Source organism: Quercus lobata, chromosome 10, assembly GCF_001633185.2.
Source record: "Quercus lobata isolate SW786 chromosome 10, ValleyOak3.0 Primary Assembly, whole genome shotgun sequence".
NCBI classification, from domain to species: Eukaryota; Viridiplantae; Streptophyta; class Magnoliopsida; order Fagales; family Fagaceae; genus Quercus; species Quercus lobata.
In genome coordinates this window covers 1,660,427-1,804,605 of record NC_044913.1, presented here as the reverse complement: position 1 = coordinate 1,804,605, position 144,179 = coordinate 1,660,427, and the positions used below count along the sequence as shown (strand labels likewise).

General features: G+C 34.8%; 6 protein-coding genes, 2 long non-coding RNA genes, 1 other non-coding gene and 2 pseudogenes across 15 annotated transcripts; 5 read left to right on the top strand and 6 right to left on the bottom strand.

The window, feature by feature from the left end:
- Positions 1-26,054: 26,054 nt before the first annotated feature.
- On the bottom strand, positions 26,055-41,948 carry LOC115963311. Of its 7 annotated transcripts, none has more exons than XM_031082266.1 (4): positions 41,734-41,948; positions 41,258-41,289; positions 35,595-35,663; positions 26,055-26,680 (listed from the first exon to the last, which is right to left on the bottom strand). In XM_031082266.1, exons 3-4 carry the CDS (start codon positions 35,614-35,616, stop codon positions 26,304-26,306), a joined length of 399 nt encoding a protein of 132 aa, XP_030938126.1. In that variant the 5' UTR covers positions 35,617-35,663; positions 41,258-41,289; positions 41,734-41,948; the 3' UTR covers positions 26,055-26,303. The 7 variants fall into 7 exon arrangements, 6 of the variants coding, with proteins under 6 accessions (XP_030938126.1, XP_030938127.1, XP_030938129.1 ...); XR_004085792.1 differs by lacking the exons at positions 26,055-26,680; positions 35,595-35,663 and adding exons at positions 40,188-40,311; positions 40,514-40,556; XM_031082267.1 differs by lacking the exon at positions 41,258-41,289 and having other exon boundaries at positions 41,721-41,948.
- Positions 41,949-46,662: 4,714 nt separating this feature from the next.
- LOC115962940 (bidirectional sugar transporter SWEET14-like) lies at positions 46,663-51,470 on the bottom strand. The gene is made up of 6 exons (XM_031081828.1): positions 51,330-51,470; positions 50,107-50,143; positions 49,598-49,808; positions 49,243-49,404; positions 48,878-48,997; positions 46,663-47,090 (listed from the first exon to the last, which is right to left on the bottom strand). Exons 1-6 carry the CDS (start codon positions 51,373-51,375, stop codon positions 46,821-46,823), a joined length of 846 nt encoding a protein of 281 aa, XP_030937688.1. The 5' UTR covers positions 51,376-51,470; the 3' UTR covers positions 46,663-46,820.
- LOC115962941 lies at positions 46,677-49,559 on the top strand. The gene is made up of 2 exons (XR_004085639.1): positions 46,677-46,761; positions 49,535-49,559. It is a non-coding gene; the product is annotated as an uncharacterized LOC115962941 (long non-coding RNA).
- Positions 47,289-48,499, bottom strand: LOC115962942. The gene is made up of 2 exons (XR_004085640.1): positions 47,710-48,499; positions 47,289-47,386 (listed from the first exon to the last, which is right to left on the bottom strand). It is a non-coding gene; the product is annotated as an uncharacterized LOC115962942 (long non-coding RNA).
- A 16,112-nt stretch (positions 51,471-67,582) lies between the features above and the next one.
- On the top strand, positions 67,583-67,654 carry TRNAQ-UUG. The gene has a single exon. It is a non-coding gene; the product is annotated as a tRNA-Gln (tRNA).
- A 1,284-nt stretch (positions 67,655-68,938) lies between these two features.
- On the top strand, positions 68,939-70,763 carry LOC115963144 (annotated as a pseudogene).
- Positions 70,764-71,852: 1,089 nt separating this feature from the next.
- On the bottom strand, positions 71,853-74,064 carry LOC115964153 (mitochondrial import inner membrane translocase subunit TIM8-like). The gene is made up of 2 exons (XM_031083501.1): positions 73,888-74,064; positions 71,853-72,225 (listed from the first exon to the last, which is right to left on the bottom strand). The coding sequence occupies exons 1-2, from the start codon at positions 73,933-73,935 to the stop codon at positions 72,037-72,039; spliced, it is 237 nt and encodes a 78-aa protein (XP_030939361.1). The 5' UTR covers positions 73,936-74,064; the 3' UTR covers positions 71,853-72,036.
- A 3,907-nt stretch (positions 74,065-77,971) lies between these two features.
- LOC115965758 (NAC domain-containing protein 83-like) lies at positions 77,972-79,918 on the top strand. Its single transcript, XM_031085050.1, has 3 exons — positions 77,972-78,252; positions 78,790-79,076; positions 79,385-79,918. Exons 1-3 carry the CDS (start codon positions 78,066-78,068, stop codon positions 79,673-79,675), a joined length of 765 nt encoding a protein of 254 aa, XP_030940910.1. The 5' UTR covers positions 77,972-78,065; the 3' UTR covers positions 79,676-79,918.
- A 17,496-nt stretch (positions 79,919-97,414) lies between these two features.
- LOC115963482 (nucleolar protein 58-like) lies at positions 97,415-98,546 on the top strand. The gene is made up of 3 exons (XM_031082482.1): positions 97,415-98,075; positions 98,165-98,250; positions 98,385-98,546. The coding sequence occupies exons 1-3, from the start codon at positions 97,415-97,417 to the stop codon at positions 98,544-98,546; spliced, it is 909 nt and encodes a 302-aa protein (XP_030938342.1).
- Positions 98,547-99,225: 679 nt separating this feature from the next.
- LOC115962883 lies at positions 99,226-109,279 on the bottom strand. The gene is made up of 3 exons (XM_031081762.1): positions 109,048-109,279; positions 106,890-107,100; positions 99,226-104,225 (listed from the first exon to the last, which is right to left on the bottom strand). The coding sequence occupies exons 1-3, from the start codon at positions 109,207-109,209 to the stop codon at positions 99,475-99,477; spliced, it is 5,124 nt and encodes a 1,707-aa protein (XP_030937622.1). The 5' UTR covers positions 109,210-109,279; the 3' UTR covers positions 99,226-99,474.
- A 5,911-nt stretch (positions 109,280-115,190) lies between these two features.
- Positions 115,191-126,477, bottom strand: LOC115962935 (annotated as a pseudogene).
- Between the last annotated feature and the right edge of the window lie 17,702 nt (positions 126,478-144,179).

The window sequence follows — 144,179 nt, the reverse complement described above, 5'->3', positions numbered from 1 at the left end:
TAAATGCTGGGTTATATATTTTGAACCATATTCATCAAGTTCGAGGAGTATGTACTCCTTGGACAGCCATTTATTTGCTTTCCAATTATGGAACTTGGTCTGAGAATATCTAATAATTATTTGCTTCTCCTCGGACCTATTTATCCCCTCAGATAAAGCCCAAGGCCCAATATACGATCTTGGGCCCTTACTCTTATAATAGCCCTTCAAAACCTCGGGTTTCTTTTTATCCGAGAAGAAGAGTGAGGTTTTGATTTTTTAAGAACTAATACCATTTGATTTTGTTGCTCACACGTGTGAAAATTCAGTTTTCTGTGCGTTATGGTTATCTCTGACATTTCGCTGCCCACGAATCATCATTAATTGCTCCAGACGGCGTGTTGTCCCCCAGATCCAATGGCGAAGCTCAGATCCAATGGCTGGGACTCTTCTTGGAAATTTGAGCATAACTCCCTTTCATTTCCATCTCCTATATAACGCCTTGAGGGTATGCATTCTCTTTTTACTTAACCAATCTTCAAGCTCCCTAGTGATCTCTAGCGCTCTAACCCACAGAATTCTCTAAACTGCAAAGCTTTTGAAACCTTTTCTTTGAGATCTCTTCGTAAGTCTTTTAAAAGCAACAGAGATAAACATACTTATTCCCGTAAGTTCTTATTCTTTTATATTCTCCCTTTTAATCTCGGACATCCTGCTCGGCCTTCTTTTCTTTTGTTTTAGAAACTTCTTTTTGAGGTATTTCCGTTCATTCAAATGGGTAGATTTAAGTATTTGGTAGATTCTCCGGCTAGCATGGAGAGCTTTAGGGCCAGGTACCACATCCCCCCAGGAGTAGGTCTACGGTACTGTCCCCCAGAAGGTGTACTTTTGGATAGAAAAAGGGGTGAAGTTGTCATTCTGATGATTGCCTTTATATTATAGAAGGAGGAATGACACTTCCTGTGGGTAGAATAACTAGGGACTATCTGCTCAATCATAGATTATGTCCATATCAATGTGCTCCCAATATGTTTAGGGTCTTAGGCTGTGTAGATGCACTAAATGCCTAAATGAACCTCGGTCTCACATGGCACGATGTTGCCCATTTGTACGAGTGTCACTCCCTTTCAGGAGGATATTACCTCAAATCTCGGTCTGATGAGGTGAGACTGATATCCTGCCTCCCAAAGTCCAACAAAGGCATGAAGGACGATTACCTAGTTGTCTTCGGTGGATGGCACAACGGTCTTCACTGCCCAATTAGGGCAGGAACACTAGGTAGGGTACCCTAGGACTAGGTCTCTCGGCCGAGACCTTAGTTTTCTGAGCTCTCTCTGTTCATTTTTGATAGTCTGTCTCTTCGGATAATGTTCATTGTTGGTTTAATAATGTTTTCCTTCTCGGATGTTTTTGCAGATAAAGAGCACATCTCTCCAAAGCTCAGCTTTGTCAACGTCTCTGGGCTCAACTTTTTGTTGAGATCGGAGACATTCGTGAGAAAGGACAATCAGCTGCGGGCCACTCACCTTATCTTAGGTTACGAGCCTTTATCGCGCATCTACCAGGACGCATGCCAAGCGCTGAGAGCAGGTAACCCCCGTTTTGCTCGGATTGATGTTTCCAAGCCAGGGTTCCTCGTGAGGTGGGATCTACCTCCCGTGGTATTTCCTGCTCAACTGAACCCTCCGCAATTTGCAATACCACTTCAACAAGTTCCACTTGTAGCCGTACCAGCAACGGAAGGGATAGCCTTCTCCTCACACTTGTCACTTGAGGAGGAGATAGACAAATTTCAATTTGCTGAGGAGGAGAGAACTCCCGAGAGACCTGTGGAGATTTTGGACTCCGAGACAGAGTCCGACAAGCTTTCTATAGCTCATCAGCCAGGGCAGACTGCTACTTTCGTTGAAACAAGCTCCGAGGAAGCAGAGGTTATGGACCTTAAGAAGAGGTCGAGCTTAAGGGGTCTGATGGCTAACAGGGGTAAGGGAGCAACTCCACCTAAACCTCCTAAGACCCAAACATCTGCCAACCTTCCTCCTCCCCCTCCCCCTCCTCTTCCTCCTATTGACCAAAGTCCACGCGTCAATCCTAACCCGAAGAAGAAAAGACTTCCTCAAGATTTGGAAGAGGGGGAGATGCCTCCACAGAGGGGCGCAAAAAAAAAAAAAAAAAAAAAAAACGAAAGACTTTTGAGACAAGAGGTCAAAGTCTGTGCAGAGCCGAGACGACGTTGAGACATGTTGTCAGCAGCACACGTGGGCTCTGGTGATAGAGATGGACGGGGCCCCTATTCCCTATGAGTCCACAATAAGGGAATCCAGAAGGGGGCACTCCATGTACTTGGCCCAAGCCTTAGAGCAGCCCCTCCTCCTCCCAATGGATATGGATGCCCTTAGGCAAATGAGGCAGCTTAACTAGTTTATGTCTCTAAAAAGAGACCTCGCAATGGTGAGTAGTTTCATCTGCATCTCAACTCATTTCCCTTTTCCATTCATATATATTCTTTATGTGTAATCCTCTTGTTGTTTTATGTAGGTCACTCAACAAGTCTTCGTGGCCAAAGAATGCGTCAAAAGTGCTCACAATAAATTCGAGGCTGAGTTTAACTTCCAGCGCGTGGTGGAGAGGGCATTTGGGTCTGTCAAGGAGGAGAAGACTTAGCTAGCCGAGAAGCTCAAAACCTCTGAGCATGAACGTCAAAGCGCCTTGGTAAGGCTTAAGACCACTGAGTCTCAGGCTGAGGACCAGCGCAAGTTTCTCTTCACCATGGACCTGAATCTAGCCACAGAGAAGGCTACGGTTCTGAGCTTGAAGGCCAAGCTGGAAAAGGCTAAGGCAGAAGCCCAGGCTGTCAAGGAAGTTGCTCAGGCCACGAAGATAGCAGCCTATGAGCGGGGGATGCTCGAGATAGAGCAGAGGTTGGCTGAAGAGGTAGCCAAAATGTGCAGGGACTACTGCACTATGACCTGGAATGAGGCTCTTAACAGTATGGGGGTCTCGGCAGACTTTGAGTTGAGGAGGGCGGAGAGAATGTATTTTCCAAAGCCCATTAGAGAGATCCCAACCGACCCTTCCTCAACTGCTTTGCCCTTACCTTCTCTTGAGTAGTTTCCCAGTGCTCAAGATCTTACCATCGACGTTGGGACTTCTACTGAAGCAAGTATAGGTAAAGAGGGCCTTCCTCCAGCCAGTGATGCTCCGTCCGAGGATACCCTCACCATTAGGGACATGATCTCTCAGGCTAAGGTAGTTGAGAAGCCTAAAGATGGGGATGCTCGGTCCAAGACTGCCACTACCAAGGAGGATCCCATCCAAAGAAAAAGTAGTTGTAGGGTTTTACTTTTCTTGTTTTCTCTTCCCGAGATTTTTGTAGCTTATAATATATTTTTGAAGTTAATGAATGAACCTTTCCTTTTATTCTCCGAATCTTTATTTTTTGTACTCTTAGAATTTGTCATTATTATCGCAGATGAGTTTAATAATGTATTTAGCAATAAAGAGTTGCTATCCACTTAGACCATGGATTAATCCTCATATAATGAGTACTGAATTTAGGGGAGATAAGTAATATTCCTTGTATCTTGAGTTCTATTTAACATTTATAAGAGTGCTCTTATGTGTCAAAAGTAGTTAATTTCCCCTAAACTTGTGGTTCGAGGATTCATACAGGACTTATATTTTGTTTAATACTTGAGAAGATGTTTGAAGTAGTTAATTTCTCCTAAGCCTGTGGTCCAAGGAATCATCTAGGACTTAGGTTCTGTTTAAATACGTGGCTAGATATCTAAAGTAATTAATTTCCCCTAAGCCTGTGGTTTGAGGAGCCATCCGGGACTTAAGTTCTGTTTAAATACTTGAAAGGATGTCTAAAGTAATTAATTTCCGCTAAGTCTGTGGTCCGAGGAGCCATCCAGGACTTAGGTTTTGTTTAAATACTTGAAAGGATGTCTAAAGTAATTAATTTCCGCTAAGCTTGTGGTTCAAGGAGCCATCTAGGACTTAGGTTCTGTTTAAATACTTGAAAGGATGACAGAGTAATTAATTTTCCCTAAACCTGTAGTCCGAGGAGCCATCCAGGACTTAAGTTTTGTTTAAATACTTGAAAGGATGTCTAAAGTAATTAATTTCTACTAAGTCTGTGGTTTGAGGAGCCATCCAGGACTTAGGTTCTATTTAAATACTTGTAAAGATGACAGAGTAATTAATTTCCCTTAAGCCTGTGGTCTGAGGAGTCATCGAAGACTTAGGTTCTGTTTAAATACTTGTAAGGGTGAGAGACAAAAAGCACAAGGCCTTCATACAACAAAAGAACTTATTGAGAAAGGAAATTTTCATTAATAATAGTACATTTTTCAAGTTTTTTACATTCCAAGGGCGTGTTATAACATGCTCATCTAAATCTTCTAGAAAATATGCCTCAATATCAGCCACTGAGGTGATGCGATATAGCCCTTCCCAATTTGGTCCCAGCTTCCCCCATGCTGAGTTTTTAGCATTGCCCAGAACTTTCCTCAACACTAGGTCCCCAGGCACTAATGGCCTCAGCTTTACTTTAGCATCATAACCTTACTTAAGTTTGTGTTGATAGTACTCTAGTTGGACCATTGCTTTTTTCCTTCTTTCTTTAATAAGGTCTAAGCTTTTTTCTAGCAGCCTATCATTGCTACTCGGACAGAATGAGCTGATTTTTAGTGTTGAAAAACCTGTTTCTAGAGGAATAATAGCCTTGACTCCGTAAGTCATCAAGAAGGGGGTCTCTCCAGTTGACTTGCGAAGTGTGGTTCGATACATCCACAGGACATGTGGCAGTTCTTCCACCCACTTTTCCTTCGCGTCATCTAACCTCTTCTTAAGTTCATTCACTATGACCTTGTTAACAGCCTCGGCTTGCCCATTCCCCCAGGGTAGGCTGGGGTAGAATATCTATTTGTAATCCCTAATTCGCAACAGTACCTCCTGAAGGCCTTACTATTAAACTAGAGACCATTTTTCGAGATGAGGGAGTAAGGGACCCCAAACCGAGTAACAATGTTTTTCTAGACAAACTTTTTGATGTCCACATCTCTGATATTCGTTAAAGGTTAAACTTTGACCTATTTAGTAAAGTAGTCAGTGCCGACGAGTAGATACCTTTTGTTCCCTGCTACCTTGGGAAATGGCCCAACAATATCCAAGCCTCATTGAGCAAACAGCCAAGGGTTGGACAGTAGATTGAGAATTCCTCTTGGTTAGTGTATGTTTGGCACAAACCTCTGACATTGATTGCACTTCTTCACATATTCGTGTGCTTCTTTCTGTATGTTTGGCCACCAGTAGCCTTAGGTGATGACCCTATGAGATAAGGACCTGCCTCCTATATGGCTTCCATAAATTCCTTCATGTAATTCCTCTAGGATTAGTTCTGAGGCCTCAGGGTGTACGCAGAGCAAGTATGATCCAGAAAATGAGCATTTATACAGCTTCTGGTCTTCGGATAGTCAGAACTAAGAAGTGTTTCTTCGTATCTTGTCAGTTTCATTCTTCTCTTTGGGTAAGATGTCTTCTTTCAGAAACAGTATCAAAGGGTCCATCCAACTAGGTTCCACTCTGACGTGGTAGACATGGATCACTTCTCTTTTTGTCACCGAGGGTTTGTATAAATCTTCCACAAGGATAATCCGAGATAAACATTGAGTTGAGGAGGTGGCAAGTGTAGCCAAAGAGTCGGCATGTGTGTTTCCACTTCTAGAGATGTGTAGTAAGCTAAAAAAATCGAAACGTGATCGCAGGCATTTAGCTTGGTCTAAGTATTCTACATTCTTTCATCTCTTGCTTCTAACTCCCCATTTACTTGGCCAACAACAAGTCTTGAGTCCAATAACATGTTTACAGCTTTTTCGCCTAGTTTCTAAACCATGGACATTCCTTCCAGCAATGCTTCATATTCATCCTCATTATTCGTGGCCGAGAAGCCCAGTCTTAGTGATTTTTCGATGGTAATCCTTTTAGGGGAAACCAAGACTAGCCCCTTTGGTTTGCCACGTCATCAACATATACCTTCCAGCAAGTGGGCCCTTATAGAGAAATTGCGCCAACTAATTTTTCATCCATGCCTTGCACCCCTACTTCTTCTTCTAGTGAGGGTTCAGTAAATTCAGCCACCAAATCCGCATGGACTTAGCCCTTCACGTAGGTACGAGGCATGTATTTAATGTCAAAAACCCCTAGAATCGTGCCCCACTGAGCAATTCTCTCTGTATAATCAGCACTCCGAAGTATGGACCTGAGCGGGAGTTGGGTTAGAACAATAACTGTGTGGCCTGGAAGTAATAGGGAAACTTTTGTGTAGATTGAACCATCGCCAGGATGGCCTTTTCTAGTGGCAGGTAGCGAGTCTCAACCTCATGCAATGATTTGCTCACATAATAGATTGGTCGTTGTACGCCGTTGTCCATTCGTATCAGCACTAGGCTTATTGCATAAGGGGCCATAGCAATGTAAGTGAATAAGACTTTATCGGCCTTGGGACTAGACATGATTGGTGGCCAAGACAGATACTCTTTAAGTTGTTGGAAGGCCAAAGCACATTCTTCGGTCCATTCAAATCCCTTCCATTTATTCAACAAGAGGAAGAAAGGTCTACACCTATCTGCTGAGCAAGAAATAAAATGGTTTAAAGTAACAATTATGCTGGTAAGCTTTTGGACCTCCTTGGGATTCTGCGGTGGTTGCATGTTGTGGACAGCCCTGATTTGATCGAGACTGATCTCGATCCCCTTGTGGGTCACCATATAGCCCAAGAATTTTCCTGATCCTACCCCAAATGAGCATTTAAATGTGTTGAGATGCAGTTTGTGTCTCCTCAGAATTTCAAAGATGTCACCGAGGTCTCTCACGTGTTCGGACATCACTTTACTCTTTACCACTATGTCATTTATATAGATTTCAATGTTCTTATCCAGTTGCAGCTCAAACATTCTGGTCATCATTCTCTGGTAGGTGGACCCTGTTTTTTTTCAAACTAAAAGGCATCACCTTGTAATGGTAGTTTCTAATGGGAGTGACAAAAGCTATCTTTTCTTGGTCGTCTATGGCCAATGGTATCTAATGGTATCCTTGAAAGGCATCTAAGAAGCTCATCCAAGGATGCCCAGTGGTCGCGTCCACCAACTGATCTATCCGAGGCATAGGGAATGGACCTTTTGGGCAGGCTTTATTCAGATCCGTGAAGTCTACACAGACTCGTTATTTTTTGCTCTTCTTCTTCACCACTACAGTATTGGCCAACCACTCAGGGTAAAAAACTTTTTTGATAGCCCCTACTTTCTTAAGCTTCATCACCTTGTCTCTAACAGCATTAGCATGCTCCTTTGACGGACACTGGGGGGCTTGCTTCTTGGGGGTAATGGATGGATTAACGTTTAGATGGTGGCAGATGAAACTCAGATCAACCCCTGAGGCCTCATAGGCATCCCAAGCAAACACGTCCACGTTTTCTCTGAGAAAATCAATTAGTTCTTCTTTCTCTTGGGGAGGTAGTTCCTAGCCGATTTGAAAGAACTTTTCCGAATCAATGCCAACAAAAACCTTTTCTAGATCATCGCATTTTGCCTCCTCAACTGATTCACCACTGGGCAATGCCGGGGTGGTTGATTGCTATAAGCCGCTTTTAGTAGAGGCCGAGGGCTTAACATTGTGTTGGCGTGAGATGGTGGCCACCATGCACTGTCTGGCCATGGGCTGGTCCCCTATAATCTTTTTGACCTGGCCCTCCGATGGGTACTTCACCTTTTGATGCAAGGTAGAAGAGACAGTTTCTAGGGCATGAAGCCAAGGCCTAGCTACAATGACAGTGTAGGGTGAATAAGCGTCAACTACGATGAAATCCACCTTTACCACATCCGAACCTGTTTGTATGGACAGTCTGATCTGGCCCCTTAGAGTAACAATCTTCCCTTCGAAACTTACCAGAGCGGAATCGTATGCCGTTAAGTTCTCGGGTTTTAAATTCAGCCCCTTGTATAGGTCGGGGTACATTATTTCCACAACGCTGCCCTAATCTACTAGCAATCTCTTCACATCATATCCTCCAATCCTGAGCATGACAACTAGAGCATCATCGTGGGGTTAAATGGTTCCGACCTTATCTTCGTCTGAGAAACCCAACATAGGTGAGGCTATTTTTTTGGCCTTTTTGGACTCCCGATCGTCATGTTCGGTGGGAAGCCGAGGCACAGATATTACTCTGGAAGGACAAGAGCCGATCCTTCCCGAGGCGGCAAGAATGACATTTATCATGCCTATAGGAGGTCTTAAGTAGGTGTCCTCCCGTGTCTCAGCATTCGTCTGTCCTTGTCGGCCACTGGAATGATGTAGGTGGTACCTTAATTTTCCCTCTCAGACCAATTTTTCCAAGTGGTTCTTCAAGTTCCTATAGTCCTCGGTGGTATGCCCTGGTTCTTGACAGTATTGGCAATACAGGTTTTGGTTACACTTCGTGGGGTCTCCTACCATCTTATTTGGCCATTTGAAGAATTACTCATTCTTGATTTTCTCTATAACCTGATATATCGGATCTTGGATCACAGCGTTAACTGCCTGCGCGTCGGCAGATCCAGATTGCTCTGCATAGTCTTTCCTCGACCGGTTGTTGTTGTTAAATTGGTTCGACCTGAAGTCCCTTCTCTCTTAAGGGACAACCTTCGCTTTACCCTTGCCCAAATGCTGGTCCTCTTCAACCCTTTTATACTTGTAGATTCGGCCTATGAGTTGGCGTAGGTTGGTGACAGGCTTCTCTGTTAGGGATTTTCTTAAACCGTGCTTAATTGGGAGGCCGCTCTTGAAAGTGATGATGGCGACGTCATCATAGTTGCCCTCTATCTCATTGTACATCTCCTAATACCTATTCGAGTAGGCTTTTAGGATCTCCCCTTCTCTTATGGACAAAGACAAAAGGGAATCCGAGGAACCCTGTTACTCATGATGAAGCAGGAGGCAAAGGCCTGGGTTAGCTGCTTAAAAGAATCTATGGAGTTTGGCTTGAGACCATCGAACCATCTCATCGCCATTGGTCCCAAGCTGGACGGAAACACTTTGCACATCAAAGCCTCCTCTTTGGAGTGGATGGTCATCCTCTGGTTAAACTGGCTTACGTGCTTTACGGGGTCCGTTCGACCGTTGTACATGGTGAAAGTAGGTTGATGGAATCACCAAGGAAACTTAGCCCCTTCTATCTTGCGTGTGAAGGGTGATTTAGAGATCTGATCTAGGGCCTTGCTCATTGCGTCGTTCACTAGGCCTTTATGGGACAGATTTCTGTGATTGCATTTATAATAGTGTTCTTCCTCATAGGAAAAGGTCTCACTTGGTGGAGTTCTTGACCTTTGCCTATAATTGTCGTCCTTTTCATCACTAGTGTTTGAGCTAGAAGGGGGACGCTTCCGTTGCGCACGACACAGTTTCCTTTTCAAGTCGTCGATCTCCTGTTGCAGGGCTCTGTTATCGTCCTGCTTTTGGGATATGTGACTTCTCACCTTAGAATGGCTTTTGCTTGTATGGGCAGTACGTATACTACCCTCTCGATGTTTGTCCTGCTCTCTTTCCTATTCAAGGTTAAGAAAGTTGTCCTGCCATTGAGAACCTGTAGGTTCTGTTCGGTGTGGACTTGCCTAGTATGGACCTAATCCCACCATGTTTAACCATTGGACTCATTGAGGCACAAGTTCTTTCCCACAGACGGCGCCAATTGTAGGGTTGCAATTTGAGGCCTAAGTCCAAAATATGTGGAGTCTTGGCTCAATGAGCTCAATACAATGAATTTGTAGAGAATGGGTCAAAGAACTAGGTCCTAACGAATTGGACAACAGCTAGTATTGGACTAAATTACAATCAAGCACAAATAAGAGATATTGATGTCAATGGAAATTCAGTCTAAGGAAGCCATAATTATTGTATATTGATCACAGTTGGATACTAAGACAATTCAGATTGCTACAATGTTCTCTCTCTATTCTTTCGAGTCTTCCACCTTATATATCTTCTTTTGGGTCATCCTCAACCTCCACTTGTTGATTATCTGAACCTTTACTTGAATACTTGTCCCATTAGTCGCCTTCCCTAACTCTCTGTGAGTTGTGGTGGCCAAGGTAACACTGTTCAGAGGTCTTCTCCACATAAATGCGGCCAGTAAAGTAGTTGTTGTGCATTTAATACGGTGGTGTCAGCCTTCTCTTAGATATTTTTAGGTTCTCTTCCTTTTCACATGTCCGTGAAGCACACCCTTATCATTGAATCTTCTCGGTAGGTCACTTTAATTGCTGGGTTATATATTTTGAACCATATTCATCAAGTCTGAGGAGTATGTACTCCTCGGACAGCCATTCATTTGCTTTCCACTTATTGAACTTGGTCTGAGAATATCTAATAATTATTTACTTTTCCTCGAACCTATTTATCCCCTTAAATAAAGCCCAAGACCCAATGTACGATCTTGGGCCCTTGCCCCTACAGTTAACATTAGCCTAAACCTTAGAGATAGTTAATATATTTTAAGATTTTGATGATTTGATTTAGTTTATCTATATAGGCCTTTTCTTTTGTATTAATTAACAATTTATATGTTGAATTAATTTAGATTTGTCAAACAACAATGGTGAATAGACTCTAGTCTAATACTGTATGAGAAATGCTTTAGCTGGTTAACGAAAGTTATGAGTAGTAATAATGACGGATCTAAGATTTTAAGTTAGCAGGGGTCGGAATATAAAGAAAAAAAAAAAAAAACTCCAAATAGGCATCCATATAGTATTAAAAAATTATAAATACACAAAATCGTTATTTCTAAATACATTAAGATGCAATCATTTACCAACAAAGATAAAAACAAAAACAAAATAATGTTTTTTTTTAATACTAGGCTGGCTAGATTTTTTTTTTTTTTTTTTTTGGTTGAAGTTAGAGCATTCACAGTGATGGTGCTAAAAATCTTAGCTTTTAGCACATCAAAAAACTATTTTATTTATTTTACCACCTCACTTTACAATACACCCAATATCAAATGTTATATTTCTTTTATCACTTCATTTAAAATAATATAAATAACTCATTAAAATAATAAAGGAAGAGAGAAAATTTGAGTTTTTTAATTGAAGGAAGAAATATAATCTTTAAAAAAATATTTTATTTTATTTTTAACAATATGCTACATTCAACTAGTATTTATATTAATTTACTATAGTTGCAAAAAATTTAACCCTAGCTTCTCCTATAATACATGATTTTTTGATAATTTGGTGGTAAATTTTTTTTTTGGGCTAAAATACAATCACTATTATGAATGTTTTTATTGTTTTTGTTAAGTTTTTAAATTGGATAATTACTATTTATGTTAGACTAGCTAAGCTGATCGGAGAAAAAGGGTGTCTAAGGTTTTGAGAGGGAGTCCAACTATAAAAATAAAATATATAATAACAATACATATATATATATATATATATATAATTAGACCCACGGGACTCAGCCCGGCCGGGCCCCCACTTAGGTCCATCCTTGCAATAATTAAGGGGTTCACATCAACTTAGAGAACGGTTAATACTAATTTACAGTCGTTTCATTATAAGAATCAACATCCTGATCATTTAGAATAAACTAAATAAAAAAATAATCAAACTAAATGTAGTCCACTAAGGAAGGAGGCCTGCAATTTCGTGGTCTGAATTAAATTCTTGTTCATAGGTTGGCTCCGAGCTAGAAAGCTTTTTTCCACTGTTTAGGTCTTATCGAAATTTTGGCAAGGGTGTTATCTTTTAGCTTCTTTGTTTTTATTTATTTTTATCCATATAATTAGATAGTCGCATTCGCAATAGTGAAATTTGAACCTTTTGATTCTTTTTATAAAGAGAGCAAATAATGACATCAAGTTGGCAGGCTTTGACGTGTTATATATAATTTAAATTCTTATTTCAATAGGGAAATTTGGCATTCTTTGTCTTACAACCTTTACTCTCTTTTTTAATGATATACTTTTGAGTTTAAAAACAATATATTGTGTTTACATTTTGTGGTTCTTGCAATTTTTTTAAAAGAAATTAAAGCAAAGTGCAATATGTTAACACACTTTCGCACTTATATATTGAATATTCTGTTGTGCGTAAAACTAATAGTAGGAACTTTTTTTTATGTTTCCAATAAAGATATTTAAAATTTAAATTCACTATAAATACACAAATAAATGACATACTATAAATATATATATATATATATATATATATATATATGTATTTGATGAACTGTGTCATTTATCCTTTTTGCTAATTGAAAATGGAGGGGATTTAAGTCACCTCATTCAACCCCTAAATTTCAATTTACAAATGAGAGACGTGCCACAAGACTATATAGCCATTAACAATATTATTGAATTATATCTATTTCATTACTCATTATTCCCATGTTATGATTCAAGAGACATTACAAAATTGATATCTTTAGGAAAAATAAGATATAGGAACACTATTTGACCCAAAAACTTAAATCTATAAATTTGGGTATAATATTATGTTATATTAATTATTCACTTTCGTAATTATTTTTTTATGTGAGATTCTTTTTTATATATAGAATTCCAATTAAGTAACTACGCCATTTATATGTAAAAATAAAAAATAAAAAAAAAATAAAAAAATAAAAAAAAATTCTGTGTGTGTGAACCATACAGCTGCTTAGACATTATAATATTAGGAGTAGTTGTTGTGAAATTTTAAATTATTATTTAAAAGACAGAAAAAAAAAAGGGCTATTGGTGAATACTTTAAGCTGTGTTTAAGTAAAACGCAGCTATAACCTGTCTATAATTGAGTTTCTGCAAATGCGGCTAAAAAAAATGCGACTATAACCCGCGTGCTTTGTAGTGTTAATTTATATTGAATTGTTTGGATCTCATTAATCAATAGGCTTCCATGCATTTTTGTTGGTTATTTTGGTCAACCATATTTTGGTTTCTAAATACAGCATTATCATCACTTTCAGGTGGGGAGTCAGGACCAATTTGCATGTTCCTAAACATTCTAAACCGAACGAAGCTTAACCACATATATAGGCAGGCAGCTTCAATATTCTCTAAAACTTTCTTGCTATCATTCTACACCTCTCATCTTACATCATATCATTATTGAACTGGTCGTTAGAGTATTACGGGCTCTTGTTGGTACATATTTCACTTTCTTATATACATGACAATTATTTTCTACATAAATTCAGTGGTCATCACAACTATTACAGCTCCCTCAAGTCCTATTATATATTGAGAAAAATGTTTCGCTTCAACCATCAATGGAAAGATGACATGTATTCCATCATATGCAATACAAATGACTTATTTGTCTGATTAGGTTAAGTGAGTTATGTGCATTATATATGACAAGAACAAATGTCATCTCTCTATTAGTAGTTGGAGTCCAAAGTTCCAAATATGTTTAGCGCCAAACTTTGTCCATATATCAATAATTTTAAGAACACAAACTTCTTTTACAATTTTTGACATTATTTTGCGGTATAGATCATGGTTAATTAGTGTATAAAAGATTTGGTGCCAGTGGTGGACTCAGGTAAAAGTGACATTGCTTTAATCATAACAAGTTATATTAATATTTACAAAAAAGAAAAAGAAAAAAGGAAAAAGAAAATCTTTAACATTAATATGTTTATCTTCTTTTGAAGTGCTTCTACAAGAACAACTGCTATTTTGTCATTTTCATGTTGGAAGTAATATATAGTGGTAGGTGGGATAATATATGGAAATGCAAGATTCGAATCAGGAAGGTTTTATATAAGCTTATGGTTATGGTTAGTTTAAGTTTAGACGAGTAGGGTCCAAGAGATGAGATTGAGCAATCTAGGTAATTCTTTTGGTTTAGAACATTTTTTGTCCATGACTGACTCACCTTGTAATCAAATTCTTGTGCGTTATGATGTGTCGTCAACTAATTTTTAGGGTCCATGCCATAAATTTCATAGGCTTAAGAAATAAGAATAGTCCAGGGCAGATTTACTTTGAGGATTATGGTACCACCAAATCAAATAATTGATGAAAGAGTTCTAGATCGAGACGCTGCATCTATGAACTTTGATTGGGTGTTTATGGCAGACATGTACGATGAAATTAGTTTTTTCTTTATTATTATTTTTTTTTTGGGGATAAAATATTAGAATACGATCGATGAAATTAGTTAGGCACCACTAATTTACTTTTATTTGGTCTGTACCTTGTTTGATAGTAGCCTGGATTTGGAACCATCTTTTAGGATAACATTTAATGAAATTTTTTGAAAATTCTTGCTTTAATATTCTAATTATGGATTGGATATGATCCTCATCTATTAGAAGTGACAATTCATATTGCTATTACTTTTGCTTTATTATTCTACTTATTAATATGATCCTCATCTACTTAGAGGTGACAATTCTGTCTTGCTAGATTGCATTTGTGTATATAAAGATATTCAACTATACATTGATGAACCTAAATAGGATTCATTTGGTTAGTTTTTAGACCCCTTGACACAATATGTTTAACCTAATATTAAGCCAAGTTGATTAACAAGTTTGTTAATTAGATCTAGGTTAAACCAATATGTGTAAAAAGATATAATATGGAAAAATAAAGAACACATAGATATGATGACCCAAGAAAACCTAATAGGTAAAAAACCTGGGGAGGATTTAACCTATCTATCCTCAACGTAAAAACAGATCAACTACGAAAGAATTGAAGTTTTTACAATAAGTCTTTGACTACTAACATCTTAGTATTACCTTGAGTAAAAAACTTACTACCACGACTGCGTGACAGTTATAAGTTCACGAACTACTTCTTTCTTTAATCTGTAGCAACCACAAGTTCTCCTACTTGTGACTTTGAGACTTCACTCAAAGGTTTCAAATCTTCTTTAAAGTTCTTTATGCAGCAATTGAAGAGATCATCAAGTTCTTGACATGAATCTTGATCTTGATAACTTTATATGTGTGTATGAAGGTAAACACCTCTCAGATCTCACAAAAAATTCAACACACAACTCAACAAAGATTTCTAAAATGTAACTAGGGTTTTTCCTTTTATACTTGGAGTAAAACACAAAACCCTACAAATCATATGGACTTGGGCTGAATTGGAAATTCTGCAGAAAATTACATCTGCATGACTTTCGATCAATCGAGTCTAATTTTCAATCGATTGAGTTTTTTAAATTTTGAATATTAATTCTTGCAATCACTCGATTCCAATTTTACATTAAACCACACTTTAAGTAAGCCTAAACCTAAACTCTATGTTTTGATCATGGTTTGCCAACATAATACACATTGAAGTTCTAATACATTATTTTCGAAAGTCTTAGAACCTAACAATCTCTCCCTTTGGCAATCCGTGACAAAACACATTACAAAAAATAAAATGCTCAAAGTAAAATAGCCAAATAACAAATTGAAGCCCTAATTACAATCGAACCTAACCATTATCTATCAGTTGCAAAAGTAGACAGCAATTACGATTGAATTAACTTGTAAATTCCTAAAACACTAAACAAAACATAAACGCATGTGTGAAAAATACAAGTAAATCAAAATAAACTTCTTATTTTCACAGAACATAAAATAAAAAGACATATACCATGAATAACCTTATAATATAAATCAAAACCAATGTACTACAATGTGAAACAAGAACATAAAAACATAAAAACAATAAACATAAAAACCATGTCTCCCCCTAACATATACAACTCAATATCAAGAATAAATATATCAAAACCAAAATACATATTATATGTCTCCTAGATACAATCTATATCTCCCAAAATCTCTCCCCCTATCTTTATGTACTCCCCTTTTTTGTGACGTATTACCAAAGGGAAATCATGACTCATCAGAGGGTGGAGCTGGTGGAGTAGAACCTCTAGCATCTGACAAATTTGCCCGTAAGGTCGCAAGCTTATTGAGCAAATCCAACAAGAGCTATCCACGTGCCGCTTGAACGGTGAGAACCATATCTAACATAGTACACATAGAAGAGGTGCTAGATGTAGATGGTGGAGGATCCACAGCAGCTGTGGGGTTCACAAAAGCCTCAGCAGAAGGATCACCAGAAGGAGGGGCTCGAGATGTATCACGTGTAGAAGACTCGACTTAAAGGCGTTTAGAGCTTGTTTTCAACTGAGCAGCCTTTTGCCTAAGGAAGGTGGTACCTATGGGATCAATGATATGTACAGGTTCGGACGCGGGGAAGTCGTCTAAACCTAAATCTAAGAGAATCCTATGAATGAAAACTAGGAAAAACAAACCATGGGATTTTGCACTACTCCTATGAACCTAAACAAGAGAACAAATAAAAAGAGTAGGAAAACTCATACAAGCATCAGTGATAAGAGCGTACAAGAATGCACATCTCTTAATAGGAATAGTATAAACATGAGAAATAGGCCAAATGCTATGACAGGATATCCTAAAGAACTAGTAATTTAGCTCAGTAAGCTCATGAGAGGTAACCCTAGGATCAATACCCTAACTATTGGTAGTACCGATAATGAGTGACACGATATCATCGAGAGGAGGGGACTTTGTGTAAAGATACACAAGCTGCTGTACCAAAGGTACACCAAGAGCAGATGCCACTACCTTAGGGTTAATGACAAACTCTTCATTCCTTATCTAACTATTCACAAAGTGAATGTTGGAATCATCGGAGTGGATAGAAAGGTTCGAATAGAACTCTTTAATCAAAGCAGTCGGAGGGGGATACTTTACATCTAAGAGAGGTAACCAACCTCAACGCTCAAAGCTCCTACGGATCTTGGGATCTACCTCATCTAGGATAACCTTACGTTCAGCCCACACAGGTCTAAACAAATTAAGCTTTTCATAAGTTTCTTGGTTTTTTCTAAACCTAAACCTATCACTTTGGAAATCAGAAGAGGATGGGGTAGTGGTTTTCTTTGCTCAAGTTTTCCTAACCATTATTCTAAGAGTATAGAAGAAGAGGAAAACAAAAACAAACAAAAAACCAAGGGCAGACTATATTAGAAAGGGTTAAAGCATAAGGTATAGTAATAAATAACAATCTATATGATGCATGTAATGAATGCACATTTACCAACAATTGACTTGAACAAAGAGTTTTAATCCAAAAAACCCCAAATTTTGAAAAACCCAATTTCAAAACCAAAACAGATTAATCAATTAATCATTACACTAGTTAGGAAACATCATATAATGATAGAATATATCAATTTCACAATCCAATTTCATCAACTTAAGCCCAATTGAACAAAAACCCCAATTTTCTCAAAATACCAAACCCTAGAATTTCCAATTGTTCTCTAATCACAAAATTGATCAAATTAATGCATGGGAATCATGTTTATAACATCTAAAAACAAAAACCTAATGATCAAATATGATTAAAAACAACCTAAAAATCAAAAACCCCAATTTTCTTTTGTTCGAAAATTTTAAAGAAAAATGCATGAGAATGCATGAATAATGTAATTAAAATGAAAAGGAAAGGGTATTTAGGTCTTATCAAAGCTTGAGGACAAAAACCTTCAAAAAATTTGAGGCAGAAAATGACAAGGAAGCTTAGATTGGATTGGTCGAGGAAGAGAAAGAAGAAAAAGGTGGATAAAATTTTGGAAAAGAGAAGAACACGTGAGGGAAATGACCTTTTTGTTCTTTTCATCTGAAACTCGATCGGTCGAGCACCGACCGGGTACCAATCAAGCTAGGTAGAAAGTTTTCTATAAAAAATTTAAAAATTTCGATCCGTTGAGAATTGGGTTCGATCAATCGAAAAACAGATTCGATTGATTGACTGCCAATCAAACCAGGCAGAACCAAGCTTAAAAAATTTAAGGATTTTTCGATCGATCGAAAACACACTCGATCGATCGAAATTCTGGAAAAATTGAATTTTTGAAAAACAGCAGAATTTTTATGCAGAAAACACTCAAACCAAATGATTTTATGAATGAAATGCATGAGTATGAGTTTAAAAGTTTTTCAAAAACACTTGCTTTCAACCCAGAACTTCCAAAACTAAGATTATGACACAATTTGTCCCCAAATTTCAATCAATGAACATATTTTGTATCAAAATCAAAGAACATATAATCTTGGATGGCCAAACCAACTTTACACACAATTTCATGTATTAAGTTTAGTAAATAATAACTTGTGAAGTGTGTGCAACTAGTAACAGCATGAGATACATGTGAGGTGATATGTAGATAGTAATCAATCACAATTTCTACATTATTCATCACATAAGTTTAAAAGTAACTATCACCTAATGAATTACATCATATAACTCCCACATCTCCTAGAAAACAAGCTTGCAATCATGTAATTTTTTTTTTTTTTTTTTTTTAAGCCTTATAGTGTACATGCAATTTTTTTTTTTTTTTTTTTTGCTTTTTTTTTTTAAAAAAAAAAAATTTAAGGCTACACCTTTTTTTTTTTTTTTTTTTTTTGTGCATGTGCTATACTTTCTCAAGCACATAATCTTCGATATGCACTAAGGTGTTCATGATTGGCTAGTAAACAGTGGTGAGATGGTTATTATGTCTTTCTCTTAGGATTTTTTAGTCCTTACAATTAAAATCAAGTGACTTCAAAATCAAGATCATGTGATCAAAAACTATAAACAACTCCCACACAACATACACTATATAGCAAAAATTAGCAAAGTGCAGAAAAATAAGCTCATCCAAGTTAAACAAGATACACACGCATGTTATGTAAAGATAATATGGCCAACCTTAACTACACATCTAAGATATGTAATACAAAACACATCCTTCCACATCCCTCTTTCCATTTTTATTTTTATTTTTGTTTTGTTTTGTTTTTTTCTTTTTAATTTAAAAGAAACAAACAAAAACAACCTAATATTAAATGCATGAATGTTATGCAATGTAATCCTAAAAACAAAGGAAAACAAAAACTTAAAAAAAAATGGTCAAAAAGGATTTTGCATCCAAGGATCATGTCAGAAAGACTCAATTAGATTGAGTCTTTTGCATCCAAAACCTCTTAGATGCAACTCTAGTGTCGGAATTATTATTCATATTAGAATTATGAGCAACTCCAGCATTGGTATAAAGATTTAAAGCCTTTATCAATTCACCAATAAGTACCATAAGATCTTGTACTTGAGGCACATGAACTTTTTGCTTATTTGCTCACTTTGCAGCTTGCAACTTGAAGTAGTTTGGGCGAGTATGCCTAGCCTTTCCACAAAAATGACAAACCCACAAAACTCTATCATGCTTCTTGTCCGTAGGGAGGTTAGGATTCTTGGGCTTAGACTCTTTAAGATCAATCCTAATCTTCCTAGGAGAAGGAGTAACTTCTACTAGTTTGACAACCTCTATATTGGGTGGCTCAAAAGAAGGAACAAAATTTGTGGAATGAGTTTCAGACACAGAGATACTATCAACAAAGCTTAAACTTTGTCTAAGGGAGACTTCTAAACACTCAGCATGTGATCAAGTTTAGAACTAGTAGACCTATTTATTTGTTCTCTAGTAACAGATAATTCTAGTTCTAGGTTCTTAATCTTATCAAGCAACATCATGTTTTCAGTCTTCACCTTATTAACCAATTCACTAGCATTAAGCAAGTTCAGCAACAAGTTTTTCTTTTCCAGTTCAAGAGTAGCAATCTTTTTTAGACCTATGTCTACACTCATTGCATCATTTGTAGCGACCTTGCATAGCTTATTATAAGCTTCTTGCAAGTCAGCACACACAGAGAGTTCCCCATCAAAAGGGTTCTCTTCAATCAAAACACTTTCATCAACTACAGCAGTAGTTGTGAAAGCAAAAAAGTTTCCATCTTCATCACTTCTAGACTCGTGATTAGAAACTTCCTCATCACTAAGGGTTATAACCATAACTTTACCCTTTGACCTTAAGAATGTAGGACATTCAGATTTTACATGACCATACCCTTGACAACCAAAACATTGTTGACCTAGAGAATTACTAGAAGTTTGACCAACTTTTTCTTTTGATTATCAGCATTATTGACTTTGGTTGGTTCATTTTTCTTAAAATTCTTAGGTTCAGCATTATTTCTACCTCTTGCCCTCTGTTGTTATTGCTAAGAAAGTTTCTAAAGTTCTTAGCAAGATATGAATATGTAATGACCCAAGAAAAAACGTTAGCCATATCTGCATTATACCTTAAAAGGGCTAGTCACAATTGAAACTCCTCGTAGTTGTTAATAAAACCCAGATCTATCCAATAAATACCCAATGTAGGACTCATAGCACACCTACACACATCACAAAATCAATCAAATTGGGACATCACAATCTCTCCCACTTAAATCTCTAACGTCCTCGTTAGGGCCTACTTTATGGGGTAGTGTCTCCGAGCCCACATGAGGTTACTGAGCTGGCTCTGATACCATATGTAATGACCCAAAGAAAAGCGCTAGTCATATCTGCGTTATACCTCAAAAAGACTAGTCACAATTGAGACTCTTTATAGTTGTTAATAAAGCCGAGATCTACCTAGTATATAACCGATGTAGGACTCATCACACACCCATACACATCATACAATCAATCAAATTGGGGCATCAGACAATCTCTGTAGAAGATAGTTCATCACAAAATCCATTCCCATCAACATCATTAATTGACTTAAGAGCCATTGATTTGGATTTGTTTGTTTTGGGTAGGTCTAACTCATAGAACTGGAGAGATCCTACAAGTTCATCAACAGGAATGGAGTCCACATCCTTGATTTCTTGTGATGATAGTCACTTTGGATTTAAAGTTCTCAGTTAAGGATCTAAGTATTTTCCTAATAATCTTAAGTTGATCATAAATTTCACCCAAATTATAAGTATCACACAATCTTTGTAGAAGAGAGTTCATCATCAAATCCATTCCCATCAACATCATTAAACGACTTAAGAGCCATTAATTTGGATTTGTTTGTTTTGGGTAGGTCTAACTCATAAGACTGGAGAGATCCTATAAGTTCATCAACAAGAATGGAGTCCACATCCTTGATTTCAGTGATGATAGTCACTTTGGGTTTAAAGTTCTCAGTTAAGAATCTAAGTATCTTTCTAACAATCTTAAGTTGATCATAAATTTCAACCAAATTATTAGCAGAATTAACAATATCATTAAGTTTAGTATAGAATTCATCAAAACTTTCATTATCAGACATCTTAATGTTTTCAAATCTAGTTGTTAACTACTGGAACTTATTAAATTTAACTGCCTTTGTGCCTTCATGCACAGTTTGAAGAATATTCCATGCAGTATAAGCTACCTCAACATTTGAGATTTTCTTGAATTTTTCCATAGAAACAGTATTAAAAATAGCATTCATGGCTTTGCTATTAAAATCGACTGCCTCTTTTTAGGACGTTGACCACTCATTGATACGAGTAGTCGGTTTCTCCCATCCATATTCAACAGAGTTCCACACTCTCTCATCTATAGATTTTAGGAAGGCATTCATCCTTACTTTCCAATAGACATAGTTGTTCCCATCAAAGTGAGGAGGGAGCACAAGAGATTGACTGTGTTCCATGAAAACAAAGGTCAATGATCAACTCTTAGATCAAAAGATCTAAACATGAGCTAACCCGCTCTGATACCACTTATTAGTTTTCAGACCCTTAACACAATATGTTTAACCTAATATTAAGCCAAGTTGATTAACAAGTTTGTTAATTAGATCTAGGTTAAACCAATATGTGTAAAAAGATATAATATGGAAAAATAGAGAACACACAGATATGATAACTTAGGAAAACCTAACCGGTAAAAAACCTGGGAATGATTTAACCTAGCTATCCTCAAGGTAAAAACAGATTCACTATGAAAGAATTGAAATGTTTACAATAAGACTTAGACCACTAACATTCTATTGCTACCTCGAATAGAAAACTTACTACCACGATCACGTGACAGCTCCGAATTCACGGATTACTTCTTTCTTTGATTTGCAGCAACCACGAGTTCTCCTACTTGTAACTTTTAGACTCCACTCAAAGGTTTTGGATCTTTTTAAAAGTTCTTTATGCAGCAACTAAAGAGATCATCAAGTTCTTGACATGAATCTTGATCTTGATAACTCTATATGTGTGTATGAAGGTAAACATCTCTCAGATCTCACAAAAGATTCAACACACAACTCAACAAAGACTTCTAAAATATAGCTAGGGTTTTTCATTTTATACTTGGAGTGAAACACAAAACCCTACACATCATACGGGTTTGGGCTGAATTGAAAATTCTACAAAAAATTACATCTGCACGACTTTTGATCGATCGAGTCTAATTTTCGATCAATCGAGTCTTGCAGATTTTGAATATTAATTCTTGCAATCACTCAATTCCAAGTTTACATTAAACCACAGTTTGAGTAAGCCTAAACCTAGACTCCATATTTTGATCATGATTTGCCAACATAATACACATTGAAGTTCTAATACATTAGTTCCTAAAGTCTTAGAACCTAACACATTTAATAATCATTTAAAAGTTACTAAAATCTAAAACAACTTATTTATTAAATAAGTTGACACAATACAATCATGTAGCACACTTAATAAATAAGTTGTGTGTGGGTTCTTATTTGGGATAGTACCCAGGCTCAAGTGGAAATAAGGATCTTGAGCCCCCAAGGAGTTTTATACTTGTTGTTTGGTGGACTGGGTTTGGTTCACCACAGATATATTGGGCTGATTACGAACCAAGTTGCGCACAAAACATGGGTTCTACAATACATACACATTCATACATGCAAATATATACATATTGTCAAACAAATGGCTGAGGAACTGTAATGAAATAAAGAAAAAACAAGTAAGGATGTCAAGGATCCTCAGAAAGTAAAGTGGTATGTCATTATATCAAGTTTTTAATACACTGGTCCCTATTTTTTACTGGAATATGCCACAAAGTTCAAATAAGTTCAAAATTCATAGACTTGGATAGCTCCTTGTAGACTTCCAAGACTTGTGAGGTTTGAAACCCTTTAAATCCAAGTGTATCCTCCAATACTTATCACAGGATCCCTCACAATGTCTCTCTCATTTCTCTATTTTTTTGAGGTTCAATCATTTTTTCTAATGCTTCTTTTGCTTTTATTAATTGATGTTGAATGAATTTTCCTGAGGGCTTGATCCCCCTTTTATATTACATTCCTAGGGTTTTTGATGTGCCATTAATTCCCTCAATTTGCTGCCTTGTATACCAGAACCTTGTGCCAACAACATTGGTGGCTGGTCCTTTCCTCATTTTCTCACTACATTCTTCTTTTGAGGTTTCCCTCCCAAAAGTCCCCAACTGACCTTCCTCTTTTGGGGGGTCCTGGGGGTTGACTTTTAATATCTTTTTTCAAAACTTCTTGAAAAACTTTTTCAGAACCCCTTTTGGCTGCCTCAGCCTCTATCTTTTTTCTCTAAATAGGTAGATTCTCCTCTGTCAGGCTGAAAGATCCTCAACCACCTTCCTTCACGATTCACCTTGTTGCTCTTCTCGAGATACTAGGCTTCCCTTCATCAAGTGCTAGTTTCTAAGTCATCATCTGTTTCCAAAGCCTTTTCTTCTGAGTTGCAGGCGGCTGATGGGACATGTCTTTCTTTGTTCCTTATGTCCATGAGCATACTTCCTTAAGCTATCCATTTCCCAGCTGATTCTTTCTAACACTTCTCGAGGATCCCCTTGCTGGTTCTGGCAGCTCCTAAGTATCCTGGTTCAGTCTCTTTTTGGGCTCCTTGGGGATTCTTCTCATAGAGGTTGGGCCAAGGTTCCTCTCGCTTTTCTTCCTTCTTTAAGGCCCAAGGTTTACCCATTTATGAGCTTCGACTTCCTTTTACTCAATTTAAATAGGCCTTGGCTCACAAATTGAGCCTTTCCTATCCTTGAGAGCCAATTAGTTTTGGATTCCAACACTCATAATATTTTGCACCTCAACATTGTGTTAGGTTGATATAGGCACAACCAATTTCAACCCATCTAAAATAAATGACCCAAAATGATTAACATATTTTTATATATTATAAACACATAAATTATAATAATTATAAACAAATAAATTTTATACAGAAATTTATCGCATAATAAAATCAAATAAAATAGTAATAGCATACAATCTAAAAATTCATATTTTTCAACCCAATTAAATACCTTCCATATTGAAAAAAAAAATGCAATTTTAGAAAAATAATAATGAAATGAGAGTATTTTATTTTATTTTATTTTTATTATTTTGAAAAAATGATTAAGGACTTTAGAGCTTCAATATAGATTTTTTCAATATAACCATAAAATTATTTTAATTACTCAATTCTATATTTAAAATTCAAAATGTTACATAAAATGACTTATATTATATGGATTAATCAAACTTATGTCAAGGCGGATTGCCCCGTTTATGACTATGTTAGGGAAAAATGCTCATACACCTCCTAAACTTTCAACCACTGGCCAAAAGACCCCCTCAACTTTTATAATGGCCAATTTACTCTTTAAACTATTCATACCTGCTAAATTAATACATTTGTTACTTTGGTGTTAAAAACTAACATTCTAATCACGTGAGAAGCACACAAAAATTACAAAGGTGAATCAACTTAGTTGAGTGGGAAAGAAAAAGCTAGGTTCAGAGAGAGGAAGACGATAGACTGTGGAACCAGAATCTTGAACTGTCGTGATAGCCTTCTCTCCAGTGCCGAAGTTTTTGCCCTGCAATCGCCTTGCCACTGGTGCTCTCTCTCTTTTTTTCCCTACTCTCTTTTTTTCTAATCACAATCTACACGTGCGAATTTTTGCAATTTTTTTTTGTTTGGTTTAATTTTCGGGTTGACCCTTTACACTTATCCAAGTGTTTCAAGACTTGTGGTGGATTGCGTAGAGTTGGTTGTGGTGAAATTTTCATTTGATTAAAACTGGTTTTGAGTATGCTATACAACTGTTTGGTAGGATTTTAGATGGGTTTGCAATTACTTGAAAATAATGTTTATGGCCTGGTTTATGTGTGCTTGATTGTTTCACATAAACCAATTAAAATTACAAATTGTATAAGAAAATTTTGAAAAGCTGTGATTATATTACATTTAGTTTTCAAGCTTGGGGTTTGATTGCCCTGTTGGGCTTGTATTTGTGAAGTGTGGTTGCAAATGTAGCTGTCTGTACTTCGGTGACATAGAAGTGGGGGGGGTATTGGTTGTGTCCAACTTTGATTGAAGTTTTTCCTATGAGTTTTTTACTTTATTTTATTTTTTATCTATATTGTTTTATTTGAATAAGTAGACCAGTAAAACTATCTAGCTTTGAGGGAACAATTCCAAGGTGTTCTTTATATTGTTCTTTTTTTTTTTTCTTTTTCTTTTTTTCATTAAGCTTTTTCTATTGTTCTTCTTGTTAATTTTATGTTGTAGTCATGAATGAATGTCCACTGTCACTCCCTCAAAATAATGCATTGATATTGTGGTTGTATTCTTATTTAGGGTACTTGGCAATCATGTATGGATACTCAACAATCAAGTCAAATTCGTGTAGAGAAGAACAGTGCTAGTGGAAGCAAGAAGGACAAGGGAAAGGCCAAAGCCTAGTGGTAGCAAAAAGAACAAAATTGCAAAGTATAAGAGGATTTTGTTTAAGTCCGAGTGTTAATGTTGGATGCCACTTGAAGTGACTATTTATGTATGAGTACTGAAAAAATGGTTTGTGACATAATAAGAATGGAACTAGTATTCTGCTTCCACACCTTTGTACCCAATTTGATTAAGTTTTTTGATAGCATTTAGTGATTAACAAGATATTGTTGTAACTATGACAAAGTAGTTCTCAATTTGGCTTAATTTTTGACTTAAATGAGATTATTCTTAGATGCACCTTTTGTTTTTGCATTGGAATGAGGGATAACGAAGTCTTTGTTTGAATTGAACTTTATACAATAACTTTAAGCCACTTCAATTTCTTTATTAAAAAAATAAATAATAAATAAATCTTGTCATCAGAGTAATGCAAATTTGTAATGTACTAATACCATAACCTAAACACCAAAAAATGAATGTCTTAATCTGCCATGAATTGAAATATCAATGAGTGCTTACAAATGGTACATTGTTTGCCAAAAAATAGTACTCAATGAATCAATAATTACACTTTCCCAGCAATATTGAAAAACAAAAGTATATTAGCTCCATTAGTATTATTAAAAGGATTTCAATTTGCCATGAATTTAAATATCAAATGAGTGACTCCTTGAAGACTACATGTGATGCAAATTTGAGATCCTTTATTAGCTTTTTATTTTTCATGCCAGTAACTCAAGGAACCTAGGCCTCGAATTCCCTTCATCATCAAATGACCCTTCTACACTCCTCGACTCATCACTGTCCCTATGGTCTGAGCCTTCTTTACCATTCCAAACTCCCTCAAGCTGCTTGCCCCCAATTGCTCTATTTATTCCATCATCCTCCATACCAAAATCTTCATTTATATCATCATCAGATTCAAAAAAATCACTTAAATTGTAATCTTCATCATCCTCGTCATCCTCCAATTCAATTGGAACATTAACAATTTCAAATTGGCCATCAGCCTCAATAGAATCGTATTGGGATTGAGGAGCTTGAGCATTTGGCATAGAATGTGAATTTCCAGGGAGTGACAGTGGACATTCATCCATGACTACAACACAAAATTAACAAGAACATTAATATAAGAGCGGGAGAGAAAGGAAAAAAAAAAGAAGCAATATAGAGAATAGTGGGAGAAAAAAAAAAATACTTGAATGCAATAAAAGGACAAGTCAATTAAGCTCACCAAAGCACACATGAATACAGCAGTGAGATATATAAATGTCACATGAAAGCGGACAAAGAACATCAACAAATAGGAATGTTAGTATGACAAAAATTGTCACTAGTCACTACCTGATTAGGTGAACATTGAATATGCATTCAGTAGCTATAAGATAAGGTGTAAGCCACAATCATTAAAAAAGAAAAAAAGGTTCATAGCTAACGTGCAAAAAAGGTGGGCAGCAGTTGATATCAAAAGCCTCAAAGAAACAGAGCAAAGCATATTGAACTAATTCTCAAGTACGAGCAGCAACTGGTGCTCTAGTTGGGTGTGGTAATTCTACGCATTTATCATCCACCTAATAGAGCTTTAATCAAAATATATTCCACTCAGTGCCCCACAACAAGCCTCTAATAATCAATTTCAATTAAAATTAGCTCATTGTAAAAGTATTTCATCTAACACAGTAAGTCATATCTCTCCCAAGCATTTAATCAAATAGCTCTATGGCATACTCAAAAGCAATAGCTCTATGGCATACTCAGAAAATCGAACAAACAAGAATTAAACCAACCCAAGATTTAAACCAAACCAAAAAATTACAGAGAATAATGATGTTAAGAAACAACAGAAAAGCCGGGCTAAATCCTACTCCTGGGCGATGCCTACACAAGTGAATCCAATGAGAATAGTAATGCCACATTCAAATTTGTAATTTCAATTAGTTTATATGAAACAATTTTCTTATGCAATTTGTAATTTCAATTAGTTTCTATGAAACAATCAAGCACACATAAACCCGGCCATGGACATTATTTTCAAGTAATTGCAAACCCATCTAAAATCCAACCAAACAATGAAAACCCATTAGAACACTGGTCATATCTCTGTTAGGCATTTTATCAAACAGTTGTATCACATACTCAAAACCAGTTTTAAACAAATGAAAATTTCACCACAGCCAACTCTCTGCAATCCACCACAGATCTTGAAACACTTGGATAAGTGTAAAGTGTAAAGGGTAAGACCGAAAATTAAACCAAACAAAAAAAATTGCAAAAATTCGCACATGGAGATTGAGATTAGAAAAACAGAGAGTAGGAAAAAAAAAAAAAGTGTACCAGTGGCAAGACAATTGCAGGACAAAAACTGCGGCACCGGAGAGAAGGCTGTCACGGCGGTTCAAGATTCTGGTTCCACAGTCTATCATCTTCCTCTCTCTGAACCTGGCTTTTTCTTTCCCTCCCAACTAGGCTGATTCACCTTTGTAATTTTTGCGTGCTTCTCACGTGATTTAAACGTTAGTTTTTTAACACCAAACTAACAGATGTATTAATTTGGAAAATCTGAATAGTTTAAGGAGTAAATTGGCCATTATAAAAGTTGAGGGGGTTTTTTGGCCAGTGGTTGAAAGTTTAGGGGGTGTATGAGCATTTTTCCACTATGTCATTTTCAAGTTGTCATGAGTTAAGCAGACCAATACATAATTGACCCATTCATTTAACTTGCTTTGATTCACGTTGATAGCCTGGGTAAAGTATATGATGTTAGAATATCCAAGATAATGTTTTCAAGCAAATACATTTAAATGTTCTAACATATACATACAATTACAGTTTGTGACTACGTACCTAGAAGCCCAAAAGCTGAAGTCAAAGTTTGGTGAGGGGACATTTTTCAAACACAATCTAAAAATCCTCCTTAACTACAAGCCTAAAGACCTTTGAGACTCTCTCTATCTCTCAATAGCCGAAGAATTCAAGAGAATGCTTAGCTGCTATCTAATAACTCTCTATTGACAATGGTAAAAGTTTACAAGGTGTGGGCGAGAGTCCATTTATAGTGTGTAGGGAATGGCCAAGTTTCAACTTGAGTGGATCAGTCAAGTTGCATGTGTGAAGCATCATGTAACTTTCGGCTTTTTGTCTATTTGTTAAGTCCGAATTGTAGCCCATGGAACCTCACTTAGTTTCCTTCTATCTAACAAAACTATACAGTAGCTAAATTAAGTCATAATCTCTCCAATTCTTAGTACGCAAAGATATGCCATTGGTCCCACCTAAGTCCTTTATGATGTGTCAACCAAGTGGTTTTGGAGGTTTCCAGTGGAGTTCTAACTAGGAGCTTATTAAGCTCTTGAAGCTTCCATGGAAAATGTATCATGGTGCAGCTTACTTCATCCAAGAATAGTTATATGGTGACGAGGTAAATATGCCATATGAATGAATGACTTTTGCTCATATGTTATCTAATGTTCCAATAAAATTCTCATATTAATTCTATGACAATGACTAGAAGAGAGATTAGATTATAGTATTATACTCTAAATGGGTAAGCACTACGAACTTATTACATACATCTATAGCTTGTAGTTATTAACAATTTTTTTTGGAGTTAGTTATATCCGTGTGAAGTGATGTTAGGCTTACAGCTACTAAAAACTTATTATCTGTCTTACAATTTGATTTGAGGGAATTCCTTAAAGATGAAAAACCAAATACATTCGAGCTACTTTTTATGGACAATTGCACCATTCTCAATTAAAAGTTCACATTTTAATTAACTTTTTTCCTTTTTGCTAACTCTTTCTTAACTAATGTCTAATGGCCCCATTAACCAAAATTTAATACTAAAGACATAAAAAATTTCACAACAATTGAATTGACAAGTTTTTATTGGTTTTTATCTGAACTTACCATTGACATTATTTTTTTACTTACCACTAATAATCTGTCATATCGATCAACCGGGTGTAGAATTTTTTGTGTCCATGTATTTTCTCTTAAATAAAGCCCTAGTATTTTCTTTTTGATAGGTTTGGAAGCACAACAAATTTCCAATTGTTAAAGTAACAAGTTATTATTGGTAGATAAAAAAATAATATCAATTTTTTTCGACAAGTAACGTAAGAAATTTTATTTAAAAAACCAAGCAAGTACACTGGAAGTGTACTACAATGGCACAAATCAAAAACTCAGATTACAACAATCTATAAGATCGGGGAGAGAAAGACAAGAATAGGAAGGCAAAACTAGACTCCACTCAAGGAGAGTATGGAAAGAAAAACTAAATGTCAAGAATAGACCGTTCACAATTCTCAAAGCATCTAGCATTCCGCTCCTGCCATAAGCACCAAAACAAACAATGCGGCACAAACCTCCATAAACCTATATTTTGATGTCCACCAAACTTCCCCTGCCAAGAAGCTAATACCTCACTAACTTTATACGGCATCACCCAATGTATAACAAACACATAGACCACAACTCATATTCTATAGGAAAATGAAGAAGAAGATGATCCACCGATTCTCCACACTGTTTACACATAAAGCACCACTCTAACATTGCAATCTGCCTCTTCCAAAAATTATCCGTAGTTAAGATCTTACCTAAGGCAACAGTCTAAGAAAAGAACACTACTCTAGGAGGAACCTTGGATTGCCACACCATTTTCCAAGGAAAATCAATGACAGAAGAAGGAGATAAAGAGTGATAGAAGCCTCGAACCTCAAAACCTCTCCTCATTGCTGGCTTCCAGCAAAATTTGTCATCACCAACACCCCGCACATTCATGGAATAAAGCACAACCCAAAAACGATCAAATGATTTTGACTCCCAATCTTGTGGTGACGATGGAACCGAATGTCCCAATGAAGCCTCCCATTGGAGAAACGCATCACTTCTGACACAAAAAACTCTCTTGCTCAACTAATACTATACAATTTTGGAAATGCTTCCTTAAGGGAATAATCCTTACACCATACATCCTCCCAAAACTTTATCTGAGTACCATCAGACACATCAAACCAAAGACATTTAGAAAAGTCCAGCCAGCCACTTCTAATGGATTTCCACACACTAACACCATAGGTCCCTAACACCGGTTTGGTACACCAACCACCCCTTCATCCCCATATTTAGCCTCAATGACCTTCCTCCAAAGGGCATCTCTCTCCATTCCATGCCTCCACAACCATTTGCCTAACAAAGCAGGATTAAATCTTCTCAGCAGTCAAATCCCTAAACCACCCTTTTGCACTGGCATACAAACCTTAGCCAATTCCACTAGAGGAACCTTAGAATACCACTCCAAAGAAAGAAAAAATAATAATATCAATGATAAGACTATATGGGAATTAGTATAAAAAACTTGTTAACTGTTGTAGAAAATGTTATGAAAGTATTGTATCCGTGACATTACCCTTTTCCTTTTCATGTGTGGTATGTTAGTAGCTGCAATCGTAATGTTTCTCATTTCATAAAAATAAATATACTCTTCTATTCCACTCAGTGTGTTTTGTTTTAAATATAAAACATGAGTTAAACCCACGTTTTTAGTTACAAAAACAAGCAGTATTATGCAAAAGAAACATCCCCTTCATAAAAAGTATTTCATTCTGTCATTCTTAAAAAAAAAAATAAGAGAAGAAGATATATACAAGGTGGTGCCTATATTAAAATAACAAACTCTCTTGTAGAGCACGAGACAAGTTTTAAGACTTCCCTCTCCCATGGAGTCCCTTAATAAGCTTTTTGATGTGTAATCGCACTTGATGGGGATTGAGCTAGTCATTTTTGATTTGGCATAAAAAAGAACAATCAAGTTGTGAATTAGAGGCTCAACATCATGAAGAAAGATGTACACTGTCTTTGCTGTCCAGACAAGAAATACCTTTTCTTTGTTGACCAACCACGTGCTTCATATGCTAGGTTCTGTTATTTCTGTCTATGTATTAGTTTTCTGTGTACTCCTAGTTTTGGAATCTCATAGCCACTTCCTACTCACATGCTCACAATTATTTCATGTCTTCCCGAATTGTGTGTACGAGTGAAGGGGATGTTTCCTATAGAGAGCCTAACATCCTTTTTAAATCATTTAGCAAAAGTGAGCCGTATAATACCATTTTAATCTATCCATTATTTCTCTTGATATTTTCAGGGCTAGCTAGAAACAAGCTTTACATGCATGCTTACAATTATTTCATCTCTTCCCAAGTTGTGTAGGAGCGAAGGGGATGTTTTCCTATAGAGAGACTAACATCTTTTTAAATCATTTAGCAAAAGAGTGCCTAATAAATACCATTTTAATCCATTGATTCTCTTTGATATTTTCAGGGCTAACTAAAAACAAGATTGACATGCAAGGACTTCACTGAAGAGTGAAGACAGCTACAAATGTTTTACAGTATTTTTCTTTCGGTGCATGTGTTTTTCAGTGGGGTTTATTGGTGACATTCGTAAGCCTAGTTGACATCAATATATGGTATTTTCCATTGGAATTGGTAACAGTTTTTTAAAAACTTTGACATCACTGATTCACTTGCTCTATATTTCAGAGATGGAAATAATCTTGAAAACTTCAATAGGGCCCATCAACAGCAAAAGAGCCCCACAAAAGGCACTTTCTTTGCGGGGTTCGAGTCTTGGGGGCGAATTTTGAAATGCATGAACTTAACACAGCTATAAATTATTTTCAGGTTTTTTTGTGTGTTGGTGGGTTTTAAGGGTGACATTCATTTATAAACTAGCTGACAATATTATTGCTTTCCCGTTGGAAATGATGATAATTCTTTAAACTTCGTCATTCAGCCAAAAAAAAAAAAAAAAGAAAGAAAAGAAAAGAAAAGAAAGAGAAGTTATAAACTAGGACATATATGTGTGTGGAAAGGTTGATTTGTACCCTAAGAGAGATGGGCAGGTTAAGGTTCCTTAAGAGTTAAGATGATGAATAAGCATTTTGGGTTCAAATTTTTTTTTTTTTTTTTTTAATACAATGGTTAAATGAGGTCATGCCAATAAAAAAAGGAAAAAGGAAACTCCATAAAGGTTCCCTTACACTGAAATTCTTACATTTGAAACAGGAAATCTTTTTTTTTAAAGGTAGCGTTGCATTTTAGAATCAATATGTTCCTATAACATTCAAAAAACAAAACTTGATCAGAATAATTAAAAGATAAAGGTTACTGTAAAAGGGAGAATCATTCTCTAGCTAGATTACTGTCTTAGTGCACTAAGGAATAATTTATGATTATTCTATTTTTTCATATTACTTTGTTTCCTTAAAACAAATAAGGAATAATTAACATTGCGTCAAGTTTTGTCCCTTGGTTTGAAGGGAGAGTCAGATGGAGGAGGGCTTCCACTAATAAGTGCTTTATGGTGTAATTTTTGGTTAATATTACACTAACCAATTCTTTTTTAGTAACCCTAATAGTTCTTCAATTCCCCTATTTGATTACATACGTTACTTAATTTTTACCTGTTAAATATCAAGAGATCATAGTAAAATACAATTACTAAATTTAATATCGTTTTATTGGATATATATTTCCTTTAAATAATCCTCTGTGTTGGATATATGTTTCCTTCATATGTACTTGTCAAATATCAAAGATAATCAAAAGACTGTCTTATATGTGCAATAATAATTAGTTGATATTAGGATACATTTTATAATTGTTTAGGATAAATTACAATTTTAATCTTAGTGATTTGGTCTTATCCACAATTTAGTTCATAAATTTTTAATTGTTACATTTAACTTACCAAAAACTAAAAACTTATGTTATTAGAAAATGATTAATTTTATCATTTAGCCATAATAAGTGAAACTATGCTTTGTTACTATGATAACTAGCTTATAACCCACACAATGTGCAGGATACTTTTATTTATGACAATAGACAAACTATAGGTGAAAATTTAAAATTTTCATAATTAGATAATACAAAAAAATATTTTTTTAAAAAATTGCAAGAAAGAAACCTAAATTCAAGGCATCTTACATAGAGACTATGAAATCTAATCTTGAAATTTCTTGCTCATTCAACAAAATTTGAAATAGACCCAAAAAAAATTGTTTTCCTTCATCACATATGCACTCAAGCAAATGAAAGAAAGTGATTTTTTCTTTCTTTCTTTTGACTCCAAGAGTTAATTATTTTGTTTCACAAAAAAGAAAAAGAAAATAGAGAGTTAATTATTTAAAGCATGTTCCAAAGTTCCAAAAGATAAACAAAATAAATTCAGGGTGGTCCAAGAGAGATAATAGTTGTCTTTGTTTTTGCTAGAAGCAAGTACCAGTGTCTTCAACTAACAATAATTAATACTTAAAATATCATTAAATTCAAATCCTATAGTAATAACCTATGAATTACATCAACTACAACAGTAAATAGTCTCACAGAATTAACTTAGCCAAAAAAAAAAAAAAATCACATTCTCACTATTAAGAGTGATTCCAAATATGTAGTGCCACTAATTTATACCAAATTATCAATTTCACTATTTTTTTTTTATGACAGTACCTACTACACCAAAGGAAAATGCAGACAGTGTTTATAATGTAAAAATATGAAAATGTAACAAACCATGGGTGAAGCCTACCGATTGTATTAAAGCAATAAACTATTGAATAGAACCCAAATGAAGGCCAGTTTAACTATGAGAAATCTCAACCATGTATAAAAATCAAATTGAATATTACAATTTTTTGTATATAATTGTGAGAAATCTCAACCTTGTATAAAACTGAATATGTTATTCATTTAACTACTGATATAGATTGTCTATTTAAGGTAGCAAGATCATAAGCCCTACCAGCAACCTCCTCATCATAATATTCACTTGTATACAAAACGTAAATAGATGAATACACAATTTATATGAGAAAACACATCTATTACCAAGTTTATCCCCCATAAGTCTATGGAGATCCATTTGGGTTCTAAAGTCATCTTACTTTCTGAGCATTCACAAATTTCATCAATAGTATCCAAAAAATATTAGATATCAAGGTCTCATTTTGGCCACAAACAATATAATATTCATATAGTGTTACCAAGTAAAAAGAGTAGGTATTTGCTTCGTAGACACCCGTAGTTCAATCCAACTAATTTGAGAGGTCAACTTGTATTTTCTAGGGTTTTTGCTTTATGTTTTGTTTATTGAATTTCTGCTGTGTGATGCAATCAAAGCATAAACGCAATAGTTGTATTTTGCTTTCAGTTGTGATGTATATTAATAGTTTTAAAAAAATCAATCAATTTTAGTAGGAAGAATAGAAACCTTTTAGAGGCAGGGCTATAGATTTGAGTAAAAAAAACTATACCAATAAGGGCATAAGTTGAGAATGATTTCTGCAATATTTTAGAATGTCACTTTTCTACCTGAGTCTCTAATTGGTGAAATTCACTTGCTGCATCATTGCAGTATGTTTACTTTATTCCTTTAATTGCAAATATATCCAATTATCACCTTTTTAAAAAACATGAAAACAGAATTTGTATCACTTCTAAAACATGATTTTAGAGAATCAACATGGGGACATGAATATACATGTTTGTATGATCTAGAGGACAAATGATAGGAGACTCATTACAAAATCATTCCCTACTGCCATATATGCAAGAAGAGGCACTCATAAAAATAAAATAAAATAAAAGCCCAGTGGAGCTCAAAATCAAGGACCAAAAAATTCCCACATCATTTTGTAATTGGACACATATGCTTTAAAGTAAAAAAGTGGGAATTGTCAAAATCCACTACGTCTCCAACACCATCAATCTATGAATTCAATTTCTAATTCACCCATCATCCAAGTTTATGCATAATGAACTAAAATAAACAATAGCCAATACAGCAGAATTAGAAGACAAAAATTATTAAATGATCACCCAACAACATTGTCAAGACATTAAAACATGCAAATCAGAGCCAATTGAAAGACAAATACACTAAATGGACAAAATCTAATACGAAGTATGAGACAAGTAGAAGGGAAATCAGACTATCCTAACCTATCAATTTGTTCCAGCACATTTCTTGCAAAAATGTCCGGTGTAAGGAGGTTGATAACGTCTAAAAATCTGTTGCAAAGTGTATAACATACGTTAGTTAACAATCTGTTTATTTGTTATTTTAAAATGCAGTAATTAACCCAAAAAATCCCATAATGCCACTTACAAAAAAATTATAATTACTATACATTCTAAAGCATCCATGTTGAAATCTGGTTATTAAAATCAAGGGTGAAAATCCCTAATGTTACCAAAACTTAAGGCCATGAAAATAATAATTTCAGACCAAAGTAAAACATTTTTCTCATTTAAAAGGTAATTCAACAGTTCAACAATTACTCTCTTTTTTTTTTTAGCACAATTCAACAACATTTAGATCTATGGAAACTAAACAATTGTATCTATTATTGCAAAAAATATCTAGATGAACAAAAAAATCTAGAAGGGCAGATTATACTCATATTCTACATGAGCACAACAAAGTTAGAATATAAGAGTTGAAGGAGGAAAAATATCAAGAGAATACATTTTTCCCAAAAAAATATAAAGGAAGAAACTCATAATAAACTTTAGGGATAACAATTTAACGATTTAATTAGTTTTAGAGATAATTTTATTACTAAATTCATACAAAATAAGTTATAAACACTCCCTCCCTTGCAAACTTTAAAAACTACTATTCAAGCAAAAGTAAATAAAGATACGATGAAAACCAAAATAGCTTTGACGGAAATATTTAGAAATTCCCAAGGTCTTTATACACAAAGGCAAAACAAATCTCCAATGTACAACTCCTAATTTCCATTTGAAAATATTATATGCAAAATAAGAGAATTCATTCCTAAAAAATAATTCATTTAGAAGGAAATTAAAAGAATCAATATATATTTTCTCCTGTCAATGGAGACTTACTTACGATTAGTATGCACATTGTTCCCTATACTACCCATCTGAAACAATGGGAAGAAAGATTGACTTTTATATATATAAATATATTAGTAAGTGTACTTTGCATAAATCCATGGACTGCTTATACTGAGGAGATAAAACAATTATTAAAGGTACTATTTATTTCAACATGAAATAATAAAAATAAAAAGAATAATCATAATGAATTGAAAAGCAATCAATATGGACGGGTTGAGGATGATGATCCAATATGTTTTTCATAATATTGAACATCAATGCAAGAACCTTTAAGTAATTTTCATTAAACATTACATTTATCAAGAATTCTACCCAACACATGCTAGAATCTTTTAATTCAAACACTTTTCACAAATAAAGAAAATCAAATATGACTATAAACGATGTGAAAAAAATTTTAAACTTTGTTAGCAAAATATATTAACAAACACAGACCAAGTACAATATAAACTGATAAGGAACTTCATTAGCACAACTTTCCAATCAAAGCACAGAAGCGTACAAAAAAAAAATGCTAATTGTACTACTAACTTTACAACAAAGCACTCAGACAACATACTTCAATGTAAAAATTAAAGGGGTGACATTTCAGAAAATTTCCACAAATGAGTCATTCTATCCACTACAATGACAACTTCAAATTCTAAAGTATAATCTAAGATGTCGGATTTGTGAACGTAGTATTATACAAAATATGAATGATTCCAATTCATGGGCAACTAAATAGACCTAGTAGATGCGCCTAATGAGGGAAAAATGAAAAGAAAAAACCATTGTCAATTCGAATTTTATTTGCCCTAGTCAAATGAGTTCGATGTTAATAAATCATAATTTCTCTACAACTAAAAGTAATGGCTAATAGGGATTTATCATGACCAACTCTAGAATGTGACAGAGAGACTTTCAGAGGATGTTATAGACCCTAAGAAATTGTATGTTGGAGATGGTTAATTTGACCAGTACTTATGCAAGAGAATGGTCAATTGTAGTGATGTTATTAATGTTAAGCTTGGGTTATTAAACAATTTTTATGATATTGTTTTAGACTACACTTAAAGATAATTTGGGGAAGGAAAAAGGGGTTGGTGCACTAGAGCTTGTAGTAGGGCTCATGGTTGTGGGTTATGGCGGAGTATTAGTGAAGGGTGGGAAACTTTCGCTAAGCATTTCTCTTTTGTGGTGGGGGACGGTTCTCGTATTCTTTTTTGGCATGATGAGTGGATTAGGGATGTTCCTCTCAAAATCTTGTATCCTCAGTTATTTTTGTGTTCAGCTAATAAGGAGGCTTGCATTTCAGAGGTGTTAAGCCCTCCAGTGGGTGATAATGACAGAGTGTGGAGTTTAAGGTTTCATAGGGAATTCAATGATTGGGAGTTGGCGGCTTCCTACTCCTTTCTTCATTTCATCCAAACCCGAATTCCAAGGGGTGGAGGGTGTGACAGACTTTGTTGGGATCTTAATGGCAGTGGGAAGTTTGATACTCGGTCCTTTTATCATAAGATTCGAAATGCAGCTCCTTCCACTTTCCCTTGGAAGGGAATTTGGAAAGTTAAGGTTCCTAAAAGGGTGGCTTTTTTTATGTGGACAGCAGCCTATTGTCAGATTCTAACTTTGGATAACCTTATGCTTCGTGGTCGCCCTTTCGCGAATCGTTGTTGTTTGTGCTATAACAATGCGGAATCTGTGGATCACCTGTTACTTTTCTGTCTGATAGCTCATTCTTTATGGATGTATATGATTCGGTTGTTTGGGATTGAATAGGTCATGCCAGGTTCAGTTGTGGACTTATTATTTTACTGGTATCATTGGCTTGGGAAGCATAGCTCGAATATTTGGGATTTGGTTCCAAGTTGTTTAATGTAGACTATTTGGACGGAACGAAATAGGCGGTCTTTTGAGGATAAGGGAAAAACTGTGGTTCAGTTATTAGAGTTTTGCCAGCGGACCCCCTTTGATTGGTCTCGATGTTGGGGTTATTCGGACAGTTCTATCCTTTTGGATTTTCTTTCATCTATTAGAATAGATAAGGGGTTGCTTCTGCCTTTTTGTTTATTCTTTTCCTTTGTTCACTACCGTGAACTCTTTGTGTTTCTCTCGCTATTCTTTTATCAATAATATTTCTTCTTACTTATCAAAAAAAAAAATAATTTGGGTTTAATTTGAATTCTATTTGTACTTCTACTTAATAAAATACATATGATTATATTTTTGTCCACTTTTAACAAATTAACAAAATGCTAAATTGAACAGACTGAAAACTATTGAAAATGAGATTTAAAGAAATATTAGGTTTATTTTTCTTATTTTGTTGAATATTTGAAAGAGTTGTTTTACATCATATTAAGTTATCATTCAAACTATAGAAATAGCTAGAGATGACAGCAAATCTAGACGCCAAAGAAAAAATAAAATAAAATTGTACAAAGAAACACAACTTGACATTTTGAGATACACTTTCAAAACTACAACTATAAATAAAAATAGTCCCTTAGAGGACCTAAACGACATGACAACAAAATACACCCCACTTATTCTCTTGAAAATTGAATTTGTTCCACTCTTAAAATAACATTAGAGATTCCCGGTAGACTGCAAACTATCTAGATCAATAGTGTTTTTCTTTTTGCTAAGATAGTTCAATAGAATTAGAATTTACCATTAAATTAAATTTTATTCTAGATTTCCCACCTAATCAATTTCATAATGTCTTCCTTTATTTTAACCTTGCTTTGATCATTGGTAACATTTCTTTGCTTCTAAATATGGTAGAAAATAAACTTCAATAAGAAACTTTGAAAGTGTACTATCTAACATATATTGTAATTATGGTAGAGAGTACTTTAAAAGAGCACAATGTTTAACAAATTTGTTTTTTTAACATGTATATGAATGTTTCATTATATATATTCATTTTACAAAACCATTATTGCAAGTGTATTATTCTTCTTCATTTGCTTCTTCTTCAACGAATAATTCCTTTTATTCCTTTTATTCTCATACAATCATTTGAAGCAAAGCTCACATGTTAAAAACATATCATGACTATGCCAATGCAATTGAAACAAATCAATTCAAAATCTCAGATTGGTAGATTGGTAAGACTAAAACAACTTATATTGAAAAGATTGCAACATGAGCTATCTAAGGATCTATATTGTTAATTTTGTGCCTACTGGCTGGGAAAATGATAGCGCCTAATGCTAACCCAAAATAACATCAATTATGCCAAATTCGACATTAACATTAACAATATTAGAGATATTCTATTCTTTTACCTTCTTGAACTTCCAGCCAACCAAGGAGAAAGAAAAAAAGGTACCTGAAATTTGAGGACGGACTAAATCTAGCCAAATGAAGTGTAAATTGCATAAATGATTGACTCACGAATAACCTTAAAAACCCCAAAAGCCCAATCTTCTCCTTTTCTTTTTTCACAATTTCCCATTAACCAAACAGAGAATATAGTAGAGTAACATACTATCTAAAAAAGCACCTGAAATTTGGGGAATATATGAGACTCCAATCTACCAAACCATGTAATCCTCAATTAAACAAAACAAAAGAACATATAAGATAATTTTATTAAATAGCCATAAAATCATCAAATGATTGTAGAAATATTACTTGGTAAGCCCAAAAAAAAAAAAAAAAAACCAGCTAGTCAGATAGGTTAGTTTTGAACTTAACTTTCATCCAATGAAATCGAGACATTTCCCAATTTTCATACACTATTACATTGACAACCCTGCTTTTACGCTTGAACTCAACATGGTTTCATTTGATTTAAGTGCTGCATAGGATTAAATGCATTTTTTATTTTTTTATTTTTTAGTGTTGAGGCTTCTATATAACTGTGTTGTTTTCATATTGTTAATACAAAATAGTATACAATACGTGAGGAAGACATATGATTAATTGAAAAAAAAAAAAAAAAAAAAGCCAAAAAAGAACTATAATCAAATTTTTTCAGCAAAACAAAATTATTGACTCACCTAAAACCAATTCGAAAACCTTTTCATGTTTTGCTGGTTTACTCTGCAACAACAAACAATTTTTATAAATTTTTTTGTAAATAAAACAGAGAGAGAGATTGTAAATAAAACTCCACATAGGCAACATGCATAGCAAGTCAAAGACCATCCATCATTTCAGAAGCAAGCAATACAACATATTAAATCAAAGGCTTCTTCATCCTCTGCAATTGAGAGAATACAATTCATGATGCACAAATTATTCAGGATAGAATATTATTTTGTCCAAATGGTTGTGTTATGCTGATGCAAGCCTAGATTGATAGTTAAACCAATCTTATGCAGCAGTGGCAGCCACTGTTGTTGTCTGGTATAAATCTTTTTTGTTTGGACAGAACCTGAGACCAAACTCTAAAATTCAAACCCATAGCTTAATTTCCCCCTAAAATTTCAAATACACAATCTCAATGTCCATTGTGATTCCATCTTGGCTCAAATTAAAACCTATAAATCCCAAATGGAATCAAATAAGAATTGGGATTTAAAATTCCTAATGAATTTCGAAATTATATCCAAAATTTAAAGGCACACAAATCAATGCCTACAGAGAAACTATACACTAAAATCAAGTTTCTAAGTGGTAGCCACTGAACCCAGATAAGAATTCACAAAATCATATCCCAAAAAAAAAATTAAATAAATAAATAAATAACATTTGATTTAAACCATATATGTGCTTAAGATAGAGATCGGTTATTAGATTACCCCTTAAATGAATAAGAGCAGCACAAAACTACCTGCAAAAGAGACCAGAAGATTGATTATAAAGCAATAACATTTGCTCTCTGCTTTCTAAAAATCTAACAAAAATCTACCAAACAGAGAGAAAAAAATTCTAACCAAAAAACAATAATCAACAAAAGAAAACCCAAGAAATTAAAATTAAGAACAGAAATTCCAATGATTTTTATTACACATATAGGAATTAAAATCAATCAATGACAAATGAAATCTACAACTGAATCCAAGAGAGAGTTAAAAACAAAAACGTAAATTTGTGCTTGATACACGCGGAGTGTAAAGAAATCGAAGAGACTAAAAATACTCTCTGCTTTCTATACCTTGATTGAAAAATTAATGAAAACCAAACGAACAACACAAATACCCCAACCATAAACCAAATCTAATTTAATAGCCTTATTAATCAAAATCGAATGTAAAATCGTGCCTTCTCTGTTTACCGTTCTGCCAAGGTTTTGGGTCTGCAAAATCGTATTTTGAAACTCTTTGATTTCTTATTATGCCCAATCGATGCAGTGTTTACCGTTTCTGCCTCTTTCTCTGTTTCTTTCTCATTGTCCCACGCCTCATCCTCCCTCTCTATTTCATCGCCTCTCTCTTTCTCTGTTTCTTTCTCCGTGTCCTCATCGGTGATGTAGCTTTACCAAACCATATGGGCCCGTTTACGTTTACATGTGTTTAATATTCGACACTTTTTTATCCTTATACGTATTTTTAAAAAATACAAATATATTTTTAGAATAACATTACCGTATAGACCCATAACTTATCGCTTTTTAACTTTTTCGTGATTGGTTATCAAAAAAAAAAAAAACTTATTCGTGGTTGAAAATTAGGTAAGTCTTTTTTCTTATGTGACAACATAGTCTTAATTGTAGGAAAATGCTCCTGTTTTTATATATAGTATTATATTAGACTAGTCGTTAACCCGTGTTATGCACGGGAACCTACCTATTTATGTGGTAAACTAAAATGATTTTATAAAATTTTAAATTGATTAAGAAATTACATTATTGCATGAATTGCTCTTGTATAACTTCAATTTGTGTTACAATTTGATAAAGAAGTCATTGTTTGAACGTGCAATGACTTACGAAAAATATTAAAGAATAGTTCATGACTATAAACCTATAACTATTGAAAAGAATCAAAAGATTAAGAGCTTAAAAATTTTAAAAATATATATGTGTGTGTGACTACACAACAGAGAAATATAAGAGAAAAATTTGTTACACTCAAAATAATAATTCATGGTTATAATCATTGAAATTTTCCAGATAGTTTTAGATATTACAAAAATATAACTCAAAAAGTCAGATGTTAAAACTTCCAAAAGACCAAAAAATATTAAGGAATCATAAGATTTACATCCTATAAATTATTGAAACAAAACTATATATATATATATATATATGATTTTATAATAGAGAAATATAAAAGAAAAATTGATTACCTTTAAAAGAATAATACATGGTATAGTTGTTGAAACCTGCTAAACATGTTCAAATATTGCAAAAATTAACACAAAAATTCAGATGTGAAAACTTCCAAAATGCCAAAAATATATGACTATTCAAAAGAGAAAAATAAGAAGAAGAAAAAAGTACATGAACCTATAAAGTAATAAGTTTTAAATTTTAATGGGTCTAAACTTTAACCAATGAAAAAAAATCACATATTAGGTTGTGTTCCTAGCAACCTTGAAAGAAAAAGTAAAGGGAAAAAAAAAACCATGAAATACCATCAAGCAATAAGTTTTAATGGGTTTAAACTACAAACAATGAACAAAAATAATCATAAACAATCATAGGTGCAGGGTTTGCTTCCTACTATGGCTTCAATTTGATATGTGTGTTTTATCTTTGTGAAAATTTGAGTGAGTATGAAGAGTTTCGACCTTGGCAGAAGTTTATATTTGTGAAAATTTTTGTTATAGAATTTTAGTTGAAATAGAATTTTCAAACTTTTGAAACATATATCTAATAGAGTTTTATTTAAACTAAACTATTGTAGTACTTGATAAGATATAAAACCAAAAATAAAAAGAATCTAAAATAAAAATAAAAAGAATATAGTGATGACGTGGAAAATTGTGGAAGCTCCAAAGGTTTCGCTTTTATATATATATATATATATATATTAGATTAGATTATAATTTATCTCCAAAGTTTGAATTGTTAGGAAGATAAATTTAATCATTTAACCATTATATTCAAATTTATTGTGTATTTCAATTTACAGAATGTAATTTGTAGGGGCGGTTTTTGGGGCCCAGACCCAATAAGTAAGTAGTTCTGGCCCAAAAGTCCCTAGACAATGAATTTATAGAGAGCGGGTTACAGAACTAGGGCTGGACGAAGTGAAACGTTAGTTAGTTGTATGACATGCAACAGTCTGAACGTGAGAATATTCCATTTAAGTTTACAGAATACCGGTCCGAGGAGAAGTATAAGTGCACTTCTTGCTCTGGTTAAAGACTACAGAATTCTTTTTACCTCTCTCTCTTTTTCTCCCAATCCTCCGATCCCCTATTCATGGGGATTTCCTTCTCTTATATAGTCTCCTTAAATTGATAAGGACCTTACACTTGTTAACCATCTGGACCTTTACTTGAGTGCTTGTCCCATCGGACATCCACCTTATCTTTCTGTGGATTGCACTGGCCAATGTAACACTGTTCGCCTGTCTTCTCCACATTAATGCGGCTGAAAAAGTAGCTTCCTTGCATTTAATGCGGCAGTTGTGGCTTCTCCCTGGACGTCTTACATTTTCCTCTTTCCTGCTGTGTGAGGCTCATCCTACTACCCACGTTTGTCTGGGATGGTTCTTCACTGTGGAGGGGGCGCACATTGGGCCCATATTTGTGTGTCCGAGGAGACATTCTTCCTCGGATGTCTTTTAAAATAAACTGGGCTCAACAGGATTGAGCCAGAAGTCTTTTGGTCCCCTTTTTCCCTTTGGGTCATGGTTGAGCTCCGTGTGGGGCCCAAGACCCATTGTTGACTTTGGGAATTTTACCCCTACATAATTAAATAATGCGTTAGTCTTTGATGGAAAATACCATAGGATAATGTTTAATTTGTTACAAAGCTAAAATGTATGGGTTAATTGTTCAAATTAAAATTTCAAGAATGAAATTATTACTTACATTAATGGCTGACCTATGTAAAAACCCTCAATTATTTTTTACAAACAATTAATACTTTTTAGTACTTTTAATAAAGTCATTCAGAGTTTAAATCCTTTAACCTCTATCGTATTATCAAAAAAATAGAAAAAAATTGTTATCGTTGTTTGATCATCTTGACTCATTACCATTCTTAATTAAGATTAAATCTTGGCCCTAAAACTACGAAGTTCTAAGGACTGTTCTTTCTACTGCATGCACTCAAGTGGTTCTCCAACTATTTTGTTTTTGGTCTATAAATAAACAACACAATTCATGGAGGCCATGATATGGGTCATTATATTCGAATATCGCGGAATTTAATAGTACATTCGAAATTTTCTATTATTATTTTGACGTAAGATTGGTTTCATTCCAGTTTCCTACTGTAGTCATGTACTGAGATTATTGTCTCCTAGTATAGAAACTTTGTGCAAGACTGATGGAATTTAAAATTTATATCCATAACATGATATATATTTAAATTTATTAGGTTTATTATGATCTATTCAAGGAAAATTAATAACAATGAAAGAAGCACATAGTTGGAGATGATAAACAATATGGTCGAATTGAGAACACGTGCATAATTAGGATGAATATGCCTTTTCTTCTTAAAAAAAAAAGGATGAATATGCTTTTCAGGCTTTTTATTTTTTATGAGAGCTTTTCAGGCTTTTATCATTAGTATTTGCCCTTGATGGAGTCATTATGTTGGTTCTATATGGCTCTAGCTAACTAGCTACTTAATTTGTAAACTTAATTGATTCTCAAAAAAATAAAAAATAAAAAATTGCAAACTTAATTGTGTTCTTTTAGTTCACTTAACTAACTTGACTAATACGGTTTATTGGTTCTCAAAAAAAGAAAAGAAAAAAAAAATACTAATAAATTTTTTTTGAGTAACTAATAAAGTTTTCTATTATCAAATAAGCGAGTTGAAATCAAATATTGTCTATATAAAAAATAAATCTATTAATGTCTTGATTTGATTATAAAGAATAATAATTATGGAGATTATATGTTCTTATTGTACTTATGAATTTTTTAATATAATGAAGTGATGTCCTAACATTTGGCTAGATTATTCTACTCTATGTCCATAAGATATCCCAAAAATCCTATAAATTGTAGTGGATTAAATATAAAATTTAAAAAATCTACATCATGTCTTAAACTAATGAATCCACCTTTTGAGTTCCAGTGGGAGTATCATACTTATAAAGGTTAAGCACAAGTATTGATGTATAATCATTAATCCACCCTTCTGTAATATATACTACCTTCGTCCCAATTTGTTGATCTATTTAGAAAATTCAACATTTTAAAGAGCATCATTTAATATGTTATTTTTTAGTTAAAAATATTCATGTTACCAAAACTGCTCATATTAATTTAAACTTTAGTGAAATAATAGTATTGACTTTTTAAATGAAGTAAAGTGTAAATTAGAAATTCTACTTGATGGTGTAAAAAATCGTCAGTGAGTCGAACGATCCTCACGTGCTCTTTATGGAACCTGCGAAACAGAAACACAGAGAAGAGTGTGGTATCAACCAAATACCCTCTGAAGGTTAAGTTAGAGAAAGAATTTCTACAATTCTAGAGTACCAAACCTGGGGAATCATGCGTACCTTAATTTATGAGAGCTTTGAGGGATTTTTATATTAGTGTAGAGCTGACTTCTTGGCAGAGAAAGTATTTCCTTGTATAAAAGATTCTCATTAATATTTGTATTTTATGAGATCATTTCCTTGTAGGGATTCCTCTGATTATGGTTGGGCGTATAATGCAAGATATTTCCATACTAGGATTTTTGGAGACCACTCATGCCACGTAGGCACCACGTGGCTTTAACAAACCGTCTCCTTTGGATCCGTCTACTTTAAGGAGTCCATCCGTCGCCTTGCCTCTCTGTCCAGGTCATGAGCCCGTCTACTAGTTCTTTGGTTGGTAGAGTATCTAGGCCGTCTCTTTTGATAACTCCGTCGCTTATGACTGCCTCCATTAATTGGATCCATCTGCTTTGGGATTTATCCCTATCACTATTTATTGATTTTTCAAAGATAATTACATTTTAGAATATTCCAAAATGAAATAGAAGACTCACAATTTAGGAGGATAGAAGTAGAATTATAAGCTGTCACCTTTTTTGAACATTACATGGTCCAATGGATTAATTACACAAACATAGAGAAACACCTGAAGATTAAATAACACCAACCATTATTATGTACACCGTCTTCTCTAGTACACATTCTTTTACAATACTTGAGAAAGAGAGAGAGAGAGAGAGAGAGAGGTACTAGCAAATCAAACACAGCATGGAGATGGGTTTGGTACAAGTCGAGTAATTAAAATTCACACTTTAACAGATAACTGGCCTTGGTTGGAGGCTTCCATGATTTTCACATCTTGATCTTTTTGTTCAAGCTCATTTTGAGTGTCACTGATCCCTTTTTCATCTGAATTGGGCTGAGAGCACACATTTGTCTCAGACATGCTCAGGTTTACAATATCAGCTTTGCTTCCAGATAGCTTTTCATCGTCTATAACTGTCTTGTAATTCTTGTAGATCATATAAAGTACCATCTGAAGCACCCCAAAGATGAAACCCAATATGTTTGGAAGCTGTAAAGAAAAGAGACAGAATATTATTAAGGACTTGCCTTGGTGTATTGGATTTTACTTAAAATATTATAGTTTATTTTCAAGATCTCTATCTTATGTGCGTTTTCTCCTTCAAATTATAAAACATTCCTCTAGTCTCTTCTACTTTGGATTTTCTCTCTCTCTCTCTCCGTTCCCTCTGTAACTCTCTCTTCTAGCTTTTTTTTTTTTTCCATACCATCAAATCCATTGCTTTCCTTCTCTTGTGGTACTTATCTTCCCTGCTGATCTATGCATCAACACAGTGGGCATTAAATCTGAAAGTTTCAGGGACAGAAACAATGCTTCAAGTTGAAGGAAAAGAAAAGTAACACCAAAATGCAAGCTTCGGCCTAATCCAACAATATTCAACTTGGGTCTTTTGCAAGTCTTTCACAATATTCCTTAAACTAATCCAACAATGACAGAAACCCATATCTCAAATTTGCAACTTTGTACATAAACATGTCACATTTGACATCATAATCAAAAGAAAATTTACATCTAAAAGAGAAATCACAAATTCTACAAAGACTATCTTTTCCAAACTAAAATTTCACAATAAAAAAAAAATGGGAAAAGGGGTTTTGTAACACATTACAGGGCTGTGACGATGCACTGAACCACCGGCCTCCTTTTGAACCCAATTGGCTTCGGTGCTCTCAGCTCTGTCATGGCCAGGTCCATGACGCATGTTTGGTTTTGGTGGGGTTGAGAAGCAGGGGATAAATGTGGCGGGAAAGATGTGATTATTTGCTTTTATTGAGCACAGAATGGAGGTGGGTGAATCAATGAAAGGGAAAGTTTGAGACTTTTTGAGTGTTTGATGATTATTATGAACACAAACTCTGCTTTGGTTTGGCTGACATTTTGTATGTGAGAGAGAGAGTCAGTCACAGACTCACAGATACTCAAATAGTAAAAGTTTTGTCTTTGAAAATTTAAAGAGTAAAGTAGAGAGAGTTACAAAGGGAACGGAGAGAGAACGAAAATCCAAAGATAAAAAGAGTAAAGTAGAGGATTGTTATATATGTCTTGAAGGAGAATTAGGTGGATGATTTCATTGGCTGGCGTAAAAGCCGTGTTTTACGCCCGTTTCGGATCAAATTTAATCTCTTTTTTCTTTAACCAAAACAGGCCAATAAAAATAATTTTATTGTCCCCCCGCACTTTAAGAAAAGTATCTTTTGGAATAGTCATTGCTAATTTGCTATAAGATTCTTAGGTTTCCAAATTAATTTCACTATTTTAGAAAAACATTTACAGTATGAGAATTTGATCACAACTCAAATAAGAAGTTGATGAGACATCACTTTCTATTACCTTTTTGATGTGGTAAAATTTTTTGATAAAACAAAGGAATTGTCACAGTTGTTTTGAATCATTTGATTGCTTTTATTAACATAGAAAGCAAAACAATTTGTATGTATGTTATATATACAAATTAAAATATAGAAATATATATATATATATATATGTATATATATATAAACACATATACACCACACACACGCACAAATATAAAACACTATATCAGCAGCCAACTAGTATTAGTGGATTCGCTCTAAAGTTAGGAGCAAAAGAAGTATAGAGTTTTCTTTTTGCTTAAACTACTTTTGTTAACGGCGGAAAATTTCATTAATATTTTATAGTATTTAGCAGGAATTCAGGAATCCCAGAAAGATGTTTCTCCTGTTAACCCTGTGTGTGTGTGTGTGTGTGTGTGTGTGTGTGTGGGGGGGGCTGTGAGGCTGAGATCGAGAACTTACCGCAACATACAAATCCTTCTGTAGTACACCATATAAAAGCCACATGATTGCGCTGAGTGTGAGAAAAAGTGATAAATAAAATGGCATGAACTCTACGCTTTTCGTGCGTATGACCAGCCTCTACAAAAGTAGTAAAATCATGCATGGATAGTTAGTTAAACATAAATAAAAAATATAAGCAATAAATTAAACAATACAACATTTTTTTTTATAACTGTTAATATGACCTAGTGTGATCAGTGTATAATAGAAGTATTGTCGATGATAAAAAATTATGTTACACCAATTATAACGGGTCATAAAGTTGTATCATTTGTATTGTTCAAATATAAATTAAAGAAGAAAGAGTAGGATTAGGTCTGTACCATGATGCTTAGAGGTGCTGCAAAGACGGACACGGAAAAAGCTACACAAACCCAACCAAGAACTCGGACACGGGTTTCTCCTTGAGCTAAGAAGTGTGAGAGAAGAAGAATCGAGCCAAATCCCCCGAAGTTCATCAGAATAAGAATCCTCAATGTGAAAGTCTATAATCCCAAGTCCAAAATTTTTTGTTAGTGCATTATTTGAGAAATAGGTCACTTCAGCATGAAAGGGAAATATATGGTTCTAATTGTAACAAATGTACGTACCAAAAAACAATAACAATAAATACAGAGAGAGAGAGAGAGAGAGAGAGAGAGAGAGAGAGAGAGAGAGAGAGAGAGTTTTATTAAGTACCCTGGCTTGCTTTGGTGCAAAAACGATGTAAATGGCAATGTAAATGGTTTCCACAACACAACCGACTGTGTTTGCAGTAATAAGAAGGATTTCATCAGATTTAAGTGATGCATAGTATAACCAAAGCATGGCGCTGAATAGTGCAACCACATATGGAACTGACTGAAACCCTTCTGTTGATTTCTTCTTATAAACCCTAATAAAGGTTGGTCTGCAATGGATTTGGAAGATTTTATTATAATTAAGCAAGACTTAGGTACAGTACTTAAGTGCTGTTCTTTCGGTTCTTCTTTTAAAATTTTGTCATGTGGATTTTTTCTCATTGGATGAAAGTGTATTTTTTAATTAAGTAACCACATGGCTGAATCTTAAGAAGGAAACCTAAGTAACAGCACCTAAGATACAGTACCTAAGTTTTGTCCTATTGTAATTAGTACTTCATTACAGTAAAGCTAAAAACTTGTTAAAATAGAAAAAAGAAAAAAAAAAGAAGAGAGCAAGAAACTTACACTGGGGCTAGAAAAACCACAAAGGATATAATGTTACCTGTAAAATTTACATTAAAGAGAGAAATTTAGCTCTTCTAGCTTCTTGCATCAAGAAAATGTAGGCTTTTAAAATATACATGCAATTGTAAGGAATAATTTTAATTATTTAACCATAATTCTAATATAGAATTATGTTATATAATAGAAGTTAGAACTCTCTAAGTTTACGTATATGTTTTCATACTTGAAATATTTTTGCTTTTGTTACTTGAGACCAGGGATGGAACTAGGATTTGTACTTTTGGGGGGGGGGGGGGAAAAGCTAAAAACAAAAAAAAAAATGAAAATAAAAACTAACATCTATTTCATATTCAACAAAATATTACATACAAAATAAGTATTTCTTAAACATTTCATATTATAAAAAACATCAACAAAGTATAACATACAAAATAAGTGTTTCTTATTTTGTGCATGATTTTTGTTTAGTCCATATTTATTTTTTTTATTTTGTTTTTGTAGTTAAAGGGGCATGAATTTTATTTATTTATTTATTTTCTTTTAGGTCAATATCTAAATATTTTAGAGGAGGAGAGACAATATATATATATATATATATATATTTATATATATAAGCATTCTCATCAAGAATTCTAAATTTTTTAGCATTTAACACTTCAAAAATCTACTTTATTTATTATACCATCCCACTTTAAGATACATCAAACATCAAAACTTCTATATTTTTTACCATTTCATTTAAATAATATAAACTACTCATTAAAATAATAATAAAACAACTCCACACAAACCACATGCCAACCCCCTCAGCCAACTTGAGAATAAAAAACTATTTCTTTTTTACAATTCAGGCTACAGTGAGCTTGTATTAATACAAGCTCACTGTAGTAGTATGCCAAAACTTTTACAATTTGAAAGCTTTGATGGACTTGTTTTTTTGGTATTTTGATGCTAAAATTTAGCATATATCCCTTTTAGCATTCTTAATGGGAATGCTCTTAGGGCAAATCTTAATTTTTTTTTTATACCAATTTGTATGCATATATTGGCTTATATGCATATATTAGTTTTTTTTTTTTTTTTTTGGGGGGGGTGGGGGGGAGGGGGGCGCATGGCCCCCCTCTGCCCTGGTGTAGGTCGGCCCCTGCCTGAGACAACTTGAAAACGAAAAAGCAGAGGAAGAAGAGAGAGAATATTGATAAAATTTAAGCATAGCTATATACCAAGAATGCCAAACGCAAATACCAAGGGACTGTGAGTGGAAACCATCTCTATCTCTTTGTTTAATTCTTTCTCTTTCTTTGTGTCAAACACAAAATTGAAAACGAGCACGGTTTGAAGGTGAAGCCCTAGCCTTAGCTCTCTTTGACTCCAACTTTGCTATATACCTATAGACAGTTGTTCATATTTATAGAGGTAGTAATCCATGACGTTGCATGAAGAGTAGTGATCAATGAATCATCACTTAGGTGGCCATAGTAGCAAAAAGCCATGCACTCAACAATCAACATGTGCCAACTCAACATGATAAATTAGTTTGCCCCAAGAGGGGTGGCCTAGTTGGTGTGGGATCCCGCAGGCAAGCTTATGGTCCCTTGTTCGAGTTGTGGTGGGTACCATGTGGGGGGGTTTTCCCGGCTTGTATTGCGTCCCATCCACTGGCTCTTTTGGGGTGCTAGGGTGAGGTCTGTGGCATCTCAGTCACAGTAGCTATGGCTCAATCCAACATTCTCTAGCGGGAGGTGCCCCTATTAGGTTACGCCTTGGGGAGTAAGTCACATATGGTCGCCCCTGTCCCACCCCCCCCACCTTTTTATTCGGCAAAAAAAAAAAAATAGTTTGTACGTACATACCTAAAAACGTTTTTCCTACCCTTAATTAATGCCCTTCTTTTATGTCACTTACATATTCATAATATTTTAAAGGGTAGCGATTCGTGTTCGCGGGTCGGATTTGTGTCGTGTCGAGTCATGAGTATTCGGTTATATGGGTTGACCCGAGCCCGACCTTTTTAGTAAACGTGTCAGAAATTTTCAACCCAAACATGACTTGTTTATTAAACAGGTTAACCCGACCTGACACATTTAACTCGTTTAATTAACAAGTCATGTAAAGGTCAATATAAATGACCCATTTAATAATCTATTTGATGAATAGGTCATACCAAACCTATATAATTTTTCTCAATTCTCATATATCTAAAATTAAAATACAATTGCAACTATAAATATAGTAATAAACATATAAAAAATCCATTAATTAAGCAATAATATCAAAATAATTAATAATTTTATAAGCTAAACGGATCAGACAGGTTCATATGTTGAACACGAACACGACCCGTTTATTAAACGGGTTAGCCATGTCAACCTGAATATGACCCGAACCTGTTTAGCCTCAATACATGACCTGTTTATAAACAGGTTAGTTATATTGGGTTCGCGGGTCGTGTCAGATTTTGCCACCCCCTAATATTTTATCATTTTTTTTCACAATTATTGAAATGGTAAGTTATAATTAGATCACGTTTTTATAGACCAAATAACTGATAATTAAGTCTAATATCATTTTTCATTAGTTCTATTCCATAGTGAGAAAGATTGTGAAAACTTGTTGTCCCTATACTAATTATTCTCCTCACAAACCATTTAGCAATACTTTCATCATGTACAACTACCAAAAACAAACCCAACATCGCCACTTAATGACCTATAATTGCACAAATATTTGATACATTGGCAATGTTCAGCTTATGAAATGTCACATGTGTATGCAACATGAGGTAGTCATGCACTATTGCAAAGATAACCTTATTGTTTTTCTAGTTAAGCTTGTTTATTTGGCTGATATATTATCAATGTTATTGCGCTCTGTCTCATATAGCTTTTGACTAGCGTGAACAGGGGATTCAAAGTCTTGTTCTTGTTGTTCCAAGTGGATCCATTCGATGCAGTGATAATTATGTGTATATATCTACCTGTTTCGTTAAGAATATTGGCAAACCCTATCCCACTCAATTGTTTTTTTAATTCTTTTTTTGATGGAATGTAGAAAAATTGTAATAGAAAAAGTGAGAAATATTATATTGAGTTTGCGAATGCATTTCGTTAAGTATTAATTAGTAAGTACAGATGAAGGTGTGAACTTTGAATTGGTAGGTGGAAGGGTTAAAATTTAAATAAATTCTAAATAAATACCACTTATGATTCGAAATAATTAAGATTAGCCAAGCCGATCCTAAATCATTAGTATAATTATAATGCATTAAATTTAACAATATATAATGTGAGATATTTTCATCACAATATCTTAGAAGATTGACAATGATCTCTGCACCTGTCTTATATGCATAAGTTTGGAGATTCACGATGGTATTAGCACTTAAAGGCATTTTGATTAACTTTTAGTGAGTCCAATTAATTGGCCAAGTTTAACTAATTTGCCGCTAAACCCATATTTATGTTTTGATTTAAATGCATTATGATTAATTATTAATGAGTCCGATTGACCAAATTTAACTTTGCTACGTATTTAACCTATGTTTAGATTGTGGTAACCATACAATAATGAAACTTTTCATTATGATTAATTATTAATGAGCCTAATATAGACCAAACTTAACTTTGCTACTTAACTTATGTTTAGGTTGTGGTAAGTGGTAACTATAGTAACGAAACTATTCATATAGTATAATAATTTTGGGGAGTCCAAATCATCTGTCTCACATTCTCTATTCCACCTCATGCTCCACAAATCAAAATAAGCCACATGTCTCTTAATTTCTAATTTTAAGCTATTTTATTTGACTTTCCTAAAATAAATAAGAAAGAAAAAACCTAGAACATATTCGTCCCCAACCCTCCTAACACCAACCTCCGCCCAACACCACTGACATAAGTTTGCCGACGCTATCAACTCCAATCATAGCCACCGTACTGCCACCAAATTCAGGAAGAATTGCAATCAATTTGAATACCCACCACCATGTCATTGTTGACTTTGACTTGGTCCCTTATTCTTATACTGATGATTATATTCTTCCCCGATGGTTCAACTCCAAAATTTCAAAATTTTGAATTATGATTAAGAAGGTTTCCAACTACTATATTTCTTAAGAAGAATAAATGTAGTTAGAAATTTCAAACATTCAAATCAAAATTAAGAAGAATAAGGGCCTGGGACCACCACCACCAGAATGTTCTATTTACCTAATCAAAATTCTTTGAGTTTAGGTTGTGCTCCTTGGGGGCGTACAAAAAGACGAGAAGTAATAGGAGGTGGTTTGGGAGTGAATAAGGCACAAGGCAAAGTCAACAATGATGGTGGTAGTTGTGGGCATTCAAATTGAATTCAGATTTGTTTGGACCTAGTGATTGTGACTAGAGTTGACGGTGCCAGTGAACTCATGTCAATGACATTGGCATTGGGCGGAGGTTGGTGGTGGGAGGTTTTGGGAAGAATATGCGCTGGGTTTTTTCTTTTCAAGTACGTTGAATAAAATAGCTTAAAATTAGGAATTAAGAAACATGTGGCTTATTTTGATTTGTGGAGCATGGGATGGAAAGAGAGTGTGAGACAGATGATTTTGATTCAATTTTGGGTTGTGGCAACTACAAAAAGGAAACTTTTCATTTATAATTGATCAACTAGTTCAGATTTGTGGAGGCTAGAGGCTCAACGTTTTGTACCTCACCTTTCTAAGTTCTTCGCCAAAATGAATTTGAAAACTCTGTATCAACAACTAAATGTACGTGGCCTAGTTTGCAAATCAATGCAGCTTCATAATGCTAATTCGATTGCATATGGTAGGTGTGAATGATTAACGAGAACAGTCGTATGAGGATTCTATCTTTTTTTCTTGGTGGTGTATGACCTGACGATTTAAAGTTATTGTCCCTAATTAATAATCTTTTGAGATTGATACGCAACTATCTCTACATTTTGATGTTCACAATGCTGCCTCACCTAGATACGCCAAGGGGGATTCAGTACTTTATTGGGAAGAAAAATCGTAGAAAATCATGTGATAGTTAAACAATAAGCATTTGTGGCATGGAAAAAAAAATACCATTGTTATTAGGACATACAGCTAGGATTGGTCGATGTAAAAGTGATATTCTCCGGATCATAACTTATATATTCTGCACAACTTGTAAAAATATTTTGTGTCTCTAACTAAGACCTAAGAAAGAAAGAATAATGCACCAAAATGCAGATGCTACAACAAAACATTGGTGGTTGTTTCTATTTTTTTACTTTTTTAAATCAAGAAATTTATTGATGAGAACAAGCTGGAACCCAACAACAAAGTACAAACAACAAACAAATAAGGCTCCTAGAAAGGCAAGTCGATCACCAGCAACATTGGCGGTTGTTTCTTGTAGAAAGTGAATACAAAAGATCCAGAAATATCGAATAATAAAACAATTCATATATATATATATATATATATATAAATGCCTAAAGGGCATCTATTAATCAATTATTTTTAAAAAAATTTATGTGAAAATGAAAAAAATAACTGATCTTTTTATAACCTTTTTCATTTTTTCATAATTTTTTTTCAATGGATGATAATAGATATATTAAGAGAGTGTTCGGATTGCGTTTGCATTTTCATGCAAATGCGTTTTTGCCCCCCCTTTTTTTTTTTCTTTAACCAACACCTATTGCACTGTTCATGAGATATGAATAGTGTAAATAGGCAAATAAACAGTATTTTTGGTGTAAACAATAATTCGAAAATTATTTTTTTATTGTTTTCAATTTTTAGTAAAATAGACGGTATCTAAACTCACACTAAAAGCACCCATTAATAGAACTCATATTTATATATACATCAACATTTTGTTCTCATAATAAAATTAGAAGTTTCCAGCATGTATGAATTATGAGCCTTGTCATTCCACAAAGATGGCTTGCATGCGTGATGAATTATTGCGAAACTTGTCCCTACTGGGGTTCCAAGTTATCTTCAATGAAAAGGAGTGGGTTGCAAAATTTAGTATGTGATTAAGGACAAAAAAAACTAGTAAGGCCAGGTACAGATTCTAGAGAAATTGTATCGAAATTAATAGAGGATTTTTGACAATTGGAAGACTGTACATACACAACTTTTTCCAGAAAATTGACCCCTTAGCTTATAGCTATACACCACTCTCAGTTGTGATAAGCGATGACCCTTGTGTCAAATTATCAATTGCGAATTTCGGACAAGATAGGATCAGCGAAAAAAAGAAAAAAAGAAGGTTGGACAAGAGTAAAAGATGAATTATCCCGAAATATTGGTCTTTTATGTTCACTTTGTAATCTAGATTACCGATTAAAGTTTGACAAGACAGATTTTGGAATTAAATTTTCTCTTTTTCTTTTTTTTGATAGGGAAATTTGCTCTTTTTCAAACAATTAGTAATGTATGATGTCACATGAAGCTAATCATGATCGTTAGCTTTTTTATTTTTGTAGTCTTTCACGTTCATTTCGTAATCTGTATCAAAATATCAATTGCGAATTTCAGACAAGATAGGATCAGCCAAAAAAAAAAGGTTGGACATGTGTAAAAGATTTGTAAATAATTTTCTCTTTTCAAAACAATTAATGATGTACAAGTGACATGAAGCTGATCATGATCGTTAGCTTTTCCATTTTTGCTGTCTTTCACGTTTAAAGTATGATAAGGCAGATTATCACAAATGTTTATTAATTTTCTCTTTCCCGAGCAATAAATGATGTAAGACTTCCTATCAAAAAAAATAAAAAAAATAAAAAAATAAAAATGATGTAAGACTTCACATAATGAAGCTAATCATGACCATTAGCTTTTCTATTTATGTTGTTTTTTATGTTCACTTTGTAATCTAGATCACCAATTAAAGTTTGACAAGACAGATATTATCCCAAGCGTTTTGAAATTAAAATTTTCTCTTTTTCAAACAATTAATAATGTAAGATGACTGGTCAAAAAAATGATGTAAGATGTCACATGAAGCTAATCATGATCGTTAGCTTTTCTATTTTGGTAGTCTTTCACGTTCACACTGTAATATGTATTGCGAAAGCTGGACAAGATAAAATATTCCAAACATTTGGAATTAATTTTCTCCACAAAATTGTTAAAGACGTTGTATTTGAATTGACATTTCTTTATATATAAAGTGGTTAAAAATTTAAGAGAAAAAAGATTCGAATTGTAAAGTTAATAGCATATGGTAAGTATCTTTCAAAAAAAAAAAAATTCTCCTCAAAACAATTAAGGATTATGACTTGACATGAAGCTAATCATGATAGTTATTTATTCTTTTCTTTTCTCTTTTTCTTTTTTTGTACCTATTCTATTTTTGTTATTATTTTTATAAATAGATACTATGAAGTATGAGATTTAATAAATCTGTTAAAAATATATACTAAGATGTGCTAGTTGAATTACAAAACTTTTAGCTTATTCTTGTTATTTTTATGGTAATTTACATCTTCTTTGTTAATTTTATCATATTAGGTTAGTTTGATTAGTTTAGAGATGTGATAGGACTTAGGTTTTGAATTTTTTAAAGATAATTTTTTTTTTTGGCATATTGATTTTCTCTAATTTTTTTATAGATTAAGAGTTTTTTTTTTTTAAATATTTATAATTTTTTGGATGAAATGTAAAAACATTTTAAAACTAACCAACTTGGTTCATAAATGACTAAATTTCAAAGAGAGAGAGAGAGAGAGAGAGAGAGAGAGGTTATGGATTTCGCTAGTATTATTGTTTTCACCAGTGACTGAGCTTATGAGTTTTGCTAGTGACTAGGATTTGGTGAGAGAGAAGGGAATTGTTTTCACCAGTGACTGAGCTTATGGGTTTTGTTAGTGACTAGGATTTGGTGAGAGAGAATGGAAAAAATAACAGCATTTAGCCAGGGAATAAATAACAGCATTTAGTCATTTAGGGACCAAGTTAGTTAGTTTTGAAATGTCTTGAACTTGATTAGCATTAACCTAAACCTCAGCGATAGTTAATATATTTTAAGAATTGATGATTTGCATTTAGTTTAGCTATATAGGTCTTTTGTTTTGTATTAATTAACAATTTATATGTTGAATTAATTTAGATTTGTCAAACAACCATGGTGAATGGACTCTAGTTTAATACTGTATGAGAAATGCTTAAGCTGGTTAACGAAAGTTATGAGCAATAATTAAGGAACTCATATCAATTTAGAGGAGGGGTAATACTAATTTACAGTCGTTTCATTATAAGAATCAACATCTTGAACATTTTGAATAAACTAAATAAAAATAATAATCAAACTAAAGGTAGTCCACTAAGGAAGAAGGCCTGCAATTTCGTGGTCTGAATTAAGTTCTTGTTCATAGGTTGGCTCCGAGCTAGAAAGATTTTTTCCACTGTTTAGGTCTGATCGAAATTTTGGCAAGGGTGTTATCTTTTAGCTACTTTGTTTTTTTTTTTTTTTTTTTTTTTTTTTTTTTTTTAATCTATATAATTAGACAGTCGCATTCGCAATAGTGAAATTTGACCTTTTTGATTCTTTTTATAAAGAGCAAATAATGACTAAGTCGGCAGTCTTTGCTTTCTCAAAAAAAAAAAAAAAGGTCGGCAGTCTTTGACGTGTTATGTATCTTTTAAATTCTTATTTCCAATAGGAAAACATGGCATTCTTTGTCTTACAACCTTTACTTTTTTTTTAATGATACGCTTTTGAGTTTAAAAACAATATATTGTATTTACATTTTGTGGTTCTTGCAATTTTTTTTAAGAATTTGAAGCAAAGTGCAATATGTTAACACAATTTTACACTTATATATTGAATATTCTGCTGTACGTACAACTAATAGTAGAATTTTTTTTTTTGATGTTTTTAATAAAGACATTTAGAATTCAAATTCACTATAAGTATACAAATAAATGACATACTATATATATATATATATATATATTTGATGAACTGAGTCATTTATCTTTTTTACTAATTGAAAATGGACGGGATTTAAGTTGCCTCATTCAACCCCTAAATTTCAACTTACAGATGAGAGAGACGTGCCGCAAGACTATATGGTCATTAACAATATTATTGAATTATATCTATTTCATTACTCATTAGTCCCATGTTATGATTCAAGAGACATTACAAAATTGATATTTTTAGGAAAAATAAGATATAGGAACACTATTTGACCCAAAAACTTAAATCTATAGATTTGGGTGTAATATTATGTTATATTAATTATTTACTTTCATAATTATTATTTTATGCGAGACTTTTTATCTATATAGAATTCCAATTTGTAACTTTAACACTGAAGTAACTACGTCATTTATATGTGAATTTTTTTTTTTTTTAAAAAGCAACATATTTCTCTGTGTCTGAACCTTACAGCTGCTTAGACATTATAATATTAGGAGTAGTTGTTGTGAGCTTTTAAATTATTATTTAAAAGACAAAGAAAAAAGCTACAGAAGAAAAAGAGAGCAACTTATTAATTTATATTGAATTGTTTGGACCTCGTTAATCAATAGGCTTCCATGCATTTTTGTTGGTTATTTTGGTCAAGCATATTTTGATTTCTAAATATGTCATTATCATCACTTTCAGGTGGGAGTCAGGACCAATTTGCATGTTCCTAATGGCCCGTTTGGAAGTTTATAGCCTGTTTGGAAGTTTAGAGACGAAGGAGAGTAGAGGGGAATGATTATCCCTCACCTTATTTGGATGTTTTTAAAATTAGTAAGGGGGAAGGGAGTAATTATCCCTCACCTTATTTGGATGTTTTAAAAATTAGGATGAAAAGGAGATGAAATTATTTAAATAGACAAATTTACCCTATTTGAATTATTTATTTTCTCATGAAACAAACAAAGATTATATGTTTGTAATTTTGTTAATTAAGAAAGGGTAAATTAGAGAATTCATTTAGTCAATAATTTATCTACTTTACTCCACCTCCAAATCTCTCCAATTTTGGGGAAAGAAAAATAAGGGGTTAGAGGTAGTTGAAACCCCTCCCCCTCCTTCCTTAAAAAACTTCCAAACAAAGTAATTGAACTACTCTCCCTCCCTTTACTCTACTCCCCCTCCGTTTTTTAACTTCCAAACAGGCCACAAACATTCTAAACCGAACGAAGCTTAACCACATATATAGGCAGGCAGCTTCAATATTCTCTAAAACTTTCTTGCAATCATTCTACACCTTTCATCTTGCATTATATCATTATTGAACTGGTCGTTAGAGCATTACAGGCTCTTATTGGTACATCTTTCACTTTCTTATATACATGACAATTATTTTCTACATAAATTCAGTGGTCATCACAACCATTACAGCTCCCTCAAGTTCTATTATATATTGAGAAAAATGTTTTGCTTCAACCACCCATAGAAAGATGATATGTATTCCATCATGTGCAATACAAATAATTTATTTGGCTGATTGGATTAAGTGAGTTATGTGCATTATATATGACAAAAACAAATGTCATCTCTCTATTAGTAGTTGTATTCCAAAATTTCAAATATGTTTGACGCCAAACTTTGTCCATATATCAATAATTTTAAGAACACAAACTTCTTTTAGAATTTTTGACATTATTTTGCAGTATAAATCATGGTTAATTAGTGTAAAAAAGATTTGGTGTCAGTGGTGGACTTAGGTAAAGGTGATGTTGCTTTAATCATAACAAGTCATATTAATATTTACAACAAAAAAAAAAAAAAAAAAAAAGCTTTAACATTAATATATTTATCTTCTTTTGAAGTGCTTCTACAAGAACATCTGCTATTTTGTCATTTTCATGTTAGAAGTGATATATAGTGGTAGTTGGGATGATATATGGAAATGCAAGATTAGAACCAGGAAGGTTTTATATAAGCTTATGGTTATGGTTAGTTTAAGTTTAGATGATTAGGGTCCAAGAGATGAGATTGAGCAATCTAGGTATTTCTTTTGGTTTAGAACAGTTTTTGTCCATGACTGACTCACCTAGTAATCAAATTCTTGTGCATTATGAAGTGTTGTCAACTAAAATTTTTAGGGTCCATGCCATAAATTTCATAGGCTTAAGAAATAAGAATAGTCCAGGGCAGATTTACTTTGAGGACTATGGTACCACCAAATCAAATGATTGAAAGAGTTCTAGATCGAGACGCTGCATCCATGAACTTTTTTTTTTTGAGAGATAAGCATCCATGAACTTTTATTGGGTGTTTATGGCAGACAGGCCAGACCTGTACGATGAAATTAGTTTTTTCTTTATTATTATTATCATTTTTTGGGATAAAAGATTAGAATACGATGAAATTAGTTACGCACCATTAATTTGCTTTTATTTGGTCCGTACCTTGTTTGATAGTAGCTCGGATTTGGAACCATCTTTTAGGATAACATTTGATGAAAATTTTTGAAAATTCTTGCTTTAATATTCTAATTATGGATTGGATATGATCCTCATCTATTAGAGGTGACAATTCATATTGCTATTACTTTTGCTTTATTATCCTACCTATGGATATGATCCTCATCTACTCAGAGGTGACAATTTTGTCTTGCTAGATTGTATTTGTGTATAGAAAGATATTTAGCTATACATTGATCAACCTAAATACGATTCATTTAATAATTATTTAAAGTTTCTAAAATCTAAAACAACTTGTTTATTTTGGATACAAGATAGAAAGTTTACACTTAATAAATAGATTGTGTTGGGTTGATATAGGCATGACCAATTTCTACTGATCTAAAATAAATGACCCAAAATGTTTAACATATTTTTAAATATTGTAAACACAAATTATAATAATTATAAACAAATAAATTTTATACAAAAATTTATCGCATAATAAAATCAAATAAAATAGTAATAGCATATATAAGGACGCAATTTGAGTCCCAATTCAAAGGATAAATGAACTTGGGCCCAAAAAGTCCAATACAATGAATTTGTAGAGAGTGGGTTAGAAAACTGGGTTTTAATGAATTGGACAACAAGTAAAGTGGATTCAAATGACAAGAAAATGAAGATAGATTGATTTATTCTAAATAAATTTGTTCTCAGCACAGTTTGAAGAGATCAGTTCTTATATATTTCTCTCAAGTTAGATTACAAGTTCAATTCTTGATTGTTACAGTGTTTTTCTCTTAATTTCTTGACCCCTTTCTTTCAGGGCCTCTCTTCCATTTTATACTATCTTCCCCTTTCATCTCCACCTTCCACGTCCAGATCAGATTGTTGGTGTTAATTCTTGTCCCATTAGCACCTTCCTAAAATCTTTGGGTAGCAGCTGTAAGGCTGAAAGTTACTGTTCAAGTATCACTTTCTTATCAATGCGGCCAGAGAGTTAGCTGTAGAGCATTTAATGTGGTAGTAGCAACTTTCTCTTTAGATATTTCGTAGCTTTTTTCTCTCCTGTTCCTTTCTGATACTTATCCTCATCCATGGAATGATTCAGAACGTTACTCTTGATGGCAATTCACACCCTCTGACCTTGGCTTTGCTCAGCCGAGGAGGCACTCCTTCTTGGACCACCCTCTGGACAGTTTTGATCGGACTTCACTTCTTCACCTACTAACATGGATTCTTATGAAAGTGTTTTACTCGTCCTCTGATTACCTAACGTCCTCGGATTGGGCCCTTGATCCAATATATATATATATATATATATTGGCTCTTGGGCCTATCACCCCTACAACATACAATCTAAAAATTCATATTTTTCAACACGATGAAATTCCATCTAAATTAAAAAAATATTCAATTTAAGAAAAGATAATAATGAAATGAGAGTATTTTATTGTTTTTTTTTTTTTTTTTGAAAATAGGATTAAGCAGTTTAGAGCTTCAATATAGATTTTTTCAATATAACCATAATATTAATTTAATTACTCAATTCTATATTTAAAATTCAAAATGTTAAATAAAACTAGCCTTTGAGTACGCGCTCACGCACTTGCTCAGAGGCTCTTCTATTTTTTGGATAAGAGTTAATTTTGAGCATTTATTATAATTTGGGAATACTTTATTTTCCAATCACAAAAAAAATCTAAGGGTATGATGAAAAAATTATTTCACCTGCTAGATTTTGTGATGAGTATTATGCGTTAGCAAGTGAAATAATTTTTTCATCACACTCCTAGGTTTTTTTGTGATTGGAAAATAAAGTAATCTCAAATTATAATAAATGCTCAAAATTAACTCTTACCCAAAAAATAGAAGAGCCTCTGAGCATGCACCTGAGCGCATGCTTAGAGGCTAGTATTATTAAAATACCTAAAACATCGGGATTTTTTTTTTCTTGAAGTTGTAAAAAAATAGAAAACCAACGTTGAAGAACTCACCACCCTCAAAAAAGAAAAAGAAAAAAAAAGAACCGTTGATGCAAATTTATTAACTGAGAACACGTAACACTTGATGCAAATTCAAAAGGTATGGTTTGTTTGGAGTCTTTTTGTCTTTTGGTAAGTTATTTTGGATCAGATTAAATTTTACCAATTTTTAAAATTTTAAAATTTAAAATGAAGTAACATTTTAAACTATCAAATATAAGATATATTTAAAGGTGTAGGTTTTTATCCCTAAAAGTTTGTCTATTATTTAGAACCAATTTTCACCACAATTTAAAAATTTTATCTTTAAAGATAAGTTCTCCATTATCATTCTTGCTTTAGCAAATTTGTGTATATAACAATTGCTTACAAAATCATCAAATGTGCAATGGAAGGCACAAAAAAGGACAATATTAAAGTTCATAACGTAGGATATTTACAAAAAATGTTTTTTAACAACTACTTGATAGGTTGACTACCACTTTGCTCACCCGAATTCATCCAATGTGTCTGCTATGCAATCTAACCAAATTGTTGATATGTCAACCTAAAAAAATTACAAAAAATAGAGAGTAAGGCTTAAATGTAAGAAAAACAACAAACAAAAATAATAAGAGGAAGAGATGGCACCACTTAGAACATATACAATAAAATAATGGGTCAAACTTGATAACCTCAAAAAAAAAAAAAAAAAAAATCAATATATATCATTCCTATTCTTTTTTCTTAAAAAATAGTCATTAATTAGAGAAAATACTTAAACACCCATGAAACTGACCAAATAAAAGAAAAGAAAAATAAAAAAAGATAAGAGAAGATAATGATATGGAAATGATAATGATAAGAAAGTGTAGTCCTTTTAGAATGTAAATCATGATAAAATAATAAGTTTTTGTTGGAGATAAAACATCCATTTTTAAAAAAAATTAAGCAATAATTATCCTAGCATTTGAGATTGAGAACCTCATATGATTTTATTCCCGAAACAAAACCCAGAAATAAAAGCTCAAAACTATCAAGAAAAACTCAAGCTTTCACAACTGTCACGCCCAAAATCAGACTTGCAAACCACAACAATTAAAGCTAAGGTGAAAAATGCTAGCTTTAGAGTTAAAAATGAACCAAAACTATCAAAAAAAAAACTCAAGCTTTCACAACTATTGCCCAAAATCAGACTTGCAAACCATAACAGTTTAAGATAAGGTGAAAAATGCTAGCTTTAGAGTTAAAAATGAACCTGTTTCGATGTGGCCCTGAGGGAAATAGAAGACACGTTCGTTTTGATCTTTAATAAAAAAAAAATATGGTAGCATTATTGTGATCTTTCTTCCCTCTGCACCAAACATATATATGACGATCACTATGAAGGTTAGGTTATGCATCAACAATTTGGCAGCCAAACTCAAACAACAACAAAAAGGAGGAAAACAGAAGTGCACAAAACTAAGTCAAAAATGCATAATAAGGGAAATAAAATATAAAAAAACCACCGTCACAACACAATCGCAAGAATTAGTCTCAATTAATTTGGCAACATAGAAACCTGTGGTTGAAAGCCTTATGAACACACAACCTACAATTTTCCAACTTTAAATTGCGGCCCCTCCTAAACCAAAAGGCCTGTAAAAAAAATAGATCAGAAAATATCCAGTAAGTTTCGAAATAACAATAAGCAAAACATGGCCAAATAGAGATCATAAAGAGAGAGCGAGGGCTGAAATTTGATCTAAGAAAGAGGTTACCTCAAATTTATCTCCTGCTGTTGTTGTTGTTGTTTGTAGTGAAATCTGAAGCAAAGAGGTGGGTGAAAGGATTTGAAAACACAGAATTGAGAGAATTGGAGAACTGAAGAAGAAGCAATTTGAGTTTGAAAACCAACGTGAGTGTATTGGGAGTGTGTTCCTATTTTGTAGATAGTGTTTTACGTGGAAGTTAAAGAAGCATTTTTACCAAGTTTTGTCCTTACTTAAATGTAGGCTATAGGGGTATCTTGGAACAAAAAAATTCGGTTCAAACAAGGACAACCCCTTAAATAGTAGTATAGATGACTTATATTATATGGATTAACCAAACTTATGTTAAAGCAGAATGCCCCATTTAGGATTGTCATTTTCAAGTTATTATGAGTTAAGCAGACCAATACATAATTGACCCATTCATTAAACTTGCTTTGATTCACATTGATATCCTGGGTTTAGTTCAAGTTGTTGCAAAAGAATTTGTCAAAGTGTGGAACAAGCTAACCTTTTAGAGAAAGGGGAAAATGAATTATTATTATTGTTTGGAGGGAGGGGGGGGGGGGCAGGAGGACAAAACCAATATTGAGTCAGGCGTTGAGCCGTACGGGCTTGACAGGCGAAGTATCAGGTTGACTGAGGGAGATCCCCTTGCACTCCAAGAAAGGTGAGACAAGCTACCACCGTACCAAGGGACATAGGCCGAAGCTGACAGCCATGAGTAGGCCTAAAAGGAGAAAAGGGGGGAGGCGTGTTGGGGAAGCACCCATCACCTCCACATTAAATATCCTGCATGAACTAGGACAGTCGCATTAATAGAGGAAGTGATGCCTAAATAGTACTTGGATAGCTTGTAACTCACCTGGCACTTCCCCCAAATAGGGGATGTGACTAGTATCTAACGAACAATTACCACCCTATAGCTGAAGGGTCAGGATTAAGGATAGATTACTATAAAAGGAAGGGAAAATCCCATTAATGGGGAGGAGATGAATCAGAGAGAGAGAGAGAGAGCTACTAAGACTCGTGTTGTTGTTAAACTTGAAATACCTTCCTCAGTCAAGCCGAGGGACAAGACTATTTTCTCTTCGGCTAATCTTGTTGCTTTCTTTTTGGCTACCCTTTTTCTTCTTCTTTATTTTTTTTATTTTTTTAATCTTTACATTGGGTCTGTTTTTCCTGACTTAGACTCTAGGCCCAGGAATCCATGAGTTGGTTTGCCATTCCCATCTCTAAATCCACTTAAAAATAATAATTGTTGTGGGCCCGTACCCAAGGTCCAAGTTCCTAGCCTTTGGGTCCTTGGGTAGGCAAACACTCCCCCACACAATTATTATTTTTAATCTAAGTGGATCCATTAATCCAATTTGAGAAAGAAATGAAGTCTTTCATCTTTTTAGGGTAGTTAATCTTTCATCCTAGTTTTGAAATATGCTATGTCAATATAACAATTACTGCTTTTGGGTTCTTTCCCCATCCATTCCCATCTTAAATCAAGCTCAATTACAAATGAAAAGGCTCCAAGATTACGAGTCATGATCTAAAAAGTGATTGCCCAAACCATTGACTCTTCAATTTTGTATAAGCCAAGAAGCAACTTTCCCTCATTCAATTGAACTAGCAGCTTCCCCATCACCTCCTCTAGGTTAGGATGGCATAATCAAAGTAGGGGGCCTCTCTCTACCACTTTTGTCTATTTCACGTAAAGTATGCCTCTAGGATTGGATTCCTTAGTTAAGAAAAGAGAAGACAAATCTAAGTGGACATGGATAGGGAACAAGACATGAAGCCATTTATACTAAACTTTTACCCATAACAAATTGTGTCATGTCAAACAAGGCCATCTTTTTTTTTTTTTTTTTTTGAGTTAAGGTGTCAAACTAAAATCAATTGTATCGCTAATTTACCTCTTTAGTAGGGTTGTAAATGAACTAAGTTGTGTATTAAAAGTTTAAAATTATGTTTATATTTTTGAACATGAGCCATGTTTACACTCATTAACAAACTAAATTATATATTCAGCTTTGGTTCATTTTATGGTTGAACAAGCTCAAATTTTTGTTACAAATTATTTAATTAACTTATTCTTTTCTCATATATAACAAAGACGGTGTACAATTCAATCTAAAGTATATATAAGTATTTAAATCTAGCCTTATGTTAATGAACACATTATTATATTTCGGTTTAACTTATTAATGGTTAAGTCGAAACTTAAAGTTGAATTTGGCGTTAAATAAATGAGTATTAAAGGCAAATTATCGAACTGGATTATTTGCTGAATGAATTTATGTTTGCCTTCTTATTGTAGACTTTAAAATTCGGTATCGGGCAGATCAGGAAAAAAAAATAAAAAATCCATATTGAGAATACCATTGCTAGCGGTTAAATAAATACATTTCTTATCTAATCTCAACAAGGGTTCTATGGTGTAGTGGTTAGCACTCTGGACTTTGAATCCAGCGACCTGGGTTCGACTCCCGGTAGGACCTCCTTTTTTTCCCTTCACTTTTTGTGTCTTCTTCAAATTTTTTTACTTTTTGTGTCTTCTTCAATTTTTTTTTTTTTTTTTCATTTTGCTTTTTGGGCCATCAAATAGATTTTGGTCTAAAAAATGGGCTTCCTTTTAACAGACTGGTTCAGTCTCAAACAAATAACAAAGCAAGGCACATGTTCTGTTCCTGTCTGTGTTCTTCTTCACCCCAAAATTGACTTCTTTTTTCAATTTTTTTTTTGTTCCTTTGTTCTAAAGCTTGTGAGGTTGTTTCATATTTGATAGAATTTACTGGGTCTTATATATGAAATTATTAATATGGGTAAGTGTTTTTTTTTTAAATGCTTTGGATGATTCCCTGTAATCTTATACAAGTTAGTTCCTTTTGTATGTGAAAGAGTTTTATTTAACATGCATTTACATGGGTAAGCATCCATTTATTCAGAAATGCCATAATGCCAATGTTAAAATTACTATGTGTTTGAAACTACAAGGGTTTGAGGCTTTCGTGAATAAAGTCGGCATTTTTATATGTTTAGAGCAAGTGGGTCTTCGAGATCCAGCTCAATGATTGAGTTACATGCTTGTATTAAAACATTTTAGTTTTTTTCTTAGTGGGTTGAGACTGAAATTTTCCTTTGCTGCTTCTATTTTCTGCAAGTCTAAATAACCCATGAGAAAATATCTTATTAGATAGAGTTGGAATGGGTTCTTTTTTGGTAGACATAGTTTTGAATTTTTCTGGTTTTCATGGGTGTTTTACAGAAATGAAAGCTTTTTTGGAGATATTTTAATGAGGGTCATTAGTAGTCCTTAGTGCCTTTTGGCTCGGGAAAAAGCTTCTTTATGTTTGTTTATTTATCAAATGAGGCAAACTCAAGCTTGGTTTTAGGCTTGGCCATTAAAAAATTCAAGCTCAGGACTTGAAGCTTTCTCTCTTCCTGATTTTGTTTGAGTGGAAAAATGCTTTGTAAGTTTTTATTTTTCCTTTTTTGCCTGAGTTGCTAGATAGTTGTACTTTCCATGCTTTATGTCTTTTTGATGGGTCCTTAGGACCTTAGCACACTGCCTATGTGCTCTGGTTTTTTGTATTCTTTCAAGTTTTTTTGAATGGAACATTATTTACTTATAAAAAAACAAAAAAAAATCCAAGCCCAAATATTATAATGTGTTCATGAAACAACTCATGAGTATGAGACTTGATTTGAGTATATGTAATGTTATATTTCATATGTATAAATGTATAGAAATATACTTATATATATACTTGAGATTGGATTGTGCAAGTTTGTAAATAAGTTCATAAGATATCAAATTAACATGTTGTAATTTATTGATAATAGAAATAGTCCATTTGCAGTAAAAATTCCATACTTGCTTTTTACTATACAATGTTGGTGAATCTTATTTCATAAGTTCTTAAGTGAAAGTTAGTTTATCTTATCTCAAATGATAAATTTTCAGCTATAATTTAGTTATTAATTATTAGCACATATTTTCATATCCCATGAGGCCATGACCGTATTCATAGGATGTGGATCTTGTCTCATGAAGTGGAAGTCACTAGTATGAATCTCACATTCCCTCACCTATTGGGGCCAAAATTCACCGATACAAACATCACTATTGTTATAAGAACAAGCAAATCATCAGCATCATCCACATGGCATTGCCTCACTGTAACAAAATTACAAAGCCACACTTCATTTATGACCATAGATGTTATTTCTTATCAATTCTGCTGTACCACTTGTTTACTGCTCCACCTCATTCACATCACCACCACCACCATGTTGCCCTGTTTAAGCTGTTGTGTGCTTCTGTCTATACAAAGCTGAAAAACTCAAATAATTGATAACATGCTAGATGAATTTTTTTATTTATTTTAATTGGTTTAAAACATGTTATATGATACATGTTGGCAAGTCCTGTATTTTTAATTAGTTTTACTGATCTTTCTCATGGTTGTGGAAATAGCTGCTTGGTAAATGTTGCAGCTTTTCTGTTCTCTGTAAAATCCACTGTTTTTACTTCAATGGATAAAAATAAATATTTAAAAAAAAAAATTGTTATATGACACATGAGGTCCTCAAAAATATTTGCGGAATTTTGTTTTTACTATTGTTTGTTTGCTTATGATCTTTTGGTGATTTCCCATATAATCTTGTGAATTTTTAATACAATGGTTTCTTTCAGCTATTGCATATTTATATGGTCCATCCTTGCAACTGTTTATTTTCTTTTGATGACTGCCTTCTCAGAGATTGGGACACTTTGCAAAATTTAAATCGAGTTTGCGCACTCATGGTTATCGTATTATTCTTTTGGTTTATGAAAGGTGTAAGAAAAAAAAAAATGGTTCTCAAAGTAGAGTTGCCCTAAAATGTGGTAATCCTTACTGAAAATCTGGATGCAAAAGGATTGCTGCTTTGGCGGTCAATTACCGTACCCCTGATGGAAAACCTTGTACAAGGAAGGACACTAAGGAGCTTGGATATTTTCTTGCTGTCACTGCTCTGGAGAGCATAGGAGAGGGTAGAGACAGCGCACTAGAGATGTACTGTTTCCGGTTGTTTTTTAGCTGCATCACCTTCAAGCTTTTCTAAGGAGATATTTTAGAGGGCGTTGTACACAAGGTGCTGAAGCATGGGGTCTTCTTGAGTTGTGGACCTGTGAAAAACATCTCTCTTTAATCTGAAAATGCCAGATTACTGGTATGTGGCTGGGGAGTACCCTGTCTTCTTGAATGACAAGCTCCGAGGTAGAGAGAGAATTTCAAGCATTGGTTAGTTTGGAAGGAGATTATCTTGGACCAATTTCTTAGTGTTAGTGATACTCCCTTTGCATAAGTTTGGTTATAACCTGTATAACCTGTAACTATGTTTGTGAGCCTTGTTGATGTTTGCTTGGCTACTACTTAAGTACTACAATTAACCTTTTTGAGTTTTTGTAGCCAAGTATCTGGCATGTTAATATATGGTTAGCAACTTGTAGTTTTCATCCATTAGCAGGTATGCAAATGTGTTGTTATTTAGTTATCTGGGACCTTTTTTGTTAGTGATGGTCTTTTGTTGCAACTATTTTGGCCACACAAGTGCCAGTTTTCACATTGTTTCCTTGTTGCAAACCAAGGCCAACTTGCTGCTGTGTTTTCTTCGAACCAATAACACCATTTTCCTTTCAAGGACCTATTTCTTTTTTTCAACTCCCTCTTGTTAGCAACTCTTCTGTCATATGTCCAACTGTGGGAGCTAGCTACTGTTTATGTCTTCAAGTGGAAGGTTACAAGGCTTACGCGCCAAGTGATAATAATAAGCCTTTAGCTTTAGCCCCAAAAATACCAGTATAAAAGTACTACGTGATCAAACTCCCAACCTCTTTGAAAGAAATAAAAGTAATGCATAACCATTTTCTCTTTTAAATAGTTACGATTTCATTTGATAGAAAGAAAGCACATCCCTCCAAAACAACAGGAGGAAAAGAGTGCTTATTACAACAAACAAAAAGCCTATTAGCGGCAGAAAATTAAAACAGTACCATATGACCATATACATTAGTATAAAAAATATTGCATGAAAATATTGGGGACATAAAAACCTAATATTTACAGGAGATCATGTCAAATCTGGAGTATAATGTTGGTCTTTGTTTTCAAACGGGAAAATGTGATTCAAACATGTAAGTTACTAGACAAGATGGAATATCATTTCGCAGCTTAATTATACAAGAAAGCTGAAGAATCTAATTAGTAAACTTTTCTTCTTTGGAGCCATTGGAAGGGTCACCGCAATTAATCAAGGGGGCATCTTTAGCGGACAGTTCCAAAAGTCCACTTGTATTCAAGATTTTATAATTGTTTCCTGATTGTAAATGCTGAGCAACAGGAATATTGGACAAGGTCTTTGAGGTTTTTTGCTGAAAATACAATAGATTTGTACCACAAACAATAAGGCACTCCTAATTAATCATGAAGATAGTCGCTGCGTTAAATTTTGAGGGATCTCCATTTATGTCACTGCCTTTTAACTCAGACATACTAATGTTCATTCACAACTGTCTTTTATATTTTTATAGCTTCTTAGGAAGACCACCAAACCATCAAGCTGCAGAAAGGCTTAAACAGAAAACTCATGCCACCGTTCACAGTCATAGAAATTAACAAATTTATTCATCATAAAATGTTCGGGAATTGATTCTAGAGTGCAATAAAGTTAATAGAAGATCTTAATAAAATAGTTTCAATAACATGGAAAGAGATCTACTTCCAAAAAAAGAAGAAAAAATAAGAGGAAAATAAAACATCTTCAACAAAATTTAACTGAGGACATAGGCAAAAACAACATCTTGTGATTGAGATAGCACATCAATGCTCCTAGACCTTCACTGCATGTTCTGGACGCGTTTCACAATAAGGAGGCTCATATCCATATAACGCCGAGCACAGTTTGAAAGGCAACTAGATTCACTGGAACTGAACTTGCTCCCTGGTGTACCAGTGATGCATTTGTCCCAGCAGACATTTGTGATCTTTATCACCATCTCACCAACCTTGGCTCTTTGCTCTTCTTGCTGCACAGGCATTACAAACTGATTCAGTCAAATCACATAAATTGAACATAAATCTTGCTACTAACACGACTTACTATTACCAACAAAATAATGACTACCACCCCTACCACCATGAATTGTTAAAAAAGTCAATTCTATGACAGGCTGAATCAGTGTCCAAAAGTTGTGCAGGTTAAAGTTAAGTCCCAAAACAATACCGACATATCTTATGATGCAGGAGCATGGGGTAAGTTGGGTGACAAATGGCAAAAGAGTGCTTTGAATAAATTGAAGATTTTTATTGATAATAAGTCATTAGTTCCTTTTCATATGGGCAATGCTATTAAATTTATTACTTGAAAATTATATTGAACTGTCAAGTGAGTTGCAGAGTGTGCAAAAATTGTACTTAACCACCTGCAAGTCTCAGCATCTAGCATCTTAAATAAGAACAGCTATAGACAAAGAGGCAACATCAATGAATTTTTGATAAGTAAATAACTTCATTAAAAAAGAAAAAAGAAAAAACAAAGAGAACTGCCCAAGAACAGGCTGTATACAAGAGGCAATGCAAAAACAAAAGGAACATGAACAACAAAAGATAATTAGTGAAATTCAGAAAATCTAGAAACCCTTCTGCAGTAAACAAAGAAGTTGGTGAAGTCCACTCATGTAGTCTTCAGAAAGAGATATTTGAAATTAACCATACTGATTTCAGCTCCCTCAAAAGCACCAAGCATTCCTCTCTCGCCAGAGGCACCAGATTAGACACAATGGAACAACTCGCCATATCGTCCCACTACCTCCCCTGCCAACCCACACCTCCTTCCATGCCTCCAACACATCCCGCACCACTGAGGGCATCACCCAAGAGACCAAATAAGAAAAATATCATTGCCCATAGGTCTGAAGCCAGTAGGTAACATTAATATTTAAAACATTCCAAAACTGAATATTGTAACATTCCAAGTCCTTCGATCCCAAAAAAGGCTAGCCCAATGGGGGAAGGGACGTCCAACATTTTTTATAACCTCTTCGTCACTAGTTCATGTAGCACTCCACCATGTTCCCGCACACATTTTCCCTTTCATACATACAACTCATGACATACATGGCGGCTCTACTAACAAGTAACAAGTAGAACATTGTTCTGATACCATTTCTTCAAACCTATGGAAGCACTAGCCACATTCGCGCCTAATAGAACTAGTCAAGTTCATTTGGGACTTCTCGTAATCACTTATATAACCCAGTTTATTATAATCTATTTCGACCTAGTAAAACCCCGACCCCGACTCAAATGACACTCACTCCTCCAACAAGAATTAATGGGAAAAAAAAGAGAGGGTAAAGATCATGGGTTCAAAACCTCCTTAAGTGCATGTTTGTAGTAGTAGTGTAATGGGCAACTGAAAACAGTTAATCTTAAACACTAAAATTATTAAATCAATAATTGCAAACAAGACATCCTAGTTTAGAACAGCTAAACAGAACACTCAAAAAATCACATGACTATACATTCCAGTTACCAAACAACATAAGAGACTTTTGTCTATTCTAACAAAATCCTTAAAAAAATAATATATATATTTTCAATCCTCAGATTTTCTGTTTTATTTTCCTCAGCTTTCTGAGAGACCAAACACACACAAAAAACAAAAAAACAAAAAAAAAAAAACTTACAGCGAGAAATTGAGCAAATTCAGCAGATTGGACTTGTGAAGGATCCATTGAGAGAGAAAAAAAGAGAAAGATTGGATTTTTGTTCAGTTGCTAAAACCCTCAAATCTGAGAAAACCTAAAAGCTTTTGATTCTAAAACCCTAAATACAAAGAACGCGATGGCTGAGGAAGATGGGATAATGGGCCGAATGAAATGGGGTCGTTTTCCCTCAAATTTGTGACTGTTTATATGGGCCCAGGGGCAAGGCCCATTGGATTTACATTGACACAGCCTAGTAAGTGTACATCTAGGCCCATTGGGCTTTACATTGACACAGCCTAGTAAGGGTGTACATATAGGCCCATTGGACTTTACTACATTGGCATTTGGCACACACTAAAAATGGTAAGTTACCATTTAAAACTTCTTGATATTAATCATTATTGTTTATACCCACAAGAAAATAATGAATTCTTGTTGCATCAAATGTTAAGTCAATCTGTTGCCAAGAGTTTTGAAACTTAACTAATATATATATATTGTGTTTACAACGAAAATGTCTAAGGTTTAAATTCTTCAATTGTTTATGCATAATTGATGACATGGTAAGTATATGATGAGTCTCGTTAATCGGTGCTCTTAGGATAATTTTTAATAAACAATTTAAAAAAAATTTTGACATCACTTTTATGGGATAAATAAAAAGCCATAAAAAATTAATTATTTTTTATTTTTCCATAAAATATTTTTAAAAATATTTCATAAACCAATACTTTTTTCCTTATATGATTGAAACAACAGTTTGCTTCAATGATTTATAAACAACAATCATTAATGTATGTTTGGAACAGAGAGAGATGGAGGGAAGGGGGAGAAGGGGACAAGAGAAGGAAACTTAGAGCATTATGTTAGGGTTAGAGTCTCCTCTCTCTCTCTCTCTCTCTCTCTCGTCCTCCTATCTTTCTCCATTCAAACATAGATTAAGAATAGTTAAAACAAAAAATAGAGCGTTTCAAAATGTCAAATATATATAACGATTTTGATATTAAATTCTAAAAGATGCACGAAGATTTATGGTTAGATCCTTCAAATGATGTGGGATGATACAAATCATACAATATTTCTTGAAATGTGTTGAAAATAAAAACATTTGTGATTTTTTTTTTGGGATATGTATTGGACTTCTTTTTTCCCCCTCATGATTGGTTATAGCAAAGACGATTAATTAAGAGAACCAAGTCTTAGTGTCTGACACTTTATTCATAAAGATGCTCAAAGCATAAGTTCACCTTGAAGAACAATCTAGACAATTTCAGTATAGGTCACAACTCTCGAGTCCCAAAACCATTCACAAACTTACTTATGCATTAAGCATAAAACTTGCTTTTTCTTAGACCATGATATATAGTAAATTATGAGCACATGAACCGTGATACGCCTAAAGGAAACACAAGTTTATTTTATAATATTGTGAATAATTGTCAGGAAAGGCTCCATTTCTTGTCTACTATCAACCTTTAACTTGAGTAGTTTGTCTTTTCAGGATGGAGGAGGAAAGAAAATAAAAAGATGAATCTTGAGAGTAATATCCAATGGCTACTTTCATTGTAGAGAGTGGGGAAGATTCGAGAGCGACCATTTGTAAAATAATTGAATAGTGATATAGACACAACAATTTCACAATAAAATATAAATAATAAATTGTTATTGGTTCTCGTTTGAATTCACTCCTAATATCACTTTTTTTATCGACTATTAATAGCTTGACAACTAGATTTTGTTGTGCCCATAATTTTATCCAAAAGCATTACACATATAAGTGAAAAAGGACATTCATGAGTGCTGAGATGTGTTTTCTCCACAAAAAAAAAAAAAAAAAAAAAAAAAAAAAGAAAAGAAAAGAAAAAAGAAAAGTAGTGTTGAGATGTGACATGAGACATAAGTGAAAAGAATTGTGCCCAAAAGGTCATAAAGACATTACCTTTGTTGCTGTGGTCTTAAGCAATACTTGCGAACCATGTAAACGAATTGGCTATCTCACATGGAGAGAAAAAAAAAAAGGCAACATCTTCGCTACTAAGAAAAGTAGTTGACTCTTCTTTGCTTTGCAATTGTAAGGGTTCCCCTTACTTTCATGGCTTTTCCTTCTAGACAAATCATTTAAAAACAAATAATCAAGGTTCAGCAAAAACAAAAAATCAAGGCAATATTGATTATAAGAAATATTAAAAAATAAAAAACGTTGCTCTTTAAATCGCTTCGTGGGGCTAAAGTGCTGGTTACAAACCTTTATGAGTCACCCATCCATTCATGGCTACAGCTTTTTTTTTTTTTTTTTTTGGTGGGAGTAAAGTTATTATTATTATTATTTATTTAAAAAGGAAAATTTGAAGGAAGAAAACATGAAAGTAAAGAAAGCTATGAGTCACTGTATGACTTCGGACTCAAATGTGATAAAAAAAATTCCCTTCCCTATGTTTGGACGGGAAAGGAGAGAAGTTTCCCTCCTTGGCCCTCTCCCTCTTCAAACATCAATTGCCTTTTCAAATTTAAAACATTACCGAAGCTTTATATAATACACCAAAAAATTTAATGTCATAAATTTAGTCACAACTCTTTTGTATCGTTGATTATGAGTAGTAGAAAAAAAGTGACGAGCTCATGTAAAAATGATAGATAGTCAATCATAATTTGTCAAGCAGGAAAATTGTAAGAAAAGTTGTAACTAAATTTGTGGTACTAGAACTACTCATAACACAATTATAAGTGCAAGTATGACATGCATCTAAAAAGGAGATCTATTTGGCTTTTAACATTGTAATATAATTGCTGTTAAAATAATTAAATATATATATATATATATATATATATATATATTTAATAGCTTAAGTTTATATATGACTCAGCACAGTTTCTCAAGCATAGAATCCGTCGGTACAATCCAGATTCAGGTTTCGTGTGTTAGTCAAGTTAGGCCAAAAATAACAGAGTGATTAAGGTTTTTATAATGTGTAATTACTAATTAGTCAAATCATACATTCTTCTTACATATAAGGAAGTTTTCAAATATGTGTTCCGACCCATATTTATGAGGGGGAAGGCTTAATGCACCCAATAATTTCTTATGCTGGAGGTACTCAGAACTCAAAGTTTAATTTGCAGACGAACCCCATTTGCAACTGCATATATAACCTCTCTTTAGATAGACACATCTCATTCTAGTCACACAATTTTACTTGAGGTTAATTTAATGTATTCTTTTACTGCAAAGAGAGCAGGTAAGCATGACAACAGCTGACCTCAACTTAGCGGTACTATTCTACCAGTCTACTGCTATCCAACATGGCAACAACCCCTTTTTGAAATATCAGTTGAATTTTGGATATATGAACTTTGAAAAACAATCCTTCATCAAAGTCTTTTCCAAGGTCCTCCAGCCAATCAAATATATAGTACAGAAATGCTACTGCCAGTTATCTTTGACTGATTGTTTACACATCAGAGAGGTTTTAGTAAGATGTGCTTTGAACTACCATGAAGACAATTAATTAGTTCTGCCAATGACAATTTACTTTATAACTTGTTTTATCATATACTATTAGGCATTAATACAATATTGAAAAACAATATATTGTCTTTCAATGCCTAATATGAGCTTAGAGATATATATACCATTTTTACAATTGTTAATATAGTTTGTACGTTTTGGTTGATGCATAACGAAAGTAAATGAAAGTAAAAGTAATATTACTCCAATTATAATAAATAAATATCAACGGTTAGATGTGAAATTTTTTTTTATTAAATTTAAGTGGAAGTAATTTTATTTTAATAAAAATAAATAAATACCAGCTGTTGTGAAAGAAATTGGCCTTAGCATTGCTTATTGAAAGATGAAAAGGATGAGATATGAGCTTTCTTTCTTTTTTTGATGAACGATATGAGCTTTCTTTAATTGTCAAACATAATATACAAATGATATCTGGTTACTATTGTGATACACCCCAATCTTTTTCCCTCTGCCCTACCAATTTACAAAGACCATAAAGAAGCATCTCTTTTCTTCAACAACCCCAGCCACCCATCTCTCTCACTCTCACCCTCTCATGGCTATAAAAGCTCAACATAGCTTGCTTGATCTCAACTCATTTGTGTTGACTGAGGCTAAGTAGTAAAGACTAAAGAGAGGTCTTGATCATATGGACAAGTTGAGTTTTACTCAGGAAGGTGTAACCAGAATATTGCCTCCTGGTTTTCGCTTCCAGCCCACTGATGAAGAGCTTGTCTTCCAGTACTTGAAATGCAAGGTTTTCTCATGCCCATTGCCTGCTTCAGTTATTCCTGAGATCAATGTTTGCAAGTTTGATCCATGGGAATTATTGCCGGGTTAGTGAAAAACATTGTCATTCTAATAATAGTTTTGAATTTTTATTTTTGATAATATAATAGTTTTTTACTTTTATAACTATTTTCTCAGCTTTATAGGTGTAAGCTCACTGCTCATAAACTCACTAACCAGTAATAAAACAATAACTCTAGGGACACAAAATTTTGCATAATTATTTTCCCAACTGCCGAATAGCATATTGTAATTAATACATAATAATACAAGTGATTAAATAATTATCCCATGGGAATGACCAGTGATTTGTCAAATAATTTGTAAGTTGTTTGTTATTATATATATATATATATATTTATATAAAACTAGTATTGCTAGCTTGTACTAAAAAAGCATGTTAAAAGTTATTGAACTACACACCATTTGCAAGGTTGCATGCATGCATGGGTTTACATATATATCTTGACCTTGTAAGTAATAATATATGGTTGTTTATTTACTCCTGCATGGTACGTATGAAAATGTGCTGCCTTGAGACTTGTAATATAGAATTAATTCATAGAGTTTATATGTATATGTAGGTGAACTCGAGCAAGAGAGGTACTTTTTCAGCCAAAAGGAAGCAAAATATCCTAATGGAAACCGAACCAAAAGGACAACTAATTATGGTTATTGGAAGACAACTGGGACAGACAAAAAAATTGTATCTCCAAGAAGAAATCATATTGTGGGAATGAAAAAGACTTTGGTTTTTTACAAAGGGAAACCTCCCCATGGGTCTAGAACTGATTGGATCATGCATGAGTATCGTCTTGTCTATGCAGAAACTACAGGGTGCACTTTCCCACAGATACATAACTCAATCCAGGTGAGTTCCATCCACACAATCTTCTTTATATATACATATATACCTAGCAAAATTGTACTTAGTGCCCAAAAATCCCACTCCTAAACTACAAGGTTTGTGAGAGATGATTGGTAGGCAGATGAACTCTTGAAAAGTTTGCACAGAGTTTATATATATATACATACTCAATAATATATATACATATATATATATATAATATATATATATATAGAGTTACTCATATTTTAGTCAATCCACTATATAGAAACATCCCTTACACATTTTTATCACTCGTGTGTTTATTAAAACTTTGGTTTAACTTCTGGCAGAACTCTTTGGTCCAAATGGAAAATTGGGTTCTTTGTCGCATTTATTTGAAGAAAGGAAGTGTCATGAAAAACAATGACATGCTGATTAATCAAACTAGCTCAAACAACAAAATCGAGAATGTTGGGGTGGCACAACCTAGATTCTTTAATTTTATGTTGGGATACAAGTCTAGTTTGCCTCTTGCTTCTTCAACTTCTTCGTCATCATCTTCAAGTTCCAGTACTACGACTGAGGTCTCTTCTAGTGGTGCAGATCATGAAGAAAGCACTAGTGCCCGCTCCACTTATTGATCTTTTAACTCGAAAAGAGCAAGTAACTCTATTAATTTGTTTGTGCTAAATGAATCTTGTTGAAGAAAAACATATCCAAAGAAGCTAGTAATTTGATGGAGGAGAGATTAGTCAGGAGGAAGAAATGGCTGACTTGCCATTCAACTTAAATGAAGCTAATTAATTAATTGCTTCCACTATATATGTATCTAAACAATAGTATGCTTGTGCCTGTTATAATATGATATATGTTCCTTTGTTTTATGAAGCTGTTTTTGACCAACCTCCTAGACCAATTGAGAGGGAGGAGTTGGGAAGAGAGAAAAAAAAAAAAAAAATCATCATCATCCTTTTTGTTCAACAGAAACTTTACAAATATAGCCAATTGGCTCTTCTACCCAATGGGATTGGTTGTTGAGAGAGACACATCCAACACCCTCACCAACTCCTAAACCTAATGCAATGACATCCTTACTCCTAAACTGAAGGAGCTTAACTTATATCACATTCTTATGAAAAAAGCTTGATCTCCTTCAACCTATTCTCTTGATCATTACCATTCATGCACTCATGCAACGTAATGGGCTTCTGGATTCACTACAAATATTAATGTTTAAATAATTAAATTTATTATCTACTTTAGAGAACTTTTGGATATATAATACTTATTTTTTTATAACTCAATAGTTAGGTGGAGGCATTTGAATTCGTAATGTGTCCGTTGGAAGCACAAGAAAGTACTATCTAATTAAGCTAAAGACTCTCAGTAGATATATAATAATTTGTCATGAGTATTAGTGTATGATATTCCATATAATAGGCTACGCACATTCACTTGAGAGAGTCTAATTCCATATGTGAAGAAGACTGCCAGATTATTAATTAAGTTAATTTGCATTTTTTTTTTTTTTTTTTTACAAGATAGAATTTCTACTCTAGCATAATCTAAGTATATATGTGTCTGAAGCTCCATTTCGGAGACTTGAACCCCGGCTTTTGCCCCTCACACCCCACAAGCATTTATACTTATGGAGTGATCACCGCACCAAGGGTGCGCGGTGATAATTTGCATCTTTTATATGTTAAACTTTTGGGATGAATGATAATTTATTAATTATAATATACATGAGAGTTAGGCCTTGTTGCAATTCTAGGAATCTAACCTTTCATATTAAAAGGTAATTAATTTTCTAAAGATAGTCATATAAAATAAAAAAGGAGGGAAAAAGAATGTAACGCGTATATCAACTTTGTATAAAGAAATTCTTTTGTAAGGAGCATGCCTAGGATAAGAACTAGAAGATTTGCACATGGGTTTCACTTCAACTTCTCGCCTTATATATCCCGTCTCTAACAAAAGATACCTTAGAAAATTAAATACCCATTAGGTATTTTGTTCGGTGTCTTTTGCTTTATACATTTTAAAGTCAAAGTTAGATATCACAACAAGGTGGAGTGAGATTATTGGATCACAGGTGCTTCATTCCTTCTCTAAGGATGGGAAATTTTGTATGGGAAAGGAATGGCCATAGGTCAGGGTGGGATGGAAGCATATTGTATCCATTATGAGGTGGCATTGGTGCTAATGAGAGTAGTAGAGAGAGAGAGAGAGAGAGAGAGAGAGAGAGAGAGAGAGAGAGAGAGAGAGAGAGAGAGAGAGAGAGAGAGAGAGAGAGCAATTTAACAAATTAACCAATTATAAATTTAGATTCATTACCCATTAATTTCCCCTAAAACAATATGGTAAAGATGTGGAAAACTAAGGACAACAATCCAAGAAAAAAAAACCACTATAGGGGTTAACCACCAACCTTAAAGAAAATCCACTATTAAGAATTGAATTTCTTACAACAAAATCAATCATAACTTTATTGTTACCTTTAGTAGTAACTTATGTGATCAAATGTTGCTCTATCTTGGTTGGATTCTTCTACCATGGATTTCCTTCATCAATCATGTTCATGACTCCAAGAATCTCTTAAGGATTTGATAACCATAAAAAAAAAAATAAAAAAAATCCTTGGATGACTTTGTGGCTTTAGCCTTGGTTTGCATTATGGCAACAATGACACTATCAAAGATGGTTCTCTATTTGCTTTTGGACTCATAGGTTAAATAGGTGGAGGCTAGGGTTTTCTCTATTAATAGCACAAGCTTTTTTTTTGCCTCTCCAAACTTCTAAAAATCATGCTTAATGGATCTTTATATAGGCACTCTAATTAGGATTACAATAACTCAGCTTAATAGCTGACTTAATGTAAAACAAATACGATCAAAACAAAATTCGTGATTCAAGATCAATCAGGACTCTGTTGAGGTTGCTATCGCCAAAGATAGAAACATCATTTCTCTTGAGAAGTTCTTGTTTCTTCAACTTGATCTTGGAATGCACATCTTTAACACACACGACTTATATTTTGAGTTACAATTTGACATGATTGGCAACACATTAACATATGGACCTAACAAAGTGTTTTACTTTGATGCTAATTTCTGGACTTGAACTTGTGATCTATTGCTTTTGGTGGAAGACACTTATCATTGCACTAAGTTCGGCCTCTTATGATATTATGATATGCATAAATAAATTAAATTATATTCACCCTTGGGGTGGGTCAAACAAAATCCATTCTTATCCCATCCCTTTTTTGGGTAGGTAAAATCCATACTGGGTAATTTAGAGCGGGACAAGGAATTTTGCCACCCTACCCAAAGTTCAAGCAATGCTTTAGGGGGTATTACAATCTATTGAGGATTAGTCTTTAATTTCTTGTTTAAATCTCTTCTAAATGTGTGGGTTCAAGTTAGCTTAATGGATAAAGTCTCTGATGGTTGAATAAGAAATCTAGAGTTCAATCCTTGCCTACACAAAAAACCGATTGGTGTCTTGTTACGTTCTTGGATATACTAGAACTAAGTGGTAAGAGAAGAAATGAGGAAGTAGAAGATAGTTACAATGGTTTTCAGACCCGGACCATTCAATGAACCGTTAAAGGAAAATGTTCAAGGTTTTGAAGATCGGACCGAAGTCGAACCGTGATGATGTCATAATTAATTTAAAATTTTTAAAAAGATAAATAAATATATTAAATTAGTAAAAGGAGAAAAAAATGACTAAAATAGCTAAAATAAATGTTGAAATTTATCTTTCAAATATATTTTTTATATCATAACTTTTATAAGACAAATACGAAATGTAAGGACACGATTCGTGGCGGACCGTAACGGTGTTGGGTTCGCACGTAAAAAGGCCCAAACAACATCATTTGTAGAGCGTGGGTTTGAAAGGCTAGACCTTGGTCGCCAAACGGCGGGTTTACGTGATATGCATACATGGTTAAGTCGTCTTCGCCTTAGGAGCCTTTCTCCTGGAGGCGGGCTGGGAGGCTCTGGTTTTTAGCCATTTTTCCCAGCCCCTTCTTATGAATTGCTTACTTTTCCTTTTATACTAGCCTGTGTTCATTATCCTTCGTCCACGTGTAGGATCGGCATTCCAAGACTGATACTTGTCCCATCAGCCCATACCCAGAGTGGTTGGGGATGGTTATAAAAGCTGAAGAGTACGGCTCTGTCAGGTGCAGAGCATTGAATGGCAGTAAGAGCAGCTTTCCTGGGTCGTTATATTTCCCAGCGTACCCTTTTCTAAACGTCATAGATATTTTAGATTTTTTCCAAAGTTATTTTTATACCATTTTTGCCCTTTCCTCTTGTGAGATTTCGGTTATGCCGAGGACTGAGTCGTCCTCGGCTGTGTCCCAAGACTACTTCGTATTTGTATTGCCGAGCTTGGGCCATCACCTTCCTCGGCTTGGGCCTTTGGACCCCAACAAGTGAATGAGTCTGGCCCACGGATTATTGGACCCCACAATAGCCCCTCAAAACCCTGCTGCCCAACCAATTGGTTGGAGAGGAGGGTTTTGATAATACCAAGCCTTTATTATAGCTCGTTTAACTCAGTCCTTCATCAATGTTGACGTTTCTTCGTCTGCCCAGGAAATGTACCGGTCTACGAGACATTCCCCTTGAGTTTATTCCTGACGCGTTCTCGCCGTTTGGTTATCCAAAACGCGCTTTTAATGACCTCTATTTACGAGACTATTTAAATTTGACGGTTTGTTTGATGAGGTGGGGAAGTGGAACGGGTACATCTTTGCTTACAGATTCTCTTGAAAATCTGGACAAATTTAATACCTTCCGTTTTGCCCTTCCTATAAGAAGACAAGTTAGGAGGCTATCGCTCTCACACAGAGACCCTTTTTATCCTTCTGAGATCTGAAATCCTTAGCCTCCCCTAGAGTTTACTTTACCCACTAGTTATACACCAAATCGTGATACGCTCACCATAACAACAAGTAATGAAGGAAACATACCCTCCCCGTAAACACCATGTTCCAATAAAGCTCGTAATGGCTCGGTCAGGGCAGGGATGGCAAAGACTCAAAATCTGTCTCACCTTCCTTTCAGCCAAAATCCAAAGCAGGGGCTCGTCACGTCAAAACTTCGGCGTGGCTGAGCCGAGGACACCCATTATCAGTACTAGCCGCTCTCTGATGAGCATAGCTAACATGGCACCAGCGTGTTAGGAGTCAGGATTGAGGCAGGGACCAAGTGCCCCTGCTTCTTCCTCTCTCCGTTCACTGGTGTCTCCTTTTGCCTCTCTTTCTTCTTCTTTCCACCACTAGATCCATCCTGGTACTTTTCCTTCTCCCTCTTTTGCTCATTTTTCTTTTTTTTTTTTCATCTCTTCCCTCTTCTTCTCCTCCTTCTTTTCATTCATCTCCTCCATCTTCTTCTGAAGAAGGTCCCTCTCTCAATATGGGCGCTACTGAGGTGGAGTTTAGAAGGACTTCGGAGACGAGTTTAAAAAGACATCTGACTGTTTACTTGTCTGTATTGCTGTTTTTTTTTTTTTTTTATTGTTTTGGCAATCCACCTTTTGTATAGGCTTGTTTAAGCCCCTCTTTGTACGTTGTAATACATCTTTATATTAATAAAAATTGTTATCACTTTACTTCACATGTTCTATCTCTATATTTCTGAAATGACAACGCAATGAATAGACATACAATCTTGCGAATTTTTCTTTTATTTTTAAACCGTGGCCGACGTCTAGGACCAAAGTCCCAGTTAATGAAAAGATCTTGCTCTGTGTTTATAAAAATAATCCGGCTTAATAATACTGAATCGAATAAGTGATACTTAGGGCTGAAACTCCCATTAGGCAGGAAAAAAAAGGACATTATGATGAGCTTACTGAGTCTGCCTGACACAATACCGCTGACTTTAAAGTACACCACTTGGGGTCATAATCCCTTATCAAAGAGAAAGACGCAATTATAAATTTGCGAGTGCTGTTCGGCACAATAATATAGCATTTGAGTCAATGACACCTAGGGTTAAAAATACTTGCTAAGAAAAAGATATCACCATAACTTTAATAGAGTTGTTTGGCACAATAATGCCGACCTGTGAAAAACGATACTTACCCCAAAACTAGCCAAGATGATAACTGAATGCTCGATGCGGCGTAGGAAGTAACCATCCGAAGACATATCACCCGCAAAATGAACAGCCCCCCTAGGTTGCTGAATAGTGGGGTGTTTCACCATCCTCTTAACACTCTTATTGGATTTAACCTTTTACAGTATTTGAGCCGAGGATTGAGTAACTTAGAATTTTTATTAAGTAGCCGACCTTACGAAACACAATCTTTTTCTCATCCGAGTAGTTGGTTTCCCCATAGGCTTGAGTCCGAGGACCATGCAATGCCTTGGTTCTGTCCAAAGCTCAGTTTTCTCATCCAAGTAGTTGGTTTCCCCATAGGCTTGAGTCCGAGAACCATGCAATGCCTTGGTTTTGTCCAAAACTCAGTTTTCTCATCCGAGTAGTTGGTTTCCCCATAGGCTTGAGTCCGAGGACCATGCAATGCCTTGGTTCTGTCCAAAACTCAGTTTTCTCATCCGAGTAGTTGGTTTCCCCATAGGCTTGAGTCCGAGGACCATGCAATGCCTTGGTTCTGTCCAAAACTCAGTTTTCTCATCCGAGTAGTTGGTTTCCCCATAGGCTTGAGTCCGAGGACCATGCAATGCCTTGGTTCTGTCCAAAACTCAGTTTTCTCATCCGAGTAGTTGGTTTCCCCATAGGCTTGAGTCCGAGGACCATGCAATGCCTTGGTTCTGTCCAAAACTCAGTTTTCTCATCCGAGTAGTTGGTTTCCCCATAGGCTTGAGTCCGAGGACCATGCAATGCCTTGGTTCTGTCCAAAACTCAGTTTTCTCATCCGAGTAGTTGTTTCCCCATAGGCTTGAGTCCGAGGACCATGCAATGCCTTGGTTCTGTCCAAAACTCAGTTTTCTCATCCAAGTAGTTGGTTTCCCCAAAACTCAGTTTTCTCATCCGAGTTAGTGGGTTTCCCCATAGCTTGAGTCCGAGGACCATGCAATGCCTTGGTTCTGTCCAAAACTCAGTTTTCTCATCCAAGTAGTTGGTTTCCCCATAGGCTTGAGTCCAAGGACCATGCAATGCCTTGGTTTCTGTCCAAAACTCAGTTTTCTCATCCGAGTAGTTGGTTTCCCCATAGGCTTGAGTCCGAGGACCATGCAGCCTTGGTTCTGTCCAAAACTCAGTTTTCTCATCCGGTAGTTGGTTTCCCCATAGGCTTGAGTCCGAGGACCATGCAATGCCTTGGTTCTGTCCAAAACTCAGTTTTCTCATCCGAGTAGTTGGTTTCCGCATAGGCTTGAGTCCGAGGACCATGCAATGCCTTGGTTCTGTCTAAAACTCAGTTTTCTCATCCGAGTAGTTGGTTTCCCCATAGGCTTGAGTCCGAGGACCATGCAATGCCTTGGTTCTGTCCAAAACTCAGTTTTCTCATCCGAGTAGTTGGTTTCCCCATAGGTTTGAGTCCGAGGACCATGCAATGCCTTGGTTCTGTCCAAAACTCAGTTTTCTCATCCGAGTAGTTGGTTTCCCCATAGGCTTGAGTCCGAGGACCATGCAATGCCTTGGTTCTGTCCAAAACTCAGTTTTCTCATCCAAGTAGTTGGTTTCCCCATAGGCTTGAGTCCGAGGACCATGCAATGCCTTGGTTCTGTCCAAAACTCAGTTTTCTCATCCGAGTAGTTGGTTTCCCCATAGGCTTGAGTCCGAGGACCATGCAATGCCTTGGTTCTGTCCAAAACTCAGTTTTCTCATCCAAGTAGTTGGTTTCCCCATAGGCTTGAGTCCGAGGACCATGCAATGCCTTGGTTCTGTCCAAAACTCAGTTTTCTCATCCGAGTAGTTGGTTTCCCCATAGGCTTGAGTCTGAGGACCATGCAATGCCTTAGTTCTGTCCAAAACTCAGTTTTCTCATCCGAGTAGTTGGTTTCCCCATAGGCTTGAGTCCGAGGACCATGCAATGCCTTGGTTCTGTCCAAAACTCAGTTTTCTCATCCGAGTAGTTAGTTTCCCCATAGGCTTGAGTCCGAGGACCATGCAATGCCTTGATTCTGTCCAAAACTCAGTTTTCTCATCCAAGTAGTTGGTTTCCCCATAGGCTTGAGTCCGAGGACCATGCAATGCCTTGGTTCTGTCCAAAACTCAGTTTTCTCATCCAAGTAGTTGGTTTCCCCATAGGCTTGAGTCCGAGGACAATGCAATGCCTTGGTTCTGTCCAAAACTCAGTTTTCTCATCCGAGTAGTTGGTTTCCCCATAGGCTTGAGTCCGAGGACCATGCAATGCCTTGGTTCTGTCCAAAACTCAGTTTTGATATATAGTTAGGGAATTATCCCCTCGGCTATGGCGTAGGATCTTGGTTTAAAGGAACCAGCCCCTCGGCCGAGCCCCTGGAACCATCCGTGCTATGGACGCTACAAAGCGCAGCCCCTAGTGAAGAAACGTAGCCCCTAGTGGGACTTTACTCTAAAACACTATATTCAACTACTGAAAATGACGTGAAGGATGGTATCAACCCACCACCAGTGCCAAGGCTCAAGCCTTCCCCACAGACGACGCCAATTGTAAGGACACGATTCGTGGCGAACCGTAACGGTGTTGGGTTCGCACGTAAAAAGGCCCAAACAACATCATTTGTAGAGCGTGGGTTTGAAAGGCTAGGCCTTGGTCACCAAACGGCGGGTTTACGTGATATGCATACATGGTTAAGTCGTTTTCGCCTTAGGAGCCTTTCTCCTGGAGGCAGGCTGGGAGGCTCTGGTTTTTAGCCATTTTTCCCTGCCCTCTCTTATGAATTGCTTACTTTTCCTTTTATACTAGCCTGTGTTCATTATCTTTCGTCCACGTGTAGGATTGGCATTCCAAGACTGATACTTGTCCCATCAGCTCATACCCAGAGTGGTTGGGGATGGTTGTAAAAGCTGAAGAGTACGACTCTGTCAGGTGCAGAGCATTGAATGGCAGTAAGAGCAGCTTTCCTGGGTCGTTATATTTCCCAGCGTACCCTTTTCTAAACGTCATAGATATTTTAGATTTTTTCCAAAGTTATTTTTATACCATTTTTGCCCTTTCCTCTTGTGAGATTTCAGTTATGCCGAGGACTGAGTCGTCCTCGGCTGTGTCCCAAGGCTACTTCGTATTTGTATTGCCGAGCTTGGGCCATCACCTTCCTCGGCTTGGGCCTTTGGACCCCAACAAGTGAATGGGCCTGGCCCACGGATTATTGGGCCCCACACGAAATATTAAATTATAAGAAAAATAAATTAGATATCAAATTTCTTAATCAAGGGAGTTGATAACATAATGAAAATTGTTTTAATTTAGTGAAGAGAGGGAATATATATATATATATATATATATATATAAATTAATCTTAAGTTTTCCCCAACGGCCCAAGTCCATTTAAATGGTCAACTACTTATGATATTTAAAATTTTAAAAACAGAATTGTAAAATCTAGAAGATTGGCAGACTTGCCCATTAAAAATTAGTTAAATACTAATAGAAAGCCTAAGTAAATGGTTGATAGCCAAGCATTTGGTACAAGTAAAAGAAGTAAGTGTTGACACTTTATACTGCGACAGCCAAGCATTTACTGTCTAGTAGGAGACCATGATAGAAAAAACTAAAAGCTCATCCTCATTATCTCATCTGTAAAGAATAGCATATTTCAAAAGAGCAAAAATGCAGAAACAGCAAAAACAGAGAGAGAGAGAGAGAGAGAGAAGAAGAAGAAGAAGAAGAAGAAGAGATGGAGATGCAAGCTCAAGATCTAATAGCATCTCACCGTAAAATGAGAAGCTTCAACAATGGCTGTAAGTATCAAAAAAAAAAAATCTGACTTGGTTGAACCTCTAAGAACCGTTCATTGTTTTCAAAACCGGGAGATTCAACCGCAGTTGATAAGGTTCGTTGCTTTTTCTACATATACCGATTTTGGGAGCTAAAAGAACCGTTTTGATGAATGGTTTCCGGTTAACCCGGTCGAATCGTACGGTCCGGTCCATGTTCAAAACCATGGAGTTACATTCGAGGGTGACAAGCCTCTAGAATATGGGGTGGGATTAGAATAGTGTTTAGCTAATTTCTTTCATAACATCTCATTGATTCTTTCATAACTACTAAGTTATTGCATATCAGTCTCAATAGTAATTAGCTTAATAGTGTAACTAACTGAAACAGTAACAACTAACTGAATCTCATAGCAGCACTAATCTATAATACTCACGTGAAATTTTAGTACGTACATACACATATAGGCACTAGCTAATATAACTAGTTTCTTAATATGTCTTAGTTTGATAATAAAGAGCTGCATATTAGTCTCAATGACTTAAGGTCCGTTTAGGATCCATTTATTTTACTAAAACTAAAAACTTTTTGCTAAAGTACTGTAGATAAATGTAAAAGTTAGTTGAATAGTACAGTGAGACCTATGAATAGTACAAAAAATAAACTGAATAGTAAAATAAGTTGGTAAAAATAATCTTTACCAAACGGACACTTAACAGTGTAACTAACTGAAACAGTAACAACTAACTGAATCTCATAGCAACACTAATCTATAATACTCGCATGATATTTTAGTACATACACATATAGGCACTAGCTAGTATAGCTAGTTTCTTAATATGTATTGGTTTGATAATAAAGAGCATACACATTTAGGCATTAGCTAATATAACTATTTTTTGAAGCTTTGAACCCCAGCCTTTGCTCCTTACACTTCACAAACACTTGTGGAGTGACCACCGCACCAAGGATGCGCGGTGGTAACTAATTTTTTAATATGTAATAAATAACTATTATTAAGAGTAAATGTCATAGGTTAAAAATTCTCTCAAAAAAATAAATAGTAATCATCATGAGTGGACAACATAAATGATATTTCCTTAAAAGTCAAACCACCCAATTTTTTTTATTTATTTAAAAAAAATAACTGTGTACAAAGGTTTTTTTTTTTTTTATCCTGCAACTAAGATTCAATTTAGGAATTAGAGATGTCCTTCAGTTACTTCTTTACGGATTATCTTCTAATGGAACATTGTTGGCTTTAAGCATCCTAAAATATTTTAGGATGCTTAAAGCCGACAATGTTCCATAAGGCTGGTAATCAGCAGAGGCAGTGATAGAGGACTGGTAGTCTCAGAAGCCCAATTCATGGGCCTCAACCTCAAGTGAGTTACGGTTTGAGAAAATGTTCTCAAACTGTTAGAAATGGCCCTGCCATAGCATCTGATTAAAGCGTGTTACAGCCACGACAAACATCTATTTCATATGGCCCCTTCAACGACGGCTTCACAGAATACTCCTTACAACTCACAAGCAGTATTAATGGTTCCTTTACTTTTATTTCATGTGCATTTGACATTAGCTTAAAAAACCATTTTTTTTACTATTTAGATTATTTTTATTACTATTCATGGGTTTTACTGTACTATTTTAATTATCTTTTAGTTTTATCTACAGTATTTTCTACAAAAAATTTTCAGTTTTAATTAAATAAGTTATTCCAAACAGACATTTCAAATGTGAAATTAATCTCTCACTTTGTAAAAATAAGTTAATTTAGTCATTCCATCCAAATTTATTAGCAAACGTTGCTTAATAATTATTTTTTAGTTAAAAATTTAACTGAAAGCATGCGTTATTTAAAATAAAAAAATGTTTAAATGGCTATATTTGCTAACAGATTTAAATGAAATGACCAAATTGATTCATTCTGACAAAGGGGATAAGTTGACAAAAATTAAATTGCAAATCAAAATAGAAGTCAAGGGAGTTTTTATTTTTATTTTTAGGGTAAATAGCAAAGTACACTCCTGAAGTTTGAGGTTGCTTGGATTTTACACCTTGAAGTTTGGTTCCGTTAGCAAAACTCCACCCTTGGTTAGTTTTGGATGTTAAGTGACACATCATCGTATTGACATGTTTTGTTTTTTGCCAACTCATCATCATGTTGAGTCTGTTGACGTTTAGAGATGACAGCTCTTCCATTTTTTTTTAGTGAACTGATGTCATTTGGGGCTGAGTTGGCAAAAAAAAAAAAAAAAAATGTTAACACAATGATGTGTCACTTAATAGCTAAAACTAACCGAGGGTGGAGTTTCGTTAACCAAACTTGAAGGTGTAAAATCAAATTTCTCAAACTTCAAGGTGTAAAATCAAAGTTTTCAAACTTCAAGAAATAAAATCCAAGCAACCCTAAACTTCAGGAGTACACTTTGCAATTTACCTTTATCTATTTATTTTATATCTATATCTATATCTATAATATTTATAAGATAATTTTCCCCTTTGGACTGGATTTTTGTGTGGTTCAGAAATACCCTTAAACCTTACATTTAACAAGTAAAAAACTTGAGGATAACCTGGTAAAAATATATCTCAAACTCTATTTAAAATGCATACAAAATAGGACACTCTTCTACTAATCCATATTTTCAAAATAAATTTATCCAAAATTAAAAAAAGGGGGGGGGGGAATTATGACACTAGGCCAAAAAAAAAAAAAAGCCTCATTGCACACGCAAAGCGCGTGTGATGAGACTAGTTATCTATAACATGATTTGCTTCTTTTGACTGAACTTTTATGTGGTTCAAAAATACTCCTTACACTTTAAGATTAAGTTGTGACAAACTTGGGGACAAATACATAAAATAAAAACTCACTAACCCCATTGCCCCACTTTCAATTTTCAAATACACATTCAAATCCATAAAAAACATGTTAAGAAAACTTCATTTACCTCACAATTCATTCCAATTCAATATCTCTGTGTTCTATTTAAATTCATATACTAGGCCTTAGCCTACTGATCCTTTAAATAAAAGTTCTTATCTCAATCTTTTCTCTATATCACTATTTAGAAATAGATTTCTACAATCCAACACACCACGTTGATCACCTTTTAATTGAATTCAAATTTCTTAATCCCTCATCTAAACAAAAAGAGGAATTTTATTTTTCAAAAAAAAAAAAAAAACTAAAACAGAAACACACGATTAAAAAAAACAAAAAAAACAGCACCCTAAAAAAACCTGCTCTTAATCTCCTAATTTTTAAACTTACCCAAAATTTTATCAACTCTACAAAACTGTGTACCGATGTTATTTTTGGGGAAAAAAAATACCACCGAAAATCCATCCACCTTTTTACCCATGTTCAACTTTAAACTCCTCATTATCTAACGCGCACACTCATGTTTGATCACTATTTTTATTTAAATTCAAATTTCTTACTCTCCCATCTAATCCCAATAATAAATAAATAAATAAACAAATAGCTATCAGCCATTAGGAGCTTTAAAATCCTTGCTCTATTTGTATATATTTTACTTTCTAGTTTTTACTTTCTTTGGACAAAGACTTTGATTTACTCAATTTCTTTTTTCAATTCATCACCATCTCTTCATTGAGAAAGATACATTTCCTTTGATATTGTTTTAATTTACTACTTTGTATTTTTTATTGTATTTTCATTTTCCTTGAACTAATCTCATATTTGATTTAATTTCCTATTATCTATTTTTTTTTTCATAACTTTTATCTTTCTTTTCTAGGTTCTTCTTACAACTCCACTGATTTCCTCTAATTGTATCTTGTTAAGTTATGGTTTTTACATAACATTTATATTGACTTTATTCCATGACAAAAAGTGTTGTAATTTCATTAATTCATTTCCTTATATTTTGTGGGATTTAATTGTAATGAGTTTAGTCTTAAGTGGTAAAGATTTGATCAAGACAGTTGAATGTCACATAAGGAGCATATGCTGGAAGCTGAAGAGTCAGTAAGTTTCGCGATTCATCTCGTGACTTAGCCAACTTGCAAGATGACCCGCGAAAACACACTGGTAGCTGGGATTTTAAGTGTGACTCTTATACCATTCACGTATACTATATATACCCTCATTACCTACAAAATTGAAAAAGGAGCTATTTAGAAGAAAACCCTAGAAAGGTTTCTACAACACACCCACCTCCCCTTTTCTATTGTTATACCTTGAGAGGAGATTTGTACCCAAACACAACTTATACCTATTCAGAGTGTAGAGAGTATTTTGGAGTTTGAGAAGTATTAGGTATTAGCCAAAAGACATTAGTAAGGCTTGGCAGTGCAATCGGACGGTATTACACGATCTAGAAAGCTAGTGAAGACAAAATTTCGAGAAGTCCGTTGGTAACTTGAGCTTGGATGGCTAAAGTATTTTGGGTAGATTGGGCTTGAGGTTCTTTTTGGTATCCTTGTACTCCAACTTATTCACTAGTGGATCATTTCGACTTGGAGGGTCGCGAAAAGATTTTTCACCGAGTTCTTCTTTGATAACACATCTCGGTGTTATCTTGTGTTTGCTATTCTTTTACCCACTGCCCTTTCCATTTTAACACTGCACTTATTTGTTCATCCATGCAATTGTTGAGTGCTTAGATTGATTAATTTGCTAATCACGTATATTCCGCATTAAGTACGCGTTTGGATTGCGTTTCTGGCCATGTTGCGTTTGCGTTTTCCTTTTTTTTTTTTTTTTTTTTTTTAAAATTTATTTTTATTGAGAAGTGCATTCCACGTGGGAATGTGTCTGTTAGTGGGTCCCATGCACTGTGCATGGGATCCACTACCTCTTTGACCAGCAAAATTTTCACTGAAATGTGTCTGTCAGTGGGTCTTGTGCACTGTTTGCGAGACCCACAAACCTCTTTTTTCAACAAAACTTTCATTAAAAATAGGTCCCACGGTACTATTCACACATTTAAAAATTATTATGCTACAGTGTTTTCAGTTTTCAGTTTTCAGCAAAATAAGCGGTATTCAAAGGGACCCTAAGTGTGTTATTAAGCATAAAATTAATCAAACCACAATTAAGAATTGGGAATCTAAACAAGTAATAGTGTTTTCACACTATTTGAGCTTTCATATCTCACTATACACCATCTCCTCTTTGAAAAAGGTATTTTCCTATCACTTTTTAAACATTCATCACTCCCCTAGAATTTTGGTGAAAAGTTTTGAACTATTAAAAAAAAAAAAAAAATAGAAGAGCTTCTATATAAAGGCTAGTTTTAATATCCTCTTCTAATTCGATTTATTGAAGCAAGGTGAACTGATGTCTCCAATTTGATAAAAAAAAAATTATCAACCAAACATCTTTCTGCCCCACATTCTCAAAATATTAGATTTGTTTGAGTTTCTGCTACACTTTGAAGTTCCACATTAAAAAAAGAAAAAGAAGAAGAATTATTACTCAAATATATCAAAATAATATAAGGAAGAAAAGCCCAATCCACCTCCCTCTTTTAAGAACGAATACATTAGAGGACAAAAAACGAGAGAGATATGGACCCCTCCACATTACAAGCATCAACCCAGTGGGCCAGCTTATAGGATCTCACACTCCATTCTCTTTAACTCAAGGTACAAAAAATGAATCCCAAAACTCAAAATCTTCTGGTAACATATTTATATGCGCATAAATCCCTTTCATTGTCTTTATTTATAGCCTAATGTACCTTTGCAACATCTACTTTTCATTATCTTTATAACATTATTATTACTAGAATCTCCTTCAAACAAAACATGTTTGATACCAAGATCCTTAATGGAGTGCATAACATCCTTTTCATGAAACTTGAGTGCTCCACATTATAAGATTTTCATCATTTTCCTCACAAATCCACCTAGTTGCATGGGACCAATATGAAAATATGCCTCTTCTTTTTTCTTTTCTTTTTTTTTTTTTTTTTTTTTTTTTTTTTTTTTTTGTGCGTAAGTATTTGTAAGTATGTATGTATATATATTATAATTTATATATATATAAAAGTCGAAACGTAGTATTTATTGTTGCTACACTTTTATTGAGCCACTTCAAAAGTCATATCATCCATTTATTTCTTATCTCTTATTTTCTCTTTCTAAAATTTTATTTTCTCTATTATAAAAAAAAAAAAAAAAAACTCTTATTTTTCCTCTTAGTCTACATTTATTATTACACTTTTTTCAACTTTTCCCTTCCCTTTTTACTTCTTTATCTCCTCACTACTCTTTACTCTGCCTCTTTATCTTCTTACTACTTTCTATTTTAATATTACACTTCATTCATCATTTAAAAAAAAAAAATATTTTGACTCTTTTTTCCCCATTTTGTTTTGTATAAATTCGATATCATTTCTCACATTTAATTCATATTTCCCCACAAAAAATTTTGAGTACTCTCTCTCTCTCTCTCTCTCTTGTCTTGTGGATTTTTATTCTTTCTTGTAATTTTGATTAAGTTTGATAGTTTTTTTTTAAAAAAAAATATGTGCTTTGGTATTGTGTTTTTTAATTTCCCATTACAAAATCTTCTCTCCCCCTTTTATAGATTTGGTTGAATTTTGATTTGGGTTAATACTTAGTTTATTTGGAAATAGGAATTTGAGTTTATGTCAAAACACAATCTACATGGATATGAATTTGAATATGCCTACCAATTTTTTGGGTAATAAATTATTATAAAGTCTATCTTTCATTCTTTTTGTTTCTTTTTTTAATTTTGGTTAAGATAACATTGTAATTTTGTGATGAATTATTATCATCATCATCATCATCTCATTATTTATATAAATTTTCTTACGTGGCTTTGTTTTTAAAAAAAATTAAAATGTTGACAGGTATTTAAAAATGCCAAATAATTATTTTTAATAATATTTTAATGGCCACGTTAGCGCCATTTCAGTAAGAAGGGCACTTCGTCTGCCACTTAGGAGGTTACCGTTAGTGGGTTGACGGCAGGGACCATTTTAAAAATGATTTTTTTTTAAAATTTTTTTTTAGGGATGAAATTTGCAAAGAAATCAATTTTGGGACCAAAATGGGAATTGACCCAAAATATAGGGATTAAAAGTGCATTTTCACCAAAAAAATATTAATCAAACATACAAAATATTCCTTCTAAAAAAAAAAAAAAATACAAAATATAATAGTATGATATATTTGTACTTTGTAGAGATAAAAAGATAAAAGAATACTTGTAGAAATCCTTTAAAAAGAAATGACTTGAAATAATTGTTACTTTTTATATATTATACCTTATTACGTAATATTTATATATTCCCACGCATAACGTAGATTTGTAGCTAGTTCTAGACCTCAAGCACTTTGCTATGCACATAATCTTAAAACGTTCAAATTTTTTATGGTTTATGGATTGTGATCAAGTAGTCTATGCTCTGTTATCCTCCATTTGCTATGGATATCCAGTCATGACGTAAAGCTATGTTGTCAAGGTCTAATAACAAGTTTATCGAGGTCTGGTGTATTCCTCTCTCATTGGCCATGGCCGTTTACTTCATTTTTCAGGTTATGGGCCAAGTAGTAATTTTGTTTTTCCTTCTAAAAAAAAAAAAAGTTGAACCTTCTTAAATTAGTAAATTCCAGGAAGGATAGCCTGTGATACAAAATGAGCCATAAGAGTCTGATGGCACAAAAAAGGGTACATCCTGTCACATTACTTAAAAATTTTAAATGATTGCAATATTAAATACATCTTTAAATTTGTAATATTTATTCCGAACCACGAAATAATTTTGTTTGTAATGAAGAGGGTTTCAGTTAAGTTCAATGTAAATAAGATCTGTCGCTTGCAAATGGTTGGAAAATAGATGTCTAAGGATCAATGGCTATAGAAGCTCCTCCAGAGAATAAATTTGTAATATCTAATCCAAACCAAGAAATAATTACGTTTGTAATAAAGAGGGTTTTGGTTAAGTTCAAATTAAATAAGACCCGTCACTTTGCAAATGGTTGGAATATAGATGTCTAAGTACCAATGACAATTGTAGCTCCTCCAGATTTTCAGCATCCAGATGTATAATAGCACTCATTAATTTCCCCATGGGAATAAAATGAGGTTCCTAACCAATTTTTAAAGATAAAGATATCCTAATACAGGAGTTGGCAGTTTCTATCTTACAATGGTTATGAATGAGCATGTATTGACTCTTTCCACCAGTAAAGCAAGATCATTTTCTCCACAGGTAAAGCCATGAAAGCAAAGAATTCTAAATTTGGAAGTCAAGGAGACAGTCCTTGTCCTTCAAAGCTGAGTTGCAAATACTCATCCTTTCCTATATTAGTCCCCTCAACACCTGTAAAAAAAAAAAACAGAAAGAACAACGAACCAATAATTTCAATGTTGCTATTTATAGCAAACCCCATCTTTGAACCATGCTTTCAAATTCTCAAACTCTTAACATCATCATTTTTCTATCAAAACTTCTTCATACCCAACCCTTAGTTTTTTTTCAAACCCCCTCTTCTTTTTCTACATTTTGTTCTGATAAGCAATGGGGATAGGGAGTTCAAAGCTCAATCCACAAAGGGAGGCGGTACCAACAAAACTCCGTCCTATCATTCGCCGTTTTTTTGAGCAGATGAGACGACGTAGACATGCTGACATGTCCAAGAAAGAACTACTTAAAAAAGAGGTGGTAGACGATGAAAATTCCCATGCTCAATCTCTACAAGACAAGGAGAGAAAGAGCACAAACTCTTCATTGGATGGGACTGTGCCAATAACAAAGGAAACACCCAAGACTCCTCTTCTACCTGAAGAGGATAGCAAGAGCAACACCTCTTCGTTGAATGAGACTGTACCAATTTCAAAGGAAACGCTAGTAGAGGAAAAGAAATTGGAAGTGTCACCCGTGCCGAAGTCTGAGTTTGAACCTGACACAAGTAAAAAGCCTAAGGAGCAGAAAGATGAGAAATATGCAAAAAAGGGTGGAAAGGATTGTAAAGACGGAAAAGAAGAAAAAGAAGAGGACAAGGTGGTTGAGAAGACTGTGGTTATAGAGGATAAGGTTGTGGTGGTGGAACAAACAATGGCGGGTGAGGAAGAGGAAGAAGATGAGGAGGATGAGAATGATAAGGTTAGATATGTATCCCCTGGATCACCAAGTTTTAGGGTATATTGTGTCCCATATGAAGATAATAACGAGGAGGAGGGTAAGTATTCTTGAATCTTTGAGTCGACACTCATGTTTTGTCTATGAAATTTGGGAAGGCAATACAAACGGGTGTTATAATGTGTGCAGGTAAGGAGGACAGCTTGTACACAAAATGTCTCAGTGGTGAGAGTGCTGAGAGTGCAGAGAGTGTTGTATCAGTGACTTCTGATGACGTATGTATTATGAGCTCTCTCTCTCTCTCTCTCTCTCACACACACACACACACACACACACACACACACTGATTATAAAAATAGTAATGATAAGGATTTTTGTAACCACATTTTCTTGCAATGGTGTACTTTAGGCCCAGGAGACAAAGACAAAGAAGAAAAAAAATAGAGGAAGGCGATTCACAAAAGCCATACGAAGGACTGGACCTGTAAAGAATTTGTTGAATGTGAAATCATGCTACTACCCGAGTTGCTCTGGAAATGAAAGAGCTCGTCTTCTTGCAGAAAAAGCTTGATTACACTCTAGGAAGAACGAAGACAGCTTTTTAATTTGTTTCTGCTTTTTTCTAACTTCATAGGATTTTCAGGATTTCCTCTGTAGTTCTTGGTCATGAATCAAGTTCTTTAGAGAAGATAGGATTGTATATGTAATCAAAGATTGAGTCACTCTATCAACAGTCAGTGATAGGATGTAATCTGATTATATTTATTCACCATGCATTTAAGTGCTACATTAATTTTTAGTACTAGCACATTTGCCAGCAATTCCCCTACATCTTCCATACGTAATAAGATTTCTCCATCCAACAAGTTTCATGAAGAAAATTGAATATAACAAATACTGGAGTTCAGATTTAACATGAAAAGAAAGCTTAAATGCAAAATCAAGATGGTGTATTGTTGATTGGGCTGAGGACAAGGTTTGAAGTAGTCAAAATTGAGCCAAAAAGAAAAAAGAATGACACAAAATTATCTAAACACATCTTTTACATTTTTCAATCTTATATGAGCAGTTGTTAGTTCCTCTAAATAGCAACAAACACCACATGCAGGATTCAGATGACTAACATTAGAGCAGAATCTTCAAACATATTATTAAAAAAATATAACAATTGCACATAAAAAACGAAAAGAGATGCAGAACAACATAATTTCTAGACTATCAGAACCAGCAATGTAGCAAGTAGCAACTAATCCATCGAAAAATATATATAAATGCCAATACCAAACATATAACAAGAGTTTCACCCCAAAATAGAAATACAAACAAAGGAAAACCTAGGACAAGACAATATAAGGTTAACACCTTATGACTGACCAATATAATCAGAATAGCAGCAGCTGATTCATTCTTTTTGACATTTATGCCAAAAACACAGAAACACACAAGAAATATATGAAAGAAACACTTACAAATATTAATAGTTCATGGTATATATCTAACTAGTCAGAAGGGAAGACAGATGCAAGGAACTCCTCGTCCTCCAAGAAAATTTGCAAATTCTTGAACTTCATTAAAAACCTTACTGCTTCCTCATTAAATTCCACCATGAAGGCCAGCTTGATCAGTTCAGAGAGTGCACCAATATGATCACTGTTTTCCCATAACAAACCCTCAGATATTGCTTCAGAAAAATATGTAGCATATTCCATTTGATTCTTATATCCAGTAGACCTGTCCAACTTCTGTGTGAAAAACTTTGAAGACTCTCTATCCCAGCATATCATCCGGCTTGCTCTCGCATTCATGATCTCCCCTGAAGAAAGTGATAAACTGTAGTTTACAGTTATCGGTTCAACTATCTCATGGAAAGTAATATTCAGAAACCCTCGGATAATTTCATGCCTCCTTTCTGCATCCATTTTCATCACAGGATTTGCTAGAAAACCAAGGATGAGAATAATCAGATCTTTTGTAATTAAATTCTCCTTTGGATTCACCTGATTGAGTTGAGCATCATCCACTGTGTATGATTCTTCCTTCTCTACAGACTCGGATATAGTGCGAACACCTATCTTCCTGTAAATGTCAAACAACTTCATCTGAGGTAAAGAAGGCTTGCTTGGTCGAGGGTACCAGACAAATAGAGATTGGGCAGAAAACTGTTCGAAAAGATCTTCCAGCTGAAGATCATCAGCAATAAAAACATCATGCTTGTTGAACAGCAAAACGTCATCTGAGCCAGAAGCAACCGGCAATTTCACCAGCTTCTCAGTGAGAGTTTTCTCAGTCTTTTCACCCCAGTGCTTCAAAATATACCCCCAGAACTTAAGACAGTCATCATGTGACAATCGACGTCCTGAACTTTCCCAAACCTCCCAAAGCTTACAGTAATCAGCAACTGAAGGATTGCATTTAACACGGAAAGCACGTGAGAAGAAGTTAAGTAACTTTTGCTCATAATATTTGTCAAGAACTTTCAGCAGCGAATTGAAGAGACCATCCTTATCATGCAGAACACATTCACAGGGGCTGACCCACTCTCCATTCTGACTTCCATATGGGATCCATATCCCTTTTGCAACTTCACTGTCTGGATCCCAATTAAATAGACTCAAGTAATTATATATTCGAACTATAGTAGGCAACTGAACATGGAACTCAAGGTGGCTGGCAATCAATGAGCATCCTTCTTCAACATCAAGGATGACTCCTATTGCTTTGAGCTCTTCTTTGTATAGTGTAATATTAGAACCATAAAAATCTTCATCAATAAAAGGTCCATCTGTCCGCTCCAAATAAGAGCCCCACCTAGGATCGAATAATAAGCACTTTTCTGGAGGCCTATAACCTTTAGTGGTCTTCAACCATTTTCGAGAAATTTGTTTTAGGAAAGGATCTGGAAAGGAGTAATTTACTCCATTTAAAATCCGTATGCATTGCAGCAATGAAAACACATTTTCATTAGTAATGCGGGCAGGATCCATGGGAAAGTGAAGACCAGCTGCTACAAACTTTGCACCATCTTTGAATTCAACAACAACCCCCATGTTCTTCAGCTCTTCCTTGTATTTATGAATGTCCTTGCCATAATAGTTGTCACTATCATCTAAGAAAGGGAGGTCGACAGTAACTGGTAAAATTGACTGCCAATCTGGCCCAAACAGAATGCAATCTCTCGGAGATCTCTTATCACCAAGCCTAGTCTGCAACCACTTAAGGTCACGTATGTTTTTCCTAAGATCTAGAGGAAACACATATTCATTTTCTTTTAGCTGACTACGACATGAAAGAAAGGAGAGAACAGGTTCTTTAGTCATGGAAGATGCCTCCCGCTTGAATTTGTCAGCAAATTCTTTTACCGCCACCTCAAAATCCACCTTCACCCCAGTTTTCTTCAACTCGTTTCTGTAAGAGAAGATATTGCTTCCATAGAAATCATGATCAATCAATGCAAAACCTTTAAAAACCTGTAGAATGCAAACCCATTGAGGGTCGAACAAGAAACATTCTCCAGCAAACTTGTAACCGAGATTCGTCTTGAAGCATTTCACACCACTCAATGCCAGAACAAGTTTGTTAGATGAACCCAGATGACGCATACATTCAAGTATCAAAAGAACAGCCTCAGCTTTCAGAGATGAGATTGAAGGTAATTTGAAGTTGTCTACAATGAGCTTATAACGTTCATTGAAGCCAACTACCACACCAAGCGACTTGAGTTCCTCTCTAAAAGAAAGGATTTCCTCTCCAAAGTAATTTTGATCGATGAAGGGAATGCTGCTGATTTGTGACGCAGTTTTCCATTCCTCATCAAACAAAACAGATTCAACTGGAGACCTGACACCGCACGATGTCTTTAGCCATCTCTTATCCTTGATACTGTTGATGAACTTATCCTGAGGAAGAAACTTTTCCCTCAAAAATCTGATGAAATTTAGTACAGACAGCACTTGGTCCCTACTTAAAGTGGAGTATTCTGTGAAAGACATAAGACGCTTTCCAATAAATTCACATGCTTCTCCATACCCAGACATGACTCCAATTTTCTTCAGCTCCTCCTTATACTCATTTATTCCATCACCATAAAAATTTAGATCAAGCAACGGAATATCAACAAGCACTGATCCGTTCTGCAAAATGTTTCCCAGTGAATAGGAAAGCATGAATGACTCTGAAGGTGGCCGGTAACCATGACAGCCACTAGTAGTAATTTTCAGCCAGCTACCTTCCTTTATGCATTTCAAGAACTTCTTGGGAAGGCCAATTTCTTTATGTTTCATCTTTCTAATCCAACCCAACAGCAAGAATGCATTTTTCTTGGTGAGTGGCGATGATACTGTAGTAATTGCAGCATTAGGAGGAGATATATTAGGGATATCAGAAGCCACAACATTAGTTTTGAGGAACTCCAAGAGTGTTTCTCCAGAAGCAAATTCATCAGCAAAATAGCCTGGTTGCAAGTAGTCTTCTGCTAACTCAACGTAGCCTTCATTTTTCCACGGATTTGAACCAATCAATCCCACCCATTTGCTTCCCTTGGCAGGGACAAGAACCCCTTTCCTGTGACTCTTTAGATTTCCATAGTTATCCACAAGTGGCATAGAATCACATAAAACACCAACCTCCTGTTGGGAAAGAAAAGACTTTCGAAGCGAGTGGTACAAGAAGTGAACAAAGGCAATGGCACGCTTCTGGCAACTATTGAGATATTTATTTAGGTGAAGTGCATATTCATAGACGCTCATAGCACCAACATTCACATGATCTCGTAGCCACCATGACACGGTATCCCTCTTAGAGAAGACCCGAATAGCTTCTTGTGTGCTTTTCGGCAAAAAAAAGTAATTGGCTGGACATTTGAATTCCTTGTTCCAATCAATCAGCCATGAGATATGATCAGAATGAAGGGATAAGGACACCACTCTGTCACGACTCAACTGCTTGGATTCATTTATGCTGCACAAAGATACATCGCCATAAAGATCCACATATTTTATTAGTGGAATGTCCTTGATTTTGGTTAATTCAAATTTGAACCTCCAGTTATCAGAAAGAAACAGTAAAAGCTCCAAGTACACGTCCTCTGACACTCCTTTAACAAGTTTAGAACTTTGGATGCACTCTGCGTACCATTCGTTGTTGACTAGTTCCACACCCAGGAAATTCAGAATGCTATCATATTCTGTTCTATCAAATGAGGAGCTCAAAATGTGCTTTCCATGTGATGAAAGATGAACCAAGCTCACCTTTTGCTCCCTTGCCTTTTCCAGAATGGTCCAGAAAGCAGGCATAAGCCTACCAACTTCACGAGGTTGATGAAAGGACTTCTGCTCCGTGTATGACTCACTTGGAAGAATACTTTTTTCAAGAAGCTTGGATTTGATGGACTCCCTGACAACATTCAACTCTTGATAAGAAGAGCTGTTGATGGGAATGAACCTGAACATCGGAGCCAAACTAGACACTGGCGCATTCACGGAATTTATAACTAGTGAATCAAAAGCATTGATAAAAGCAGAGGGCACGCAGTCAAGAATCCCTTGGTTCCACTTGTTGTCCAAGAGAATTGTTTCCCTTGATGAGGCAAGAAGAAAATCGGCCTGAATTATGAAGGGAAAGTTAGTAACCATCTCTGTAGGAAGAAATGCATAGATCCCAGGTGAGCTCATTCCCCTGTGGAGGCGCTCATCAAAAGGAAAAGCCAATATGATCACCGACTCTTCAACTTCCATTCTCCTTTCCACTTTGTTTTCTTGCCTGACAGGAAACTTTTGCCTCCACATAAAGTAGCTGCATTCTCCCTCATACTCCTTATCCTTTTCATCAGCAGAGAGATGGAGTGTGTAGGACACAGCATCAATGTTCTTCCTCACCACCAATTCAGTCACACTTGTAATTGCTATTGCACTTACTGTATTTAGCCTAGGATCCTTGTTATGTTCCCTGACTGAAAGCTGCCTAATCTTTGATAGGAACAATAGAACTTCAGGATGAACATTTGAGAGCTGCAGCTTCACAGGTTTGACCTTATCGAACTTCAGAGGTAAGACTATTGTTGTCGTTGGAAGAGTAGTCCCAGAACCATATATTTTTTTGATGTCAGAAAAAGTTGGACTCTCCTCGACCCATTCAGGAACTATGTACCCGAGATTGCAATGTGGACAAGGCTCTTCATTAAACCGTATCTGATATCCATTGCTGAATATGCATGGCTGAGAACTAACTAGAAAGACGCTCTTAAATCCAATTCCTGCATATTAATAGTAGAATAAGCTACTTAGAGCACTAAGAGAACAGCTAAATTATCCTGTCAGTAATTATCCTTTTCTTTCAAAATAATTGAGTATATAAAACATAACACTCTGCACTGACATCTTAAGATTAGAATAGAAGTCAATTCACAAGCATTAAGATTGAAGAGAGAGAGAGCTTAGGGCCTGTCAATTCCATTGGTTATTGTAATTTATTTATTAAAAAAGGTTCCAACTTTTAACGACATTTTTTCATTGTAGTTTCTAAAAGAACATCACAGGTTTTATAAGTACAGCAAACTTTTGGAACGCATATCTTATATTCAAGCCATTAAGTGAGGATTTCTGAAACAAAAGAATAAAAACATATACTAAAACATGTTTGGAATATATTTTCAAACCTGTTTTTACCTATTTTGAAAAAATATTTTACAAATGGTGGACCAAACAGCTTTGGAGTTTCGTTTAAATTCGAAGAACCATTTATGTTTTTAAGGATTTGCATTTAATTATAACAAACTTTGGCTCTAATCATTTGACTTTGTCTTTATGTCCTTGACTAACAACTTGTTTGTTCCAATGTAAAACATTTCTCAAAAAATGTTTTCCTCGTTTTTGAGGGTTTAGGACAACTGAAAACCTGGGTCAAACTGAAATCATTTTCTGTTAATCAGGAAAAACACATTCTTAGGGTCTAAAAATGTTTTATGCTTTTCAGGCTCAAAAGAACAAAAACCTCCAAAATGACAAAAGTATCCCGTAATCTATAAAATGACAACATTACCCTCAGAACCTCCAAAATGATATTGAAACATTCAAAATGACCATAACACCCTTTAAACCTTTAAAATAATACAAATATCCCCTAGAAACCTCTAATATGACCTAGATATCCTAGAATCATCTAGAACGATAAAAATACCCATAAACTCCAAAAGTGGCTAGAGTAACCTCAAAAATTTTAAAATGCCCTTGAAACTACAAAATTACAAAAATAACCTGTAAACCTATACAATGATAAAAATACCCTCTTGAAAACCTCTAAAATGATAGAAGAAACCTTAAAATTTCCAAAAGACCAAATTACTCTCAAAACTAACATAATAACCAAAAAACCCCTAAACTTACAAAATACCTTTAAAACACACTATGCCTAAAAAAGCCTCTCTCTTTTTTACTGTTTTTCTTATCTATAATTAGATGGTTACAATAGGGGAGAGAGGATTTGAACCATTTCCATTGGAAACACTAGGAGGTGCCAATTGAGCTACAATATTCTTGGCGACTAAAGTACCCCCTAAATCTACCAAAATGATACCAAAAAAAAAAAAAAAAAATCTAAAACATTGAAATAACAAAAATATCTCATGAATCCTCAAAATTTTGGGAATCACCCCAAAATTTTAAAAGTCGTACAAAAACAAATTTAAAGTACTAGTTTGGAGGTTTCAGATGTTTTTAATTATGATTTGAATGTGTAAGTTTAGATAATAGTTGGGCTATTAGTGTAATTTTCAATAATTTTATTTTGTTCATGCTTATTTTTAAGTTTGATTTTAGATTGATTTTAGTTGTTCTGATTAATATTTTAAAAGTTGTGATTTAAAGTTGTTATTTAATATCTATATAAAACTATAGAAAAGAGTTTTCAAAAACACAACCAAACACCAAAAACAAACAATTGCCTTTGAAAATATTTGGCTAAATTTTAAATTACACCCTTTAACTTTGCCTAAAATTCAATTCAATACTCTAACTTCATTTTATTTAATACCCTAACTTTCAATATTGTTCAATTCAGTCCTCTAGTTAATCTCTGTCAACTTTGTTTGTTTTAAATGGAAAGACTAAATTGAACAAAGCTATTTTTACAAGAGGAAGTATCATTTGAACTAAAACTTATTGGTGACTAAGAATATACATTGGCTTAAATACCAAAGACTAATACACATTATCTCTATCAAAATAAATTGTTAAATATTAACATTCCTTCATACCTTGACTTGTTTGTTCATGTTTTCTATAAGCTATATTTTGACTCTGCAAAATTTCATCATGCAAGAAGATTTATTTATAGATTTTATGCTTTGAACAATCTTTCCAAGGCAACAATATTTCATTCCTAATTCAAGCAACTATTGTAACCCATATTTCATATGACTCTTAAGTTAGCATTTATCACTAGAGAATAATAGGCGGAAGTTGCTCTTTTGTGGAGAAATTATTAGGTCCACCAGGAGGATTGCCACCATGACCTCCCAACTAATAAAATACTGTTATTTATGCAAATGTGACATCACCTGGTAATTTTTTATTTTTTATTCATTATGCTGATTAGGAAGCTCACTCACACATTTGCATAGGTGACATCGTCTCATTGGTTAGGAGAACCACTTCAGCAGTCCTTCTGGTTGACCTAATAATTTCTTCCAATTGTGGATCAACGAATTTTGATGTTTGACTAAAACAAATAAATCAAAACTGTCATGCTTGTTTTGACTTCTTTCCAAGTCAACCCAGTTAATATTATTAATAGTCTTCTTGACAAAATAGCATTTTGAGTAAACCATATATAACAACTTTTGGTGTTACTAGTTCTCATAACAATACTTAGACTAGAGTGGCTAATATAAGCTGTAATTCTAGGAAACTAGGTAAAGTACCTTTCTCTCCGATATAACCACATTTCCTGTTGCCTTTCTTGGTGGACCGACCAACACTGCAAATAGAGTCAATATTTTTTGATGAGAAACCTTTCTCATTGTTGAAGATCAACAATGTTGCTAGAGCCCCTGTGTTTGTAATGTCCTCAGAAGTTATAACAAACTCAAGAGATGGATCCACTCCCTTCACGTAATTATTATCTTCAGCATTCTGACCAAAAATAATTCAACATTATACATAAGTCAATAAAATTCAACCCTATTCTTTTGCTCCATAAATACATCTAACACTAAGTCTATACAAAACCTTTTTTCACAGAAACTATGTTTAGAAGTTTAGAGGGAGAGAGAATAGAGCGGAAGGAGAGAAAAGGCCAAGAGAATGATTGCATTTCCCCCCATTTAATTAACAATTAAGTAAAAGAGTACTCCACTTTGTTTGGATGTTAATTTGGAAGGAGAGAAAACTATAATATCATATAAATTAACAATTATAACCATCTTTTGCTAATTTTAAGAGTTCTTCTATGGCCCCAACAAAATTTCACAAGTGGAAGTGTTTGTCTACTGTAATTCAGAATAAAATAAAATAAGATTACATCCAAACCCACCACAACTCAAATCAAGGTTATTGTGAAAATGTTGTGAGCATAGACTTTTATTGTGAAAATGTTGTGAGCATAGACTTTCTCTAATTTTGAAATAAAGATTAATTAAACCTTCTCCCTTTATTTTCCTCTCCTGCTGGAGAAAATCTATCATATATCTGATACATGTATCTACCATCTTACATGGGATATATAGGGACGGAGGCATAGTTTGACTTGGGGGCAATTCTATAAAATTATACTTTACTCCCATCTTTAACAATATTATTAATTCTTTCAAGAGTAAAGCTATAATTACAAATTTTTTTACAATTTATTGATGTAGGAAATTCTTATTAGTTCACATTTGAACCCACCGCTTACACTAATTTTTTACTTACCAATAATTACTTATCACATCAGCAATTTGTAAAAAAAAATTTATAACTAACATTTTCCTCCTTATAAAAACTACAAAAAAAAGGAAAAAAAAAAAACTATAGATCTAAAATCTTAAACAAAATATAAAAGCCCAAAACAATTAGCTCAACTACAAAATTACCAATATAAAAAAAAAATAAAAAATAAAAAATAAAAACCCTCAGAAGCCGCTCGGATGCCGGAGCCATAGCGCACACCCCATCAGATACATGTAAACATCCTATACCCCTTCCATCCAAACACAGTTCTAAGATAGAATATGTGAATAAAATACAGAAAAATGGTGTCCCCTGGTGGGCCCATGTAAAATTAACAATTTGTCATTTGAGTGAGTTTGGCATCCCACATTTTCTAGTAATTTATCTTTTAAAAGATGAGACATAAGTGCGTTTGGATTGATAAAAACTGAACTCAAATTCAGCAAAAAAAAAAAAAAAAAAAAAAACTCAAGAAAACATGAGCCCCATTGAAAATGAAGTTATTTGAATTGATTTTTTAGTTGAGTTTTTATAACTTAAAACTCAAAATTTTGAGTTGTTAAAAGAAACTGAAAACAAAATTTAGATATTTCCAAATTTTGAGTAAAGTGTTTCAATGGGTCCCACTACTTTATGCACAAATTTGAGTTTTAGATTTGAGATATGCATCTAAGATATGAAACGAGAAACTGAAAAATCAGAGTTAGAAATATGAGTTATGAAAATTGAATTTGAGTTATGAGTGAAACCAAACAGCCTAAGGTTTTGTCCAAAATATAAAAGTTAATTAAAAAAAAACTAATATTGTTACTTCTTCAGTAAAAAATAAGAAAAAAAGCACAATCAGAAGCTAAAATCTTCTAGCCACAGATGTCTGTGAAAAAATTGTAAAAAATAAATCTTGTTACACACTTAATGATGAATGCACACACTCCTTAAAAAATTGTGTTTTTGAAAATACGATGCAATAGTGAGTGTATGATAATCATTACCCAACTGTTTAAACATTTAATTTGAAGAACAACGACATGGGCAATCTGATATTCACAAACATATACTGATATACATCATTGAGAGCCAATCACAAAAATAAAAACGCAAACACACAAGCATATACTATTAAGAAAGAATAAATGAAGTTGAGAAAGTAACCTGAATGAGTTCCATGAGAAAATGTGCATCCTTGGCATAAAGCTCAGCAGAGAGGTTCTTGACAGCCTGGTGAAGATCCTCTGTTAATGGGTTCTGTTCCCCTCCAATGGAGAACTTTGTTCTACGTATCTTTTCAATGTGTTCTCTCGCTGCAGCCTCCATATCTGTACGTAAAAACTACACAAACACAAAAAGCTGAAAAACCAGAGATTTCTGCTTTTGCTTACAGAGAGAGAGAGAGAGAATGAAATGTACACACACACACACACATATATATATATATATATATATATGTAAAACTCTATATAGAAGGTGGTGACGAAGCTAGCTTAGCTTACTTCTCGATGTAGTAGAACTAGGTTGATGAGAGAGAAAAGTAAAGACTCGTAGGATTGTACGGAAAGTGGAGCTTTTCGCACTAATTCGACCGCTTGGGTCAAGTTGTTTTAAAGACCTTTGGTTTCTTTTTCATTTTTCCAAAGGAACTCTGACTAGAGAGTGTGGAATCATAGTGGACGACGAGGACTTTTGGACTTCAATCGGTCTTCTTTTCACTTTTTTCCTATTATATTGTCATCTATGATTAGAAAAAAATATAGAACCCTAACTATTTTACCATTTCTTTATCACAATTGTGATGAGCGTGGTCCTAAAAAAAAAAAAAAATTATGATGAGCGTGAGTGGCGGAGAAAAAAATAAAGTTTAATGTGAAAATAATAGGAAATTATTGACGGTCTATCACATCAAAATTGTGATAAAAAAAATGGTGAAACTGTTCGGAATCCTAAAACCATGATTGATTATCAGTCTTTTGGTTCTTTTAAGCTTCCTAACGTACACAGGATGCAATTACTCCCCATAATGTGCCTTTGTCGTGACTCTTTTTTATCCCAAAGAGTTTCTCAAAAAATTTCTTTAGTTTTGGGTTTGACTCGATTTAAGTCTCACATTAGTTTTTATTTATTTTTATTTTTATTTTTATGTTAATTTATATAATATAATTTATTTTCCTTCTTTTTTTACTTTATTTCGTACTAATTTTTTATTTTCCTTCTCTTTTTCCACTGTCCATTTCTCTTCTCCAACCTCACAGCCCTCCTCACTGGCTACCAGAGTTTAAGGGGAGAGAAAGTTGATAAGATCTTCACTGTTAAGGATATCTATGCAGAATCATATTCCAAGACCAACTCTGCTACAGATTTGGATAACAAGTCTTCTATTCAAACTGCTTCTTCAATTCAAAGATAGAACACCTAATAAGGATAAGTTATACATCTTAAAGAATTCTTGATGTATTCTAATTCCTTGATGTCATCCTTCTCTTATACAGATTATTACAAAAGCTTCAAACAATTGCCAAGAGAATAATGCTTTATTCAAACAAATCTGTTTTCACATTCACAAGTTGAAATAGAGATCTAGTTGACAATGTGTTGGCTCAAGAATTGGTGAGTTATTGACATATTGTCATAGAAATGTCACTCAACCAACGTAAACAATTGAAGTGGACTGAGGCCCAGTTTCCTATAGTTTAGTGTTGTCCAGGGATGTCAAATTGTCAATAGTCTTGGGCTTTGGCTGAGTATAATCCACCAACAACCAATGAGGTTGTATAAATTTACCCATATGTTATTGTTAAAAAATATGTCCAATTAAATAAAAAAAAGTGGGCAAACAACAATAAAAATAAATATAAAAACTAAAGGCAATCGCCTAAATTTATTAAAAAATAAAAATCATGCAAAAAAAAAAAAAGTAAAAAAGAAAAGAAGAAAGAAAAAAGAAAGAACAGAAGGAAAACCAAACAAAAGAAGGCCACAAAACAAAAGAAGGCCACAGGCCAGAAAAAAAAAAAAAAAAAAAAAAAAAAAAAAAAAAAGGCAACCAACAGGTATAAAAATAAATAAATAAAAAAGAAAAAAGGAAAACCAAAACAAAAGAAAGCGATGATCCAGGAAAGAGAAAAAAAAAAAGGCAACCAATAAGTCAAAAAAAGAAAAAGAAAAAGGTAACCAACATGTCGTAAAAGGAGGAAGCAGTGCTGCAGTAGTTTAGTTATTAATGGCAACTGTTCATCTCTGCTCTATTTTCTCCTCATTATGGGTAACTATTCATTTCTCCTCTATGGTCTCCCTAAATTGGGGAGATAATTTTGGTGGGCTAGGCCATCACGGGAGAAAACATCTAGGCCCTAACAATTCTCTATCCTCCTTTTTTTTCCAACCAAACACCATAAAATCAATTTTTTCTTTTCTATTTTCTATCCTCCCTATTTCACTTCCAACAAAACAAACGCTTTTATAAAAAAGAAAAAAGAAAAAAGAAAAAAAAAGACACTAGTCTATGTGTGTGTGTGTGTGTGTATATATATATATATATATATATAGAGAGAGAGAGAGAGAGAGAGAGAGAGAGAGAGAGAGAGAGAGAGAGAGAGAGAGAAGAGAGAGAGAGAGAGAGAAGAGAGAGAGAGAGAGAGAGATTGGGTTGTGCCCAACTTACTAAATTTATCTATCTAATCCACCCAACTTGACCGCCTCACCTAATGGACCTGCATGGGTTGGGTCGGGTTGATGCGAACTAGGCCAATTGGCGGGTCAGGCGGTTTTTTTTTTTTTTTTTTTTTAGAATACTAAATATTTTTAACACACATATTGAGAGAGAGGGAAAAAAGCTTTAAAAAAAAATTTACAGTGGTGTATATCCAAAAGGACTTAATTCTTGGAAAATGAGTGAGTTAAAGAGGTTTAAAATTTGTGCTGTGTATCCAAGAGTTAGACCCTTTTGGATATACACCATTGTAAGTTTCTTTAAAAAACCTTCTGCCCTAGCTAGTTGTATAGCAATTTTATAAAATTTTCCTTTAACTAAATAGTTATTCTACCTGCTCACACAATACTCCTGATACGCTTCTCCACTTCATCCACCTTGTTTTTATCCTATAATTCACATCATTTTCAATCTTTACGGCTTGAAGAATTATTGATCCAAGTATAACCCATAAAAAAAAAAAAAAAAAAAAAAAAAAAAAAAAAAAAAAGAAAAAAAAAAAAAAAAGAAAGAAAAAATCTAAATTACAAATGTAAAAAGAGAAACAGCCAGACCCTCTTCCAAAAAAACCTAGATAAGCATATCCAACAAGCTTGCGCAGATGGTTCTAGCTACACTATAAGTCTATAACATAACTAGTTATATGTCAGTAAACAATGAAAACAATTTGAGAAGTACATTTTTTCAGGGAAAAAAAATTCATGAAAAGTACCTTTCAATGCCATCGAAACATTGAACATCATAAAGAATTTATAAACAATGATCTTCCTGTTGACTCCTTACACTCTTAAACTCAATTGCTGGTCCACACTTTCTATTTTGCCAAAGGTTTAGGCTCTCAAGTATCCATATCTGAAGTGATAAAGCCTTCATAGGCACCTCCACCATAGTACACAAGGTGTGACCACTGGTTATGAAATTTATTTATACTTATTGCACCCTACATACAATACAAGCAAAAAATAAAAAATAAAAAACTCTCCATACACATTTGGAAAGAAGCCTAATATGGGTTGTCAATGGTATCACCAAGATAAACTAAAGTTATATTCAATAAAATTTCTTTGATTCTCAGAGTTAAATTCCATCACAGAAACGGAAATCAACACCAAGTGATAGGGCTGCTTTCTCTAAGCGCAATTTTTTTTTTTTTTTTTCAATTTTCTTAGAGCTTCTAATTGCAGTGAGGCTGAAATGATTTTGAATTTAATACACCTATCCTCAGAATTTCAGCCTTGGGAGATTCAGCATAAACAACGTAATAATTTTGGTTCAATTCAAGTACAAACTTTTAATTTCCTACTGAATTTCCAACTACATTACCAATCACTCTAAATGCTCAAGCTAAGAGACAAGCAAGCAAGTTACCTATTCACAAGTTTCAGTCTCATTGTCTAATTATACACCAAGTTTTATTCTTACTTATAAAAAAATGCACTTAATTTTATTAATTTAAAAGTTTTTACTCTCTCTATTTGTTTTCTTTAAAATAAATATATATAAAAAGAAGAAGAAGGAAAGATAGCAAAATTTTGAGCATTTATCATGTTTTTTTCTCCTGGGATTCTCATGATTCAACTCTCACCTTAGCTTGCTATCATAGATGTGATATATAGAGGGCAGTGTTCTAAAAATTAGAAAAAAAAAAAAAAAATGACATTTGGCCAAAGGAAACAAAAGCAACCTTATAATCAATATGTGGCGTGCCATTAAATAAAAAATTGTCCATTCCTTTGGCTTCCTAATTACTATTTACAATTCTTGTGACTTGGCAAGCAAGAAAAGATAAAAGATGGATAAAAGATCTGGATGTGACAATCATCAGTTTGCTCATTCTAGAAACTTCCATTTCCAAGAACATTAGGTCATCTCATCAATTATATTTGTACATGAATGGTTAAAAATATGTCAATAGTTTCTAGAATTAAATTTAACTTTTTAGTTCCTCACTAGTGGTTGAGAAAAATGTATCGCATGTATAATATGTTGGAATGATAAAGGGGTATCACCTTGGCATGCATAGAGTTAATTTATTCATTCTCTAGTTAGGCACAGCCTAAATCCATATTGTACATTGGATAGGAGTTCATTTTCTCATCTGTTAACTTCTTATATATAACTAATAAGCCTCCTGAGAACTGTTTTCAAATTTATAAATAACAAGAATTAGATATTGTAATTGCAATGTACATGATACTAAAAGGAAATACAACATTTGATGCAGCTAGCCCATATGCCTTGGCCAACATTTCGTTAAATTGAGAAAGCTAGATTCCAAAATCACAGATTACACATGTTATGCCTAGAAGCAATATATTAATTAATTACACAAAGCAAAAAGAAATCAAAGGCTTAACATTTTTTCCCAAGAAAGAAAAGAGCATACCTTTGTGAGGATGATATCCGAAAGATCAGCCTCGATCTGCTTTTGAATTGCACAGCTCAGCTTGGTAGCTGCAAATCAAATATACCTTACTAGAAACCCACACATGCACAACACTAAACGAGTAGGTAAAAGTACTCTCTGCTCCCATAATTCTCATCCTCTCCCTCTTCCCCTCTCAGTCTCCCCCTGCTGTCCCATCTGTCTCTTTGTTTCTCACTCAATGCCTCTGTACAAGTAATTTTTTTTTTTTTCCTTTCTCTGTTTTCCTCTTGGACATTTTTCTCACCCAAATCAGTGAGTTTTGAAAGTTCTGAAAAAGAATCGTTTTGGCTCAACAAAAGACCATTCATTTGGCTCCTCACAGGCTAGACACAGAGCATCATAGGCCTTTGGACTAGTCATCATAATAACAATTAAGCTAGACATTGAAGGTTCTAGAAAGACTATTTGAAGTATTTGCAAAATGAGGTCAATTGATCCAGCATGAACAAACAATGAACTTGGTAACGCTCAGACTAACACAGGAACTTGTTCAATGAAGTTATATGAACCTAGCAAACCTAACAACTTATGTGCAGCAAATATTAAACATTAATAAATAAACGGAAACTTAAATATATATAGGTCCAGCAAAAAACATTAAAAAAATAAAACAGGAAATAAACCAAAACTAATGTCATGACTCATGACTGGAAAAAGAATGCAGTCAAATTAAGGCTTATTGTAATTGCTTACATAGTTCAGATCTACCTTATACGCGTCTTTTGTAGGATTCAATACATCCTTGTACAAAATAATCATACAATCCAATCTAATCCAATCAATCTCAAGTATCACAATTTTCTCCACTAATATCATTTATGTCCATGAGAAGGATCGTGTTGCATTACAGTACCCCTAAGCCACACAATATTACTGACCTAGCCCAAATATTATTTTTATGACTTGAGGAAAATGATAGCCATATCAACACCATATTCCAAACAGACTAATAACATTACAATTAATAACACCTCTTAATCATGTATATAACACAATATACACACAGGTAATCCATACAATCTGAGAAGCCACAAAAAGTCATTTAATTGCTTAAAAGTCAAATAAAGAACATAATTAACTTAGAAATATTAAAATTATGATAATAAACTTAAAATTATTAAAAGGCCATATATGTCAAAGACCATGTTTTGGTCCATAGCTCAACAAAATCCAAAAAGCCAAAACTTGAGGCTCAAAAATATATATACATGCCAATACCAAACATTACCATTTAGTTCAGAATTACAAGAGTATCACCCCTAAATAGAAATACAAAGAAAGGAAAATCTAGGACAAAACAATATAAGGTTAACACCTTATAATGACCATTAGAATCAGAATAGCAGCAACCGATTCATTCTTTTGACATTTACGCCAAAAACACTGTTAGAAGCACACAAGGAATACATGAAAGAAACACTTAAAAATATTAACAGTTCATGGTATATATCTAACTAGTCAGAAGGAAATACAGATGCAAGGAACTGCTCATCCTCTAAGTATATTTGCAAACTCTTGGACTCCATTAAAAACCTAACAGCTTCCTCATCAAATTCCAGCACAAAGGCCAGCTTGATCAGTTCAGAGAGTGCACCAATATGATCACAGTTCCCCCATAACACACCCTCAGATATTGCTTCAGAAAAATATGTAGCATATTCAATTTGATTCTTATATGCACTAGACCTGTCCAACTTCTGTGTGAAAAACTTTGAAGACTCTCTATCCCAGCATATCATTCGGCTTGCTCTTGCATTCACGATCTCCCCTGAAGAAAGTGATAAACTGTACTTTACGCTTATCGGTTCAACTATCTCAAGGAAAGTAATATTCAGAAGCCCTCGGATAATTTCATGCCTTCTTTCAGCTTCCATTTTCATCACTGGATTTGCTAGAAAACCAAGGATGAGTGTAACCAGATCTTTTGTAATCAAATTCTCCTTTGGATTCACCTGATTGAGTTGAGCAACATCCACCATTCCACTGTGCATGATTCTTCCTTCTTTACAGACTCGGATATAGTGCGAACACCAATCTTCCTGTAAATATCAAACAACTTCATCTGAGGTAAAGAAGGCTTGCTTGGCTGAGGGTACCAGACAAATAGGGATTGAGCAGAAAAACGATTGAAGAGATCTTTCAGCTGAAGATCATCAGCAATAAAAACATCATGCTTGTTGAACAGCAAAACTTCATCTGAGCCAGAAGCAACTGGCAATTTCACCAGCTTCTCAGTGATAGTTTTCTCAGTCTTTTCATCCCAGTGCTTCAAAACATACCCCCAGAACTTAAGACAGTCATCATTTGACAATCGGTGTCCTGAAATTTCCCAAGCCTCCCAAAGCTTACAGTAATCGGAAACTGAAGGATTGCATTTAACATGGAAAGCACGTGAGAAGAAGTTAAGTAAATTTTGCTCATAATATTTGTCAAGCACTTTCAGCTGCAAACTGAAGAGACCATCCTTGTCATGCAGAACACATTCACAGGGGCTGACCCACTCTCCTTTCTTATTTCCATATGGGATCCATATCCCTTTTGTAAGTTCACTGTCATTCTCCCAATTACATAGACTCAAGTAATTATATATTCGAACTATAGTAGGGTATTGGAAATGGAGTTCGAGGTGCCTGGCAATCAATGAACATCCGTCTTCAACATCAAGGGTGACTCCTATTGCCTTGAGCTCTTTTTTGTACAGTGTAATATTAGAACCATAAAAATCTTCATCAATAAAAGGTCCATCTGTCCGCTCCAAATAAGAGCCCCACCTAGGATCGAACAATAAGCACTTTTCTGGAGGCCTATAACCTTTAGTGGTCTTCAACCATTTCCAAGAATTTTGTTTTAGGAAAGGATCTGGAAAGGAGTAATTCTCTCCTTGGATTAAAATCCGTATGCATTCCAGCAATGAGAACACATTTTCAGCAGTTCGGAGCAGGATTATAGGGAAAGTGAAGACCAGCTGCAACAAACTTCGCACCATCTTTAAATTCAACAACAGCTCCCATGCTCTTCAGCTCTTCCGTGTATTTATGAATGTCCTTGCCATAACAGTTGTCACTATCATCTAAGAAAGGGAGGTCAATAGTAATTGGTAAAATTGACTGCCAATCTGGCCCAAACAGAATGCAATCTCTCGGAGGTCTCTTATCACCACGCCTAGTCTGCAACCACTTAAGGTCACGGATGTTCTTCTCAAGATCTGGAGGAAACACAAAAGGACTATCTTTTAGCTGTCTGTGACATGAAAGAAAAGAGAGAACAATTTCTTTAGTCATGAAGGATGCCTCCAGCTTGAATTTGTCAGAAAATTCTTTTACCGCCTGCTCAAAATCCACCTTCACCCCAGTTTGCTTCAACTCGTTTCTGTAAGAGAAGATACTGCTTCCATAGAAATCATGATCAATCAATGCAAAACCTTCAAAAACCTGTAGAATGCAAACCCATTGATGGTCAAACAAGAAACATTCTCCCGGAGGTTTGTACCCAAGATTCGTCTTAAAGCATTTCACACCTCTCAACGCCTGAACAAGTTTGTTATCTGATCCTAGACGTCGCATACATTCCAGTATCAAAAGAACTGCCTCGGCTGTCAGAGACGAGCTTGGAGGAGATTTTAAGTTGTCTACAACAAGATTATAACGATCACTGAAGCCAATTACCACACCAAGTGACTTGAGTTCCTCTCTATAAGAAAGAATTTCCTCTCCAAAGTAATCTCGATCGACGAAGGGGATGCTACTGATTTGTGATGCAGTTTTCCATTCCGCATCAAACAAAACAGCTTCAACTGGAGACCTGTCACCACAGCATGTCCTTAGCCATCTCTTATTCTTGATACTGTTGATGAACTCATCCTGGGGAAGAAACTTTTCCCTCAAAAATCTGATGAAATTTAGTATAGACAGCACTTGGGTCTCTACTTAAAGTGGAGTATTCTGTGAAAGACATAAGACGCTTTCCAATATATTCACATGCTTCTCCATACTCAGACATGACACCAATTTTCTTCAGCTCCTCCTTATACTCACTTATTTCATCACCATAAAAACTTAGATCAATCAACGGAATATCAACAAGCACGGATCCGTTCTGCAAAATGTTTCCCAATGAAGAGGAAAGCATGAATGACTCTGAAGGTGGCCGGTAACCAGGACAGCCACTGGTAGTAATTTTCAGCCAGCTACCTTCCTTTATGCATTTCAAGAAATTCTCGGGAATGTAAATTTCTCTAAGGCTGTGTTTGGTTGCTGTAAAACGTTTTCCGGAAAATACATATTTTCCGGAAATGCTAATTTCCGGAAAAGGAAAATGTTTCCATGTGTTTGGTTGCATTTCAAAAAATTTTCCGGAAAATATTTTCTGGTGTTTGGAAAAGAAGAAGGAAAACACAAAATCCAGAAAAAATCATCAACGACTCCTCTCTCGCCGGCGCGATCTCGCGATCAACGGCGACGGCGCGATCTCACGATCGACGCTTCGCGAGATCGCGGCGTCGATCGCGATCAATGGCGCGGCGCGAGATCGCGATCGACGCTTCGCGAGATCACGCCGTCGATCGCGATCAACGGTGCGGGCAAGATCGCGATCGACGCGTCGCGAGATCGCGCCGTCGATCGCGATCTCGGTCGAAGGCGAGATCGCGATCAACTGCGCGATCTCGCGACGGCGCGATCTCGCGAAGGTGAGATCGCGCCGTCGATCGCGATCTTCGTGGCGTCGGACTGGAGCTCGCGAGATCGGCGCCGCCTGGAGCTCAGAGTCCGCCGGCGATCATCGGACTGACTGGAATGTTCTTCTCCTCTCTCGCGCGCGCGCGCTCTCTCTCTCTCTCTCTCTCTTTTTCCGGAAATGAAATGAAGTGAAAATGAAGGCAGATTCTAATTTCCGTGGTCAAGGCTTCAAATTTCGGTCAACAGGAAAAGGATTTCCGGAAAATAATATTTTCCGTCACAGCCAAACGCTCCATTTTCCGGAAATTGATTTCCGAAAATCGTTTGAAGTCGATTCAAACGCACCCTAAGTTTCAGATTCCGAATCCAATCCAACAGCAAGAGTGCATTTTTCTTGGTGAGTGGTGATGATACTGTAGGAATTGCAGCATTAGGAGGAGATATATCAGGGATATCAGAAGCTACAACATGAGTTTTGAGGAACTCCAAGAGTGTTTCTCCAGAAGCAAATTCATCAGCAAAATAGCCTGGTTGCAAGTAGTCTTCTGCTAACTCAACGTAGCCTTCATTTTTCCATGGATTTGAACCAATCAATCCCACCCATTTGCTTCCCTTGGCAGGGACAAGAACCCCTTTCCTGTGACTCTTTAGATTTCCATAGTTATCCACAAGTGGCATAGAATCACATAAAACACCAACCTCCTGTTGGGAAAGAAAAGACTTTCGAAGCGAGTGGTACAAGAAGTGAACAAAGGCAATGGCACGCTTCTGGCAGCTATTGAGATATTTATTTAGGTGAAGTGCATATTCATAGACGCTCATAGCACTAACATTCACATGATCTCGTAGCCACCATGACACTGTATCCCTCTTAGAGAAGACCCGAATAGCTTCTTGTGTGCTTTTCGGCAAAAAAAAGTAATTGGCTGGACATTTGAATTCCTTGTTCCAATCAATCAGCCATGAGATATGATCAGAATGAAGGGATAAGGACACCACTCTGTCACGACTCAACTGCTTGGATTCATTTATGCTGCACAAAGATACATCGCCATAAAGATCCACATATTTTATTAGTGGAATGTCCTTGATTTTGGTTAATTCAAATTTGAACCTCCAGTTATCAGAAAGAAACAGTAAAAGCTCCACGTACACGTCCTCTGACACTCCTTTAACAAGTTTAGAACTTTGGATGCACTCTGCGTACCATTCGTTGTTGACTAGTTCCACACCCAGGAAATTCAGAATGCTATCATATTCTGTTCTATCAAATGAGGAGCTCAAAATGTGCTTTCCATGTGATGAAAGATGAGCCAAGCTCACCTTTTGCTCCCTTGCCTTTTCCAGAATGGTCCAGAAAGCAGGCATAAGCCTACCAACTTCACGAGGTTGATGAAAGGACTGCTGCTCCATGTATGACTCACTTGGAAGAATACTTTTTTCAAGAAGCTTTGATTTGATGGACTCCCGGACAACATTTAACTCTTGATAAGAAGAGCTGTTGATGGGAATGAACCTGAACATGGGAGCCAAACTAGACACTGGCGCATTCCCGGAATTTATAACTAGTGAATAAAAAGCTTCGATAAAAGCAGAGGGCACGCAGTCAAGAATCCCTTGGTTCCACTTATTGTCCAAGAGAATTGTTTCCCTTGATGAGGCAAGAAGAAAATCTGCCTGAATTATGAAGGGAAAGTTAGTAACCATCTCTGTGGGAAGAAATGCATAGATCCCAGGTGAGCTCATTCCCCTGTGGAGGCGCTCATCAAAAGGAAAAGCCAACGTGATCACCAACTCTTCAACTTCCATTCTCCTTTCCACTTTGTTTTCCTGCCTGACAGGAAACTTTTGCTTCCACATAAAGTAACTGCATTCTCCCTCATACTCCTTATCCTTTTCATCAGCAGAGAGATGGAGTGTGTAGGACACAGCATCAATGTTTTTCCTCTCCACCAATTCAGTCTCACTTGTGATTGCTATTGCACTTACTGTATTCAGCCTAGGATCCTTGTTATGTTCCCTGACTGAAAGTTGCCTAATCTTTGATAGGAACAATAGAACTTCAGGATGAACATTTGAGAGCTGCTGCTTCATAGGTTCGACCTTATCGAACTTTAGTGGTAAGACTATTGTTGTTGTTGGAAGAGTGGTCCCAGAACCATATATTTTTTTGATGTCCGAAAGAGTTGGACTCTCCTCGACCCATTCAGGAACTATGTACCCAAGATTGCAATGTGGGCAAGGCTCTTCATTGAACCGTATCTGATATCCATTGCTGAATATGCATGGCTGAGAACTAACCAGAAAGACGCTCTTAAATCCAATTCCTGCATATTAACAATAGAATATGCTAATTAGAGCAATAAGAGAACAGCTAAATTATCCTGTCCAGTAATTATCCTTTTCTTTCACTATAATTAAGTATATAACACATAATACTCTACATTGACATCTTAAGATTAGAATAGAAGTCAATTCACAAGCATTGAGAGAGAGAGAGAGAGAGAGAGAGAGAGAGAGAGAGAGAGAGAGAGAGAGCTTGGGGGCTGTCAATTCCATTGGTAATTGTAATTTATTTTTAAAAAAAGGTTCCAACTTTTAACGACATTTTTTCAATGTAGTTTCGCAAGAACATCACAGGTTTTATAAGTACAGCAAACTTTTAGAATGCATATCTTATATTTAAGCCGTTAAGTGGGATTTCTCAAACAAAAGAATAAAAACATATACAAAAACATGTTTGGAAAATATGTTCAAACCTGTTTTTACCTATTTTGAAAACATATTTTAAAAATGGTGGACCAAACAGCTCTGGAGTTTCGTTTTAGATTCAAAGAACCATTTATGGTTTTAAGGATTTGCATTTAATTATAACAAATTTTGGCTCAAATCATTTGACTTTGTCTTTATGTTCTTGACTAACAACTTGTTTGTTCCAATGTTAAACATTTCTCAAAAAATGTTTCCTCGTTTTTGAGGGTTTGGGACAATTGTAAAATTGGGTCAAACTGAAATCATTTTCTGTTAATCAGGAAAAATACATTCTTAGGGTCTAAAAATGTTTTACACTTTTTAGTTTTTAGGCTCAAAAGAACGAAAACCTCCAAAATGACAAAATTTCCCTCAAAACCTCCAAAATGCTATTGAAACATTCAAAATGACCATAATACCCTTTAAACCTTTAAAATAATAAAAATATCTCTCAAAAACCTCTAATATGACCTAAATATCCTAGAATCATCTAGAACGACAGAAATACCCATAAACTCCAAAAATGGCCAGAGTAACCTCAAAAATTTTAAAATGCCCTTGAAACTACAAAATGACAAAAATAACCTGGAAACCTATAAAATGATAAAAATACACTCTTGAAAACCTCTAAAATGATAGAAGAAACCTTAATTTTCTAAAAGACAAAATTACCCTCTCAAAACAAACATAATACCCAAAAACCCCTAAACTTACGAAATACCTTTAAAACACAGTATGACTAGAAAACCCTCTCTATTTTTTTTCTTTTTCTATAATAGATGGTTACAATGGGTGAGAGGGGATTTGAACTGTCTCTGTTGGAAACACTAGGAGGTGTCAATTGAGCTACAATACTCTTGGCAACCAAAATACCCCCTAGAACCTCCAAAATGAAATAAAAGAAAAAATCCCTAAAACATTGAAATGACAAAAATATCTCATGAATCCGCAAAATAACCACGATAGGCTTCAAATTTTTGGGAATCGCCCCAAAATTTTAAAAGTCATACAAAAAAAAATTTAAATTGCCAGTTTGGAGGTTTCAAATATTTTTAATTATGATTTCAACGTGTAAGTTTAGATAATAGTTGGGCTTATTAGTGTAATTTTCCATAATTTTATTTTGTTCATCCTTATTTTTAAGTTTGATTTTAGTTGTTCTGATTAATATTTTAAAAGTTATGATTTAAATTTTTTATTTAATATCTGTATAAAAATATAGAAAATAGTTTTCAAAAACACAACCATACACCCTAGAAAAAAAACAATTGTCTTTGAAAATATTTGGCTAAAATTCAATACTCTAACTTCACCTTATTCAATACCCTAACTTTCAGTCATCCAGTTAATCTCTATCAACTTAAAAAAAAAAAAAAAAAAAAAAAAAAAAAAAAAAAAAATCCTTTAATACAAAACTAAATTCTTTTTTTTGGGGGGGGGGGGGGAGGTCCTTAACAGCTAAAATCTAACAAAGACAAATGGAAAGACTAAATTGAACAAAGCTATTTTTACAAGAGGAAGTGTCATTTGAACTAAAGCTTATTGGTGACTAAGAGTGCGTTTGGGAAGCGCGTTTTGCGCTTCCCAGACGCGTTTGCGTTTCTGCATTCCTTTTTTTTTTTTTTTTTTTTTTTTTTTTTTTTTTTTTTTTTTTTCTTTAGCCGAAAAGCTACTTTTCAACTGATTTTCAGTCACATGTGGGTCCTGTGTACTGTTCACGGACCCATAAATTTCACTTTTTAACAACTTTTCCATTAAAAATGGGACCCACGATACTATTTACACATTTAAAAATTATTTTGCTACAATATTTTTCAGTTTTCAGTTTTCAGTTTTCAGTTTTCAGCTGTATCCAAACGGACCCTAAGAATATATGTTGGCTTAAATACCAAAGACTAATACACATTATCTCTATCAAAATCAATTGTAAAATATTTACATTCCTTCATACCTTGACTTGTTTGTTCATGTTTTCTATAAGCTGTATTTTGACTTTGCAAAATTTCATCATGCAAGAAGATTTATTTATAGATTTTATGCTTTGAACTCTTTTTCCATGGCAACAACATTTCATTCTTGATTCAAGCAATTATTGTAACTCATATTTCATATGACTCTTAAGTTAGCATTTATCACTGGAGAATAATATGCGAAAGTTGCTTCTTTTGTGGAGAAATTATTAGGTCCACCGGGAGGACTGCCTCCCTAACCTTCCAACCAATAAAATATTGTTATTTATACAAATGAGACATAGAGGTTGACCTAATAATTTCTTCCTATTGTGGATCAAGGAATTTTGATGTTTGAATTAAACAAATAAATCAAAATTGTCATGCTTGTTCTGTCTTCTTTCCAAGTCAACCCCATTAATATTATTAATAGGTTTCTTGACAAAATAGCATTTTGAATAAACCATATATAACAACTTTTGGTGTTACTAGTTCTCATAACAATACTTAGACTAGATTGGCTAGTATAAGATGTAATTTTAGGAAACTAGATAGAGTACCTTTCTCCCCAATATAACCACATTTCCTATTGCCTTTCTTGGTGGACCAACCAACACTGCAAATAGAGTCAATGTTTTTTGATGAGAAACCTTTCTCATTGTTGAAAATCAGCAATGTTGCTAGAGCCCTTGTGTTTGTAATGTCCTCAGAAGTTATGACAAACTCAAGGGATGGATCCACTCCATCCAAGTAATTATTATCTTCAGCATTCTGACCAAAAATAATTCAACATTATACATAAGTCAACAAAAGTCAACCCTATTCTTTTGCTCCATAAATACATCTAACACTAAGCCTATATAGTAAACATTTTTTCACAGAAACTATGTTTAGAAGTTTGGAGTGAGAGAGAATAGAGGGGAAGGAGAGAAAAGGCCAAGAGAATGATTGCATTTTCCCCCATTTAATTTAAAATTAAGTAAAAGAGTACTCCACTTTGTTTGGATGTTAATTTGGAAGGAGAGAAAACGATATTATCATATAAATTAACAATTATAACTATCTTTTGCTAATTTTAAGAGTTCTTCTATGGCCCCAACAAAATTTCACAAGCTAAAGTGTCTGTCGGCCTTAAAGTTGGAATAAAATAAGATTGCATCCAAACCCACCACAACTCAAATCAAGGTTATTGTGAAAATGTTGACTTTCTCTAAGCATAGACTTTCTCTAATTTTGAAGTAAAGATTAATTTAACCTTCTCCCTTTATTTCCCTCTCCTCCCCGAGAAAATCTATCATGTATTTGATATATATATATATATATATCTACCATCTCACATGGGGTACACAGGGACGGAGGCATAGTTTGAATTGGGGGCAATTCTATAAAATTACACTTTACCCCCTCTTTAACAATATCATTAATTCTTTCAAGAGTAATGCTATAACCACAAACTTTTTTACAATTTATTGATGTAGCAAATTCTTATTAGTTCGAATTTAGACCCACTACTTACACTAATTTTTACTTACCAATAACCAATAACCACTTACCACATCAGTAATTTGTAAAAAAGTTTATAATTCTAACATTTTCCTCCTTTTAAAGACTATTAAAAAAAAAAAAAAAACTATAGACCTAAAATCTTAAACAAAGTATAAAAATCCAAAAAAATTAGTCCAACTACAAAAATTACAAATACCCAAAATAAAACCAGTTTTATTGAAAATAATTTAAAGGAAATATTTTTGTCTTTATCTAACCCATAAAAAAAAAAATAAATAAATAAAAACCTCAGAAGCTAAGCAGCAATTAGAACGGATGCCGGAGCCATAGCACACCCCATCAGATACATGTAATACATCCTATACCCCTTCCATCTAAAATCAGTTCTAAGATAGAATATGTGAATAACATACAACAAAGTTGTGTCCCCTGGTAGGCCCATGTAAAATTAATAATTTGTCTTTTCAGTGAGTTTGGCATCCCACATTTTCTAGTAATTTATCTTTTAAAAGATGAGACGTAAGGGTGTTTGGATTGATAAAAACTGAAAAAAAAAAAAAAAAAAAAAAAAAAAAAAAAAAAAAAAAAAAAAAAAAAAAAAAAAAACATGAGCCCCACTAAAATTTTGAGTTTGAGTCACGAAAACTGAAAACAAAATTTGGATATTTCCAAATTTTGAGGAAAGTGTTTTAATGGTCCCATTACTTTATGCACAAATTTAAGTTTTAGATATGAGATAAGTATCTAAGATATGAAACCAAATAAATATTTTCTGAAGTGAGTGAAAAGATAGAGTTAGAGATATGAGTTATGAGAACTAAGTTTGAGTTATGGGAACTAAATTATAAGTGAAACCAAACACTCTAAGGTTGTGTACCTATGTTTTATCCAAAATATAAAAGTTAATTAAAAATAATAATTTTGTTATCTCTTGATAAAAAAGTAAGAAAAAAAAAAGCACAATCAGAAGCTAAAATCTTCTAGCCACAGACGTCTGTGAAAAAATCGTAAAAAAAAGAAAAAAAAAAAGTGGTGGAAAGTATTAACGGACATTTATGTTAAATCTTGTTACATTCTTAATGTTGCTTGCACACACTCCTTATAAAATTGTGTTTTTGAAAACACGATTGTGTACAACAGTTAGGGTCTGATAATCATTACTCAATCGTTTAAACATTTAATTTGAAGAACAATGACATGGGCATTCTGATATTCACAAACATATACATCATTGAGAGCCAATAACAAAAATAAAAACACAAACACACAAACATATACTATTAAGAAAGAATGAATGAAGTTGAGAAAGTAACCTGAATGAGTTCCATGAGAAAATGTGCATCCTTGGCATAAAGCTCGGCAGAGAGGTTCTTGACAGCCTGGTGAAGATCCTCTATTAATGGGTTCTGTTCCCCTCCAATGGAGAACTTTGTTCTACGTATCTCCTCAATGTGTTCTCTTGCTGCAGCCTCCATATCTGTACGTAAAAACTACACAAACACAAAAAGCTGAAAAACCAGAGATTTCTGCTTTTGCTTACAGAGAAAAAGAGAGAGAGAGACAGAGCAGAGTGAGAGGGTATGAAATGTACACACACACATATATATATATATATATATATACACTATGTATAGAAAGAGTGTTTGGATCCACGGCATGTTTTCACGTTTTTTTTTTTTCATATAAACAGTAATCACATGAATTTACTGTATAAAGACAAAATATACTATTTATAGTCCCATAATACAATTCACACATTACAATATTTTTCGTTTCAATAAAAATAAATTATATCCAAAGTGACATATGATGATGAAGTTAGCTGAGCTTACTTTTCGAGGAGGAAGAACAAGGTTGATGAGAGAGAATAGTAGAGGAGAAATTATTGGGACCTCCTGGAGGACCACTGATGTGGTCCTCCCAGGTCCCAACACTCAATTAAAAAATGTCATCTAGCCATATTTTCTTACTCAGCTCCACCTCACCACTGATGCCCTTAACTTTAACTATGGTTAGAAAATCAAACCAAAGTTAAAAACTCAGCTCAACTCACCCACTTACTCACAGCCGGATTTACGCCAAAAACATCTAAACAGATTAAAAAATTTTCTTAAACACGACTCTATCTGCCTCTCTCTCCTCTCTCTCTCTCTCTCTCTCTCTCTCTCTCTCTAACCCTATTTCCCCAGTATCTCTCCAGAGAAGATATTGGGCAAACCCAGCCGAGAACACTCTATTACAGAGTGTTCCTATCCTCAATTTTTTTTTTCAATATATCTATATATAAATAGATGCCATTGTCTGTGGAGGAGTCAGTCTTCCTGTCCTGGGTTAAAACTTAAACTTCAAAATTAAAATTGTTCTCCATAGGAATAGGTTACGATTTAGTATTTGCTTTCTTTCATTTTATATCATAAGCTGAAGCTGCTACTGAGCTGAGCTTATTATCTGAGCTGAGGAATTTGGTGGTGGTTGTTGGGTTATGGGCAACTGCTGCTCCGACCAAGCCGGCGGAAGGGCAGCCGTGGGCGCCGCCTCATCTCACAACCCCAATGCTCCAAACGAAGCCATCAATCAATTCCTCAAGTCTCGCGGCTACCACGGCCTCTTCTCCCAGATCAAGGGCAGCAATGGCTTCGACTTGACTTTTCAAAACTTCCATTTATAATATTGATAAAATGGGAAAAAAGGATAATTTTATGGAAATTCAAATACCGGCCCCCCCTAGGATTTTGAGATTAGAAAATATCCGAAACAAAAAAAATTCATTTGAAACAACCCAATGAAATAAAAGTTTTGGCCTATCCGCCTATAACAAATTCCCAAATCTAACTCCTTAAAAAGCTCCATAATAAATATATATAAAAAATAAAATAAAATAGGGTAAATTCCACAAACCACCCCTGAGGTTTGAGATAATACCAACTAAGTCCAACAGATTTAAAAACCTACCAATTTCATCCTAAAAAGATAATTTTGTCCCTGGACTTAAAAAAAAAAAAAACGCCTTGACTTTTTTTTTATTTTCCCTTCTTCCTTTGTCTTCCCCCTTTCTCTTCTGAGTTCTTCATCTTCAAACCCAAAACCCATCACCAAGCCACCATGGCCAGACCTACTGTCACTGGCCCCACCGCAACCCACCACCATCATAGGCCACCGCAAGCCACCTGACCAAGCCGTATGCCCATATCCTCTCCGTCTTCTCCATGGGTCATGGCTCCATCGTAGGTCGTGGGTGCATCAAGTCCGGTGTGGATCATGGCAAGTTCGGCGTAGGTCGTGGGTCATGGCTCTCTCAAGTCCGGTGTGGTCGTGGGTTGTGGGTCTCTCAAGTCCGGCGTGGGTCATGATGGGTTGATTTATGGTTCATGGGTTTTGATTTTAGGTGGGTTCCAATGGGTTTTGGGTTGGAATTTTCTGGTTTTGATTTATTGATGGATTTTGGGATGAGTCTTGCCTTTTGGATTCAGATTTTGTGGGTTTCAGTTGTGTGAATTTTGCTTTGATTTTTTTGTGGGTTTTTGTGCATCTGTAGGTTCATGGTGGTGGTGGTGGTAGGATGTTACCGTGGTGGTGGGGTGGGTTGTTGCCGTGGTGGTTAGGTGGGTGGTGTGTTTGGCGAGGTGGTGGTTGAATGGCAATGGTGACTTTGGGATATGTTTTGAGATGGAGAACTCAGGGGAGACAGGGAGAGGAAAGAGACAGACGACAGAGGAGGAAGAAGTGAAAAAAAAAAAAAAGTAACGGTGTTTTTTTTTTCTTTTTAAGTTCAGGGACAAAATTGTCTTTTTGGATGAAATTGGTAGGTTTTAAAATGTTTTGGACTTAGTTGGATATTATCACAAACCTCAGGGGTGGTTTGTGGAATTTACCCAAAAAAATAAAATAAAAAGAAGAAGAAGAAACCCAAATCAACAAGGAAAAAGAAAAAAAAAAAAATATAATACTAATACATATCCGCAGTTACTTGAAAAGAAAAAGAAAAAGAAAAAAAAAAATCCTCTTACGCCGTTGCCATTGTCTCCGCATCTCCCGCAGAAAATTTTTGAATCTGATTAGTTGATTTTGGGTTATTCCGGCTGTGGGTGAGTGGAGCTGGAGTTTGGGTAAGTGGGTGAGTAGAGCTGGAGTTTTTAACCTGGGTTTGATTTTCTAATCATAGTTAAAGTTAATGGCACCAATGGTGATGTTGAGTTGAGTAAGAAAAGATGGTTAGGTGGCGTTTTTTAATTGGATGTTGGGACCTGGTGGTCCTCCAGGAGGTCCCAATAATTTCTCATAGTAGAGCGTCGCAGGATTGTACGAAAAGTGGAGCTTTTCGCACTGATTCGACCGCTTGGGTCAAATTGTTTTAAAGACCTTTGGTCTCTTCTTCATTTTTCTAATGGGAACTCTGACAGTCTGACTAGAGAGTGTGGAATCATAGTGGACGACCAAGACTTTTGGACTTCGATCGGTCTCCTTTTCACTTTTTTCCCATAATAATGTCATTTATGATTAGGAAAAAAAAATATATAGAACCTGAATTATTTTCCAATTTCTTGTTACAATTGTAACAAGCCTAGGTGATGGAGATAAAATTGAGAAATGCCTATCAGGTCAAAATTATAACAAAAAAAATTGTGAAACTATTCGTGATCCTAAAACCACAATTGATTATCAGTTTTTTTTTATTCTTTTGAGCTTTCTAAGAGCACTAACATTGGGGTGTAAACATTCTCCAATTGCTATTTTACAACCTAAGAGAGCAAAAACTCACTCCATTCGAGTATATTTAAAAAAAATTGCAATCTATGAGTAGTAAGGACTATTCATAAGTTGTAAAGAAGAAAAATAATATTTAATTTTGTAATTGTGTGTGAAGAAAAAAAAAATAGCGGGAGGAAGGAGAGATAAAAATACTTTTTATTATTTTATTAGGTAGTTTATATTATTTTATTAGATTGTATGTAAAAATAAAAAATGGAATATAAAGTGAGTTATAAAATGAGTTGATAAAATAAATAAAGTAGTGTTTGAGGATGCAAAATAAGTTTTTTTTTTTTTTTTTTCATCCTCAGATGCTAGTGCTCCGTATTAGTGGTGGAGTAAGGAATTTTGTGTTGGGAGGCCGAACTATATATTTTGTCAAGATAAACTCAAATAAAAAATAGGCACTCCCCTAAAAAATCCACATAATATATATATGAGAGAGAGAAAAAAAATAATATAAAATATATAAATTGTTTGCAAAACTTCATTCATGTTTGACAAATCAATATCGTAATGTTATAATTAAAGTGTCATATGAGCTTTTTTAGTTCTTGATAAAATCTTGAGAATAGGAAATTTCAACCAAATTGCATATATTATTAATGTTGAATGATTTGAACGTGTTAATTGGAATTGGAATTGAAATTGAGCTAAAAATTAGGGATTCCACATTTTCATTATTTACTCACAAAACTTACTACCTAAATATTTCATTATATTACAATTATATATCAACTCTAAACTCTCTTTTTTTAGAAAAAAATTACTAAATTATTTGATCAATGCTTTCTTTTGGGGGAAAACTCCTATTTTTTTCATATAACTTTTAAATATTGATAAAATATACTTAAATTGTAAAAGAAATTAAAAATTTTGGAGAGGCCAAGGATACATGCGGCTCCACCACTGCTCCGTACCTAGAATGCAATTACTCCCCATAATGAACCTTTGTCTTGACTCTTTTCAATCGGTTTCTCAGAAATTTCATTAGTTGTGGGTTTGACTCGATTTAAGTCACATTAGTTTTTTTTTTTTTTTTTAATTTTTATGTTAATGTATATAATATAATTTATTTTCCTTCTTTTTTTACTTTATTTCGTATTAATGTTTTTATTTTCCTTCCCTTTTTCCACTGTCTATTTCTCTCTTCCAACCTCACAGCACTCCCCACTAGCTAGTAGCTACCAGAGTTTAGGGGGGAGAGAAAGTTGATAAGTTCTTCACTGTTAAGGATATCAATGCGCAGAATCATATTCCAAGACCAACTCTGCTACAGATTTGGATAACAAGTCTTCTATTCAAACTGCTTCTTTGTAGGATTGTACGAAAAATGGATCTTTAACCGCTTGGGCCAAATTGTTATAAAGACCTTTGGTCTCTTTTTCATTTTTCCAATGTGAACTCTGACAAGAGAGTGTGGAATCATAGTGGACGACCAAGACTTCTGGACTTCGATCGGGTCTTCTTTTCACTTTTTTCCCATAATATTGTCATCTATGATTAGAAAAAAAATAAAAATAAAAATAAATATAGAACTTGAACTATTTTACAATTTCTTTATCATAATTGTGATGAGCGTGAGTGGTGGAAAAAAAATTGAGAGTTAATATGTAAGTGATTTGCAATTACTCAGAATCTATTATATCAAAATTGTGACAAAAAAAAATAATTGTAAAACTGTTCGTGATCCTAAAATCACGATTGATTATCAGTCTTTTGGTTTTTTTGAGCTTCCTAACGCATGTAAAATGCAATTACTCCCCATAATGAACCTTTGACGTGACTTCTTCTTTTTTTTTTATCCCAAAGAGTTTCTTGGAAATTTCTTTAGTTGTGAGTTTGACTCGATTTAAGTCACATTAGTTTTTTTTTTTTTTTTAATCTTAATGCATATATAAAATATAATTTATTTTCCTTCTTTCTTTTTTTCTTTTTTTACTTTATTTCGTATTAATTTTTTATTTTCCTTCTCTTTTTCCACTGTCCCTTTCTCTCCTCCAACCTTACAACACTCCTCACTAGCTACCAGAGTATAGGGGGAGAGAGTTGATTAGTTCTTCACTGTAGTGTTAAGGATATCAATGCAAAATCATATCCCAAGACCAACTCTGCTACAAACATGGTTGCCAAAATCTCAATTTGAATCCTACGATTCTACGATTTTACGATCCCACCTGCCCAAAACGATTCAGATCTTTCAAGGACCTTTGCAATCGTTCAAGGTCGATAGGATTGTACGATTCTGATGATCCCAAACGACCTTGGTTTCTTGTTGATAGACAAAAAATGTATTAATCCATTTGGTAAATTAATCAATTAATTAGCAAAGTGAAATTAATTAGATACAATTTCATGCAATAAGCATGGTAGTACAAACAAATTACCAACTAAGTTAAATGCAGTAGAAAATAAATTTGACACAAGTGATTTGTTTACGAATGTGGTGTTAGAAATACTGAATCAATGTATTGTATTTCTTAAATAATAGAATATATATGAGTGCCTTTATATAGGAAACAAAGTGTGCTATACAAGTAAACAAGGTAGGCCTAAAGCCCACATAACCTAATACACCTTAACAGCCCCCCTCAAACTCAAGCTGGATGTGAGACCAACTTGAGGTTGTCAACCAAAGTACGAAGGCATCCCTTAGGATGTGACTTGGTGAAGATATCTGAAATTGATCTTTAGAGGAGACTGAGATCAGCTTGAGAGCACCATGGACAAGATGATAACAGATAAAATGGCAATTGATCTCAATGTGTTTAGTCTGTTCATGGAAGACATCATTGTGAGCAATATGAATGGCACTTTGGTTGTCACAATAAAGAGGAGTATTAAAGGATGTGGACACGCCTAAGTCCTTAAGAAGCCATCGTAGCCAAAAGAGCTCAGATGTGGCATCAGCAAGAGCACGATATTCTATTTCAGTACTGGAACGGGCCACATGAATTTGTTTCTTGCTTTGCCAAGAAATCAGAGAAAAATCCTAGTGGTGGACCTAAGATTAGTGGGATCTCCTGCCTGATCAGCATTAGAAAATGCATGGAGAACAGGAGGAGACTGAACAAAGTAGAAAAGACCATGGAAGAAAGTGCCCTTTAGGTATCGAAGAATCCGCAGAACAACAACATAGTGAGTCGATTGTGGAGCAGACAGATACCAGCTTACCTGGTAAATAACATAGGAAATGTTTGGACGAGTAACAGTAAAATAAACTAGGCTGCCAACCAAGCGTCTGTAAAGAGAGGGATTAGACAATGGTTTCCCTCCTGAGGGAGTCAAATGTGCATTAAGATCAATTGGAGTGTTAACAGTCTTGCTATCAGTGAGTTCAGCTTGAGACAAGAGTTCAGAGGTATACTTGGCTTGAGTAATATAAAGTCCATCTATAGAATGAGTGATTTCAAGACCCAAGAAGTAGCTGAGATGTCTAAGATCTTTCATCTTAAACTGCTAACTGAGAAAATCCTTGAGTTCTTAAATGCCACTGAGGTCATCACCAATTATGATCATATCATCCACATATAGGAGAAGTAAAATAATGCCTTTGTCAGTGCGACGAAGAAATAACGCAGAATCATAATGACTGATCATGTAACCCAAACGAGAGATGATAGAGCTAGATTTGGCAAACTAAACTCGTTGAGCTTGTTTAAGGCCATAAAGTGCACATTGAGGGTGACAAACCTTGTTTGATTCAACAGAGAGACCAGGAAGAAGTTGCATATAAAATTATTCACTTAAATCCCCATTAAGGAATGCATTTTTGACATCCATCTGAAAAATGTCCCATTTACTGACAGCAGCAACAGCTAAGAGGGCATGAACAGATGAGATACGAGCAACCGGAGTAAAGGTCTCTTCATAATAAATCTCATACTCCTGTGTAAAACCTTTTGCAACAAGACGAGCTTTGTAGCGCTCAATGGACCTATTAGAGCGAGTCTTAATTTTGAAGATCCACTTATAACCAAACACATATTCCCTAGGGGGGAGAGTCCCTAAATCCTAAGTATAGTTTTTAGATAATGCATCAAGTTCCTCTTTCATTGCAATCTGTCATAAAGGGTTAGTGGAGGCCTCACGATAGGGGTAAGGCTCGTGCAGTGGAGCAAGGGCAGTGTAATAATGATAGTCAAGTGAATGTGCATGAATGGATCTTACCCAAGTTGAGTGACGAGGTGGAATGTCTTGTGCAAGATCTTCGGGTGGAGCAGGAGCAGGGGACCCAAGCTTAGGGTTGGGTAGTTCGTCTTTGACCTGTTCATCTTCCACCTATTCATTAAAGGGTGAACTAGGAAAGGGATCAAAGATATCTAGTGGTTGGACAGAAAAGTTTATAGGAGAATCAAGAGCAACTACAGGAGGATCAAGAGCAGCTATAGAAGGAATATGCACCTTATTTGGAAAAAGATTTAAGACAAAGGAGGAAGGTAGGGAGGTACGGAAGTGAGGGAGCTCGACAAAGGAGTGATGTTCCCGAAAGACAACATTGCGGGAGATACAAATACGATGAGAGATAGGATCATAACACCGATATCCCTTTTGAGTTTCCCCATAGCCAAGAAAACAACAAAGTCTAGACCGAGGCTCAAGTTTGTTATGCTCATGTGGCTGAAGCGAAGGTGATGATAGTCTAGAGGTGACCCAAAAAGATGCTCATATGGAGTTTGATTTTGGATGACAGGACTAAGAATGCGATTAATAGTATGAGCAGCATGAAGAGCAACTTCGCCCCAAAAAGGAGTAGGAACTTTGGCAGAAAGAAGGAGAGCACGAACAGTGTCAAGAGTATGATGAAGTTTTTGTTCGGCTCTACCATTTTGCTGAGAGGTACCTAGACAAGTCAATTGTTGAACAATGTCATAGGAATGCAAAACAGCTTGGATAGCATATTGAGTGTATTCAAGAGCATTATCAGATAAATTTTTTTTGATATGTTTGGAAAAATGAGTTTCAACCATTTTTGCAAAATTATAATATACTTATAGTAATTCAAAACGATGTTTCATACGAAAAACCAACTATAACAGGAATAATCATCAACAAAGACAACAAAATATCGAGATCCACCAATATTAGAGATAGAGGAAGGCCCTTAGACATTAGAATGAATAAGGTCAAAGATATCAATGAACATTGATTCACTAGTATTGAAAGGCAAAGTTGGTTGTTTACCTAACTGACATGAAACACAGTCAAAATTTTTTGTGGATACTGAACCTAACAAACCTCTAGAAGCCAAGTATTGTACTCGAGAGAAAGATGTGTGACCAAGTCGAGCATGCCAAAGTGCAAGAGAATGAATAGAAGAAATTGCAATAGCTGCAGGAGCAATAAAAGCAAAAGCAACAGGTGGAAGATGAAGGTTGTCTATGGGAAACATACGTCCAACTCTAGAACTGGTCCCAAGCTCCTGTCCTATCCTCGGATCCTGCATAATACACCCTAAATAATTAAAGGTAATGCGATAACTCAACTCAACTAATTGTACCAAAGAAAATAAATTGTAAGAAAGGTTAGGAACATTAAAGACCCCAAAAACCGAGAGGTTGGAGGTCGAGATAAAACCTATATTATGACCGAACATTTTGGAACCGTTAGCTGTGTGAATATTAAGAGGGTGTGGTGCAGGATCAAGTTGAGAAAATAAGGATGAGTGAGGTGTCATGTGGTTGCAACGAGCAAAATCCATAAGCTAAGAGGAATGAGACATACTGGATAAAGCTGAGAGAGAAGAGGAATAAGATGCATTACCAACCATACAAATGTTATTAGCGATGATGTTTTTAAGGTCATTTATGGAAATGGTGAAAGTGGATCCAAAAGACTTAGACTGTGTAAAGACGAGAGCCATTGGTTGGATACTCTCAGCATTAACAAAAGTAGTAGCAGAAATGGAAACAGTTGATTTATTACATTGATAGCAAGTCTCAATATTATGGCCAAGACATTTGCAAAAATTGCAAAAACATTTATTGGATTGTTGGTGATGATTGTTGCAATAAAAAGAAGACATATCCTTATTCATCATTTAGAAGCAAAATATACAAAATGGAATGCAAAAATGAAATCTACGTGAAAAACTAGGTAAAGAGCACCTGGACTACAAAAGGTCAACTCTGAAGAAAAGTCAATGGTCAAAGTCATAGTCAATGGTCAACTCAATCAACGATCAGAGGCGATGACTTCAGCAAGATGACGTGGTGCTGACGTCAGTAGATGACTGATGCTAATGTAAACTAGGGCTGATGTGGCACTGCTAACGTCACGGGTGACGTTAGCTTGGAGCTGTTGACGGCGTGTGTGGCGCGCGAACTTCAACGCAGAACCTTTGAGTGGCGCGTGGGGGTGTGTGCTGTCTCCAATGGCTTCGAGGCTTCCACGGATGTGTAGATCGGTGCAAGTCGATCTCAGTGGTACCTGCAGAAAATTAATCAAAGCAATATTCGCTGCAGTGATGAAAAGAGCAGTGGTCTTTGCGGTGTGGAACTCTTCAACGGCAGTGGTTGTAGGTTTGGAACCCAAGGTTGATGGCTGGAAGACGTCAGAGGTTCAACGGCGAGAGGCTGCAGCAGTTGCTATAACAGCGAAAGCAATGTTATGAATGGAGTAACACCAATAAAGACAAGGACTGAGTCATGTGTGTCCATTGGAGGAGTTCATGGGGTCCAGGCAAATGTGAGAGAGAGAGAGAGAGAGAGAGGGTGAAAGAATTTAATGACTTTTTGTTTATTTTTAGAAGAGAATTTAATGAATTAATGACCTGACACTAGTCTTTCTTTAACCATTAGAGCTAATGGAAATTGTAGGAACCAAGTGTAAGACTTCTGGGCCTTAGATCACTTGGGCTCACAATTTATTTGTAGTGGGCTTGAGGATTTCCTACAATGGGTCGTTCTCGGCAGAGAGACTCAAAGCAACACTCAGTTCATACTCTCTCCTTGACTGTTTTCTCTCAATTTTTCTGAACCCTTTCTTCTCCCAACTTTCTTCTATTTATAGCCAAGGTTAGTGGGGAGATTATGATTACAGCCACCGTTAGTGCTACTGAAGGTCCAATATTATTTGATTAAAGTGGATGTTTAGGTGGGAGGGCGGTGCTGCATTTATGATCTTGGAACTTGGTTTCATCTTGACCAATTATGTTCGGCAACTCAGTTTCCTGTGCATACCACATTTTCCTGGGAACGGTTCATATACTTGACCGGGAACGTTTGACCGATCACCTCTTGGAACTCAATGCCCTACACTTGTCTGTACATTAAGGAAGCTTCAAGAAGGGCGCAGGATAACTGGACCTTTCTACTGGGCCTGCGCCCAAGGCCGGTATGGGACTAGGCCCAGGGCCTGTATGGGCCTGGGATCTCGGTGCCGTACAATTGGGACTGGGCCTAGGGCCTATATGGGCCTGGGATCTCGGTGCCGTACAGAAATCAATGGTTTAAAAAAGGTTAACTCTTATAGAGTTATACTAGGTGTAACTTGAACCTATTTCATATATATATATATATATGGAGAGAGAGAGAGAGAGGGTTGTGGTGGGTTAGAAATATCTCAACACACTATTTAGCCCAACCTACTAACTTATCTATCTAATCCACCTAACTTGACCGGCCTCACTTAATGGACTCGCATGGGTTGGGTCGGGTCGGTGCAAATTGGGCGGGTTGGCAAGTCAGGCTTTTTTCTGCATTGCCCTAGCTAGTTGTATAGTAGTTTTATAAAATTTTCCTTTTAACTAAATAGATATTCTTCACACAATACTCCTGTGCGCTTCTCCACTTCATCTACCTTGCTTTTATCCTATAATTCACATCATTTTCAATCTCTACCTCTTTAAAAATTATTGATCCAAGTATAACCCACAAAAAAAAAAAAAAAAAAAAAAAAAACCTAAATTACAAATGTTAAAAGAGAAACTACCAGACCCTCTTCCAACAAAACCTAGTTAAGCATATCCAACAAGCTTGCGTAGGTAGTTCTAACTACATCGTAAGTCTATAACATAACTAGTTATATGTCAGTATACAATGAAAATAATTTGAGAAATAAATTTTTTCAGGGAAAAAAAAATTCATGAAAAGTACCTTTCAATGCCATCGAAACATTGAACATCATAAAAATCAAAACATCATAAAGAATTTATAAATAATGATCTTACTTTTGACTCCTTATACTCTTAAACTCAATTGTTGGTCCACCCTTTTTATTTTGCCAAAGGTTTAGGCTCTCAAGTATCCATATCTGAAGTGATAAAGCCTTCATAGGTACCTCCACCATAATACACAAGGTGTGACAACTGGTTATGAAATTTATTTATACTTATTGCACCCTACATACAATACAAGCAAAAAATAAAAATAAGAAACTCTTCATACATATTTGGAAAGAAGCCTAATATGGGTTGTCAATGGTATCACCAAGGGGAAATTATTGTGTACTCCCGGAATACCATAAATGCATACTCTCTCCTCTCACATAAATGATAGGTCCTACCATAAATTTAATTAATGGGACCCACTATTCATATGAGATGAGGGACTACGCATTTATAGTACTCCGGGAGTACCTAATAATTTTCCATCACCAAGATAAACTAAAGTTATATTCAATCAACTTTCTTTGATTCTCAGAGTTAAATTCCATCATAGAAACAGAAATCAACACCAAGTGATAGGGTGGCTTTCTCTAAGCGCAATTTTTTCAATTTTCTTAGAGCTTCTAATTGCAATGAGGCTGAAATGATTTTGAATTTAATACACCTATCCTTAGAATTTCGGCTTTGGGAGATTTAGCATAAACAATGTAATAATTTTGATTCAATTCAATTACAAACTTTTAATTTCCTACTGAATTTCCAACTATATTACCAATCACTCTAAATGCTCAAGCTAAGAGACAAGCAAGCAAGTTACCTATTCACAAGTGTTAGGTTCTAAATGTTTAGAATAATTGGCAAATCGTGAACACAAACTTGTCTAAATATAGATCTTAGAGTCTATAGGTATTATTAGACAATGTTCAAGGTGATTCAAGTCAAGATTCAAGAATATACAAGCTGCAGGAAGAAGATTTCATAATCTGTTTGGTTCGATCGATCGAAAGACAGGCTCGATCGATCGAAAGTCGTATCTGCAGAATTTTAGTTAAGCCCAAACAGCAGTTCAAGCCCATTTAGGATTAGGGTTTCTAATCTACTTCTCACAGTATATAAAGGAAACCCTAAGCACGTTTTTATGTGGCTTTTCAGAGAGAAAAGAGTGTGCCTCTTTTGTATTTAGCGTTTTGTTCCTAAAAAACTCTCTTATGTCTTCTACCGGTGCTATTCTTTGAAGAATCTCAAGATCCGGTATTGTAGAAGTTGCTGCCTTCTCTTGTCATCAAAGGTGTTGATGATCTAAACCTTCAAGGGTGGTCTTGAAGTCACAAACATGAGAGTTTGTGTTGCTAAACCTTTGAGTGGGATCTCAAAGTCACAAACGGGGGTGTTTGTGTTTTGCAAAAGCCAAAGAAAGAAGGAGTCCGTGGATTCGGAGCTTGCATGTTGTCGTGTCAGTAAGTTCTACTAGTTGGTAGCAATAAGAAGTCGAGCGTGGGGGCTTGTAAGTCTTATTGTATGAACTTCGATTCTTTCTAGTGGATTTGCTTTTTACCTTGAGGATAGTTAGGTTAAATCCTCCCCAGGTTTTTTACCAGTTTGATTTTCTTGGGTGATCATATCATTGTCTTATTTATTTTCCGCTGCTATGCATGATATGATTGTTTGATTGTGATAACCTAGACTTGGAATTTGGACTAAGTAACAACTTGGCTAATTAACTAGGTTAATCCAATTGTGTTTTAAGGGGTCTAAAAACCATCAACAAGTTCAATCTCATTGTCTAATTATACTCCGAGTTTTATTCTTACTTACTTATAAAAAAAAAATGTACTGAATTTTATTAATTTAAAAGTTTTTAATCTCTCTGTTTGTTTTCTTTAAAATAAATAAATAAAAAAGAAGGAAAGATAGCAAAATTTTGAGCATTTCATAAAGCAAGAGTAATGATGATTAAATACCTTAGTTTCTCTTGTTAGGCACAGCCAAAGTCCATATTGCACATTTGGACAAGAGTTCATTTTCTCATCTGTTAACTTCTTATATATAACCAATAAGCCTCTTGTGAACTGTTTTCAAATTTACAAATAACAAGAATTAGATATTGTAATTGCAATGTACATGATACTAAAAGGAAATACAGCATTTGATGCAGCCAATATTGTAGGGAATTTAACCAAAATTCCAACCTATGAGAAACAAAAAATAAAGAAAACACACGATAAAGAAAACAGTCACATGCACAAGACAATATTTACGTGGTTCAGGAATTTGCCTACGTCCACGGAGTTACAGGGATTTCACTATTATTAGGGAAAAAATACAAAAGTGCGGCTACAATTTTTCTTCACACTTAGAAACACAGCAACCCCACAATAAAACCCTAATCATAAAAGTCCGCTCCATGGACTAAGCCTCAAAAAATCTCCCATTAAAAACCTCTCAACATTATTCGGGTCGGGTTGGGTTGTCAAAACGGATCAAACAAAATTAGGCTCCACAAAGCCCAACAAATCTCCCACTTGGAGACTAGTTCAATCACCAACATCAACCGCAATCCTCCAAAACATAATCCCTCATCCCTGCAACTCATCCTCCTGTCCTTAAGCTAAAAGGCCAACTAAAGTTGCATACAGCTTCAGCTTCTCAATAGTGACACCCTTAGTCAACATGTCTGCCGAGTTCTTAGATCCAAAAATCTTCTCAAGTATTACCAGCTTATCTTCAACAAGGTGACGGATAAAGTGGTATTTTGTCTGTATATGCTTCGACTTTGAATGAAAAGCCGAATTTTTGGCAAGAAAGATTGCACTCTGACTGTCACTGTGTAGAATGCCCATTTCCTGCTTCTTACCTAATTCATCTAAGAAACCATGTAGCCAAATCATCTCCTTTCCAGCTTCAGTTGCTGCAACATACTTAGCTTCTGTAGTAGACAAAGTAACAATCTTTTGTAAATTTAAAGACTATGATATAGTTGTATCACCCAGAGTAAAAACAAACCCAGTAGTACTCTTTCTATAATCAGTATCATCAGCAAAATCAGCATTTACATAACCCTGTAGTTTCAAACTTGCACTTGTGAAGCAAAGACATATATCTGATGAACCCTTCAGATATCTCAGAATCCACTAGACTGCCTCCCAGTGCTACTTTCTAGGCCTACTCATGAATTTGCTCACAACTCCCATTGCATGTGCAATGTTTGGCCTTGTACACACTATAGCATACATCAAGCTGCCAATAACTGAGGCATAGGACACCTTGCTCATATGGTTCCTTTCTTCCTCTGTCTTCGGTGACTATTTTTTGCTTAGTTTGAAGTGACTACCCAAGGGTGTGCTCACTAGTTTAGCTTCATTCATGTTGAATCTGCTGAGAACTTTCTTTACACACTCTGACTGTGAAAGTTTCAATGTACCATTAGCCTTGTCTCTAATGATTCTCATACCAAGGATTTGTTTTGCAGCTCCCAAATCCTTCGTTGCAACCTGTTTGGACAACTGCTTCTTCAGATTATTAATCTTCTCAATGCTAGACCTTGCAATAAGCATATCATCCACATACAACAGTAATATGATGTAAGAATTGTCAAAAAACTTAACATAGCAACAGTGATCAGCTTCACATCTCTTGAACCTAATTCTATGCATAAAACTGTCAAATTTCTTGTACCATTGTCTAGGAGCTTGTTTTAGGCCATACGAGCTCTTGTCCCTAAACAATGAACCCTTCTGGCTAAATCATGTAAAGGTATTCCTCCAAGTCACCATGAATGCCGTTTTCATATCTAACTGCTCAAGATGTAAGTTTTTTGCAGCCACCATTCCCAGTACCAGTCTGATTGTTGACATCTTCACAACTGGAGAAAATATCTCTGTGCAGTCAATGCCCTCCTTTTGCTGAAACCCTTTAACAACTAATCTAGCCTTGTAACGTTTACTACCATCATGCTCATTCTTTATTCTGTATACCCACTTATTGTGCAAAGCCTTCTTTCCTGCTGGCAATTTAGTTAGTTCCCATGTCTGATTCTCAAACAAGGAATCCATCTCATCCTTCATGGCTAACTCCCATTTGCTTGAATTCTCATCTTGCAAGGCTTCGTCATAACACTCTGGCTCACCACCATCAGTCAACAAGAGATAATTTAGAGTGGGTGAATAACACTGTGGAGGTCTAATGTTCCTGGAAGATCTGCGGACTTCAACTACAAGTGTACTCTGATCTACCTATGAATTTACATTCTCCTTATCTTCTTTACCCCTTTTTTGGACAGTACTTTCAGTCAATTCATCTAAGTTAACAAGCTTAGATTTCTTTTGATCTATCTCTGTAACATTTGACACTACAGTTGACCTATCCTTGTACATAACCTGTTCATTAAATATCACATTTCTACTTCTGATGATTTTCCTATTTTGTTCATCCCAAAACCTATAGCCAATTTCTCATCACCATAGCCAATGAAAAAACATATTTTAGACTTTGTATCAAGTGTACTACGAGCATCAGAATCAATATGAATATAAGAAACACAACAAAAAACTTTTAAGTGTGAAAATTTTACTTCTTTACCGCTTCAAACCTCCTCAGGAAGTCTGAACTTCATGGGAACTGATGGTCCTCGGTTTATTAGGTAAGCTGCAGTGCTAACAGCATCAGCCCAGTAAGTTTTTGGTAGTTCAACATGCAATCTCATACTTCTAGCACGCTCATTGAGAGTTCTGTTCATGCGCGCAACCACACCATTGTGCTGTGGTATCCCAAGAATGGTCTTCTCCATCCTAATTCCCTATGCAGCACAATACTCACTGAGCCCTCCATCTATGTACTCTCCTCCATTATTTGACCTCAAACATTTTACTTTCAAACCTGTTTCTGTCTCAACCATGACCTTCCATTTCTTAAAAGTTTCAAATACATCAAATTTATTTTTCAGAAAATAAACTCATATCTTTCTGCTTGAGTCATCAATAAAAGTGATGTAGTACCTTGAACCTCTAAGGGATGTAACCGGAGAAGGCCCCCACAAATCAGTGTGTACTAATTCCAATTTTTCAGCCTTCGGTGTCTTGACAGTTTTCAAGAAGCTCACATTTTTTTGCTTTCCTAAGATGCAACTTTCACACATGTCAAAATCAATGGACTTCAATTCTGGTAGTTTTCCTTTTGACAGCAACATCTTCATCCCTTTTTCACTTATGTGACCAAGTCTGTGGTGCCATAGGCTTGTATCAGTATTTGCATCAGCAACTGCAATTGTGTCTCTTGGACTTGAGGTCATATATAGAGTACCAGTCTTCTTTCCACGAGCCAATACCCTAACTCCCTTTGTAACCTTCCAAGTACCACCAACAAATAGTACTGCATGTCCTTCATCATTAAGTTGTCCAACAGAAATCAGATTCCTCTTCAGATCAGAAATATGTCGAACATTCTCCAATAACTAAACAGATCCATTAGGCAACAATATCCGGATGTTTCCCATACCTACAACATCCAAGGCTGAACCATCAGCCAAATACACCTTACCAAAATCACCTGCAACATAATTCTGTATGATTTCTTAGAGTGGAGTAATATGAAACGAAGCTCTTAAGTCCAAAACCCAATCATCAAGTGGACTGTCTATTGTAAGAAGTAATGCATCCTGTGCCTCTTCTGTTACAGCATTTGCAAAATCATCTTCATTCTTCTTAGGACTTTTGCATTGCCTCATAAAGTGACCTGTTTTCCCATAGTTTCAGCATTGTATTTGTCGGCCTGATCTAGATTTACTTCTGTTTCGATTAGAATTTCTGGATTTAGATCTGCCTCAATTTGAATTTCTGTCATTACCTCTACCTCTTGTCTCAAGGTTTAGGGCAGAACCAGATCCTGAGATTTCGCCTGCATCTCTTCTGCGAATCTTCTCAGCCAGAATTAAATCTCATATATCATTGTACTTGAGCTTTTCCTTTCTTGTAGAATTGTTTACTGCCATCCTCATTGCCTCCCAACTGTTTAGCAAAAAAGCCAAAACGATTAGTGCACGGATCTCATCATCAAAATCAATTTCTACAAATGACAATTGATTTGTGATAGTGTTAAGTTTGTTCAGATGCTATGCTACTGATGCATTCTCTGCCATCTTCAAATTGAACAATTTCTTCATCATATGCACCTTGTTGTTTGCTAACGGCTTTTCATACATACCAGACAAAGCCTTCATCAAATCTGCTGTAGTTTTCTCCTTTACAACATTGTGTGCAACAAACCTAGACAGAGTTAATCTGATAACTCCCAGTACCTGTCTGTCAAAAAGAGCCCATTCCTCAACCTTTATAGTCTCAAGTTTTGTCCCCAAAAGAGGTAGATGCAATTTCCTCCCATAAAGATAATCTTCAATCTGCATTCTCCAGTACACGAAGTC

Coding starts and splice junctions, on each gene's coding strand:
- LOC115963311 (XM_031082267.1), bottom strand. CDS start 35,616: ATGTGCTGGAACAAATTGATAG. Junction 26,681..35,594: donor GTGCTGGAACAAATTGATAG/GTTAGGATAGTC, acceptor TTTGTGTTGTAG/TCATGGATGAATGTCCACTG.
- LOC115962940 (XM_031081828.1), bottom strand. CDS start 51,375: ATGGTTTCCACTCACAGTCCCTTGGTATTTGCGTTTGGCATTCTTG. Junction 49,809..50,106: donor GTGGTTTTTCTAGCCCCAGT/GTAAGTTTCTTG, acceptor AATCCATTGCAG/ACCAACCTTTATTAGGGTTT. Junction 48,998..49,242: donor CAGCACCTCTAAGCATCATG/GTACAGACCTAA, acceptor CTACTTTTGTAG/AGGCTGGTCATACGCACGAA.
- LOC115964153 (XM_031083501.1), bottom strand. CDS start 73,935: ATGGATCCTTCACAAGTCCAATCTGCTGAATTTGCTCAATTTCTCGCT. Junction 72,226..73,887: donor AATTTGCTCAATTTCTCGCT/GTAAGTTTTTTT, acceptor ATGCCTGTGCAG/CAAGAAGAGCAAAGAGCCAA.
- LOC115965758 (XM_031085050.1), top strand. CDS start 78,066: ATGGACAAGTTGAGTTTTACTCAGGAAGGTGTAACCAGAATATTGCCT. Junction 78,253..78,789: donor TCCATGGGAATTATTGCCGG/GTTAGTGAAAAA, acceptor ATGTATATGTAG/GTGAACTCGAGCAAGAGAGG. Junction 79,077..79,384: donor AGATACATAACTCAATCCAG/GTGAGTTCCATC, acceptor AACTTCTGGCAG/AACTCTTTGGTCCAAATGGA.
- LOC115963482 (XM_031082482.1), top strand. CDS start 97,415: ATGGGGATAGGGAGTTCAAAGCTCAATCCACAAAGGGAGGCGGTACCA. Junction 98,076..98,164: donor AGATAATAACGAGGAGGAGG/GTAAGTATTCTT, acceptor TAATGTGTGCAG/GTAAGGAGGACAGCTTGTAC. Junction 98,251..98,384: donor TATCAGTGACTTCTGATGAC/GTATGTATTATG, acceptor GGTGTACTTTAG/GCCCAGGAGACAAAGACAAA.
- LOC115962883 (XM_031081762.1), bottom strand. CDS start 109,209: ATGGAGGCTGCAGCGAGAGAACACATTGAAAAGATACGTAGAACAAAG. Junction 107,101..109,047: donor TTCTCATGGAACTCATTCAG/GTTACTTTCTCA, acceptor ATTTTTGGTCAG/AATGCTGAAGATAATAATTA. Junction 104,226..106,889: donor TGGTTATATCGGAGAGAAAG/GTACTTTACCTA, acceptor ATTAATATGCAG/GAATTGGATTTAAGAGCGTC.